This window comes from Cricetulus griseus, chromosome 2 (assembly GCF_003668045.3).
Source record: "Cricetulus griseus strain 17A/GY chromosome 2, alternate assembly CriGri-PICRH-1.0, whole genome shotgun sequence".
In the NCBI taxonomy this organism is placed as follows: Eukaryota; Metazoa; Chordata; class Mammalia; order Rodentia; family Cricetidae; genus Cricetulus; species Cricetulus griseus.
Genome location: NC_048595.1, coordinates 22,871,560 through 23,001,946, shown reverse-complemented (window position 1 = coordinate 23,001,946; position 130,387 = coordinate 22,871,560). Strand labels below are relative to the sequence as shown.

Genomic DNA, 130,387 nt, shown 5'->3' with positions numbered 1-130,387 from the left:
GTGGGATACAGGACAAGAGTCGTCAGTACATCACGAGACCCCTCCATAATGATGACGACCACTGTGATAATTAGCATCCTTCAGTGTTGCCTATGGACTTGGCTTAATTTATATATTGTCTAATTTAATCTTCTCAATAGACCACTCCATTCAACAGATTTGGAGACTGTGGCTCAGAGAACAGAACAAATTAACCTAAGAGAACAAAGCCAGGAAATTGCAGAACGAGGTCAGACCCTCTCTGATCTTTTATTTTCTATCTTGGTGGAAAAGCTGGTTGCAGGCCTGCCTCACTGCTGCTGCTTATCTTGCTAGCCAAGTTGTCAGGCCTCGGCAGCCTAGCTGTGGGCACCATGAAGGAGGTGAGGCCAACATCAGTCACAGCTTCTCTCTACCCAGAAGTTCTATGAATTTGTGAATCTATGAGTCCTACTGTCTGAGGCTATTGCATGTGGAGAAAGAATGTAGGAGGGGTCTCTGGCCACTCCCACCCTCTCACGCCTCACCAGACACTGGCTCTGGTCCTCAGAAGGAGGTGGGGTGCCTCCTTCACACTTCGTATTGAAAAAAAGAAAAGGAAAAGGAAAAAAAAATCCACTTAGGCTCTGCCACTGGCTTTGGGGAAATGGTATCCAAACCAGGTCCTTCTAAGCCTGGTGCCCAGAAGGGCACTGGATGCCCTAACCAATCAGTGGCTACTGGTTACTGGTTACCAAGCATCTCTCTCCTCTCCCTCGTTTCTCCTCTGAGCATCTGCCAAATGTACCCATCTGGGAGACTGGTCCCACTTGCCTTCCCTATCCCCAAGTGGGAAGGAAGGGAAAACAATCTAAAGCTATGCTGAGGGGAGTGCAGAGGAGGGAAGGGGAAAGGCCGCCAAGAGCTGTGTGTTCTGTGGTGCTGAGGTTGCATACACTCATGGTATGTCTGGAGTAACTAATGTTTATCGGGTTCCAGGAACTATGCTCAGTACTTATGGGCACCCTCTTAGCAACCCTCCTTGTGAAGTAGGGACAATTCTATTTTGCCTACAAAAAGAGGACACTCACTTCATGAGGGGGAATAACTTGTCAAAACTCCATACTAAATAGATGGTAGGGGTAGGATTCAACCCCATTTATCCCAGGGACAATTCTTACTTGATTTTTGTAGATGAATATTTTTTGCAGGGGCATGGTTTGAGACAGAGTTTCTCTGTGTAGCTTTCAAGTCTTATTCTGGAACTCACTCTGTAGACCAGGCTGGTCTCGAACTCACAGAGATCGCTCCTACCTCTGCCTCCCGAGTGCTGGGATTAAAGGCATGTGCCATTACCACCTGGCTAAACTTTTTTTTTATTAACATAGTCTCACTGTACAGCCCAAGCTAGCCTTGAACTTGTGACCCACTTCACCTCCTGAGTGTCTGGGAGTCCAGGCCCTTGCCATCAGGCCCAGCCTTACCGTCTCCTTTAATTCTTTCAGTGACCCTGAGTGACAGTGCTCTGAGAGGAAGAGGTAAACAATAGCCCCCAAGTTTTAGTCAGCAAAAGCTAGAGTGGGGAGTGAAGCCCAGGCCTAGACACTGATGTCATGCTTGCCCAGGCTTCTCAGTGTGGTTCTCTGGGTCAGTGTCTCCTGGGAACTTGATGGACTTTATGGATTTAGAAGCCCTACACTCTGTGTACCAAGCCCTCCCATGGGAGCTCCCAGCCTTTGCTCTGAGAGTGAAATCTCCGAATCCCCACTGTCCCGGCGTAGTAGCAGTGGTAATGCCATTTGGTGGTAGCACCTTACTGCCTAGAACTGTTGTAGGGCTCAATGATATAGCGCATCCCTTTTGACAAAGAAGTAAAAGCAAGGAAGGATTTGCTGGGACTCCTTCATGTGGGCTCTTTCTTGGATAGCGCTCTGTCCTTTGGACTTGTCCCCAAATGACCAGTTCAAATCCGTGTTCCATCTGTGTCCTCTGATAGACCTTGTGCTGTTTATCCCCCTTCTCTCTGCCTGCTTCCTCATCCTGAGAACGGAGCTGGTAATAGTGCCGGGGCCTCCCATGGTGTGGTGAGACTAAATTGCATTTGCCGTAGACAGTACCAGACAGTGCTTGATATGGGCTCAATAAATGCTAGCAGAGGTTATTAAAGGCAGGGTCAAACTCTGGAGTCTTGAGTCTTCTAATGACTCCCATCCCTAGTCAGAGTTTAAAGGAGGCCACGGGATTCTGCAGAGCTGTACTGTCCCTGGGAGGTAGGGAGGGTTTCTTAGCTTTCCACTCATGATTCTGGGACCAGCTGCTTCTTTATTGGGAGGAATGTTCTTGACACTGGAGGGTGTTTAGCAACAGCTCTGGCCCTTACTCTAGATGCCAGTGGCACTTTCATCTTCTATTAAGACAATGCCTTCATACATTGTCCATGTGTGTCTGAAGGGGCCGCGCAAAATTGCCCCTCTGCCAAGAACCACAGGGTTAGAGCAGTTAGGCAAAGTTCTTTTAGCTGCTTTTACACCAGGTATGGTGGGTCAAGCTGGAATTGATAGTTTAACCTTATGTTACAATAGGAACTGAGGACTAGGATTGCAGAATAAGTAGAAGTGAGATTTTCTTTTTTTGTTTTTGTTTTTGTTTTTGTTTTTGAGACAGGGTTTCTCTGTGTGGCTTTGGAGACTGTCTAGGAACTCGCTCTGTAGATTGGGCTGGCCTGGAACTCACATAGATTCACTTGCCTCTGCCTCCCAAGTGCTGGGTGGGATTAAAAGCATGTACCACCACTGTCCATTAGAGGTAAGATTTTTGCACCTGCCATTTCTCCATGGTTCACTCAAATCATTCAAAAGAAGAGCGCAGAGGGCCAGCAGGGCTGGGGCCCAAGAAACCTCAAAGGTCTCCTTCTCCCAGCATCCATTTGCTCTGGCCATCACCACGTCTAAAGCTTAGCCTCCTGGGATCTAGACTCACCTTTCTAGAACATCCAAGGTAGCCATAGTGAGCAAAAGCTTGGTAACATGAGCAACCTGGCCAGGCCTGGGTAGCAGGTGACGGTTGCTAGTCTTTAGTCTGCTGTGGCTCTGCAGGACAGGTGGGCATTAGCAGATTGGAGCACTGGTCCTCCCCACAGGACCATAAAGCTGACAGCCAGTGGTAAAGGATAGGTCTCCCTGCTACAGCAACTCAGGCAGCTGTGGGGATGTGGTGCCGTTGCTGATTCAGGACAGGGAGGAGCGTGGAAAATGAAAGACAGAAACAGTCAAAGATAGACAGCCAGACTTAGAAACAGAGCAATGGCTGTACATGGCGGTGCAGTAGCAGGCAGTCTGAGGCAGGATCATGAGTTCAAGGGTAGCCATGGCTACAGAGCAAGACCTGGGTGAGGGTGAGGGTGGGGGTGAGGAGAACACTGTAGGCAGACATATTGGAGCTAGAGAGAGATGCATAGTGACAGAGACAGGAGGGAGGAAGAGACAGAGAGGCCAAGAGGCAGAGAAACACTAGCATGAAAGTCAATGACAGGGGCAGGAGGAGGGGACATGAGAAAAAGAGGGAAAACCAGAGATCTAAAATAGAAATGGAGTTTAGAAACACAGATCTCAAGGCAAAGAGACGTGAGAGGGTTTGAAACAGAGGTTGTTCCCAAATTCTGAACCTCAAAATCACCAAGAGACCCTTTCCAGCACAAAAGCGAAGAGTCTTTAATCAATTAAGGAGTTAAATGCATTAACTCGGGTCTTCCATCCATCCAACAGAGCCGGTTGGGGTGAGAAGGACCCGAAGGGGCCATGAGGCAGGGAATTTATTGGGTAGAGAAAGGGGAGTATCTAGGGGTCTGCAACAGTCTCAGGATTGGTGCACTTCTGGGCTGGGGTGACCTGTCCTGTGTTGATTGGCCAACTGGTTGCTATGGCCTAGAGGCCCTCCCAGGGCAGTTGCTATGCTCTGTACACCACTGTCGCAACAGTGTTACCATAAAGCATGTCCAGAGCCCATCAGCTAACTTCTGATTGGTTTCTTGCCACATGGAAGGTGTCTGACCTCCTAGTGACTGGGGCAGGTCTGGCAAGGTCAGAAGACAAGAAACTCAGCAACATGTGCTGAGTCAGAGGACTACATCTTGCTGGGTCTTTTCTGCAGCCTGCCATGGCTGCTAAAGCAGGGATGAGGGTCTGGTCCCTTCAAGGTGACAGTGAAAGGGAGACAGGGACAAAGTCACAGTGAAGAAGGAAAGAGATAATAGACACTATGAGACAGGACGAGATATCAGAGACATGGAAGGGTGAGAAAAGAGTCCTGTTTGTTCACAGTGTCTTTTCCCAGATTCAGGAGCTATATGTGCCTGTGTCTGCACATGGGAACCCTCCTCCCTCCCTCCCTCCCTCTCCCTCCCTCTCTCTCCCCTCCCCCTCACTCCCTCTCTCTCCCACCTCCCCACCGTGTGTGTGTGTGTGTGTGTGTGTGTGTGTGTGTGTGTGTGTGTGTGTGTGTGATGTCTCCTGAGAGTGCAGTTGCAGTCTATCTGTGTAAAGGTTGGACAGGATACAACTATAACTCACTCAGTCACTAGTGAATACCTGCAAGACACCAGGTTCAGCCATAGGGCTCTAGGAATGGCTGACAGGACCTGCCAGAAAGATAACATGCAGACACACACCGAAGCCATGCAGAGCTTCCCACTTCCATGTGACAAAAACCCACTGGGACTCCTCCACACGGGGATGCCAGGAAGGCACTCAGCAGAGACCTGGATATCAGAGAGCCAGCCTGCAAAGACTATGGGCAGACCCTCTGGGAAGAGAGAGGAACAAGTACAAGACCCCTGTGCCAATCGATGTGGCAGTTCATGGCTTAGAAAGGAGGTGGGGGAAGCTTGCGGGGGCTGAGGTGAGGGCCAGCCGTCGACATTAGATTGTGAAGGACTTGTTATGGCTGGAGGAACCAAAACTGGGGTTTTAATTTTTAAAACTATTTGCTATTATTTTTTGTGTAAGAGTGTTTTGCCTGTCTGTATGTCTGTGTACCTGGTTCTCATGGAGGCGTGACAAGGACATTTGATTCCCTGGAATTATAGTTACTGACTGTTGTGAGCCATTATGTGGGTGCCAGGAATTAAACCCAGGTCCTCTGGGAGGGCAGCCAGTGCTCTTAACTGCTGATTCATCTCTCCAGCCCTCAAGACTGGGGTTTTACTCTAGGTCTACTGAGAGCCCAACAGCAGCTGACAGGTTGGGAAGCAGCTTCCTGTCTTCTGGGCTAGGGTTCAGGGTGGGGTTAGTGGGCTGTGAGCATTGGGTGGCACACTCAAAAGCTTTTACTGCAGTTCTGGTAAAAGGTGCCGGTAGCATGGGCAAAAGTGGGGACCGTGGAAGTGGATGTGGCCTGCACTGTGGGGGTAGAGGTGACAGGCTTGGGGGTGGGGATGGAAGACAGGAGCCAAGTGTCATCTTCAGCCTAACATCAGAATGAATTATGGTGGCATTTACTGGGAGGAAGAAGCAGAAGCTGATCTCTGATGAGCAATCCGTCAGGTGTAATATGTTTCAGGGTGTGTATGCATCTGTGTTCATCTATGCCAAAGCCTAGGTGTGCACGAGTGGTTCAGGATCCCAGAGCAAACCTACATCTGGGTCACTTCTGCTTGGATATGTGGGGACTCCCAGGTCCATCCTGGGACCAGGGCTCTCTCTTGGCCCTTAACCCTCTTTCAGCCCCAAGGGTTGCCCCTGCCATATGGGGAGTCCCAGTGGCAAGCTGGGGTAATGGAAAGGCCCTTGGGCTTTGCCAACATCTGCGCACATTACCCCAAGCCCAGGAGGCTTTGGTAGCCCCACCCGGCAGCGGCAAGCAGGCTCCGGGGCAGCTGGTGGCGATTAGCAGCGTTGATTACCTCGTGGCGATGCCATCTGGGGCAAGGGCACTGAGCCCAGTCCCATGGGATACCCTACTTGCTGAAGTGTGGGGCTTTCTGGGGCTGAATGCATATAAATATGTCGGCATAGCTGCATACATGTTTGAATGTAAGTGTGGTGTTCGTGCATAGCTGCCTGGGTTGAGATTCTGCAGGTATCTCTGCTTGCTTGCATAGTGGACACATCTGTGTTTTTACGTGTATGTCTGTGCGCACACGCGTACACATGTCTATGTACATACATATGCCTGTGTGTGCACACTTAAATCTATAAAGAATTTGTTGTTAGTACCGGGGAGTGAGTCCAGTGTTGAGTATGAAACTGCTCCTCCCCTGACCCAGCATTCCCAGTTCTTTAAAAACCTTGCTTTGAGGCCAGACCTGGCCTTGTACTTGAAGTCTTTATGCCTCACACTCCTTGGCAGCTGGGGTTACATGTGTACACTCCCCCACTTGATGTCACATATATGCTCTTTGGATATATTCAGGGATCTAATTCTGGGGGGGGGTCACATCCGTTCTACAAAGAGGTGTGCTGTGTGTATGCTCCTGTCTATATGAACACGAATGCCTATAGATGCATGTGGAGTGAGCACACACATGGGGGGGGGTGTGCACACGTGCCGGAGTGGCATGGGTGCATCTCTTGACTGTGATGATGGACCCAGGCAGAGGGTGTTCCCCAGGTTTGGTTGTTCTTATGAACACCTATAGGACAGTCTCTGAGCATCGCTTTCTCAGGTTCCTGCATCTTCAACTCTGAGAGATCTGGCATGTGTGAGTAAAGAGTGGGTATGGGTGTGATGATCACTTCTGCTCTTCAGGCTTGCTGGCCGGCCGTGGGTTATTTGATGCTAGGCAACTTGTGTTGCTGCTGTTGTTCTCTGGGTTTCCCTTCAGCAAGATGAGGTTGGGTGTAGAACACTGCCCCCTCCGTTGCTGTGAAGACTGCAAGAGTTAGCACAGGTAAGAGTTCTTGCGGTAGGACCTGACCTACAGTGTTCCTTCCTTTTCCTGCTTTCCCCAGAGCTGGGCAGTACTTCCATTAGCAATGACTGTGCCTGCCCACCCCTCCTGACAGAGTTTCTGAAAACCCCACCTCCTGCACTTCCTGCCTGCTGAGCTCAGCGCTTCCCAGGCCCCACCACTGCCACCACACATCTGGGCCCAGGCTCAGTGCAGGGACCACAATGGGGCGCCTCCATGGCGTAGCAGCATACTTAGGGTTTCCACTGACTCAGCTCCTCCAGGGATGGAAGTGGGGAATCCCAGCGCTGTCGAGGCTCTGCCTGGGTAAGATGGGGTCACCGGCCTACAGCTATACCACCTACCCCAAAGGGAAGCCCATCCTCAAAGACTGAGGATCATAAGTTGCTTCCTCCCTAACCCCAGCATCCACTGTGCCTACTCACAGACCCCCTCAACCCATTTTTCCATGGTACCCGGACTTAGTGCTGAGAAATATGTTTGCTACCTCCCTGGAGAGACAGACAAGCCTCTTCCTCCTCTGAAGAGTCTATTGTTCTCCCAACCTCAACTGTTTTTACTTCTTTAGACTCTGGATAGAAAGCAAACCTCCCCATCACTTAATGCCCACCTCCACCCCTGCTCACCCTGTCCTAGGCCAAGGATCCCAATAATGAAAATAGCAGCTAGTATCTCCCCTCTTATGTGCCAGACCACAGGCTAAGCATTCTCACAGATGTTAATGAGTTTCCTTTAGCAAAGCCACACCAGGCAGATGCTGTCATCTCATCCCACAGATGTGCAAATGGAATTAGAGATTAAAAAGTAGTTTTGAACCAGGCCTGCTGTGCCCAACTACTCAGGTGGCCGAGGCAGGAGGCTTGAAAAGACCTGGGCCTGGTTGGGTGTGGTGGAGCACACCTTTAGACCCAGCACTCTGTAAGCTGAGGCAATGGGGATCTCTGTGAGTTCAAAGACAGCCTGGTCTACAAAGGGCGTTCTAAGACAGCTAGGGATATACAGTGAGAACCTACTTAAAAAGAGAAAGAAAGAAGGAAGGAGGAAAGAGGGGGGAAGGAGGAAGGGAGACAGGGAAGGAAAAGAAAGTTCTAAGTCTGCTTCTACTGTAGAGCAGTTCAAGGCCAGCCTGAGTGACTTCGTGAGTCCTTGTCTTAAAAAACAAGGCTGGTGGGGAAGGGCGGTTACAGAGGTGGCTCAGTCAGTAAAGTGCTTGCTCTACAGGCATGAGGACCCGAGTTTGAATCCCCAGCTGTCACAGCAGTGTTCACCTGCAATTCTATCTCTGGGGAGTTGGTGACAAGTGGATCTGGACAGTTCCTGGGCCAACTAATGTAGCTGAATCCATGAATTCCAGGTTCAGTGAGAAAGCCTGTCTCAAAAAATAAGGGAGAGAGCGCTTGAGGAAGACACCCCTGGCCTCCACATACATGTGCACACCTGCACAAATTTATACAGGACACACACACACCACGAAGGCTGGAGGTGTAGCTCAGTGGTAGAGCATTAGCCCCGAGTATGCAAACTTTAGGTTCAATCTCCAGTTAAAAAAAAAAAAAAAAAAAAAAAAAAAAAAGTTCAAGGGCCATGGAGATGGCTCAGCCGGTAAAGGTACTTGCTGCGGAACCAACCTTAGTTTGAGCCCCAAAACCCGCATAGTGGAAGGAGATAACTGACTCTACCTACAAATTGTCCTCTGACTTCCACACAAGCAACAAGGCATTTACGACTCTGCCTGCGCACATGTTCCGGCGCATACACATACAAAATAAATTAAGTTTTTACAAAACTGGAGCAGGGCGCAGGGATCTGGGCCTTTCCAACCTCGTGGAGTCCAAGAGGAAAGCGAGCACTCACTGATTATACTTGTGTAGAAACGAGGGCAGAGTAGGAGTTAATTTAGCCCAGGGTTGGGGGGGGGGTTGCTCTGTCCCTCCTCCCAGTGCAGACAGAGGCACTACATAGGAATGCTAGGCCCAGGCACTGGAAAAAGCTGACCACTGAGGCTTGGTCGGCAGCCACGTCGCGAGTTCCACTGGTATGGAGGAGGGTCCCTAGCCCTCTCCAGCTTGCTGGGGTCCCAGCCAAGGAAAAGGAAAGGGGGGCACAAAGGAGGTCCCTTAAGCCCCAGGCCTGGCTCATTGGAGCGCCTGGCTTGGCCTCCCTCCCGCCAGCCTGCCGCAGGCGCCCCTTGCAGGGCAGCTCTGGGCACGCAGGGTCCCGCCTTGCTCCGCTCGCCTGCGGGCTCACCTGGCTGGTGAAGCGGGGCGGGTGTGCCCGGGCGCAGGGCCAGGCCAGGAGCGCGGCAGTGCAGCCCAGCAGCCAGCGCCTCCGCAGCCGCCGAGCCCTCGCGGCCTCCCTCCTCCTCCAGCCTAGCCTGCCCAGCTGTGTTCCATTAGCCTCTTGGCAAAGCCCCAGCCCCCCAAGAACCGCCCTCTTCCCCCTCCAGGAGCGGCCGGCAGTCCCGGCAGGCGTGCGCTGCGCGGCACTCAACCGAGAGAGCTCGGGACTCGGAGAAGCTGGGGACAGAGCAGACCGGCAGGGAGAGATCGAGGATCCCCCTGCGGGTCAGAGGACCCCGGGTCCTGCTTCCTATAGCTGGCGGCCTTGGGGCCGCCAGGATTGCTCAGTGAGGGTCTTGCGGGTCATTGGTAAGTGGGCCAGGACTGGGCTGCTTCTCGCTCTAGGCTGAAAGGGTATTTTCTGCCACTGACTGTCTGTGTGACCTGGGGCAAGTGGCATCCCCTCTCTGAGGGCCTCCGTGCTCTTCTCTGTGGCAGGGTGGCCTGGAAACTCCTTGCTGGTCCTGCTGTCGCCTCAAATCTATGCCTGTTTCAAAGGGGGCGGGGTATCCCCGGAAGCATCTCTCTAGCTATCTCTACAGCCCTCCACTTAGATTGAGGCCTGGGAATGGAGGCCAGAAGTGAACATGATGCTCACGCCTCCACATGCACCTACATGCTGCTCACAGCCGGCTATCCTTCCATTAGCTGTCAGGAAGGGGAAGGCCAGGGTAGGGTTTGAGAGTTGGAGATGTATACCCCTAGGATGCGGGGGTGGGGGGTGCACAGTTCCATCCCAGGGAGAAGGAAGAGTCGAATCTACCCATATATTGGGGGGAGGGTCCTTTCTGTTGTCACACTGTATCCAGCAGCAAGGCTGTAAGTTAGGATTGCACTGGACCAAGTTGAACTTGTCTAAGAAAGTACCAACAGGAAGGCCCCCGCGAGGGGGGCTCATGGCCTGGCTCTGGACAGGAGTGTGAATGTAAACGCTGGGCTTATCAGTTCTTATATCTGTTAGCATGCCTGTGTGCAGCTAGGTTTGACTGCATAATCCTGGTACCTATGTGTATTGTACTGACACACATGGCTTTGCGTGCTCATGATCTGCCTGTCCTGGAAGAGGCCAGATGATATATAGCTCTGCTGGCCACTTGCTGAGCCTGCATTGATTTATCTGGGCCCATCCATCAGGGTTTAATAAAACCAAAAGACGAGCATCCATCAGCCAGGGAGGTTGGCAACGAGATCCCGGGCCCTGATGACCTGCTCTCCTGCCCCTTGTCCATACTAGGGGAAGCTTTCTTGGCCTATACACAGCTCTGTGATCCCTGCCAAGAGATTCAGTCCAGTCTTCAGCCTCTGACCTCATGGGTGCCTGGCAGGGCTACCTGTGCTCAGCTGAGCACAGCTCTCCGGGTACTGGGTTGCTTTGTGCCAGCACAGAACACAGCTGTTAAAGCTATGGGATTCATCCAAGGATTTTGATAAATTGCCTCTGCTCAAGGCCCCCCACTCTCGTAGCCTCTGTGGTCTTTTAAGGCTCTCTAGACCCCTTCTCAATCCTGATACAGCCAGAAGCTGCCTAGGCCCTGTTTCTGTGCTTCAGTCAGCCTTCTGCTCTGGCTGGTGGGTGTCTGGGCCATACCGGTGGTTAAATATTTGTATTATCACCTCTGCCCAGATTCTCACCTCAGGCCTGTGTGGGGCCCCTGTGAGAGGGACTGATGCCAAGCCCTGACCACTGCAGTCCCTGGTGCGTGGGCCCCACAGACTGCTGTACTTACCCACACATGCAGTTGTCCCTTGGGTACCCTGAAGCCTACCTTCCCTGTTTCTGGTTGTCAGGTGCCAAGACTGCAGCTGATCTCTCTGGACCAGTATGTTGGCACCCTGGGCTCCTGGCTTGTGGCTGCTCGGGCTCTGGGCCACCTTCAGCCATGGAACAAATATAGGTGAGCTGACACAGACCTGCCTCTGGCTTCCTGAGTTGCTGGAGTTTATGTATATACATGGCCAGGTATCTCTCAGTTATGTGTGCCTTTATGGGCAAGTGTAGGGGCTGAGCTCAGGTTAGCCTCTGAGGTGTTTGCATACCAGAGCCTGTGTGAGTGGGCTGGAGTGTGTGTGTGTGTATCTTGTCTCCAAGTATCTCTGGGTTTACTACTTGAAAAACACCGTACATTTGTATGCACTCTTGGGTCTCTGCAGGAGAAGAACAGGGCCCCGCCACAGCACATCCTGGCACTTCTTGCTGGCTAGCTGGATGGGAAGGAGTGGGCAGCACACTCTCCCTACAAAAAAAAAAAAAAAAAAAAAAAAAAAAAAAAAAAAAAAAAAAAAAAAAAAACACTTCCAGAAAGCTGACCAACTCCTCTGTTCCTTCTCATGACAATGGTTTTATTCCCCAGCCACAGGCTCCTCCTTTGCACCAGCCTGGATCTCTGATGACTGCCCACCCCATGGTCCAGGATCTGGACAGGGAGAGGGTACAGTTTTCCAGGGCTTGAAGCCAAGGGAAGTTGACCAGGCAATCTGCCTGGCTTTGCTGGGTGCCCTCTGGGCCCGGTAGTTGCACCACCTAGCCAGGATGGAGCCGAACTCTTAGGCCCAAGTCCAGACATCCAGGGTGGGTGGGACTGCCAGTGTGTGTGTGTGTGTGTGTGTGTGTGTACAGGCACATGTGTGTTTCTGCATGTGTATGGGGGATTTTGCTCTCCTTTCCCTCACCAGGTCCCCTAGAGGGGCTGGGGCAGAGGATTTCAACATCTGTAAGGAATCTGGGCCTATTGCCAAGGGTGAGTCACCCAGAACCCAGGCAATGCTGAAGACAGTGATGGTCTTTCCGGCCAGACTTGGGGGTGGAGATTCCAGTGGGTCACTGTGCCCAGGGACACAGGGCTCTGTCTTTCAACTAGGCTGAGCAGGGAGTTGGCTGTCTTCTGGGAGGTGACTTGACTGGCTTGGCCCAGCTTCCCATCAGCTTTGCTGGGAAGGCCATTGATCTCAGCCCCTGTCTCTCTGACGTAGCACTCCATCAACTCTTCTGATCTCAGGAGGGGAAGAAAGCTCATCCCCAGGGAGAAGGAGGCTCACAGTCTCCAGCCTGTCCCTTTGGGGCTTCAGAGACTTGTGTCCTTGTTCAGAATCTTATACCTCTTTAATATGTCTTGTCTGGAGCCTAAGGCCTTGATGGTACCTTGAGCTTGTGGCCCCTCAGCCTCTTGGTCTCTTTGTTGATTCACTAGCTGGGCATGCAGGTGAAAAGTCATTCTGGTAGCTCAGACTTGTGTCTGCATTTTCTGCCTTGAATATGGGAAGTAGAATGCCACTCATTGCCTAGGACATGTGTGCCAGTGCACGTGGTAGCCCTGGGGACATTGGTATGCATAGCTCATGCATGTATAGTCATGTGCACACAGTTGCATGAAATACCAAGTGTGCATGAAGATAATATTTTCTAATCCCTGCAGCGTTCCTCTGCCTCCATCTAGGTGGAACACACGGAGGAACATGTACATATCCATGGCTTCCCACTGTCTGGGCTCTGAACCATCCAGGGTTCCTTTCACTCCTCACCGGCTTAGCTCCAGCTAGGGGTATTGGAAGGCTGGGGCCCCAGGGGTCTGGTCCTATTCTGCTGTTGACTCATTCAATGGCTTTGGAGCAGGCCTCAGTCTTCCCAGCTATGTGTTGGGCTCTTCACGTGCAACCAGGATCAGAAGGCAAAGCGAAAGCACAGCCTCAAGACAGACTAGGTTAAAGGTCCCAAAGGAAGACTATGGACTTGTCCCCTTCTGGGATCCCCAGGATTCTCCCCGCTCCCTGGGCAGAGGGGAGCTGCCCTCCTGAGTTCCTAATGCTCCAGGCCAACTCTCTCCCAGGTGAGCGGTGCCCAACTTCACAGCAAGAAGGACTCAAGCTAGAACACAGTAGTGACCCCTCAACCAATGTAACTGGTGAGTACAGCCTCATCCATTCCCCTACCCCCTTTCTGGAATAGCCTGCACTTCTCACCTGCCCTTCCTCTGGTGTCCAAAGGCTTCAACCTAATCCGCCGGCTGAATCTCATGAAGACATCTGCCATCAAGAAGATCCGAAACCCCAAGGGGCCACTCATCTTGCGACTGGGGACTGCCCCGCTGACCCAACCCACTCGGTAAAGAACTCTGGATGGCCATTGGGAATCCATACTGACCTCAGTCACATCCTTGCAACTCTGGTTGTGAGGCCCAAGCTCAGGGCCCTCTCTAGAGGCTGTGTTGAGCATTCCTCTGCCTAAAGTCTACCCGCTGTCCACTCCTGGGCTTACAGGGTGAGTTGTGTGTGCATGAGGCCTGGCAACCCTAGCCTGGCTCTCACTGGCAATGGCAGGACCAGGTTTGTATCCCATGGTTGCCATGAGAACTCTAGGATGGTTTCAAGAGCCTGTGTCTATGTGAGTGTGGCCTTGTGTAAAGCCTAACTCCCAGAAGTCCTTGGGCAGTCTGGCTCCTGCAGACCGGTGTCTCCTTTCCTTGCTGCTGTGTTTATGTAGAACCTCCTGTTTTTTTTGTTTTTGTTTTTTGTTTTTCTCAGCATCTCTTTTTCCACCCCAGGCCCATACACCATGCTGGTTTCCTTGGGAGCCAAGGAAATATAATGCTGAGATAGAAAAACAAATTTAAATTATTTATTTATTATGTGTATGTTATGCCTGCACGCATGGGCACCATATGCATGCAGTACCTGCAGAGGCCAGAAGGGGGCAGTAGATTCCCCTGAGATTCGAGTTACAGGTGGTTGCGAGATACTACACGGGTGCTGGGAATCAAACCCTGGTCTTCTGGAAGAGCAGCCAGTGCTTTTACCCACTGAGCCATCTCTCTAGTCCCCTGAGAGGATTTCAGGGGTTCTCTGTTAGTGTTCCTCTGCTCCATCAGACCCCAGGAGACTACCAGGGACTAGCTCTTTGAGATTTCCACCACTGGCTTTCCCAGCAGCCAGCCAACCCTTAGTGGCCAGAAGGTGCTCGGTGAATGTGTCAGGACGGATGTGTCCATGGTTTGGAGGTGTGTGCTTGCTTGTCTCAGGTGGGCTCATCACCGAGTGCCAGTGTGCTCAGTGCCTGGTTGTCCCTGAGCCTGAGTGCCCTCTCTTCTCCACCGCAGAAGAGTGTTCCCTCGGGGTCTCCCAGAGGAGTTTGCCCTGGTCCTGACAGTCCTGCTGAAGAAGCACACCTTCCGGAACACATGGTACTTGTTCCAAGTGACTGATGCAAATGGGTACCCACAGGTGAGCTCCCCCCACCCCATCCCCCACCTCCGTCCCTTAGGCAACTGGTTGCATTAATCCCAGCTCAGCTTCTACCCACACTGGGGGCTTTTCTCCTGCATCGCAGTGCTGCCTCTCAAGACAGCCCCCCCCAGTACCCATCACATTCTTTTAGGATGTTCTCTGTGAATCCAGCTAGCTTTCTCCCCTCCTGTGAAATAAGCTTGAGGCCCTCGACTTTGCCATGCTATGCCTCTGGAACTCTGACTCTGTCTTTTTTTTCTTTTCCCCCTAATTTGTCACAGATCTCCTTGGAAGTCAACAGCCAGGAGCGGAGTCTAGAGCTCTGGGCACAGGGCCAAGATGGTGACTTTGTGTCCTGCATCTTCCCAGTGCCCCAGCTCTTCGATTTGCGTTGGCACAAGCTGATGCTGAGTGTAGCAGGTCGTGTGGCCTCTGTACATGTGGACTGCGTCTCAGCCTCCTCCCAGCCCCTGGGGCCCCGGCAACCCATTCGGCCTGGGGGACATGTATTTCTGGGCTTGGATGCTGAGCAGGGCAAGCCTGTTTCGGTGAGTGCTGGGCCCTGGTCTGCTCCCACCTCTGGAGGAGCCTTGAGCTCCTGACAGTGTGTCTGTATTCAGATTCCCCCTTTGGAGCCATTGCCTTCCATATGTAGCCTGATCATGTTAACCTGACATTCCAGGCCCTCCGCCATCCAATATTTTCCTTACATCTCTCTATTGACCGCTGTGGTCAATTCCCTCCTAGTCTGATGGATCGCCTACGAAATTTGCATATTCCCCTTTACCTGCAATGCTTTCCCTTGAATATTCAATCACAGGATGGGCCAAGTTTGGATGGAGCCCCCCTTCCTGCTCCCCTCCTCCCTCTTCTTCCTCCTCCCTCCCTGTTTCTCCCTCTCTCCTCTATCTCTGCTTTTAGCGACAGCTCTATTCTTGATGGCCTCCCTGACTGGCCTGGAAAGACCCTAAAGTCACATCCTGGGGCGAAGATGTCTTTGAGCTTCTTTGGGGACCACAGCAGAGCTATTTGATCATCTGAAATAAGATGACCTTGTGTGTCCCCTGCAGTTTGACCTTCAGCAGGCGCACATCTACTGTGACCCGGAGCTGGTGCTGGAGGAGGGCTGCTGTGAGATCTTACCGGGAGGGGTGAGTAGCTGGCCCCTGGCACATGCTGTGCTGGAGGGAGGGCAGCCTGCATGGGAGATGGCAAAGGTCTGAGGATGCATCTGCCCCTGTACTGACCCTGGCCTTTTCCCCACATTGAGCAGTGTCCCCCAGAGACCACAAAGGCCCGCCGGGATACCCAGAGTAATGAGCTCATTGAAATCAATCCTCAGACAGAGGGCAAGGTTTATACCCGCTGCTTCTGCTTGGAGGAGCCCCAGAACAGCAAGGTGGGTGAGCTGGGGAAGCACAAGGGAACCCCTGACCTGGCTGAAGCCTGCCACCAGACTCAGCAGGCCATGTGCTTAAGCTGGGGAAGATCCCTGAATGTGGGCTCAACTTCTGTCTTGCCTTATGGAGCTCAGAGGGGCAGAGGAGAACCCACAGGGTAACCCTGTGCCTGCGACTTGTTGGCATTGCATGCTATGTCGCTCCAGCTCTGGCTCTGGCCAGCTGCTCACTAATGCCATCTAGACCCTTCTGTGGAGGGCAGGACCCAGTTTGCAGTTTGTCCTGTACAGGGATGTCTGGTCCCAGAGGCCAGGCTGCCCTGTTTTCCCCAAGGCATTCTCGCTCTCCCAGCACCGTGGCCAGCTGCCCTGTCCGCTCTCTCCCAGCACCGTGGCCAGCTGCCCTGTCCACTCCCAGGTTCTTTGGAGGTGGCAGGGAAGCCCCATGCCTCCCTCAGCCCCACCCTCTGGCTGGACAGTGTCCCTGCCTACCCAGGCACCATGCCCGCCTTTGGCTGCAGAAACACAAGATCCCATTGATTCCATGCCTCTTTTCTAAGACATCACATGGCGGGATGGGGGGATTGGAGGGAGGGAAGGGGCGCCTGTGGGGGCAGCCTCAGGGGTCTGAGCAAGCCCTTGTTGTCCTGGGAGGTACTAGATGCCAAACTGAGGGGGTGCCTGGTATCCATGAGCTCTGTCTGGATGCCCGTTTCCAGTATGGACCCCAGAATTGTCCCTCTGTCTGCCCAGGTGGATGCACAGCTGACGGGAAGAAGCAGCCAGAAGGCAGAAAGGGGGACAAAGGTAGAGGTGGTGGGTGGAGGGAAGAGCCCATGGTGCCCTCTGCCTGGCCTGCATGCCCTCTGCAAAGCCCTTGGAGAAGATGCCACACTCCCACTCTCTTCCTGCCCAGACAGAGCGTGGCTGTGTGGTGCCAGTTCTGAGGAGGGAAGGCAGACTGGGCAGGACGCAGGACCAGGCATTCTCTAGAGAGCTGGCTCCTGCCTGCTCTTGTACAGGGGCTTGGGCAATGCTTGATCTCAGGTTCCCCTCCCACTCCCATGCCTCTCTCTTCCCAGGCCCACGGGGATACTGAAGTCAATGAGGTAAGCCTTTTGTCTGGGCTGGGAGCTGTCAGCATTTACCTTTTGGATAAAGCCTTTGAGGCATAGAGCCTAGGTCTGGGGGTGACAGATGACTGTGAAGCACCCAACGTCCCCGAGGGCCCAACACTAGGCCCTGTCTGCCCTGGATTGTAGGGTGGAAGCCCTGGAAGCCATTCCTACTGAGCTGGAAACCGATGGCCATGGGCATCATGGGAAAAGCCTAGGTCTCAGCCATGAAACCCTTCTTCAGTGACATGCTGTGTGGCCTTGGGCTTGTTACTGTGTTACTGTTCCTCTCTGGGCTTTAATTTTTTTTTCTTTGAGAAGATGGCTGTAAGTCTGTGTTGGTGGGAGATAAGGGACAAGGCTCATCTTCTACGCTTTCTGTCTCTATGTCCATCTTAGATCATGCTAAGGATGTGTGTGTGTGTGTGAAAGAGAGAGAGAGAGAGAGAGAGGGGGGGGATGTGTGTGTTATGCATGCTTGTGGAGGCTCAGAATTGACCTGCAGGCCTGTTCTTCCTTTTCAGTGCCCGCCCTGTGTCCACGGTGCCCAGGAGAGCAATGTGAGTGAATGGAGGGCTGTGGGTGGTGTGGTCACAGTCTGGGAGTGGTTGTTGCCTAGAGTAGACTGGAGCTTCCTGGTTGAGGACAAGGGGGCTTTGTTCCCTTTCCCATCACTCCCCAGCCTGATTCCCAGAGCTATGCTTAGCCCCACCCCTAAGCCCACCAAGCCCTGAAATCTTGATGTGGTGTCATGATCCAGGATGGTGGCCTCTTGGGGGCGTGGGAGGGGACTCAAGACCTTGGTTGCTGATTCCAGCTGTGTGCTTGCCTCCAGATCCCAGATCCACTCTGATTAGAAGGCACCACATGTCTGTCACCTTGGAGGCCTTGAAGTGTGTGTGTGTGTGTGGGGGGTAGCCCAGGGACACACAGCGCAGAGCCTGAACAGTCTCCTCTCCTACCTAGCCCAGCCTTCCCACTGGGAGGCTGGGAGGACAGAACTCATTGTGAGCCATTTGGTACCCACTGTGCCCCTTCTGGAGGCAGCAAGAGTTTTGAGCTGATGGGATATATTGATTCACAAAGGCCATGAACCCCCTAACTTTGGGGGAGCTTATATGTAACCCCCACTGCTGCCTGCCTCTCTTTATCCAGTCTCCCATCAAATCTGGTAAGGCCATGATTCCCAGATGTGCTGGGGTTGCCATGGCAACCGAGTGACCACGTTAGCCTAACAACTTGAGGTGGGGCTAGTCAAAGGCAGGCAGTTTGGAGAAAGTAGATCGGACCCCTCTGTTGGCTTTATAGCCTTGGAAAATAGAGTCAGCATGTTGACTGGCCTGGAGGGCAGAATGGCGGCTGGGACGCTTGTGGTTGGTTCTGCCTTCATGCAGTGTGAGCCTAGCTGACTTGCTTGCCTCCCTCTGTGCCCCTGGTTCCCTCTTGCTTCCTAAAGTTCAGTGTTTTCCTTCCTCTTTTGTTATCTCAGGTCACACTTGGTCCTTCTGGCCCCAAGGTAAGACCCAGCAGAGAGCAGAATTCTCCTGTCTTCTTTGGTGGCTTGGGTCCTTCCCATCTCATGTGGCCCTGTGGTCGTGTGTTTGTATCAGAACTACCCCGGTGTGTTTAAGTGTGTGTTGCAGTGAGTGGGTTGTGTGTGCAGAGTCCAGAACTAACCTTTGCTGAGGCCAAGTACCTCAGTACACAGTCCCAAGCCCTGGGCCCTGGGGGCACATATCCATCCTAGGAGGCGGGTCCTATGACTTCAGGGGAGACCGAGGGCTCACCGTGTCAGGCATAGTGTGATGTGCTGGGGTGATTGCCTGTGGGTGTACCTGTCTATTCTGGAACACACATCTGCACCAGGCAGTCCACAGGATGATGGTTGAACCCCCTAGGCACCTGTGGGCCTAACGGGCCTCAAGCTTGTGAGTGACGGGCGAGTATGGCTTGTGTAGGCATGCGCTGTGCTTCCTTGGCTAGCTGGTAAGTGGATGGGTCCTGCCCACTACGTTGCTTACAGCATCCCCTGTCTTATTCACACATCTGGAGACCGGTCCTGCTGCATCAAAAAAATCCTATTTTATTGATGAAGAATCTGGGGCTCAAAGAGGTGACATGACTTGCATAAGGCTAGAGCTCAGGAGACTTGACTATCAGCTGTCCTGGGTTTATGTCATCCTGCATGTCTATGCAATGTGTTCACGTGCCATGGATACGCCGTGTGTTTGCTAATGTGCGTGTCTGTGGGTGTGGGGGAAGGGATACTCTCTGTGAGACTGGAGGTTTGCCAAACAGCTTTTTGGTGTGTATGGAATCCATATGCTTCTGTGGGTATGCATAGTGTGTGTATGGGGGCTTCAAAGTGTGTGTGCGCCTGTGTGTGTCTGTGTGTGTGTGTGTGTGCACACGTGCTTGTGTGTGTACATGTGTGCACACACATGCTTGTGTGTGTACGTGTGTGCATGCGTGTGTGCATTTTCATGGTAGATGGGTGGAGGCAACCAGGGGGTGGGGAATACTTCTTGGAGGCCCCCTTCAGGCACAACCATCATTCTGGTTTCACCAACAGGGAGGGAAAGGTGAGCGAGGCCTGACTGGACCATCAGGCCCCAAGGGAGAGAAGGGAGAACGGGTAAGCAAGCGCCTTAACAAAGTCCACAGCAGGGCCTCTCCCACTGGAGAAGGGCTTGGTGGGATGTAAATTAATATCCCACCATCTCAGTGGGAATTTGGACAGGGAGTAGGCATTTGGACAGGGTTCTAAAGGGGTTAGCCTGGTCAAGTGGGTGTTTGGACAGGGTTCTGCAGGGGTTAGCATGTGGAAGCCTATTTCCCAGGGGCACCTGGGCCTTTCCTAGCAACAGGATTTTGGTGACTCCCCTGGAAGGCTCTAGCCTTGACCCCTGTTTCTTACTCACAGGGCAGTGACTGTGTTCGAGTCTCCCCAGATGCCCCACTTGAGGTAAGACTTGGAGGTGAGGCCTGTTTCAGGGCCGAGGCAGGGCCATGCTGGCCACTTAACCACTTTTCTCCCTTGTCAGTGTGCAGAAGGCCCAAAAGGAGACAAAGGAGAGTCAGGAGACTTGGTAAGCCTGGGGCCTACCACAGGGCAGAGATGATGGGTCCGGGCCCAGCCTCACCCATTCATTTGTGCTCCTTCCTTATCTTAGGGACCCTCAGGACTCCCAGGCTCAACAGGCCAGAAGGTAATAGGCTCATGTTTGGAGGGGTGGGTGTCTGATTGGACCACAGGCCCTTTGTTCATAAGGAGGGAATGTCTAAGGCCTTTCTAGAGGATTGTGGCAGTTGGCAGAGTTGACTTCCCCTCCCCATCCTTCCTAGTCCTCTGGCTAGTCCAAACACCCACCACATCTAAAAGGCAATGCCACATGCTTGTGGAATGAGTGGTCTGACTGGTTTGGAAGTTCTTTTTGTTGTCTACCCTTCTGTGGAAGGCATTCCTTTTCGAGGCAGAGTTGGGGTGCTCTGGAAGGCACTTGGCCCTCTCCTAATTGAAACTGCCTTGCTTCTTTCCCTCAGTCCTGGTCACTTGTCTCTTCCTTCCTCAGGGCCAGAAAGGCGAGAAGGGTGATGGAGGCCTCAAAGGATTACCAGGAAAGCCAGGCCGAGATGTACGTTGTTGGGGACCCTCTCCCTAGGCCCTCAAAGTGCTAGGATCTAACCCAGAGGTCAGCCCCACCTCCTGGAGGCATGTCCCAGGAGGCATAGCATGGAGGTGCAGGTCCTGAAGCCAGGCCTCTTGACTCTCAGCCTGATCATATTTGATGGCCCTAGGGTACCAGATCAGGGTCTGGCATGGGGGAAGGACAGTAAGGGTGAGAGAGGTGAATATTTACTTTCCTGTCTCATTGGGTTGGAAGCCAGGTCCCTGGCTGTCTCTATCTCGGCTCTCTTCCCACACAGGGTCGGCCAGGAGAGATCTGTGTGATTGGGCCCAAAGGGCAGAAAGTGAGTTGCAGGCCTGGGTGTGGGAGGGGGTGGGAGGACTAAGATGGCTCTCTCATAACCATTTGTGTGCCAGGGTGACCCTGGCTTTGTTGGGCCTGAGGGACTGGCAGGAGAGCCTGGGCCCCCCGGCCTCCCAGGGCTGCCTGGGATAGGACTGCCTGGAACTCCTGTAAGTATCCCCACACCTCTCCTGCTGTCCTCTCCTGAGACCTTTCCCCCTCATCCCTGTGTGCTCCCCCCCCCGTAGGGCTGAGTGTGTGTGTGGGGAGTGGGGATAAGACCCTTTCCAAGGGTGCAGGTTGGGGGGGTGGCTTAAGACAAATCCCCTCATCATGCTGTAGAGAAGAAACTTGTACCACTCTGTTTCTGCCATCAGGGAGATCCAGGTGGACCACCAGGCCCCAAGGGAGACAAGGTAAGCACAGAGGAAGTGTGGGCACAGGCAGGGAGGGGAGTAGGCATGTTTCAGGAGGTGGCCAGGCTTTGGCCTCAAGAGGCTCAGTTCAGTCCGGATGCTAAAGGAGGTGTCTCTACTCCCGGTACTAGCTGGGATGGGGGCCTTGCCTTTGGTGAGCAAATGGAAATGTCTGTCTGCCTATCTGTTACCTCCTCCTTGTTGTACTAGGGAAGGGGCATTCAGAGCCCTAGTCATCTCTTGTCCTTTTCCAGAGCTAGACACACAGGAGGACAGACAATAGAAGAGTTTAGCCAGTGAATGAACCAAATGGAGAGGGGAGGTTCGGCTGAGAGGGCCCGATGAAGGCACAAAGGGGTAGAGGTTACATCAGTGGGAGCTTCCCCTTTAACCTTTCTTCTGATTACAGGGCAGCTCTGGGACACCAGGGAAGGAAGGCCCTGGAGGGAAGCCTGTGAGTGACTACCAACTGGGGAGTGGGGTATCCTTGCCCACCATACCTGGGTCTGCTCTTCCAGAGCCTCCAGAGGGAGGGGCTTGGGTCCTCAGCTCTTTCCTGGCATGCTGACCCTTCTGCCCTGGCATTAATGCCCCTGTTTCTCCCCTCCTCGCAAACAGGGGAAGCCGGGAGTGCCAGGGACTAAGGGAGAGAAGGTGAGCTACAGGCCTGGCTGCCCTGGGTTGGGTTGGGAACAGGAACTGTCTTGAGCAGCAGGGACCCAATGCCCATGGGCAGGGCCTGCCTCCCTCTTTATTATTGTGGAAGGTACATGATTAGATGAGGAGACTGGGGAGGCGGGGACTCAGACCCTGCCTCTGGCGCCTGCATGGTTTATGAGCATGGGGATCACTTAGCTTCTCTCTCAGCCCATTTCATATCTGTCAGTGGGACACATGTGTCTCCCCTGGCTTGCTTCGAGGACATAGTTTCAGGGAGTCTGGGCCACCTTTCCTGAATGAATGAGTCACTTGGACATGAAGGCCCTGCAGTGTTCCTGTTGTCCATTTGGGTGCTGGGGACACTTAGAGCTGGTGTGACAGGAGGTGGTTGTCTGGCCCAAGGTCTCAGCCCCACCCTATCCTCCTGTGGTTGTTCCCTTCTGCTAGGGTGACCCCTGCGAAGTATGTCCAACGCTGCCTGAAGGGTTCCAGAATTTCGTGGGACTCCCTGGAAAACCAGGTCCTAAAGGGGAACCAGGTGATCCTGCTCCAGCCAGGGTGAGTGCCCAAGCGGCCACTAAGTATATATTCTATATATCAAGATTACACAGCCAAATGAAGTCATCCTCCTGACTTCCCATACAGATATGTAGCCAGTAGGTGGAATATTTTCATGAGATGCACACACACGCACACAAGCAGGGGGAAACACCCAGGTCTACTATTAGGGAAGAGATGAAGTGACTCCATGGCCTTGTCCTGTAGAACTTATAACTCGTGTAGTAGGTCAGCCTGCTGAATATTAGTTATCCTCCTGTATTTCTTGTGGCCCTTGACAAAGCAGATCCTGAGGGACTGGGTACTTCTCAAAGCCACAGGGAAGGAGGTTAAGCAGAGTGTAGCCCAGAAAGGGGTTTGAATCATAGAGCTTAGGGCTGGCTAGAGTGTCATCTCAAGTTTCCATGGCAACCTCCCCAGCACTCCCCTCTCCCCCAAGAGACTCTAGGATACCTTTTGGGCAAGATAGGGTGGAGCCATCTCTTACTGTGAGTGAAGCCTGGCAATGGAATAAAGTGGTCAGGGCCAGGGCTAAGGTCTGGCCCCGCCTTCTCATCCACTCCTTCATACACCCTCTCTTTCAGGAAGGCCTAGGGACTGTTGGACTGAAAGGTGACCGGGTATGTAAGGAACTTTCTCATGGGGACATTTAGCCTGAGTTTATTCTCTTGCTTGTTATATGGGTTGATGAGTATTGCCTCTGAGTTGCTGCCTTTGAATCCCACGGGACAGGGGCAGTTCAAAGGGCATCTATGTGGTGTGTCACACTGCTGTCTTTAAATGTAGCTAGAGAATTTGGATGTCTTGACATGCTTGGCTTCAGCCCACAAACCCTTTTTTCCCTGTAGGGAGATCCAGGCATCCAAGGCATGAAAGGAGAGAAGGTAGGAAGCCCCTGAACCCTGCTCTTTGCCTTCTGTCCACTTAGAAGGTTTTGATTCTTCTCTTCCTTCCCTAGGGGGAACCCTGTTCATCCTGCAGTTCAGGTGTGGGGGCCCAGCATCTTGGGCCCTCAACAGGAGTCAATGAAGACCTGGGCTCCCCTGGCCATGGTCTACCTGGCCTTCCGGTGAGTGACCTGCCCCTGGGATCACTAGTGGCTGTCTTGGATCTTCAGCTACCATGCTTTGGGGCAGGGACCAGGAGGTAGGCCATGAAGTGGCCCACATCCTGGTTCTTTTCTCTGTCTGTGCTTGGCTGCTACTTGTAAAGTAGTAATGGTCTAGCCATTTCTCTGGTTCCTTTCTCTTGCTTGTTGGACACTGAGACACTAGGAGCTTGGAGGGGTGTCAGGCAAAGGTGCTGTAACTCCATCTTGTTTTATTTGTTTTGTTTTAAGGGGAAATCTGGAGTTCCTGGGCCAAGGGGACTGAAAGGAGAGAAGGTGAGCCCTGAGCTGGGTGACACAGGCAAGGCAGGGGAGACAGCCCTGAGAGGCAAGTGAGGCAGAGATCAAACTGTAACTTCACAGCAGAATGCATCCATTGGGTTTTTTTTTTCCGAGAAGTCAAGGAATTTATTTCCAAGAACCTCACGTTCTTCAAGAGAATTCCTTAGTGTTGTATTTTTAATTCAATGATAATCTAAAACTATTAAGCACATCCAAGACTACCTTACAGCAAAATAATATTTAACTTTCTTTTCTACTCATTATGTGCCAGGCATGCTTCCAAGCCTTGTGCCTGTTGTATTCTTGTTTTATTCCCTCCAGATCTAGTGAAGTATGTTTCTTCTCCATTATTCCCATTTTATGGATAAGGAAAATGAGACATAAAAAGGCCAAGGGAATCTCCCAGTGCTCTATGGGTGTTTGGATACAGAACTGTGATTTGAGCCCAGGAAGTCTGGTTCCACTACAATCTATAATTGCCACTACTGGGCTGGGTTTCTAGATTTCAATGCCCATGTTAACACTTGTATTTATGGTTGTGTTAGAGATAAATGACAGCATTGAACTTGTAATAGAGTGTTGCTCTGATGAGGGGTTCTGTGGCTGTAGAAGTGTCAAGCAGGGGCCACATTAGACTCACTTCTAACAGGCAAATCACATGTAGCATTTCTCAAATGGAGTTTTAGTGCCCCTTCTCAACAACCCTGCCCTCCTATTTGTGTGTGTGTGCGTGCGTGCGTGTGTGTGTGTGTGTGTGTGTGTGTGTGTGTGTGTGCGCGGGTGTGTGTGTGTGTGTGTGTGTGTGTGTGTGTGTGTGTGTGTGTGTGTGTGGTGAGTGTGTCTCTGTGTATGTGCGCACGTGCGTGTGTGCGTGCGTGTGTGTGCGCGTGTGTGTGTGTGTGTGTGGTGAGTGTGTGTGTGTGTGGTGTGTGTGTGTCTGTGTGTGTGTGTGTGTGTCTGTGTGTGGTGTGTGTGTGTGTGTGTGTGGTGTGTGGTGTCACTGAGATTGAACCAGAGTCTACCACATGTTTTGCAAACACTCTACCAGTGAGCTACATCTCCTGCTCCATAGAGACCTGAAGAACCCTTATTTTATTCTTCATTTTGAAATAGGGTCTCACTAAGTTGCCCAGGCTGGCTTTGAAATCACAAGACAGACCTCGGACAGACCTTGGTCTTGTGATTCTCCTTCCTACCCCTCCTTAGTACTGGATTAGAGGCCAACAAGCGTGATCAGCCCTTTGCATCACAGCAAATATCGTGTACCGAAATCCCCAAGGCCTAAAGCTGACATCACCCTTGACCCCTCCTTACCCCACATCTTCCCCCTTCCAGACATCGCAGCTGCAAGTCCTGACGGTTCAGCCCACATGTCCCTCAACTCTCCCTGCTCCCTCCGTTTGTGCCACTGGGTCTCCTTGGTCTCACTCCTGATGGTAGTGACCCCGCATGTGTCTGCTGCAGCCCTTCAACAGCCCACTTATCACTGAGCAGTTAATGTGCCTTCATAGAAAGGACTCCAATGACAGAATTTCCTGCTCACAGGCCTTTGGGGACTTGACTTTGTGCCACTGTCCTGCTGGACCTCATGAGCTGGACGACCTTTCTTCTAGATTCTCCTCTTCCTTCTCTCTCTGCCTTCCTTTGCTTCAGCCATCTGAGCCTCCTTCCATTCTGGAGAATGTGGAGACTGTTGCCACCTCCAGACTACATACGGGTGATTCCCATGGGAGCACGAAGGCTCCCTCCTTTCACTGGCGGGCCTCACTTGCATCTTTCTGATAATTGTGGTACCACTTCTCTTATCACCCTGTATAAATGGGATCTCCTCTTGGTCTGAGTCATTACCTTGTTTCCTTTATGGCATTCATTACCTCTTAGAAGTTTACCATTTTAAAAGCTCTGGTCATAAAGTGTTTGCCACACAAGCTTGAGGACCTGAATTCGAATTCCCAGCATCCACATAAAAAGCCGGAAGCCAGAGTGCTGTATCCCTGGCACTGTGGGTGAGAAAACGGGTGAAACCCTGGAGCTCACTGACCAGGCAGCCAAGCTGAATTGATGAGCTCCAGGGTCAGTGAGAGACCCAATCTCGAAACATTATGTGGAGACTGTTTGAGGAAGAGGCCTGGTGTCAACCCTGGCCTCTACCCACATGTACACACACACACACACACACACACACACACACACAAATAGGTTGGGGGAAACAAGAGAATATAGCTCAGTTGGTAGAGTGCTTGCCTAGCATGCACAAAGCCCTGGGCTTGACACCCAATGTTATATAAACTAGGCAAGGGGATCAAGGCAGGGGGATCAGAAGATCAAGGTGATCCTTGACTACATAGCATAGGGTTACTTTTTTTTTGTTTTTAAAGCTCTTCAGTGTGAAAGATCCAGGGGGCATTTTTGTCTGTTCGGTTCACATATGAAGGCCAAAGGTGGCTGATGAACAACTGTTGGAGAAATGACTTCATGATCTCTGCCTGGCTAGAGGTGAAGCCGGGTCTGGGCTTCACTTCAAGACTGTGGCTGGTCAGGGATTCCCTAAGGAGTTTGGGGGAATCCTAGCCTCACTTTCCTTTGCCAGTAGACATCCCAAGAGTCTGGCCATGTGCCTGGCACCTCTACTCTGTTTCTCCTTTAACCCTATGCTCTCTGCTTGACCCTCAGGGTAATTTTGGTGATGCAGGACCGGTTGGAGTTCCAGTAAGTGTTATTCAGATGGCAGCGGCTTAGGCAAGGGCAAGGTGGGAGGCGCTGCCCTCCACAGGAGAACTGACAGGCTTGGGCTGGGCCTCTGCCTAGCTTGGCTGCTGCTGAGCATCATCATCTCATATGGCTTCTCACGCAGGGGCCACCGGGACCAGTGGGACCAGCAGGCACCAAAGGGGCAAAGGTGAGTCTAGGGCTCCTGGCATGCCACCAGGACATACCCTTGGAGAAGATGCCCTTGTTCTAGCCTGTTCTACTCCAGCCTGTTCTGCTCGGCTCCCTGCAGTCTGTGGTGTGAATTCTGGCTCATAGCAACGTAGTATTGCTTCCACCTTTGCTTCTTCCCATGCTCTCAGTCATCTCTCTGTCGTGCTCCCAGTCTCTCTCAGCAGAGGCCCTATGTTGGGCTATATTCTGCACCCCCAGATCCAAAGACCCAGAACCCAGGAACCCCTTAACCCAGTATCTTTGTTCTGCAGGGGGAGCCTTGTGAGCCCTGTGCAGCCTTGTCCAAGCTTCCGGGTGGGGAGAGCCATGTGGTTCACTTGCCTGGCCCAGCTGGAGAGAAGGGAGAGCCTGGTCCCCCAGGCTTTGGGCTTCCTGGGAAGCAGGTGAATCCTGGGATCTCTGGAGATGGGTGTGGGCAGGATGCAAGAAAGAGCAGCAGTCTCCCCTGCATCTTTGGAAGGACAAAGTGGGGGTGGGATCAACGTCTCTGTGTCTAGGGCAAGCTGCTCGCATCCCTCGCACAGACCTCTGCCCTTCATCCTGGGGCATAGAGTGACATGACAGAGTAATGTCAAGGCACAGCCTCAGCAGAGCCAAGTTCCAATTCTGGCTCCTATTTTTTATAAGATCTTCGATTTGAGCAAGTCGCTTTTGTTCTCCGTCCCTCTGGGTCCTGTCCTTGGAGTTGTGGCGAAGCTCAGGTTGTGATGTATGTGCAGCACTGAACAGCACACAAGGGATGCAGGAGAAACAGCAGTTATGGCTGAGGGCCGACGGTCGCTGCTTTAGTGGTGACAGCAAACACTGGGCCAGCAGAATAATCATAATCTCACAAGAGCCCTTTGGCACAGAAGCCTACACTATGTTATCATACCCATTTGACAGATGAGGAAATCGAGGCTAGATGAGGAGCTAGATGAGGTACCTTGCCTTGGTCATACAGGCAAAATGTCTCCAATGTTAGGCTGGTTCCCTAGCATGAGAACACAGGTCGTCATGTCTTACATTCTGCCACATCCCCTGGGTCTCACACTGTGCTGGTTACCCAGCGGTGTCCACTCCGAGTGAATGGGTGCCGGGACCATTTTCTCCTCAGGGCAGAGCTGGAGAGCGTGGACTCAAGGGTCAGAAGGTGAGAGGATGTGGATGGGCATGGCAGGGCGGGGGAGTGGGTACCTGGTTGTCTCTGAGGCTGCTTGGCTCCCTTTTCTTCCTTTCTTTTTTAATTGACAATACATTTTTAATGGAATGTTTTCTGATCACAGTTCCTCCCCCAACTCCTCCCAGATCTTTCCCACATCCCCACCCATCCAATTCCACCCTCCTTTCTCGGAAACAATCTGCCCCCCTTTTCTTGATTTCTTGTACTGGTCTCCACTCCCTTCTCAGCCCCCAGCCCTGGGGAAGGGACTGATTGCCCACAGTTCTCAAGAGGCAACCTGCCCCCTGCTGGGTGACATGCTGTCCTCCTTAAACCCCACTCTTCTCAGGGTGATGCTGGGAACCCGGGAGACCCTGGACTGCCAGGCACCAATGGGCATCCTGGCATATCTGGAGAGCCCGGGGTTCGGGGTCCTGCTGGGCCAAAAGGAGAAAAGGTAAGTTGGCCAGGCTTGAAGGAGTTTGTTTCATGGGCAAATAGAAATCAGGGGGCCAGTTAAAGTGGGGTAGGACTGCAGGGAGCTTCAAGGGAGCCTGGCAGCACCGGATTCCTGACTCCTTGCTGCAGCTTGGAGTATCAGGATCTATTTTGCTTTCTCGGCTGAGGAGAGGCAGAAGAGGGCTGGGGCTGCCAGAGGATGTAGGGGGCCCCTTCGTGATGCCCCTGTCTGGCTACCAGTAGTTCTCATAGGCTACCCCTGACCATCACTGTCTCTGACCAGGGTGATGGCTGCACTGCCTGCTCTAGCCTGCAGGGGGCGTTAACCGACGCAGCGGGACTGCCTGGGAAGCCAGGTCCCAAAGGAGAGCCAGGTCCTGAAGGTGTGGGTCGGCCCGGGAAACCAGTAAGTGAGGGTGGCTCATCCTCTCATCCTTCTCTGCCCGTGTGTCGCCTACTCTGACCTCCCAACACATCAAGGGCATCCATGGGTTCCCTTGTGCCTTTTAGGGCCAGCCTGGTCTACCAGGAGTTCAAGGGCCCCCGGGACTGAAGGGCACTCAGGTATGTGCAGGAATGGTAGCCCTAGGTTTCTGCTCTTGGGGGAGGAGGATGGGGACGTGGGATTGAGGCCTGGAATGAGGGATTGAGTCAGAGTGGCAGAAGGCGGGAGCAGAGGAGACTTGAAAGTGGCTTGGGAGAAGCTGAGGGATGGGGTGAGAATTTCCACCCAGAGGTTGCTTGTCGTTTTACCTCTTCAGGGAGAGCCTGGACCTCCAGGCACTGGGGCTGAGGGACCCCAGGTGAGTATCTCACTTCACCTTTGCCTTCCTGCTCTCTCCTAACACTTCCATAGCTGCCGGTTCCACAATCCCAGGCTCTACCTGTCACTATGTGCTAAAGGCACAGTTCTGTCCCCAGGGGTCACAGCAACTTTGGCCTGATGCTGTTCTGTACAGGATTTGGCTTTTTCTTTCTTTCTTTCTTTCTTTCTTTCTTTCTTTCTTTCTTTCTTTCTTTCTCTCATTCCTTCCCTCCCTTTCTCCCTCCCTCCGTCCCTCCCTCTCTCTCTCTCTCTCTTTCTTTCTTTCTTTCTTTCTTTCTTTCTTCCTTCCTTTTTTCTTGAGAGTCTCTCTACATAGCCCTGATTGTCTAGGAACTCACTCTGTAGACCAGGCTAGCCTTGAATTCAAAGACATCCACCTGCCTCTGCCTCCTAAATCCTGGGATTAAAGGCATGTGCCACCCACCATGCCCTGCCAGAATTTGGCTTTGACCCCCCATTACTCTAACCCTTGATGTGGGACTGGCAGACACCCTCCCACATCTGCCAGTGGCACAGGTCCAAGCATCAGGTGGCTTTGGCCACTGTGCTACAGACTGCCCATTCTGACTTGCAGGGCGAGCCTGGAGCCCAGGGTTTGCCTGGCATTCAGGTAGGTCTCCTATGGCCTGGAGGCAGCTGACAGGGGAAGGGGCCATTTTATAATAAGATATAACCAACTGGGCTTCCATCTGCAGGGACTTCCAGGACCTCGGGGACCACCTGGCTCAACTGGAGAAAAAGGTGCCCAGGTGAGCCCCTTCCCCGTGGTGGTTGAGGCTGTAGGCGTGGGGACCTGGGACTAAGTGATACCATCAGAGGGCTGTATGAGATACAAGCATGTGCATGTCACTGCTGGATTATGCTGGCTTCAGATCATGCCTCAGCAACCTATTTGTCCTCTCCCCACAGGGACCTCCAGGGCCCAAAGGAGCCACAGGACCCATGGGACCTCCTGGTGCTAGTGTCTCCGGGCCTCCGGTAAGAGCCTTTCCTAACCATGACTAGAGCTGTTGTTTGGTCCTTGGTGCTGCTGCTGCTGTGTGGAGGGCACAGAGCTGACCCTGCCTGTCTCAGCAGCCTGGGGTGGGAGGAGACAAGATTCCTGGGCCGTCCTCAGGGAAGGAAGACACACTGGAACTGCCTTTAAATGTTATGTCACCCCCATCTCTCTCTCTCTCTCTCTCTCTCTCTCTCTCTCTCTCTCTCTCTCTCTCTCTCTCTCTCTCTGTGTGTGTGTGTGTGTGTGTGTGTGTGTGTGTGTGTGTGTGTGTGTGTGTGTGTGTTCTCTCTTGGTGCATGTGTATGTATGTGTATACATGTGTGCCACACGAGTGCATGTGCCTTTGGGTGCTGGGAACTGAACTCAGGTCCTCTGGAAGAGCAACAGGCACTCTTATCCACTGAGCCATCTTTCCAGTCTCTCCAGTCTGTCTCTATTTTTTAAAAATATTTATTTACTTTTAGTTTATGTGCGTTGGTGTTTTGCCTGCATGTATGTCTGTGAAGGTGTCAGATCCCCTGGCACTGGAGTTAAAGACAGTTGTGAATTGCCATATAGGTGCTGGGAATTGAACCCACGCCCTTTGGAAGAGCATCATGAGCTCCTAACCACCGACCCTTCTCTCCAGCCCCATCTGTTCTTTTTAAAAACATATTTTCAAGGACTAGGGAGGTGCTCAGTGGGTAAAGTTCTTGCTGCACAGCCTGAGAGCCCGAGTTTGGTCCTCAGATCCCCGCATCCATGTAGAAAGTCAGATGTGGCCAGGTATAGGGGTGCACACCTTTAATCCCAGCATCCAGAAGGCAGAGGCAGCTGGATCTCTTCAAGTTCAAGTCTAGCTTAGTCTACTGAGCCTGTCTCAAAATACCGCTACCACCACCACCAATAACAACAAACAAAAGTTGGATGTGATTGCATGTACCTGTGACCCCAATACTGTAACCCCAGGGCTCACTGGCCAGTCAGTTTAGACTAACTGCAAAAGTCCCAGCTACCTATGAGAGAATGTGTCTTAAAAACAAATAATCAAACAAACACAAACCAAGGTAGATGGTTCCTGAGGATTGACAGTCTAAGTTGACTTCTGATCACTCCCCATGCACATACACATACATGTGTACCACACACATATCTGTGCGTGTACACACACACACACACACACACACACACACACACGCAGTATTTCCCTTTAAATTTTTTTAAATTATGTATATAAATGCTTTGCCTGCACGTGGGTGCCTGGTGCCTGTGGAGGTCAGAAGAGGACACCAAACCCCCTGGGTCTGTAGTTGCAGGTGGTTGTGAGCCGCCATGTAGGTGCTAGGACTATAACCTGGGTCCTTTGCAAGAGCAGCAAGTGCTTTTAACTGCTGAGCCGTATTCTACTTTTGCAGATCAGCTTGTGGTAGCTATCATATTACAGAGCGCATTCACACAGGCTACGCTGAACAAGCCAGCATGATTAGCATTTCATCTTCTGATCATTTCTTTGTGTGCAGAACCCTCAGTCACTCCACTGTTTGTAAACTGAGGTCACCTTCTGTTCTGTAAAGGATTAGAAATTGTTTATCCAAACTAATAGGGATTTGGTCACCATTATCCAGCCCTCCCCGGTTCCTCCCTCCCCTCAGCTTGGCGATCTGCATTTTTAGCTTCTGAAGAGAGCACGATCATCCCCATTTTTGGAGAGTGGCCTGTTGTGGTCCTGTGTTCAGTCTGTCAGCTCTGAACATTCAGGAATGTGTTTCCTCCTCAAGACAGCCCTGGAGAGGCAGGATGTGGTGGCACACACCTTCAATCCCAGCGCTCAGGAGGCAGAGACAGGAGGATCTCTGTGAGTGAGGCCAGCCTGGTCTTCAAAGCAAATTCAAGATAACCAGAGCTATAGAGAGACCCTGTCTTGAAACACCTGCCCTCCCCCAAGAGCAAACAAACAAATAAGATGGCCTTGTAGATTTTTATTGGCCTTATGATTTTTTTTTTTTTTGAGACAAGGTCTAATACTTATAAGCCAGACTTACCTAGAACTCAACTGTGTAGCTCTGGCTCACACTGAACTTTTGGTACCCCTCCTCTCTCAGCTTCCTAAGTGTTGGGATTGCAGGTATGAGCCACCAAAGTGGCCTAGGAGCTGCTGTCATTTTCCAGTTCTACACACAAGGAGAGCAAAGACCAGAGAGTACGGGGTGGAGCCAGGAACTTGAAGCTTACCCTGGAGCCCATAGGGACCATGCACTGAGCGTTTATAGGGATGGAAAGGTTCTATTCTGTGCTGCCCAAGACAATGACTCCCACACTTAAAAGAACTGTCTATTGAGCAAATTGCATAGATTAAGTAATAATAAGTGCATTTTCTCATTTTTAGTCATCAAAGACCTGTCTAATAGTCAGCTTCTACTCCGCGTGAACCCACTAGAATTTTACAAGATGATAATTTTAGCCTGAATCAAAGAAATGCCACCTTTCAGCCAGCCTGTGCCATGCTGGGCTGTGGGCAAATGTATAATTTTTCTTGAGCTTTTGGTAATGTTGAAAATAACCTAGTGAGCCTTATCCTTTCCCTATCCTTTGTAGATCCCTAGAGAAATTGTTGTTTGAGTTTGGAGAGCATTGATAGATTCTTTCTGGTGGTGTGCCAAAACCTAGAGGGACAGGGATTTGCCCAGGCCCATATGGCTTTGCTCAGAAGACCCAGACAATCAGAATCCCTGCCTATCTCAAGCAGGGTACAGGTGGAATTGGACACTCGTCCTGGGATGGCCTTGAACTCTGGATGCAAAGGTGGAGCACCCCCAGGAAGGCAGTCATGGGGATCCTGCTATGCCTCGGCTTATCTGTGTGTTTGCTCACGCTATACTCCTTGTCGGAAGCACTGACAGATCCTCCTATTCCAATCTCACGGGCGGGGGTGGGGTGGGGTGGTGCTTCCTGGTCTCTCCACTCTCACTAGCTGTGTGTCACACTCACTAGTAGTGTGACTTTAGGTAAGTGATAGTGTCTCAGAGTTGATACAACAAGGTCTGAAATTCCACTCTTCCAGCTCAGTCCACAGAGTGACTTAAATAGCGAGAATGTGTGCAAAGAGAAGGAAGTGTGTGTGTGTGTGGCGGGGGGGCGGGCACAGATCCCAGGCCAGGTTTGTGTGCTTGGTCCTGTGACTCTGACATTTCTTCAAGCCTCAGCTTGCACTGCACTCTCCTGCAGGAGGCAGGAGTGGGAGCCCCATTCACTGTTCTCTGATGGGTACCTGGTGCTGGGAGCCACACCTTCTCCTCCCTTCCTCCTGCCTTCTCCTTACCTCCTGGCCACAATGACCCCTCTAGAACATGGGTGCCAGGGAGCCTGAGACTGTCTCTGTTTTCGCTGTTGTACTTCTCTAGCAGGCCAAATAGCTGGCTGCTACCCAGCCTCACCTACTGACTCTGGGCCCTTTCCCTTTAGGGTCAAGATGGGCAGAAAGGACAGACTGGACTTCCAGGAGCCAAAGGGACACCAGTGAGTATGGACACCAGCAGGATTCTGTGATTGGACCTGCCTCCTGCTCACATCCACTCACTTCCCGGTGTCTTTTCTCTACAGGGTGAAAAGGGATCTCGAGGAGAGAAGGTAAGTCTCAAAGGTCTGGGGAATGGGCTTTGGGAATGGGCTCCTAGGGTCCCATAGCCCCATAGTAGCTGCTCAGGCTGGAGGAAGGGTGGGGTCGCCTTGCTGTTCACAAGCTTCCAAGTGCTGTGGGTACCACACTCATTTCATGTAGGTGATGATAGCTCAGAATCTCACCACAGTCTCAGGAGACCAGAGAGCACCAGAGTCCCTTTAGTGGACAGCCGCACTCTCACATGGAAACTGGGTCAGAAGATGAGGCAAGAAGAGAGCAAGGCAGAGGGATGAGGGACCAGGATAGAAGGGCACAGAACCAGGCACAGAACCTTGTGTGTGTGTGTGTGGGGGGGCGCTGCTCAAGATGAAGCCATGGCTGCTTACAGTGAGATTATGAGGGGGCTGACTGGGACCCCAAGAAGGACAGACAGGATCATTCTGATTCTCAATTGATGGTGACTTAACTAAATGGCCACCACACATTGCATACAACCCATCCCCTGGTAGATGAGGAGGCTGAGGCCTGTGGGTTGTCCATCCCTAAAGCCCATGCCACCTCCCGGATGAGGCTTCCAGAGGACCTCTGGAAGTGTCTTTGCCACTTCAAACCAAAGCTCTTTTCTTTCCAGGGTGAACCAGGAGAGTGCTCCTGTGCTTCTCGGGGAGAGCCCATCTTCTCAGGCATGCCGGTGAGTGGGGTTGAGCTGTTTTCCCACCCTCCCCACCAGGGGAGAGGCCTGGATCCTTGCCTCACCTGGTGCCAGTGGGCAAGAGCCCTTGCCAGGCTTCGTGTCCCAGCCAGCCCCCTTCCCATGCAGCTCTGTGCTTGGTGTAGACGTTGCCTATAACCTCTCCCCTTCTTTTGCGACCCCCACTCCCACCCAGGGTGCTCCGGGACTGTGGATGGGCAGCTCCTCGCAGCCGGGCCCGCAGGTGTGTGTGGCTTGTCTCCTTTGTCTTGCCTCCTGTCGCGGCTTTCCCACCCTGACACTGCTCCCATCCATTGTGGCAGGGAGCTCTCTTCCTTCTCTGACTTTGTGTTCTCTCCCACAGGGTCCCCCAGGTGTCCCTGGACCACCAGGTCCCCCTGGAATGCCTGGACTGCAGGTAAAAAGTGTGAATAGTCTGGAGTTTGGGGCGCAGGGCCCAAACAGTCTCGGGGCCTCCTCCGTGCTGGCCCTGAGTGTGCTGCCTCCCTACTATATCATATCTCTCATGATTTCTCTTTGCTATTGCTCCCCAGCATGGCATGGAGGGCTCCAGATCCTTGGACCAGGCTTGTGGACTCCTCGCCTTATTTTGAGGAATGTCCTGTTGTGTTTTAGCTCAAGCACCCCACTAGTAGGATCCAAGCCCAGGCCTGGCAGGAACCTGGGCTTGGAGGCAGAGCTTTGCACTAGTACAGACTGTACTGTTGGAGCAGCCATCAGCATTGGTTGGTGTGCCATGAGTTTCTGCCTGTGTGAGCTTTTCCAGGCACTGTTTTAGATGCTGGGATGTAGCTGTGGACCAAACATTAGAATCCCTGCAAGAGAGACAGGCAATAAGCAAGACATATAAACTCTAATATATTAGAGGGTGGTCCCTGCTGAGGAGGGAGATAAAGCTGGCTATGGGGATGGATAGTGGGAGAAGAACAGGGAAGACATCTGTGAAAAATACTAAAGAAAAAGGTGACATTTGGAGCTGCGAAGATAGCCTAGTTGGTAGAGTGCTTGGCTGTACCAGCATGAGGACCTGAGTTCAGGTCCCCAGCGTCCATGTAAAGAGCCAGACACGGTAGCCTCTGCCTGTAATTCCAGTGCTGGGGTGCAGAAGCAGGAGGATCCTTGGGTCCTGCTGGCCAGCCAGGCTAACTGGTGAGCTCCAGTGCCAGCAAGAGAGACCCTGTCTCAGAAATTAAGATGGAGGACTAATGAGATTGTTCCACCAGCAAAGGCACTCACATGCAGGCCTGCTGACCTAACTTCCATCCCCAGGTCCTACAAAGTAGAAGGAGAGAATTAAATCCTCAGCTGTCCTCTGAACTCCACATTTGTGGCATTTGCACACACACACACACACACACACACACACACACACACACACACACACACACAAATTAAAAATAAGATGGAGAGAGGCATATCGGTTAAGAGCACCAGCTGCTTTTCCAGAGAACCTGGGTTTAATCCCCAGCACCCACACGGCAGCTCATAACTGTCTGTAACTCCAGATCCAGGGGATCTGACACCCTCACACAGAGTATGTACAGGTAAAACACTAGCGCCCTTTAAATAAATAAATCTTAAAAAAAAATAAGATGGAGAACAACTGAGGAAGACATCCAGTGTTAACATCGGCCTCAACATGAACATACACACACATGCACATGAATCTGTACACATGCGCACACATGAACATGAACACACATGCAAATAAAATAAAAGGTGACATTTGAATCAAAATATAAATGAAATGTAAGTAAATCTGTTGGGAAATCCTCCTAGGGAGGAGCATCTCTGAGGAATAGCACCCCTGAGGAAGAGCACCCCTGAGGGTATACACTCCTAGCAGGGAAGGCAGCATGTACAAAGGCTCCTGGGGGGGAGCACTCCTGAGGAGGAGCACCCCAGGGAGGCGCACTCATGGGGAGGCACACCCCTGAGAAAGAGCACCCCTGAGGGTATACACTCCTAGCAGGGAAGGCAGCATGTACAAAGGCCTAGAGGTGAGATTGCCCATGATGTCCTCGGAAATAGCACAGAGGCCTGAGATAGTAAGGAGGGATATTAGGAGGAGCCAAGATCCACGCCACACTTCCATTCCCAGAGCCAGGGCTGCCTCAGTTTGAAACTCATCTCTGCCATGTGCTCTGTGATACTGGGCAAGTTATTTAGTCTCCAGGTTTCTCCACGCCTTTATCTATTAAATGTAGGTGATTATAGCACCTGCCTCGGTGGGCTTCCTGTGGGTATTAAATAAGCTTGTGTGTTCAACATGTGTGAAATCTTTCCTGGCACACAGTGAATGCCCTGGGGGCGTTAGCTATTGCCACAGTGCTTACTATTATTAGTTTACAGCCGTTCTCTCATTTGTTTGAGCCTTATGTCAACCCCAACCGCAGAAGGAAAATGGTGTTACCTCTGCCGTCACACCATCAGGGCCAGCTTAAGCCCCAAGAGGTGGCTTGTCCAAGGTCACCCAGCCAGGTATTAGAGAGTCAGCTCTGAGCTTTCCCAGGTGGAGCCCTTTCCCCTCCCTTCCTCTACTTTTCAGGACAGTTCCCAGGGGTCTGCTCACCAGGAACCACAGTCCACACCACACACTTGGCAGTCTCTGCATTTGATGAAAGTGTCCGAGCTTCCTGTCCAGTGCCAGCATTCAGTGATCTGTCAGCAGGGGGCATGGAGTTTGCTTGTGGAGGCTGAGTCATTCCAAAGTGACCCATTAACCAGGGAGAACTTGCGTAGTGTGAACTGTGCCAAGCCACACTGGGGGAGCGAGGGCCGGAAAAAGTGCTGAGTGTAATCCGAGGACCCAGAGTCATACCTGATGCTCATGACCAACCCCAGGCTGCCATAGGCAGGCACCTGCCCTGCGCCAGATTCTCTGTGCAGAGATGGGCCCAGAGGTAGTTAACAATGATCCACCCAAGGCCTCGTCATCCCATTGCCCACAGGTGTCATTTTATCCTGATCCATTTTCCAGATGAAGAGCCTGAGGCATAGAGGCCAAGAAATGTGCCCAAGGCTTTCATAACTGGAAGGCAGTAGTCTAACTCGGGCTGCACCCCCCCCCCCCCGCTTCTAGAGGAGAACATGTATATGTAATTCTATCAGTGTCCGAAAGACTCACTTTCTCAGACTTCAACTAACACAGCAGCACTGGAGAGTGGGACTTGTGGGTGAATTATATTAACAGGGCTGAGGATGGGGCTCAGTTGGTAGGCTGCTTGCCTAGCATGCAAGAAGCCCTGTGGATCCCCAGCACCACATAAATTGGGTGAGGTGGCACATGCTTGTAATCCCAGCCCTTAGGTGTTAGATCTAAGCGGTAGGACCAGAGTTCAAGACTATGCTTAGCTACATAATGAGTTTGAGGCCAGCCTGGGCTGCGTGAGACCCTGTTTCTAAACAAAGGCATTCAAAACATTGCCCACATGCCAGGCACTGTTACAGACCATGTGGACATACTGGCTGGTGACCCAGGAGTGGGAGAGCCTGCTCTAGATAGGAAGGAATTACCCAGGGGTGGCTGGCCTCTTCCAGTGCTGGGAGCTGGGTCGTGAAGGGAGGCCAGATCTCAGATCAGGCCCAGGAAACCCTGTACCTGGAGGAGCAGGCTGTGCAGTGACGCATTCATTCAACACATACTTTAAGTGCACCTCCTCTCTGTGGGGTGCTGGGGATTCAAACTGGAACACCCTCCCTTCCTCAGCAGAGTATTTAATATGCAAATGTGCATTGTGAATATGCAAGAAAGCCAGAGGCTGGGTGTCACATTTTTAGCAGGAGGACCCCCATGCATCCTGCATCTGGGCTCTTTGCTGTATGCCTCATAGCATCACCTCCTTGAAGCCACACACGGTAACTATTTTACAATGAAGGAAACTAAACTGAGGCACAGAGTTGGACTTATACCCTTCCAGCAGTTACCGGTGCACTTAGATGGTCTGATTGGCAAGCATCTGATGTCAGCTCTGGGCAAGTTTTTTAAGGGATGAGATGCAATCAGTGGATAAAGGAGGGTGGGGCCAGTGGTCCTCACTCGGAGTCTCATCTCTGTTCTGTTCAACCTGTGACCTTTGGCAAGTGATCTTCTCTGAGTTCCTTTGTTTTAAGACGGCAATAAAATGCTCGTTGCCTCCAGGAAACCATAACAATGATTAATGAGAAAATATAGGACAAGACTTGGGATGGACCACAGCAGTTACCCTATAGAAGACCCTCTCTGCCTGCCAGCACTTGGGAGGCAGAGGCAGGTGGATCTCTGTGAGTTTGAGGCCAGCCTGGTCAACAAAGAGAGTTCCAGGACAGCCAGGGCTACACAAAGAGAAAATGTGTCTAGAAAAACAAAACAAAACAAAAGAAACAAACAAAAAAAACCACTGTGTCCAACTTCTGACCTGTGGAGCAAGGAGATGTTCCCATTAGAACCGCTTTTAAGGACCACCTTGGTGCCCCAGTCCCCAGCTGTGTGAGACCTTCAGGCTCCTTCATGGGTGACCAGAGCTCTCACCCATGCAGGAGAGGTGGCAGGTGGCAGGTGTGAACAGGGAGACAAGAAGCGCGCTAGGCTGGGAGAGGGAGCTGATCTCTTTTGTGTGTTTCTTGTCTGCTTCAGGGAGTGCCAGGACACAACGGTTTGCCAGGACAGCCTGGGCTCACTGCCGAGCTGGTGGGTATCAGCCAGGGCACACTGGCCATTGTCCTTCCTGTCCTTCTTGGGTCTGAGCTGGCCATGCAACCCCTTTAACTCTGGTGTGTGTGGGGGGGATCCTCCTTCGCTCCCGATCTTGAGGCTGGATGCTTCTGTAGGCTGTCGAAGCCTCTCCTCCTGACCGATGGGCTAGAACCTACATTTGTCTCTTGCAGGGATCCTTACCCATTGAGCAGCACCTCCTTAAGGTAAGAGGGCACAGAGAGGTGCTGGCAGGTGTTGCCAAAGGGGATTCTCACAGCAGGTGCTCAGTTGCCTGCCACCTAACAGTGGCAGATTGAGCCTGCTGAGTCCCTGTTTGTGGGGGAAGGGTGGCTGAGCATCTGCCGAAGAGGGTCTGGCTGGGCTCTGGCTTGTAACAACTCTCTAGGCAACGTTTACTGAACGAGTGCTTAGGGGAATGCTGCAAAGGGCCCCACCTGGTGCATGCCTGGTGGCAGAACCAGCCTGAAGTCGGCTGGCAAACAAGCACTTTAGCTTCTCTGGGTCATGCCAAGGCAGCCCCCAAAGGCTTCCAAAGCACAGTGTGTGTGTGGCTGGGGCAGGGCACAGTGTGTGTGTGTGGGGGCAGGGCACAGTGTGTGTGTGGGGGGGCAGGGCACAGTGTGTGTGTGTGTAGGGTGACAGTACAGTGGTAAGGGGGCTGGGTGGGTGAGATGGAGACGGGTCTGGGTGGATGTCGGTTTGAAAAGACTTCAGCAAGAGGAGGGACTTGAAAAACAATTGTGGAAGAGAGTAGGCCTTCAGTTCTACCAAAGGGCTGCAGCCTGGTCTGGCTGACCAAGATCTCAGGGTCCTCTGGAAACCAAGGTTCCTACAGCCCCCTTGCTCAGTCACCTCCTGAAGTGACAGTCCTTCTGGGTCATTCCTGCAGGCTGACTTAGAGTCCCTGGACCTCTCTTTAGGAATTAGCATCCTCAGGGCACCTTTCCCTAGCCCTTATCCTCTAGCCATGTCTCTTCAGCATTGGCTAGTCAGGAACACGGACATGATGCCACATGAGCTTTGGTCAGAGCGCACAGTATGAGAGCTGCCTGCCCTGCCCCTCTTTGAACCACAGATGTTTCCAGAAGCAGCTGGTGGAGGTGGTTCAGTTGGCCTGGCAGCAGTCATGAGTCAGAGCAACGTAAGGTTGTGGCAATGAGACCCCCGACTCTCCTCATCTAGGTGGAGCCTGAGCCCCCTCAGTCCTGCCCTCCAGGCAGTGATGGTGTGTCTCCAACCCCAGATGGGACACACTTCTGACATTCCACAAGTTGGCTTTGTAATCAAGTGTCCCACAAAAGGTTCCACCCAGGTACTGAATCAGCCAATAATAGAGGTCAAATGTCAGCCAGGGGAGTCTGCTGGGAGTCCTGGCTGTCACCATGTCCACAGCTCAGAGGAAGTGCTGACTCCACATTGACAGGCAGAAACCAATCCAGACTTACCTGGATGAATCACACCACCTCGTTTGAATATCAGCTTTCTCCACAATGCTCATAACATAATTGACCTCGCTGTGCCCTGGGGACTAAATGTGATATGTACCAAGGCCCATTACAATCTGTGGTCTCGTGGGAACTAAGGAAATGATGACCATTATCCTTGGGTATTGTTGTGAATGGTGAAGGTGAGCGTGGGGCTCCTGTCTGGGGTCCCAGCCACCATGCCTGGCAACAGGGAGACTGCAGGCTCCTAAGGCTCCTGGAACGAGAGGCTAGGTTTGCTAGTTTTGATGGAGAGGACCAACAGCTTAGTCTCTCAGAGAATCTGTGACCAAGAAGGGGAAAGCCTGAGTCAGAAGAAGCCTTTCCTGTAAGGACAGTTCAGACCCAGGGACCTGTGGAGCCTGTGACAGTGGTGAGCTTCAGGCCTGCCTGAAGTGTCCACAGAGAACCTGCTCCTCTGGCAGCCCTCTCCTGGCATCCCCAGGCAGAGGTGCTGGCATTGGGAACTAGTCTTTTCATCCTGGATCCTTGGGGCTTGTCCTCGCTGCGGGTGCAGGTTGCAGGAACAGCCGGGACAGATGGTCCCTCTGCGGGTCCCTCCATCTCCTCCCACGCGCCTGTCTGGAAAGCGCTCTGGCTTGGCCCTACCTGAGCCTCTTCCTGGAGGAAACTCAGAGCCAATTGCTGGGATGGGGTCCCCTGAGGACAGAGCAAAGCTGCAGGGATGTGTCTGGGGAGGGAGAGTGTGCGGGTGGAGGACCATTGGGCACAGTGCCCGGGCCCCGGATTCTGAGAGGGCATCCCTACTAGGCTCTCCCTGCCCATCTCTGACCCAGGTGCCCCTGTCCTTCCCCTTCCTTCCATCAGAGCATCTGTGGAGACTGTGCCCAGGGCCAGACGGCCCATCCAGCCTTTCTTCTGGAAAAGGGAGAAAAGGGCGACCAGGGCATCCCTGGCGTGCCAGGCTTTGACAACTGTGCCAGGGTAGGAACTGGGCAGAGGCGGGCTGGAACGGGAGGTTTCCCTGGTGTAGGAGGGCTCCCTGGTGCTGGTCCTGATGTCTCCATCCGGTAGAGACTGGGTCAGGGTAGCTGGCAGTCTTGGTGTGGTGTCGTGTGTGCACACCAGAGGCCTCCTGACCAGCCTTACCTAACAGAGCCTCTCTTGTCTCCCACAGTGCTTCACAGGAAGGGAGCGCCCAAGAGCCGAGGAGGCCAGGGTGAGCAAATCTCCCCTTCCCTTCATCCCTCCCTCTTGCCCTCTCCTCTCCTCCTCCCCTCATATTCATTCCCACTCTCTCTATCCCCCACCCCAGGGAGACAACAGTGAGGGAGAACCTGGCTGTCCTGGAAGCCCTGGCCTGCCTGGTCCTCCAGGGGTGCCAGGCCAAAGAGGAGAAGAGGTAAGACCAAGGACCAGGCCCTCATCCAGGTAGGGCCTCAAAGACATGGGCTCCACATCTGCCAACAGCATTCCCTGCTCCTCCGGCTTTCCCATGGCCTGGGGCCCCTCACCACGCCTCAGCTTCCAGGCACCCTGGTTCTTAGCTGCTTCCTCCCCCGGTACTCCTCTTCTCCAGGCCTGCTTCCCCCTCAGCAACCAGGTCACATATTCCCTTCTCAGTGAGGCCTTCCCGAGTCACCCTTTCTAAAATGGAAGATTCCCCCACAACCCCTCCCCAACCCTCCCCACCCTTCCCAAGCTCCTTTGCCTTCGTTATACTCACACCACCCGGCATTCTGCATATCAGTTCCTTCTAGAACATTCCACAGGTATGAACTGAGCACCAACTATGTGCCAGCTGTGTTCTATTTGTTACTGTTCACCTCGCCTCTAGGACATAAGTGCCACGAAGCAGAGATTTTAATGTTTTGTTTATGGCTATGTTCCCAGCCCCTGGGCCTGTGCCCGGCACATAATAGCTGCTCAATAAATGTTTGTTGGATGACTGAATGAACTGAATGAAAGGCCATTTTAACATCAGCTAAGTGGTCCTGCTTTGACATCAGCAGCCCTCTCTCCTGTCTGCAGCCGCAGGGAGCTGGAGGCAGGCACAGTAACACTGGCTACTGTGGGGCCTCGGGCTCTCCATCCAGTTCATTTGGTTTCTTCTGCAGGGTCCACCCGGTGCGAGGGGCTCTCCAGGTCCTCCAGGACCTATCGTAAGTATCTCCGGTGCTCTGGTCTGTTTGAACAGATCTCAGGAAGTCCTAACCCACACACCATTCTGCTGTCTTGTCCCCAAGAAGCCAGGCAGGACAACGGCTACACTTACCTTTCACTCATGAGAGCATCTTTGGGACAGTGGTCAGCTACCTGAAATGACCTGCTCTGCCCCCACTGCCTGCAGACCCACTTAGGGAAGGCCCTCCGGGGCACAAATCTGGGTCCCTCCTCTTCCCTGCTGTATTTAGTGCCACAGTAGGGACCACACCAGGTAGCCCCACAGTCAGCAAGATTATGGTTGCCCAGCCAGATCTCTACACTCACCTTGACAGTTCTTACAAGGGCCCATCATTCTGTGGGGCCATCTCTAGGAAAGTCTACAAAGCTCAGGCCAGCGGTCTCCATCCAGAATCCTCAGGGAAAGACATGACTAGATAATGCTGGCTGTGTGTTCTTTGGAGGAAAAAAAAAATGGTTGGTGGAGGCCTTGGAATTATTCACCTGAGGGACATTGGTGGTCAGGTGGTGGGGAGAGGTGCAGGACTCAAAGGAAGCGGCTTTGTACTCCACTGAAGACAACTTGGGGAGACCTGGGAAGGGTTTTCAGGGTGGGGCGGCTGCTGGCATCTGCTGGTGGAGGCTCCCACCTTGGGGAACAGTGGCTATCTTCTGATTAGATTTCTTTCCAGCCACCTTGAAAACCTCTCAGGACCACCTCCCCACAAAGCTCCCTACTGCAGACTATGCCTCCAGGCTACCCCAGGGTGATTGTTCTTGTGAGATGTGACGTGCCTATTTCTCCCACCAGGGCCCCCCAGGTTTTCCTGGTACTGTTGGCTCCCCCGGATTGCCTGTAAGAACCTAGCACTACTCTGCCTCCCCTTCCTGCCAGCCAGGTCTCTGTGGCTTTGCTTGTCCCCTGTCCTGTGGTGCCCCCTCCCCTCCGTGTTCTGGTGTTCTGTTCGTTGTCCCCTGCAGGCATGGTAGCTAACGACACAGGTTCCCTTAAGTCCTGGCAGCTTGGAGACCATCCCGGTCTCCTGACTTCTTTCCATGTTCCCTCAGCCTCTCCTTACACCTTGTCACTTTCTCCTCCCTCCACTTTCCCTTTCCGTTCCCTCCAAGCCCACACACCACTTCCCCATGTCCCCCAGGTCTCTTTTACCTTCTTACTGGAAGCTGGGGCATCTATGAAGGAGCCCCTTTATCTCTCCCATCTCACTCTTGCCTCCTGCTTCCCACCACTGCCGTGTGGACTGAAGATTTGCTGAAAGTAGTTCTTGGGGCCCTGCCAGGCACCTGGCTCTGTGCCCGGCAGAGATGCCAAAGCTTTAGGGCTTCACACTGCAGGCTGGCACAGGTTGGCTGCCCTCCTGCCTGGTAGGACTGTCCAGAGGCACCCTGGGGATTTACAGGCAGCCCTGCATGCACCCTTCCCCGCGGCTAGAGGAAACCCATGGCCTCCTCTTCTTCTCTCTTCCTTGGCTCCAGGCCCGGTCTGTTCCAAGGCTGGGCATACAATACCAGCCAGTTGGGCTTCTGGTGTTAGGGCCCTGCCCCTCTGTGCCCAGGGCCTTGGGCAGATCCTTTTGCCAGGTGTCGTTAATTGCTCTGCCTTGTCATTGTCGTCGTCCCAGGTGTGTTTAAATTACAACCCCCCACTCCCCCCACCCATCGTCAGTGTTGCTCTCTCCTGGGTCATGGAAGCTAGACCTCTTGTTTGTTGGACTCATGTTCCCGGGACTGGCTCCTGCCCTCCCAGGCCTGGTGGCGGAGGCTCATGAACCAGGGCCTCTCCTTGTCGGATTTCCATCTGTCCCCATGTCTTCATCCCTGGCCGGGCCATGAATGTTTCTGCTTGCTTGGGTGAAGGGGCCATCTGTCTGTCTAGCCATCTGTCTTGTGTCGTGGAAAGGTTTGGGTGCCATTTCTAGAAGGCACGAGGGATAAAGGGGCAGAGAAGGTGTTTTCGATGGTGAGCTGCGGATATCAGGGTGAGGGACGAGGGGCTTTGATTGTAACTGATGTCCCTCTCCACGTTACTGAGTGACTCGGGATTGCTCTGGAGAGGACCCTCTTGTGCCTGCCCCTGGCATCCCTAAAGATTTGGGGCTGGAGGGGGGGGAAGACTGGGACAGGTAAGTACTGGGTACTTGGTGACACTGTGAGGACATCATTTGTGGGAGCACCTGCCCTGACAGCCTCCCCCCAGAAGAAGACTGCGTCTCCTAAAGGTGCATCCCAGGCAGCCTCCACAGTAGGGCACAGCGGTGTCAGTGATCCAGAAGACGCCCTGTCAGCCGCTCACTTGGAGGGGTGTGTCTCTGCCGATGCCTGTCTGGAAGCTGCTCTCCTGTACATTTGGATTTACGCACTGACCCTTCCAGAATACTCCCACCCATGAGAGTCACTTTGCCAGGGACATTGGGTTGCCATTCAAGTGAACTTTGTCCAGTGAGCAAAGAGCCAGACATGGGGCAGGGAAGAGCTTGGGCTAGGTAGGTGTTACCCTCCTCTGCAGTTTCTCATGACTTTTCTCTCTAAGGGCCTGCAAGGAGAGCGAGGCCTCACGGGCCTGACTGGAGATAAGGGAGAGCCGGTAAGAAAGGGCCCCAGGAGCCCTGTGAGCTGGCTGAGGGGTGGCCACTGAATGGGAGACAGGGAGATGCTTTCTTTCGAACTCCTCAACCACTCAGCCCTGATCCAGAAGGGCTGGGGGCTTCAGAAGAAAAGCTTCACACCCTCAGATCAGATCAGAGGAGCTGGGTGTCCACGTGCCCCACACCCTGGGAGCACACACTGCTCCGCCTCCTGTCTACCGTCGCCGGGGGTCCTCCTCTTCCCTCATCCCGTGTGCACCCTTCCTGTATGCCTGGTCCTCCCCACCTCACTCTGGGCCTCCTTTCCCACTCTGCTCCCAGGAGTCTGGTGAGCTTGGGGCTTGTCATCTAGCCAAGAGAACCTGGGCTTGGGAAATGGCCCAGAGTAGTAACTGTACCCAGGATGGGGGTGGGGGCGGGGGATGGGCACCTGCTGGATAGCAGAGCCAGTGTTCAGGCTTGGGTCACTCTCACACAGGGAAGGTTAACAGAAATGTTGAGGGCTGGTCTAACATGCCTGCCTTTCTTTGCAGGGTCCTCCAGGACAACCTGGCTACCCGGGTGCTATGGGACCCCCGGGTCTGCCTGTGAGTAAGAGGACTCTGGATCTGGGGGTACTAGAGGGACAGGCTGGTGGTGAGAACAGGTCCAGGCAGAGTAACCCTCAACCACACTCCCCCTTTCTCAACATTCAGTCTCTGTCATGCCATCTATGTAGACCACCCCCCACTCCACTTTGGCTCCCTTGGTAATATGGCTTGTCCCCACCATTGCAATGGAAGGAAGGAAGGAAGGAAGGAAGGAAGGAAGGAAGGAAGGGAGGGGACACTCTCAGAACCCCTTCTGAGTCCCACACTCAGAAAGAACTGAGATTTGAGAGACCAAAGGGATTTGAGAGAGTGAGGGAGAACCCTGAGAATTGCCGGTCGTTGTAAAGGTGCCCTCAGGCCTTTCCAGTGTGAGCCACAGTGGCTACTGTCTCCCCCCCTCTAGTCCCCTACTTTGGTGCCCTCAGCCTTCAAATGCCAGTCTGGGTGCCAGCTGCAGCCCCGCCTCTTGCATTAGCGCCACCATAGGCGGGCCACAGAGCTAATTCTGCTGTCCCTTGTCAGGGCATCAAGGGAGAGCGCGGATACACTGGCCCTGCAGGAGAGAAGGGCGAGTCGGTAAGTTGCAGCATGGGTATGGCATGGGTATGGATGTGGGAGTGGGGGAAAGCCACCCGTGCCCCCCCCCAGCCACCTTCATCAACGGAGCTGAAGACTGTTCTGGGAGGAGGAGCCTGTGACCCCTGCTGCCCCTGCCCAGAGTCACTCCAGCTGTGTCTCTGCACCAGCTGGTGGCTGCGGAGGCGGTAGAGGCTGTGAGGAGATCCCAGCAGGCTTCTTGCAGAGAAGGCTACTGAGGAGGGGAAGGGCCCAGTCAGCTGGCAGAATTCCCCCCTCCTGCCAAATCAGGGCCAGGAGCTTTTTTTTTTTTTTTTCTATTGAGGCCACCTTCATGGGGGGTCTCATGCTGAATGAAGGAGCTGGGACTGCGAGCACATGAGGTCATAAGCTCCTGGGTGACATGACTCACCCAGTGTCCTGCAGCCAGCTAGGGAGTTAGTGGGTGAGGAGCCTGGGCTGGAGCCCATGTCTATCTAGTGAGGAATCTCCACCCTCAAATCTGGGACCCGCCAAGCTAGAGGTGGAGCCTCACGTCTCCCCCTCACGAATGTCAGTGAGGCCTCATGGGACTGTGCCAGCACTGTCACACGGTTATTCTGCAACAAGATTGTCTCCTAGGCATGCTGGGTGCTGCGAGCCCTTCTGAGGGTTCCACACTGAAAAAAGCAGGCCCTGTGTGCCTTGCCCTGCAGCAGGAAGCAGAGAAAACACGAATAAATAGAAATAGCTACGATGAGAGCTGAGACCCCTGAGCATGCAGAGTGGGGGCGGGGTGTGGGGAGTGGGGAGGGGGGCTGGAGTAGTATGGAGATGCTGTGTGGAAGAGGGAGAGGGGTGTCCTCAGGGAGGACTCTTAGAGCTGAGTTCTGCTCGGGGGTGGAAGGAGCTATATATACGGTATCTGTCCACACAGAGCTGCGGTCTATACGGTATCTGTCCACACAGAGCTGCGGTCATGGGTGGGTCCTGGCAGGAACAGCTTGGAGCTATGCATTGGTTCCCTAAGGGCTCAGGAAACATTGAAGGGAGGAGCAATGGACAGCATTCCAGACAGAGGGAATAGCAAGACCCAGGCCTGGGGGTATGAACCTACAGAGCATGCTCAAGGCACAACAGTCTGGACTGAGCAAAAGCACAACAGAGGGAGCAGGGAGGGGCAGGAAAGGGTGGTTGGTGACAGGTTACAGGATGCCTGTAAACCCAGATTGAGTGGAAAGCATACCTCATTCACTGGACAGAGGGGAGCCATGGAAGGTTGTTTAGCAAGAGAGTGACATAGTCAGAGCCATGTCTAAGAAAGAGAGATCAGCTGTTATTTGTTGGCCAGGTTGGAGTCGGCCAGGAGGTAGGTAGCAGGGCTAATTAGCAGACTGGTTCTGGGAACTGAGGGGCCTGGGCAGAGAGTCCTATCAGCTCAGAACACGCCCACCTCGTACCCAGGCCCCATTCCTCATGTTTCTGAGTCACTGATTCTATTCCTTTGAGTCCCTAGGGCCCACCAGGATCTGAAGGCCTTCCAGGTCCCCAAGGCCCAGCGGTGAGTGCGTGAGCAGGCCATGGAGTTGTGTGTGTGGCGGGGGAGCCTCCTGGCCCCTTCCTGTGTCCTGAGGACTGGGAGATGGGGTTTCAGTTATGTTCTCCTCTTTGGTGACAGGGTCCTCGAGGAGAGCGAGGCCCCCAGGGGAGCTCTGGTGAGAAGGGTGACCCGGTGAGTGATGCCTGGGGGTGGGGCTGAAGGGACTGGTCACTAGTTTTCCCACCACCCTCCCACCCCCCACCCCCACCCCCACCCCACCCCCCACCCAGAGCCTCACCCACTGGCCTACAAAGCTGTAGACTTGGGGCTGCCTGTTCCACCTCAGTGGCCAGGCAGAGGGGTGGTGACCTTCTCACTTCTTCCCCTAGGGATTTCAAGGCCAGCCCGGCTTTCCAGGCCTACCGGTGAGTAAAGAGGCAAAAGTTCCCTGAAATGTGGCCCCACTGGGAGGAGCAGACCTGGCCAGTCCTGCTGGATGAAAATGAACCTGGGGAGGGAGGGGAGTCAAGAGATGGGAGGAGCAGGGTAGGTGGCCACTATAGGCTAGAGGCCAGACCTGAAGAGTCGGCCTTATGGGTGACCACAGAGAGATGAAACACATAGAGAAAGGAGGAGATGGACCCCTACTTGTATTCCTGCCTGCTTCTTTGTTGATACAGGGTCCCCCAGGATTCCCAGGCAAAGCTGGAGCCCCTGGCCCACCTGGCCCCCAAGCAGAGAAGGTGAGCAGGAACCCACATCTGCCAGAACTACACATCTGAGCCATGACGCTCTCGTGATTGTTCAGGCCTTCAGGAAATTCACAGACAACTCCATTGCACTAAGTCTGGGCTTAGCAACCAGTGGCTCCATGGGTGGTCCTGCACCCTCCCCTTGCCCTCTCCATACCCTCTAGCAGCCTCTGGGTATCCTGGGTTCCCATTTGTCAGGAGAGGGGCAAAGGCAGGGTGGGGAGGAGAGGTGGATGACTAGACTGTGACAGGCCAGCTTCGGCCAGCTACATTTCTCAAGAGAGAGCAGGGAGCCAAGGGAAGGATAACACTGGGATCCCTCAAATGAGGGCATAACTGGAGGAGAGGTGCCTCTCTCTTCTTAGGCTGTCTCCAAGGGCCCAGAGAACACAGGGGTCACCTGTGACTTTGTAATAAGATAGGGACAGCAGCCTTGGAGCTCCACACTGCTTGACTCTGAGAGCGCCTTGATAAACTGGACATGTAGCCCTGCTGTGGCTTCGAGAGGACATCCCTGGCTCTGCAGAAGCTGGGCCCCCCTTGTGTACTGGGTGGGAGCTGTTGGCGATCCCAAGCTTGATGTCTAAGCTTTGGCTGGAGGGGTGGTCCATAGGGAGCTGTGATGTTCTGTAGTGAACCTGAAATGGGTACCCAACTGGGAGTGAGGAGAAGTCCCTCCACTGCATCCCCAAACCAGAACCCATCTGACAGTCAGGTGGATCGTTATAGATGACAGCTCCCTCTCATCCCTTCCCTGTGGAGTCCTCCTTAGGCTGAGAGTCCCCAACTGCTGGCTGGAGGTGCTCCATCACAACTCTCAGTGGGGCTGACATTGGCTAGAACCGTGCTGACCCCTCCTGGTGGATGGTGGTATTGCAACACTCCCTGGTCTCTGTAGCTGTGTCTTTTCCCCTCCTGCAGCCCTTCTCCACAGATGCTGACCCAGGGCATTGCCTCTCTCCTGCCCAGGGGAAGTAGCAGCCTTTTCTTAAGCTTCTTACCTCCCAATCCACACTCCTGTTCTCATCACTGCTCTGCTTTGGGCCTTCAGTGGCTGCCCAGGTACTATGACTGTGTTTGCCCGCCATTATACAGTCCCTGAGCTTTTTATTAGACAAAAGTTCATGTAAAGTCTCATATAATACAGACTCAAGGGAAGATGCTCTGGATAAGACCTGGAAGAAGGTTCTGGAGTCCCATCCTCCGGACCAGAAACCTACTTCATGCTCCCAGCTTTAAGGCTCCCCCCAGCAACCCCCAGGACTTTGAGATATGATTTGACAAAGTGCAACGCGCTGTTCAGGGCCTCTCCCAGTCAGGTGGTCACCTCCCAGGCCTCCTCTCCCATCCATCTACCGTAAGGACCCTGATACCCAGGTCAGGCTGTCATGTGACCACTGTCAAATCATCTGTTCCCTCTAGCCCCTCCTGCCTCATCCCAGCCATTCTTCAGAGTTTGCCATTTGGTGACACTCCTGTGGCATTTTCCCTGAGCCCTGGCCACCATGGGCCTCCACTCCTACCCTTGAGATCTATAGTCCCATCCTTGCAAAGCAGTCAATTGCCATTGACTCCAGCAGGCCCGTGGCCCTTGAGGGATTATAATACACGGGGTACAGGGGTCCCCCCACCCTTTCACCTCGAGGTGTCAAAGCCCACATACGTGGCATGTTATTAGAGTGACGTAAGTTAAATATATCCACCCACCTATGCGCTGGCCCCTGGGACAACCCTGAAAAGAGGCTGGTCCAAGCAGGCTCTATCTTTCTCCATAAACCAGTGAAGAAAGTGGGTGGGGGGGCTTGACAGATGGGGACACATGCTCTCAGGAAGACAGCATGCAGGGTCATCTGTCTTGACATCAGGTCAAGACAGAACTAAGGCTAGAAGTCAAGTGCTCTGACTCCCAGAGGTCCCTAGACCCCTTAGCCCTGATTTCATTGTGCATTCTGGTTTCAGGGCAGTGAAGGGATTCGAGGTCCATCAGGCTTGCCTGGTTCCCCTGGGCCACCAGGCCCTCCTGGGATTCAGGTGAGTGTGTGCCCTCAGGATCTGGCAGGTACGAGGACTGGAGTACTGGTGTGGGTGTACGCATGTATGGTAAGGGTATGATCTGGGTAAGAGGTGGAGAGAGCCGTGGGCTGGGTCAGACTTCCAGAGATAGCACAGCATTCAGGAATGCCTTTTCCCTGTCTGCAGGGCCCTGCTGGGCTGGATGGACTAGATGGAAAGGATGGCAAGCCTGGCCTAAGGGTAAGATGGGGTTTGGGGGCGGGATGCAGGCAGGAGCCCTCTCCTCCTGATGAAGTGAGCTGGGGAGTTGCCCTTTCATCAGGGTGCCCATGTCTCCTCCTGGGCTACTTCTCCTCCCGGCTGGCATCAGACTCCCCGGGTGTCCCACTCCTCCTAATAGACTTAGCCAGGTTCGGCGAATTAGTCTCAGCAAAGGCAGGATGGTGACGGAGATGCCATTTATATCTTCAAACTTGGCAACTAGAGAAAGTAGGCTAGGTTCTGGGGAGAATCGGGCTGTAGCCATGGCAGGCCTGAGCAGGCCCTGGCTCCTTGGTTGAGTTTTTTTTCTGGGGCACCTGAGAGATGTGATATGGGGAACATCGAGGTCAACTCCCATCCTTAACCAACAGAAAGAGAATCAAGGTCTGCAGAGGGGCTGGGTCCCATTCACAGTCCCCAGCCAGTCAGAGGCTGAGCCAGGCTGAGTTCCCACGCCACACACGACGTCCCCACCAAACTCCTGGGACTGGGAGAAGCAGAGGCAGTGGGGAATGAGCTGGGTCAAGGGTAAACCAAACTTCCTCAATCCTTCTTCTCTTTCCCTAGGGGGACCCAGGTCCTGCTGGCCCTCCTGGACTCATGGGACCCCCAGTAAGTTGAGCTGCAGGAAGGAGCCAGGAGGTCTGAGCCTCTCCCAGCTATCCTCAGCCTCGGAGTCCTCACACTATGACTGCAATGGCCTCCATTGCTTTGGCCTCAGCGGGAAGGTGTGGGGAGTGACTCAGATGGAAGTGAGAGGAACATCTCCCTACTTTTTCTTTCAGGGTTTCAAGGGGAAAACAGGGCATCCCGGCCTCCCTGGGCCTAAGGTAAGGGGGACTTCTGGACAATGGGCTTCCCTATTCTCTTTAGGCCTGATGCCAGGCAAACCTGGCAGCTCAGCCTGGGTTTAGGGTGCCGCCCGGCCCCTGGCTGAGATGTTACTCCAGCACTCTAGTTTTCTGAAACCACTGGGACCGGCTGAACTGGGTTGAGACTCTGCCACCTACCAGCTGAAGGGAGGCAGAGACCCTCTGGTCAAAGCCAGGCCAAGGTGGCTGAGTCCCCTTGATCCAGGCTCACCATGGGGGTGGAGATACTAAACTCCACTGTCCCCTCTCTCTTTTAGGGTGACTGTGGAAAACCAGGTCCCCCTGGAAGCAGTGGCCGGCCAGGTACAGAGGTAAGGACTGGGGTTCTATGCATAACTGCTGTCACACAGCCCTGGGCTCCACTAAGTCCCAAGAAGGAGCCTCTTCCTTCCTCTCAGTGGCAAAGTGGCTGCCTTCTCTCCTTGGCCTACTGATGTGAAATTTCACCCCACACTGCACGTCTGGACTCTTCGCCATCTTGAGAGTTATAACTGGTCCCCTCCCTAGAAGGATAATTGGACAACTACTCAAAAGGCAGGCCTGGCCTTCTTAAGGCCTAGAAGGCGAGGGTCTAAAGTTTGGAGCTCTGTCCAGCCCTCTGGCCATTTCTCCACGCCACTACCCTCAACCCTCTCTCCTTGAGCAGTCACAGTATGCAAGCCAGTTGGCTTCCGTGTAACCTCTTTCTTTCTCTGACTCCTTCAGGGTGAGCCTGGCGCCATGGGACCCCAGGGACGACCAGGACCCCCAGGTCATCTTGTGAGTTAAAATGGTTTTGCCTCTGCTTCTATGAATTATAGGATGTCACGGGGTGGGGTGGGGTGGGGTGGGGTAAGCAGGTAGTGCCTTGGGTGCGGCCCTAACCATGCAGAGGTATGAGGGACTTTAAGACTCACCTGATGCCGTGGTTTTTGCTTTTCGCCACTTTGGGGGTTCTCTGTGCACATTCAAATCTGCTTATGAGACACAAGGCACTCAGTTAGTCAATAAGTAATCATTGATCATGCGCTCCAAATCAGGGCCACAGCACGGAGCCAGAGAGACAGGGGCTCTTATCCCACCGGACTTCCCCAGCAGGCGCAGGAGAAAAGTGCATGGAGGGCTCAAGTGAGGGGGTGATGTCCCAGGGAAGAACTGGGAGGTTAGGGAGCTTTGGGGCAGCAATTCTCAACCTGTGGGTTGAGATACCAGATATCCTGTGCTTCAGATTCATTACGATTCCTAACAGAATCAAAATCACAGCTATGAAGTAGCCATGAAGTAATTTTATGGCCGGGGGGTCACCACAACATGAGGAACTGAATTAAAGGGACACAGAGTTCGGAAGGCTGAGAAACTCTTGCTGGAGAAGTGACCGAGCTGAGGCCTGAATGAAGGGGCCAGCTATTGAGTAGCCTGGGAGAAGGGACGGGCAGAAGGGACACGGATACATAGAACCAAAAGCAGCCAGGAGCTTGATATGTCTGAGGGACCTGAAGAAGACCATTTCACTGGGCATGGGAGGGGGGTACCTTGAGAAGTGCACGAGGGACCAGAAAAGCTGAGCTTTGAAAACGATACCTCCGGAGTAGGTTCAGGAGCCTGAGACAGGCATACTCAGGGAGGGCTGGTAAGTGGCAGATGGGAGCCTGAGACAGGCATACTCAGGGAGGGCTGGTAAGTGGCAGATGGGTGGATGGGTGGTGGGAAGAGAGAGGGAACAGAGGGATCAGGGGATCTGGGATGTTCTTAGAGGTAGAGGGCTCGCTCCCTTGATCTGACACAAGGGAGGGCTTAGTGGTAGAAAGAGAGGAGCCAGGAAGTTCAGCTGGGCTACTGGGTGGTCAGGTGGTGTTTTTGCTATTAGGGTGAATTGGAGAGTGTGTTTCCTGAGCAATATTTCATTTCCCATCTACTTTTCTCATCAGTGACACAAACGACTGCCAGTTGGTGCCTTTGATCCGTGTGACGGCACCAGGCCTATTACAGGGCTCCAGAGAAAGCAAATCCACTGGAGTGCTAGCATGGCATGGCTGTATGATTTTCAGGAGGCATTTGGGAACTTTAAAAATAGTTCATGACGAGAAAAGGAACTCTCAGGTCCCATTGTTATCTATCTCAAGGAGTTCAGACTCTGTTCTGGGGACTCTAGGTCTCCCTCAGTCCCCTTCACATTAAGTATGAAAGAGTCATACACTGAACGGTGGCCTTGGTAGAGACTCCTGGGGTGGGGTGGGCACTGTGGATGAAGACCTAGTGGGCTCCTCCTGTCATTGCTCTGTCCAGCTCAGGTCCCCAGGTATGTGCTGGTCCCAGTCATGAGCATTCCAACCCTAAGAGTCTTATATATGAGTGTATAGGTGCCATGGCACCAGAATATTCTGGAAGGGGTGTGGAGGAATGTGCTCTGGGAAGGAGCTGAGTTCTCTTGGGTTCAAAGAAGGTGTTGCTGTGATGAGAGAGGTGACCTCTGGACTGTGGGCATTTCAGATACAGCCCCAACAGTGTCAGGAGGGGACATCCCTGGAGGTTAGAATGTCATTGCTCCCCAGAGCTTTCCCATGTGGTCAGCCTCTTTGCTCTGCCCCCAAATATCTCCCCTTCTGTGATATGGTGGAGGGCTTTGGAGATAGCTGGAGTCCCTTGTGTGCCTGTGGGGGTAGGGGACATGGTCCCTCCCTGCCTCATTCACCTCTGCTGTGTAAGCCCTGGCTGCTGGCTTTACCTCCTCCCCAGAACAGTAGGATGCTGGTCTACCTTTAGGAAGCACAGGGACTCGGAGATACTCAGGCTAGTAGTCCCTTCTCCCCTGCCTTTGGCCTCTGCCCCTCACAAGCCTACTGGCACCAATCAGTGAGCACTAGGCACAAGGGTACTGTAGATTTGGCCCCTCCCAGCTCTGCTCTGGAACCAGAGCTCTGGGTTAGAAGTTCAAATGGAAGATCAGAAAGTGAGGACAGATTTCAGGAAGAGAACAAAGCCAGTGCAGTATAGGAATGCTCCTGCTGCTGCCTACACCTCCTCCAGCCTGGGCTTTTTGTTAAAGCCCTTACCAGGCCTTGACTCCCCTCTCCCTAGGGACCACAGGGGCCTCCAGGCCAGCCAGGCCCACCTGGGATCTCCACTATGGTGAGTGACTTCCTTCCATGCATTCATTCCCTCAAGGGGCATTGCCTTTTCTGCTGTGGGCTCCTTCCAGACAAAGCCAAAGGGATGGAGCATGTTTTTGTCCCCTTCTTCTAGGTATCAGCCTCTCATTTGTCCTAAAGATCTCCCTTCTGGGATGAGGCCAAGGGTGGCTCAAGGCCAGGTTCAGGCATGCCATCTGCCCCTATGGGGCCTTGTCCCTGGAACATGGTGGCAGCGGGGGTGGGTGTCTGCCTCTGACTTTGTGGACTCTGTTCATCCTTCTCTCCACTGACCTTCATCCTATCTTTTAGGGCCTGAAAGGAGACCGGGGAGCCCCTGGAGAAAGGGGCTTGGCAGGCCTCCCAGGCCAACCTGGCACCCCCGGGCACCCTGGCCCTCCGGTAAGACTCCACATCCTATGGCCCAGCCCAGGGGAGAGGATTTGGCTTTGCACAGCACACCTGGGGTCTCTAAAGGAGGAGAGGGTGTTAGCATAGCAGGATGGCAGCATGGGGCCTGTGTCTAGGGATTGTATTGTATTCAGAAAGACAAGCCCTGGAAGCCAGCACTGAGCCAGCTGCACACAAGGACACTGCCTCTGAGGACGCATCATCAACCTGAGGCAGATCTCTTGACGAGGTGCCAGAAAGAGAAGACTTGTTCCATGTGTTGCCTCTGCCCCTGGCCCTGCCCCTGCCCCTGCCCCAGTGGAGCTTGTCAGTAACCACAAAAAGTCTTTGAAAATGTCAGGAACCAGAAATACTGTGCTATTACTGTAACTTTTGGAGCTCCTCAGAAGCCAGACTTGATCTCAGCCCGTTGAGCATTCAGAGTGATGCTATATTGGTCACTGACTGTGCCAAAGTGAGCCTTCGCTTATGTTGGATGCGTGTTTTGTCTCAATGTGTTCTGCAACACTATTTGGAGGTCCACTTGTCCCTGGGTTTTCAGAAGAGGAAATGAGGGTTCAGTGTGGCTGAGTAGATGGCTCTGAGTCACACAGCTAGTAAATGGGAGAGCTGAGGCTTGATCCCCAGCCTACTCCATTGCAAATTTTGCACCCCCTAGCCAGCCTGCAGAGCTTCCCCTACATAGAGGTCTAGACAGGCAAACCACATGAGTGGAGCTGATTGCTGGTCTCAGAGACATAAAGGTTCTGGGAATCCAAGGAGGGAGGCTCAGGTCTTCATGACGGGGCTTTCCCACCAAAAGACTTTCCTTCGGGGCACAGTAGCAAACTAGAGCAGGTAGTCAGTCCCGCTGGGATGGAGACTCCAATCATGTGGGCATGGTCACTGGATCCATTTCCCAGAGGGCCTGGTTTAGCACTCCTGCTCACTGTGAACTCTGCCTACGCCCTGCCAGGCTCCCTTCCTCCCTGAAGACTCAGGAGGTGCCAGGGTCCTGGCTGCATCTACCCCTTGTCCTGCAATCATAGATTCTTCTTTTCCAGCAGTCCTCCAGAAAGGCCTGCACAGGGTCTCGGGGCTGGACAGCTCCTGTTGTGGTGTCATGGGGAAGGAGGTCAGCTTGTCCTGGTCAGTCCTACTGAGGACAGGCTCACAGCTCATGTGGCCCTTCATTGGGTATCTAGTGCATATTCAGAGCCAGGGAATGCCTACAGTTCTCAAGCAAAAAGGACTCTCTGCTCTAGTTCAGGCAGGCTGCAGGGCATGGGGGAGCTGCAGGATCAGGGCTCCTTGGTGGGACAGAGAGGAGGACAAGGTGTGAGGAGCATGAGGCAAGGTTGGATGACAGCTCATACTTTTCCAATGCTCTTTGCTCCCTAGGGTGAACCTGGTTCAGACGGTGCAGCTGGCAAAGAGGTATAGTCATGCTGCTCTTTCCTTCCCTCGGGGACATTTCCTCCTTGGTCCTCATCTTGTTCTATCCCTCATTCACTTAGGAGGCATACCACACGGACACAAACTGTCTCCTATAGAAACTATACCCCTAGTTTCCACATTCAGAAACTCAGTCAAGGGGGTGGGAAAATGGCTCAGAGGTTAAGAACACTGGCTGCTCTTCCAGAGGTCCTGGATTCAATTACCAGCACTCACATGACAGCTCACAACTGTCTGTAACTCCAGTTCCAGGGTATCCAACACCCACATACATACATACATACGTACATACATGCATACATACACACACACACACACATACAGGCAAAAACAAAATGCACATGAATAAAAATAAACAATTTAAAATTTAAAAAAAGAAACTCGGTCAATCTCAGGTTTATTGAAAATATTCAGGGAAAAATTGCATGTGTACCAAACATGTACAGACTTTTTTTTTTCCTGAGACTATGTACCTAGGCTGGCCTGGAACTTTAGAGCCCAAACTGGCCTCAAACTTATGGTGCCCTGCTTCAGCCTCCCTAGTGACCATAGGTGTGCACCACCGCTCCTGGCTCACTCTTTTCCCTCATCACAATCCTCTAATAATACAGTATGACAACTCTGCAGCATTTGCACTGTGGTCACTATTGTTAAGTAATTCAGAGGTGATGTAGAACACACAGACAGGTACACATAGGTAACAGCCACGTTTTACAAATGGGCCTTCAGACAGACTTGGGGATCCCACGGGGCTCCTGGAATCAGTCCCCTACAGATACCCAGTGCCAATTACATGCAAGAAGCTGGTAACTCTTGTTCTAGTGGAAATTAGAGAACCCTGTTTCTGGTCAGAAAGAGATATTAATGATAACAAACTCCAAACAAAGGCTCCCTGGGCCCCAGCTCTCGCCAGGCCCTCTGCTATTTCAGACTAGCCTTCCCACTCTGACTCCTTGTCACATCAGTTCATCTGTGACGAGGGACCCGGGACCCAGCCAGTGCTATCAAACAAGGCCATGCCCCGGGGGACTTCATCCTACCTCCCAGCTGTCAGCTCCTCTGGTTGCCAGGGAAGCTGTCATCCCTTCTCACACAATCAAGCTGGACACCACCAGGAGCCTAGGGTGGAAGAAGGTGGTCTTCCCATTGCACCTTCCCCACCCCCACCCCAGGGAGCCTCAGTGAGGCTGCCCAGACTTGACCCTGAACTTCTGCTTTCTTATAGGGACCTCCTGGAAAGCAGGGGCTCTATGGACCTCCGGGCCCAAAGGTGAGCGAGCGGTCACTGGCTGGGTTTGAAAAGAGTCACTCAGGAACTCCAAGCTGTGACTCTAGCCACAGAGGAGGCCTCTGGGTTGGTTGTGCCTAGTCAACCCCTGTGCCTAGTCACACTGACACTAGAGTATGGGAAGTTTTGAAGGAAACTGGAGGCAGCACTGTGGGACTCCAGGAAGGACTCTTAATAAGTGGACATGACGGGGGAAGGCTACATAAAGGGCAGGGACATTCCAGGAGAGGAGAGTGAGGGTAGCCATCAGGTGCTGGGGCTGGAGAGGAGCCCTTCCAGACAGGAGATTCAAGCAACATAGTAGAACCAGAGAGTGACAGGTGGCTAGAGCTGGCAAGATGAGGCTGGGGAAGGCGTGAGGAGGACGTTGTGAATGGTCTTGCCTGGGCAAGGAAGGGATCTTCCTACTGAGGGTATGTGGGAGCCACGAGCATCTCCCATCAAAGGGTGATGCAAGCATTGCCTCCCAGAAGGACAGCTTTGGGCGGTAGTGAGGCAGGGGGAGCTGTATCATCACGGCCACAGCCCAGCAGGCACCTGGGGAAGGGGTAGGTTGCTGACACATTGTGACATAGACTTGGGAACAGTTGGCAATACTGTACTGTGACTTGCTATCTTTGTAGGGTGACCCAGGACCTGCAGGACAGAAGGGCCAAGCAGGAGAGAAGGGCAGATCTGGCATGCCAGGGGGGCCTGGCAAGAGCGGTTCCATGGGACCTGTTGGGCCACCAGGTCCTGCAGGAGAGAGAGGTCACCCTGGTTCTCCAGGGCCTGCAGGGAGCCCTGGATTGCCTGGTTTGCCCGGCTCTATGGTAAGGGCAAGCAGGCACGTGGCCACTTTAGAAACCCCTGCTGACATTCTGCAGGAAAGAGCTGGGCTACAGGTGTCTTCTGGGTCTTCATGTGAGCGGAGGGGGGCGAGGGGGGGCTACAGGTGTCCCTCCCACCCCAAACCGCATTTAACACAAATGTTATTTCAGGATGGGTAGCTCTTTGGTTAAGGCTCTGTGGGAGGCTCCCAGGACCTTTGCCCTCCGCTCCATTCTTTATTTCTGGAAATCAAGTCTGTTCCCTGGGAAAGTGCCAAGCTTGGACATATAATTGAGGCCAGGTCTCTTCTCTTTCCTCAGGGAGACATGGTGAATTATGATGACATCAAGAGGTTCATCAGACAAGAGATCATTAAAATGTTTGATGGTAATTGGCAGCCGGTGGGGTGGCAGTGGGTGATGTTTGCCCGGCCCTGCCTTCCTTTTCCTTAAAGCTTCTGTGTCCTCCCTTCCTCACCCCACACACTTACAGACAGCAGGTGACAGGCATATGCTCACCTATCCATCAGACCTTCCTTGTCACCCGCTCTGTTCAGAGATAAATCGGTTCTCTTCTGCCCTCCTGATCCCCCACTTGAGCAAAGGAGGTTAAGAAAGCCAATTTCAAACGAGTCTGTGTGGAGGGAGTTCTGGGGAGAGGGGCAAGCAGACAAAGTGCTGCTAGGGTTGGTTTGAAGCCCCCTTTTCCTGCCTGTGTGCTGTGGGTGGGGAAATGTGGATTCTGGGCATCCTGCCTGGGAAAGAGACCTGTCTGGACCACATTCTGAAGTCGGTGGTGAACCGGGGATGGTGGTTAGAAACCACATCCATGCTTCTGAAAGATCTGCATGGCAAAGCACATGGGGCGACTTCACAAGCCCTTCCTCAGGAGGGCAGCCCACCTCCCTGTCCTGATACTCCTCCACCTTTGGAGGCTGCCCCATGCTGGTGGCGTGTCTGCAGCATCTGCAGCCACTCTGAGCAACTAGTCACCCAGTGACTGCCTTTTGTCTCTGCTTGCAGAGAGGATGGCTTACTACACCTCCAGGATGCAGTTCCCCATGGAGGTGGCAGCAGCTCCAGGCCGGCCAGGGCCCCCCGGGAAAGATGGTGCTCCAGGCCGGCCAGGTGCTCCAGGATCGCCTGGGCTCCCTGGTCAGATAGGAAGAGAAGGACGCCAGGGTTTGCCAGGAATGAGAGGTAGCTCCACCTACCTTCTGGGTCTCTGGGGTGGCAGGCATCTGCAGCTCTGTTGTGGGCCGACTGTTGTGAATATGGTGTGTGTGTGTGCGCATGTGTGTGCGGGCACGCACGTGCGTGCGTGCGTGCGTGTGTGTAAATTTCTCTGCTTAGGGATAGAAGTTAACTTCATTTCTTTTGGCTCAGGATTACCTGGCACCAAAGGTGAAAAGGGAGACATCGGTGTTGGCATCGCGGGAGAAAATGGTCTTCCTGGCCCCCCAGGTAAGAGAACCTAGTCTTTGTGACCATGAATCCAGAACAGCAGAGCTCCCCCCCCCCACTTCTTTACAACATAGTCTTAGAACGCCAAATAATGCCAGGCTAGTTACCACTTACAGAAATGCTCCCAGTTCAAGATTCTGTGCTAGGGCCTAAGGAGGAGTGAAGAGAGAGGCTGGGTGTCTGCCTCTGTCTTAAGTTAGGCTTGCATGATGCAGTGTGTGTGTGTGTGTGTGTGTGTGTGTGTGTGTGTGTGTGTGTGTGTGTGTGGGGGCATTGCATGCAATAGAGACCAGAAATCCAAGTCTAAGACCTGTTTGGTGTCTTACTGACCCTGTGATGCTGATCAGGCTTAACTTCAGAGTTGTTCTCCAAGCTGAATGGTCAGAAGGTTGAGAGCGGTTAAACCTAATGATGAAACTCTGAGGCCCAGCTCATTACTTGACCCATGGATATTACTCGTGTGTGACTTTTCAGAGCCTGCACATTTCCCCAGGGAGCTATTTTGTGGATACAGTCACCTAAAAGCTCATGACCCTTTTCCTGGTCCACAGACACTCCTAATAAAACTAGCTAGAGGTGTGGCTGTCCTCGTGAAATCAATGAGAAGAGCGGGCAGGTCTCACAAAAGCATGCTTCAAAGCTGGAAATATGCATGAAATGAAGGTGTCACTTGTCACAGCTGTTGCCTCTTGTCATCTGGGTCTCCTGATTTCCCTTCTGCCACTCTTCTTTGTAGGTCCTCAAGGACCTCCAGGTTATGGCAAGATGGGCGCAACAGGGCCAATGGGCCAGCAAGGCATTCCGGGCATCCCTGGCCCCCCAGGTCCAATGGGCCAGCCGGGGAAGGCTGGTCACTGCAACCCCTCAGACTGCTTTGGGGCCATGCCAATGGAGCAACAGTATCCACCCATGAAAAACATGAAGGGGCCTTTTGGCTGAAACCATCACCTGCACAGAGACAAAGGACTCCATTAGGAATAAATGGGCAAAGCTTACAGACTCTGATGGGTTGTGAATGTTTGTGCTATTCTTGTTTGTTGTTGTTGCTGTTAATATTTTTTTAACAATAAAGAAACGAAACTATTTGTAACCCCACTTCCATGGGGTTCCCCTGGTGCTGCAGCCACATCTCTGTCATTTGGTCCCAGGGTCCCTCGTGGTCTGTGGTTCGCCTGTAGGTTTGTGTTGTGCTATGCACAGGCTGTCCACTTGCCCTGCTCCCTCTCCAGGCAACCCCAAAGGCACTGTTCAGTCTCTGGAGTGAGCCAAAAGCAGGTTTGGGACCCCCTGAGACCTGCTCAGAAAGGCTGATCCCTGTTTTCTTTTGGAATGAACCCAGTATTTGGTACCCCATTCTCCTTTGTGTGACCTAAACCCAAGCCAGCTTGTACCTGGGGAGATGCCACCCAGTGCTGAGGTGTGCTCCTGGACACCCCTCCGTGCATGCAGGCACTTCTCAATGCTCCAGTAATTTCATGACTAGAAAACCTGCGCAGACAGGGGGAAGATGCCTCAGCCCTTGCCCAGGCAGCCAGGGGGTGCTTCCCTGGGAAATGAGATGGAACCTCCCACCTGTGCCCACACACTGGGCTCTGTCACAGGCTTTCCTGCTTCAGGCAGCCTTTCTAGACTACAAATAGTGCCTTTTATTATTCAAACGTGCGTGATGTACATCTCAGGCTGGGCCTTCAGAAATAGCTGGGAAGGGGTCCCAGGCAAGCCATGATTAGTTCTAAACTTATGGTCCACCAAGTCCACCAGGGGTTTTCTATCTGCTGTGCCCTCCATATGTAAAAAGGACAGGAAGAAAAGAGGAAGACAATGAATTGACTATTCCAGGAGGGCTGTCTCAGGTGGGCGTCTTTCTTCTTCACTCCTCAGATCGCTGGTCCTGATGTGCTGGCTGCCCTGGGAGGAAGCAACAGGGCACATCCAGGAGGACTTCCAAAGAAAGCCTCTTTTACTGGCCCTGGCTTTCTGGAGGGCTTATTCAAGTTGGATAAACTTCAAAGGGATCACAGAACAGACTCAGAAATGTACTCAAAGTCTAGATGTTTATCCAAACTGCCTGAAGCCTTCAAGCTGGCTGTCACATCTCTCAAGAGCTGGCATTTCAGCACAGTTTTGAACATTCCCTTCTCTGCTTGGGTACCAGCCTATGGGTGGCTCCTCAGAACCTTTGCCTTATTTTTTTTTTCTTGCCTGAGACAGAGGTATGCCCATGGCCAGACCGTGCTAACAGGCAGGCTCCTGAGCCAGCCAAGTGCATCCCATGCTGTTCTTAGATACAGGAGAGTGGTTCTTTTTTCATCTCTCACCTGCAACTCTCAGTAACTCTGGTTCTAACAGAAAACATTAAAAAGCAAATACATCATCATTGCATTGAAGTAGCGGCCAGGTTTTAGACACTGGATGAGGACAGATGTTAAAGCGCTCCCATTGGAAGGCTGGCTTCCACGCTCAGCTCAGCCTGTGAAGCAAACTGGTGATAGGCCTCGTGGTGACCAGGAGCCTTTGGCACAAGTAGAAAGAAAGAGAAGCGAGGGCCAGCTGCTGAATTGTGCAGTTGACACTGAAGGCCAGGGGGGTAGCTGGCATGGGCGACATCAAACACGTACTCTTTGAGGGTCACCGGGGAATGGATCCTTAGAAGTGGTGCTTCCTCCTCCCAGCTTCTTCTGGAGTCCAATCCATGCCGCTCTTTGGGGGGATTCCACGACAGACAGGCTAGGTTTAAGCTTTCATGATCTGAATGCCTGTCTCCCTGGAGTTTGAAATTGCTGTATTTTCTTGGACCATGAAGAAACAGATGGGAAGCTGAATTTTATGGTCTCTTCTTCTGTGGTCAGCAGAAAAAAATTCTGTGCATGTTGCTCATCAGCTCGGCAGCCATGGGCTGCCGGGAAAATGAGGAGGGGTAACTTCCACTCTCCTCAGACAGGGTTCCCACTTCCCGCCATGCTCCTCTGTCGCCACATCTTAGTCTGTTCCAGACTTTCAAGGCAACGCAGAGATTGTTCAGATCGACGGAGTCTAACTTGAAGAGTCTGTTTCCTCTTCCTAGTTTGTGCCAGGAACGGTACTAGGCTCTGGGGATCCTGAAACAAACTGGGCAGATATGGACTCAGCCCCCACAATGACAATAGAAACAGCAGTTCATTAAGTGATTACAACACAGTGGGATGGTAGGCCAGTACCAGGTGGCCGGGGAGGTGCATCGCTGTGGGGCCTAACTGTCTAGACAGAAGGTGCACAGGGAGCAGCATGTACCAAGGGACAGAGATGATTGAACACAGCGGGCTGAGAGGGGGACACCTGCAGTGGGACTGCAGTGCCGAGTGTGAGCCACGGTCACGCAGTGGGTAGCCGCTGGTGAGTTTTAAACAAAGGTTTGCCTAAGGGGGAGTTTGCCGATTGCAGTGTGAAGAAAGGACTGGAGAGCCCTTAATTTGAGAAGCCCAAGGCTACTGCATATTTATTCCGCAGAGAAGAAAATAATAATCCCTTGTTGGAAGCCTTGGGAGCTGAGATCTTCCCTTTTATCATAATATTTTCCTTCCGCCACATATCAACACAGTCCAATCACATCCTCGCTTCACATGAGGTCTGTTAACCCCTTACAAGAACTCTCCCCCCCCCCCATACTGTTCCCATGGAGCCATAATGTAAGGGGCCAGAGGTCAGACACCTATTCGTGTTGTTCTCATTTTACAAGGCATTAAAGCAGGGAAATCTTCCTCCAGTCCACAAAATCCAAAATGAATCCCAATTTCAAACCTGGATCTAAATGGAATTAAAGAGAGTTCCATAATGAGGTGGGTGTTGGTGTTCCTTCCCAGAATGCCACACGAGAGCTTGGCACCCAGCCAGATGGCATTGGGGAAGAAGTGTCTTCTCCTAGGGGAGGAAGGATTTTCCAGTGTGGGGCCTTCCATTACCAAGCTCTGCCTCACCTCTGATGGTCAAGCACCCGCTTTCCAGCCGTGACCTCCAGAAAACTCCCCAAGCTTCCCCAAGAAAGGCAGCAAGCCAAGCTCTCTCTCCCCCTTCCGCCAAAGCTGAGACAATGGCAGGAACACTCCACCCAGCGCTGTCGGCTTCAGGTGGGTACGGTTTGGGAAGGAGCTGCTTGGTTTTCAGTCTCTTTCATCTGCTCCTCCAAAATAAACACACCTGGGGCCCCGCTGGCTTGGGTTGGTGTCTGGCTGCTTGAGAGAACCCTTGGATGTTCCTCTGACCCCACCCCCCAAATAATGCAGACCTCCAGCTGAGTCCTCCTAAATCTTTTACTGGAATAAAAGAATGTCAAGAATTTTCATGAGGTGGGTGAGACGGCTCAGTGGTTGCTGGCAACACTGATAACTTGGTTCCATCGCTGGGACCCACATGATAGGAGAGAATTGACTCAAGTTGTCCTAAGACCTCCAAGCACTGGATTAAGCATGCACACACACTCTCTCTCTCTCTCTCTCTCTCTCTCTCTCTCTCTCTCTCTCTCTCTCACACACACACACACACACACACACAGAGGATTGCCGCAGGTAGTGAACCCTCTGAACCTAAGGAACTGAGATAAAATTATTTGTGGAATCAGTTTGGGTGAGTCACATGACCTCACTTCACAGCCGAGGTGTCCCGATATTCTTTCTGAGGTAAATATTCTTGACCTTCAGCCCCATACCTCAGAACTGCTTTCTTTTTGAGATTTCGAAATTCAGTCCCACCAACAGTTTTTGGAAGACACTATTGAGTGAGTGGCTGTGTTTGCTAAAAGCATCTCTTCATTGGGGCCTGCTGGGTGACTAAAAGCAGGATAAAATCTTGCCGTCTCCACTTTTATTTTGTGTGTCTCCCTTTGCTACTTCAAACTTTGGGTCTGGGGCCCGGATGGCTCAGTAAGGAAACACATCTGCTGCCAAGCCTGTTGCCCCGAGTTTGATCTTCCCAGCCCCACACAGTGGAAGGAAAGAACTGATTCCAAAGACGTGTCCTCTGACCTCCGCATATGCACAATGACACATGCGTGAGTGAACTCATGCACACCACAAAATAAAAAAAAAAAAATGTAGTAAAAACCTTTGAGTCAAATCCTGCTCATCTCAGCACGTAGGCATGTTAATCATTTAAGGAATGTTCTGCAGAACTGGTAAACTTCCCCGACCGAAAAAGACAGCAAGATAAGAGTGACTGAGGTATCTTCAAAATTTGCAGAGATGCCATAATGATTGCTGGAGAAGGCAAGGAGTTAGGGATTGGGAGAAGAGCCACATGCTCCAAGAGGCAGGTTAAAACCATCAAATGAGGAAGTTTCAGCCAGCAGTCTTCTGCTTGTAATGCTTTAAAATGAACCGGAAGAGTGAGTACCTTGGAACTTCAAACCTGCCACAAAGCTAAAAGGTAAACCGTTGACAGTAAATATTCCAATCACTTGTCACTTCCTCGCCCGAACTAATGGAAGCTAGGAGGTAAACTCACAGCCACAGAGGCAGTGAGCTACCGCCTATCAAACACCCATTCTGAGATTTAGGCCACAGGGAACTGTGAACAGTGGCTTTAATTGACTGCAAAGTTAAAGTAACTAAAAGGAAAGTGGCTGCTTCTCCCTCGGTTGGCCAGAAGAGTTACAGCTCATCTAAAGCTCATCTCATCGTGGGGCACTCACATTCAGACAAGGACTTGAAGTGACCAGTTCACTCCAGAGTTTGTCGGTTTTGCCCTGACCCCACTTGCAATTTTACTTTTTATTTTATTCATATGGGTGTTTGGCCTGCATGCTTGTGCACCACATGGATGCAGTGCCTGCAGAGGCCAGAAGAGGGCAGTCAAACTGGATGTTGGGAACCGAGCCCAGCTCTCTGGAAGGTCACCAAGTGCTCTTAATGCTGAGCCACCTCATGCCTTCCCCTTCAAGCAAAGCTCAGTCCTTCCCTTGTGCTCTGGTTTCATCAGAAGCTCCCTAGCCTTGTGGTCTCTGAGTCTTTGTGTGGAAAATGTCCCTAACTTGGGGCTACCTCATCCAAGGACTGGGGTGGTTTTCCAGTTCTCCAGTAGACTGCCAACTGCCAGCACTTTGGGTTTTGTTTTTAGACAGAGTCCTCACTATGCAGCCCAGGGTGGCCTCAAACTTGAGATCTTCCTGGAGGAGAGTGTTGCATGCCTATAGCCTCAGCACTTGGAAAGTAGAGGCAGGAGACTTGACTACACAGCAAGTTCTAAGCCAGCTTGGGATACATGAGCCCCTAAATAAATAAATAAATAAAAATCAAATCATCCTCATACCTCATTTTCCCAAGTGTTGGAGGATGAAGCTATTTATTTATTGTTTTTGAGACAGTGTTTCTTTGTGTAATCCTAGCAGTCCTGGAAGTAGCTCTGTAGACCAGGCTGGCCTCCAACTCTCAGCGATCCACCTGGCTGGCATCTGGCCCTTACAATGTCCTGTTCCAAGCCACAAGAGCAACGCCTAGAAATCTCTAATCATTGCCTTAAGCTGGAAGGGACCAACTACTGACCTGACTCCATCTGTCTTCCTGACTTGTCTGAGTCATACTCTCTTGCAGTTACCCTGGATTCCAGAAATTACAGGTCTGACTGAAAAACATTGTGTGTCCTGAGCAGCAGCAACTTTGATACTACCCCGAAGGTTCTGTATAACCTGCCCTGGGGTAGTAATTACCCAAACCATAGCTGGAGCAAGACTGTTTGGTCATTTGTCTCTTGTCACCAGCTCTTGTCTGTTCCTCACATAAACTCAGAGCTCTTGTTGGTGCCTCAAAGACAGGATGGAGAATGCTGGTTCCTCTTGCTCACCATGATGGCTGTACGGAGCCAATTTTTTTCCTGGGTTTACCACTTTTTTCTGTTTTGTCTTTTGGAGTGAGTGGCCAGGCATGGTTTATTGAGTCCATCACACCCAAGCTAGAACCCAACATGACGTGTTAATAACATCATTGACTTGTTAAAGTATTCCTAGCTTTGGCCTGAAACCCTGGCTTCTCCTTTTTTTTTAGATTATTTATGTGTATGACTGTTTTGCTTGCATAAAATGCATGTGTACCATATGTATGCATGGTGCCCTCGGAGGTTAGAAGAGGGCAACTGATCCCTCAGGAACTGAAGTTATAGATGGTTGAGAGCCACCATGTATTGGCAACAAAACCAGGGTCATCACCTTTGTTGTCACTGTCTTCTTCTCTCTGTCCTCCTTCTCCTCTTTTTTTTTTTTTTTTTTTTTTTTTTTTTTTTTTTTTTGAGAACAGGTTTCTCTGTATAACAGTCCTGGCTGTCCCAGAACTCACTTTGAAGACCAGGCTGGCCTTGAACTCACAGAGATCCACCTGCCTCTGCCTCCTGAATTCGAGAACTAAAGTCGTGTGCCACCACTGCCTTTCTCAAACCAGGGTCTTCTGCAAGAGCAAGTGCTCATAACTGTTGAGCCATCTCTCCAGTTTTGTTTTGTTTTTGAGACAAGATCTTGCTGCACAGCCCAGGTTCACCTTGAACTAGTGATCCTCCAGCCTCAGCCTCCCATATACTGAGATCACAGCTCACCATTTATCTTTTTTATATTAAGGAGGTCTATTAGCTTCCCTAGAACTCCATTACAAATCGGTAATAACAATTATCTCCAAAGACTGTGCTAACTGAACAATATTATAGGACTTACACAATGTCTATAGTTCATAAGAATTCAATGTTTGCTGCTGCTGCTGCTGCTGCTGATAACAACCATTAAGGCCTACTGGATTCATGCCAGGACCTATTCCATGTAATGAGCACAAACAGAAGGGCTCAGCAGTTAAGAGAGTCAGCTCCATTTCCAGAGGACCCAAGATCAGTTCCCAGCACCAGGTCAGTTGGCTCACAACTGCCAGGAACGACATCTCCTGGGGATCTGACACCTTCTTTGGCCTCCACAGGCACCTGAGGTCACATGCACATACCCGTACACAGATACACACAAGTACATATAATTATAAATCAATCTTTACTAGAGAACAGGATAATCCTGCATTATACATGGTCACCTTATGATGTGCATGTAAATCCTAAAAGGGGGGCAATTCACAGCACATTTTATGACAAAATGAGTTACTGTGGTATGTCTGACAACTGGGATGTACTTGGGAGACAAGGTATTTTAGATGTGATATCAAGGATGTCACCCACCCAATGTAGTATTTCTTTCTTTCTTTTTCTTCTTTTGTTTTTTGAGACAGGGTTTCTCTGTGACATTGGAGTCTATCCTGGAACTAGCTCTTGTAGACCAGGCTGGTCTCGAACTCACAGAGATCCTCCTGCCTCTGCCTCCGGAGTGCTGGGACTAAAGGTTTGCGCCACCACTGCCCTGCCCAATGTAGTGTTTTAACTGGGACCTGGATGAGAATGACAAATTAAAAAAGATCTGGAAAGTTAAGGGGAGATCACCCCCCCCCAAAAAAAAGAGAGAGAGAGGAGCAAGTCCAAAAATCTGGAGATGGAATGAGCTCCTTTTGTTTCAGGGTGGTGACCAGGCAGCAATGGCATCAGTGAGGCTGGTGTCACAGGCTGGGTCTGGGTCCTGTAGGACCATAAAGTCATAAGGATGACTTTAGATTTTATTATAAGAGTGACAGGAAACCCTCAAAGGAGTTTAGAGAATGACAATATTGAATTCACTTTTTTTGTTTTGCTTTGTTCTTCGACACAGAGTTTTTCTGTAAAGCCCTGGCTATCCTGGAACTCATTCTATAGATTAGGCTGGCTTTGCACTCAGAGATCCTCTATTTCCTGAGTGCTGAGACTAAAAGCATGTATTATCACCACTCAGCCTAATTGACATTTTAAGGTGCCTACTCTGTCTTCTCAGCAAAGAAGGGGGTGTTGGAACCAAATAAAAAGACATGTGTCGGGAGGCCAGACTACAGAGGGGTCTTGGACCAGTGATAGTTTGGGACATGGAGGGAAAAAAATGTGATTTTTTTTTTTTAACAAAAAACCAAATGGAGGTGGGGGAGTGTGTGGAGAAGACCTACAAGAATGATCCAGGGTCTTTGGCCTGAATGACTGTGCAGATTTTCTGAGATAGAACAGATAAGTTTTGTGGAAATCATCAGAGAATTCTTATACAGGGCTAGACTGTGACACAGTGGCCATACTAGGTGCAGACGAAAACTAAGAGGAGTGGCTAATGGGTTGGGGGCCATGAGGGAGGCTAAATGGAGGATGGGACTGGCCAACCAGTTGTGAAAGGAGCGTTGATCTCTATGAATAAGTGGTGTGGCCCTAAGCCTGAACATGAGAGGCTGTAATAAATTCACTTTCAAGTTAACATTGTTTTATCCGACATTTGAGAACATTGAGACTGAGAAGTAAAAGAATTTATTCAAGATCATACAGTTAGAAACTGATTCTTAAATTTTTAAAAAGAAAACAAAACAAGATCTGCCCACTAAAGCTTGTTGAAGGGAGAAACTAACCATGGAGAGTGGGACACAGCCTGGGTACAGCTGAGCCAGATCATTAAGGGATCAGAGCATTGGAATGAAAGGGTTTGTCTTCCTTTGCAGTTGGATGAGGAATGTGAAATGCAGGCTGTCCTAAACTCAGAACCGTAATCAGCACTGGGGGTTTGGAAAGTGCTTGGCTGGATGGTAAGATGGCCTGGCTGGATAACTGCTCATACCTTTTTTCATTTGCTTATTTAAAAGTATAGTGTTGGGCCGGGCGTTGGTGGTGCACGCCTTTAATCCAAGCACTCGGGAGGCAGAGGCAGGAGGATCTCTGTGAGTTCGAGACCAACCTGGTCTACAAGAGCTACTTCCAGGACAGTCTCCAAAGCCACAGAGAAACTCTGTCTCGAAAAACCAAAAAAAAAAAAAAAAAAAAAAAAAGTATAGTGTTGGCACTGTAGATTACAAGCAAACCAGACACAATTCTTGTCTATGTGAGAGGGTTTTTTTGTTGTTTTTAAGGTAGGCCTCACTATGTAGCCTTGACTGGCCTGGAACTCTCTATGTAAATACACTTGCTTCTGCCTGCTGAGTGCTGCGACTAAAATCATGTGCCACCATGCCGGCCACAAGGGAATTTAACTAATCAAATGAACAAACAAGCTTAGAACCTAAACCTGAGAGAGAAGTTCATGGTGTTGGTCCCTTAGTAGCTGGGATTTGATCTACAAAGGGGACAAGACCCCCTTGCTGAGACCTAGCTATCCACTGACACTAATCCTAGGCCATATTTTGTTGTGAACTCACTGTGAATTTAGGCGTATAAGTCACTGACTTTCTAGTCCTCAGTTTCCCCATTTATGAAGAAGCGCCAAATCATCCCAATTTTTCTTCTACTCTGGCAGCTTGACCTTTCTCCACGGTCCAAAGACCTGTTTAAATAGTACCTTCATTCCAGGAGGAGGTTAGTTCCCAGTAGCCATGGCAACCGCTTGGGCCTAAAAAAATAAAGTGATCACAGAAGTGACATAACTAACATGCATCCGACTTGCCCGGTTATAATGTGGCCACCGCAGAAACATCCGACCCAGTCTCCCCATTAGAAAGCCTAGTCTAAGGAACCCCGAAGGCTGCTCCAGGTCACAAAAAAACAAAAACAAACGTGCCACTATCACCACCACCACTTCCGGACACTCCTACCCGGTCCTCCGCTTTCGCAGTGGGCTGTACCCGCCCACTGCTCCAAGAGTCACTTCCGTTTGCAGGCCCTAAGATTGACAGTCTGGGCGTCCAAGCAGAAGCGGACCCGCCCCCAGGCTGAACGAGGAGAGGCTTTGGGGTCAGGAAGCCCCGCCTTATACAGTTGCATGACGTCATAGCCGCCATGGCCAGCTACCCGTACGGGCAGGTGAGTTGAGGCAGCCCCTGCCTCCGTGTCTGGGCTCTGTCTAGAGGCCCGGAGCCGCTCTTCATCCTCGGCTCTTTCTCCCCACTTTATTCGCGCCCTTTCCACGCAGAGGTTCGCCTTAGCAAGGTCTTGCGTGAGCGAGAAGCAGAGAGGGCCCGCCTGTCGCGATCGTCTTACGTCACCTAGGACCACTCGAGAGGTTGTTTGTGTCGCGTCCCCTCTGACGTCGCGCACGCCAGGCTTCGGGGGCTTTGAACAGGATAGATCCGGGCTGGGCCAGACCTGGGCACAACATCAGGTCTCCGGCTGGGTGGGGTTCTCTGCCGACTGGGCGTTTAGAGCTGTGGTTCCCTCGGTGTCACTCAGGGCGTGGGATAAAAACAGGTTTCCCGGCTCACCCAGCACGTACTGCGACAGAATAATCAAGACAGCCAGTGTAGGCGGTGCCCGAAGTGAGATGCTTACACCGCTCACGGTAGTCCAGCGTCATTTCACACGCAGGACAAGTGAAACCCAGAGAAGACGGAGTTTTATCTGGTCACCAGGTAGTTAGGTGACAGGGCCAAGGTCAGAACCTGGATTGGTCTGCAAATGCGTCTTCCTCCCTTGCTAGCCTGGCTCGAACCAGCCAGGAAGATAGCAGTGTGTTTTTTGTGGCCAGAAGTCTGTTAGCTCACAGAGTGGTGAGGTGGTTAAGTTTAGTTTTGAGTCAAAAGTAGAATCATGTCTTGGCCGCATTAGTTTTGAAATCGTTTTCTGAGCCGTTTTCTGAGTTTTGAAATCGTTTCCCTCTTATAAAATGGGTCTCGAGTAGCAGAGTCCCACCCCTCACAGAGTTACTGGGAAGAACGATGCGATGCCTGTAACGCATATGCTGCACAGGAAAGTGTAACATTACTTACAGGGTTTTTCAAAGCAGCCCCCTCACTTCACATTGTACAAAATAATCCCAGTGAAGGGTCCCTAGTTGCCCCGATCACAGAGTAATTTGAGAGGTTAATCTCATGCAAGGAAAGTGGAAAACAATCAAATGGGATATTAGCAACCCTTGATTGACCAGAGTCACAGGCCAAAAGATGTGCAGCCCTGTATCATTAATAGAGCATTTGTTACATTTCGGTGAGAGACAGAGGGGAAAAGAGACTAGATGCGAATTGCTTTTTCTCCTATCATGTGGGTCTTGGGGATCAAACTCCTTGGACCTGACAGCAAACACCTTTAGCCACTGAATCATCTTGCTGGCCCTACACAGCAGCTGGGCTTCCATTATGGTCATATGAGGACCCCGTAGGCACACAGGGCTTACTGTTTTGATTTATAGCTGAGGAACAAACCCAGAGAGGCCTAAAGGTCACACATAGCAAGTGAGGGTGAGGCTAGTATTAGAACTCTGAACTCCGTTTATTGCATACTTAGCAGGAGTGAGTAGAGAGGCTAGTGTGGGCCGAGGTTAGAAGTATAACATTCCCAAACTCCATTCCACTTGCTGCGTTTCGTGAGATGTTAATGGGTGCTGTCAATACAGGAGTCTGTGGTTAAGCAAGTTTGGGAAATACTTTGTTAAATACAGCTTGGTAATGTTCACTAAATCTGCCAGAAAGTCATAAAATATGTAGTATTTCTTAACCATGGAACACCCTTCCCCATTTGTTTTGTCTTATGTCTGGTCATTTTTTTGTGTGACATGCTGGTATACAGAAGAGCTCAGTTTGGGAAAATATTGCCACAGTACTTTTTTTTTTTTTTTTTGTGACTGGTTTGTATCAGAATTACGTAAGAGCTCACTTAAAGAACAGACTTGGATCCCACCTAAGACTTGCTCTGTGCTCAGAATGACACAGATCCCACTCAGAAATCATGAGGGGTATTTATGCATAATGGGGGGGGCAGTGAGAATCTGGAAGCCAGAGGTTGACCTTGAATAGCTGCCTCAATCACTCTCCAATGTACTTTTGAGACAATCTCTCACTGAACCGGGAGCTCACTGAGCTGGATTATCTGGGATCCTCACTGTCTGTACTTCCCCGGGCGTGCCATGCCATACCTGGGGATCTACGCAAGTAGGCCATCCTCCAAGCCCCAGTAATGTACGTCTTAATACACTCTGGGGGTGATTTGTGTACACTCTAAAATCAATGACAGACAGAACTGGGCTAGAATCCTAACACTACCCACTTAACAAGTTTTATATGCTCTTGGATAGACCATTTAAGGGCTCTGGTCCTTAATTTCCTTACCTATCATAGAAAGGGAGAAACAGCACCTGTGGAAAGGGTGTGGGAGGATGGGGTGCAGCAAAGCCTATGGGGAGCTCTGCAGGTCACTGGTGCGTAGGGCATGGCAGGGTATGGTGGCAGCACTTGCTGTCTCTGCCATGATGGTTACTTTGCTGTGCTGCCTGGGCTTATGCTCAGGGCAGAATACTGAAAAGGAGTGCCAGGAGAAACTGTCTGGAATGGAAGAAGAAATGGCACCTTTATCCCCACCTTACAGTTGTCCGCCTCCTCCTCCCAGGTGTTCTAAGAAAGGAAAGCTGGTTGTTTGAAGTCAGGCAAAGGCTCAGGCGCTGCTTCCTCCCTTCCACCCACTGCAGAGTTGTGGAGGATTACAGCCATTGGTGGGAGTCAGGGTTCCTGTAATTTTCCACTGCCTCTGGCCCAGGGTACTCAAGCATTGCCTGGGTTTTGGAGTAGTAAAAGTCAAGTGCCCTTTGGTTCCATGGTGGGAAGAGGGGGAGAGCCTGCCTGATGGATTTCAGTGCTTAAAAGCTTGGTCCCCGAGCCCAGAGAAAGTGGTTTTCACATCCCTGCTCTGCCACTTGCTTTCTGAAATTGGTTGTAAAGATCTGAAGGTCACTTTCACCTTCTTTAGAATGGGGGATCATAGCAGTATCTACACCAGACTTACTGGGAAGATGAAATGAAGTAATTAAGTCAGGTGTGGTGTGTAGTAAATACTCCAAGTGGGAGAGGGATGCAGATGTGCAGATTGTGTTAAATGGGAGTGAACGTAAGATGTTAGGCTAGTGCAGGGGGACCAGCCCAGTGGGGTTTGGCAGGAAGAATCTCCAGTAGGTGAAAAAAGAAGTTATATTCCAGCTAAGGAAATAACTTCACAAAGACTGGGAGGCACGTGAAAAAGTAGATTCCATGGTGCATTTTTCTTAGTGGCTGCTTCGTATCAGAATTATCTGAGAGCTTTATTAAAGAATAAGAAAATCTAATATTTGGGGGTGATTTTAAGGTTAGCCTGGTTTTAATGATAAGGGACCAGCCAGGAGGCAAGAAAATAAGACCAGAGTGTAAGCAAGGGCCAGATCCCAACGGGTCTTACATGCTGTTTTGAGGGGTCTGATTTCCTCCTAAGAGAACTGAGGGAGGGGAGCTGGGGAAGTTTTGTTGCATCGAGTTCACTATGGGCCTTGAGAGAAGGAGTTGAAGCTGGAGAGGTGGAGGCAAAGTGGCCACTTTCAAAGCTATTGAAATACTCTCTCCTAAAGAGGACAGTGACCTGGTAAAGGCTGGTGTGACGAGCTGTTGGCAGGAAGAGCTGAGGGAACATGGTGTTTAATTGAGGTGACAGAGAAGGAAAGGAAGTCCCAGCAAGGGCACTAAGGCTTTGATTTGGATGACTGGTGGCAGGAGGCACTAAGAGATGGGAACAAAGAGATGCAGAAGGTGGAGGGAAGGTCAGGAGGATGCTGGGTCTGTGGGTCTGCAGCGCAGGGGAGATGCAGCTGCAAAGAAAGATTTTGGAGTGTCAGCACGGAGGTGGTAATTAAAGTCTTGGGACAGTTCTTGGCTCATTGTTCATTGGTTGCATGTTTCTGTCCCTTAAATATTTTAGAAGGCTCTGCTGGTGATTGCCCAGACCATTCCTTCTGTCTTCCTGTGGCTGTTTAACCCTTTGCTTAGGCTCCTGCCTCTTCCATGAGGCACTTGAAAGGTAGCTCTGAGCAGGCCTGCCTTTGCAATGCAGCCTCCTCCCTTCTCCCTTCCTCATTGGGGGTCAGTCAGGACCCTCTTTGATGCCCCCGTGCCTCCCTCAGGCTTGCAGGCAGAAGAATGAGCCCTTGGGGTTAAGAGAGAACACAGGGATTTCTGCATTGGGAGGGGCTGAGCTCTCTGCCACCTGCAGGAGTGCAAATAGAGACTTTGGGGTTGAACTGAACAAATCGGGGTCTAGATGCTCCAGTGGAGAAAGGATGTAATTTTCTGAGACTGTGCTCTGGATGCTGAAAGATGTCTCCACCCTTTCCTTCCGCCTGTGTCCACTGTAGAAAGCCATCATACTGGACAGGTGTTTAGCACAGCTCCTGGCACAGGCATGTGCTAGGCACTCATTTGTGCAGTACTATGTTGAATCAGTTTCCCATTTTAACTGCATGATCTAAGTATATTAAACTCTGGGCATCTTCATTTTCTCATCTCTAAAATGGGGGTGAGCAGTTAGCTCTCAGGATCAAGGGAACCAGTGAAAAGTGAGTGAACTTAAAGCACCTCACAGAGCCTCATTAGTTATGTCCCCAACCCTGAAAAATATCAACTATAGCTTATTTCCATCAGCTAAGACCCGGAGGTGGTTTTTCTGTGATGCTTTAGAAACCATGGTTACTGAACCCTTGTCTTTTGCCCTCCACCCCAACCTTATGTTTATGAGTCTGAAATGCTGTTAGAAAATGTCTAAATGAAAGGGTTGGCAGCAGAACATGGAGTCAAAGATCTGGCTCCCATTTCTCGTTCAGACCTTAACTTGAGACTCAGTGACCCTGAGACCAGCCCGATGCCTTACACAAGCCTCCTCCCCGGCCTGTTCTGCCTTAGTTGATGGCTGTGTCTTCTCCATTGTGTGCAGGCTAGAACCCTGAGTCATTCGGAACACTTTGCTGTCTTCACTCCCCCTCCATCTCTTGCCTAATCCAATTAGTTGCCAAGTCATGTCTAGTCTCTCTCTGAAATAGCTTCAGAGTCCACCCCATTCTTCCCATCCCTGAGCCTGCTGTCTGGTTCATGCCCTGCCTGCCCAGCACCTGGGCTGCCCCCTCACCGCCCCCAGCTCATCTCCAAACGCACACTGGCTGTTCTCCTAACAAGGCTTAGAACACATTCCTCCTGCATTGGAAACCCTTCTGTGGTTCTCGGTTTTCTCTAGCGTAAAGCCCTAACTCTGCAAAGTGATGATTATTTGTTCACACTTTTATGGAGGCTTACAGGTACCAGTCACTGTGCTGGGCTTGGGGTGAAGATGGTGGTGGCGATGGTGATGGTAAAGAAAGAAGCTCTGTGTCTGTCCCTAGAGAACTTACTGTACTGGACAGGCAGGGATAACTCACCCACCAACTGAAAAGCAGCACAAGATGCACCCTTGGGTGCATGAGGGTGTGAAGGGCTTTCCTTTCTGGGTTCACAGCATGCTCTTGCCATTCCCTGACCACACCATGCTTACTCTTGTGTCTACAGTACCCACCACCACCACCACCAACAACAACAGCAACAACTTCTTTTGGTGGGGAATACCTCTGCATCTTCCAAAGACCAGCATGGCACTAATAGCTTTAGTCAAAGCAACTTTTTTGGGGAGAGGGATAATACATTAAAAAAAATAATAATACATGTTTGTTTGGTGTGTGTTCTGACAAACCCATATAGGGATGGGAAATGGAACACTCTGAGTCTCCAGAGCCCCTGGCTATAGTACACAGAGGCGGACAAGACAGGGAGTGTAGCTATAAAGACTTGGTCTCCAGGACCGAGCCTCAGGACCCAGCTCCACATAGTTTACATGTGACGTCTCAGAACTCAAGTTTCCATCTCTGTAGAGGGGCACTGTCGTTAATAGTTACTACATATCAAGTTGTTGTTCTGTCAAGCTTCATATGATGAGCCTGATTTCATTCATGTGAGGTGGCACTATTACCTACAGATCCCGAGGCTTCGTGAGGGTGAGTCATTAATTCAGTTAGTGTGTGATACACTTTTGAAAACACCTCTTTCATTCAAAGAAACTGAGCTTTTCCCAGACCTAGCAGCAAAGTCAGTATTACTTGAAGTCAGTGAAGACTGTACTTGATCTGCTGTTGTACTGTGCTCTCAGTCTGTGTAAGCTTAACCTGCCTTTAAGAGAACAACATAACCAATCTTACTTGAATTGGATTCCCCGTGCAATCAGCTTTTACAACCCAAGCTAAATGCAGAGCTCTTTACTCTTAAATTATATATTCTCTCATGTCCCTGACCCTAAATAGTGTGTGTGTGTATAAGTGTGTGTGTGTGTGTGTGTGTGTATAAGTTTGTATGTGGTAGTCATTTACTGAAAGCAGCCAACATCTGTGTGAGGTTTTGAGTGCTGTTCTGGGTCAATGAAATAACTTCTTCCTTAGTAAAACTCTGCTAAAGATCTCTATAGAAAATTGTCCCTTAAGAGTCATGTGGTGGCCGGGTGTTGGTGGTGCATGCCTTTAATCCCAGCACTTGGGAGGCAGAGGCAGGTGGATCTCTGTGACTTCGAGACCAGCCTGGTCTACAAGAGCTAGTTCCAGGACAGCATCCAAAGCCACAGAGAAACCCTGTCTCGAAAAACCAAAAATAAATAAATAAAATAAAATAGTCATGTGGTGGCTCAGGCCTTTCATCCCAAGCATTTGGGAGGCAGAGACAGGTGGATCCCTGAGTTTGAGGCCATCCTGGTCTACAAAATGAGTTCCAGGACAGCCAAGGCTACACAAAGAAACCCTGTCTTGAACTGACGCGCCCCCCCCAAAAGTGTGCTTTATTCCTGTCATATGCCATTTTTCTGTGCTGTTCAATAAATACAGGGCAAAGACCTTTGTTAGAGTCCAACAGAAGACATGGGAAGTGAAGAAATCACATTTGGGCTCTCGTCAAATCACTCCAACAGGAGTTGCTTCATTTTCATTCCTTATTGTATGTTTTGTTATTGTTGTGGGTTTGGGTTTTTTTTGTTTGTTTGTTTGTTTTGTGGTTTTGTTTTCTTCAAAACAGGGTTTCTCTGTAGCTTTGAAGCTTGACCTGGAACTCACTCAGACCAGGCTGGCCTAGAACTCACAGAGATTCCCATCTACGTCTAGCTCCTGGTTGCTGGGATTAAAGGGGCATCTGTGCCATCACACAGTGCTCCTTACTGTGTTATTGATAAATTATGGTGCCCCCAGTTTGTGGAATGATTTATTGATTGATCTGAACTCATGTGACCATCCAGAGAGCCCAAGGAAATGGGGACTTTTAATTTAGGACATCTTGGGCACCAGAAAAGACAAGGAACAACAGGAATAATCCCCCAAAGCTCCTTCCTTGTCCACCAGCAGGGTGGAGAGGTCCCGAGGAAAAGGTAAATCAGGGTGTCTCAGATTGGCAGAATTGGTAAGCAGCTCCCAGGAGCAGGGGACATACACACCCATGCTTACTCTTTTCTTCTTTCTCTCTATCAAGCCCAGTTTGCCTCTACTACTCAGTGCACCACAAGCAGCAAGCAGGCTTCCCCAAAAGCTTGTTGCCTCTACTTTCTCACTTTGGCTCTCAAACTGCTCTTACTCTAATTCGGAATTCTCTGTCTCCTGAAGTTCACGCTCATGCAGAACAATTGAAAGATATACTTAAAAGGATTGGAGCTAAAGTGTCATTAAGACAAATTTATTGGCTGTTATTAAAATATATTGCCTCTGGGATCCTTACCATAGGACATTTGATTCAGGAGTCTTGGGAAAGAATTGGTGACCAGGTGTATTGCTCTACACAACTGGTTCAACTAAAACATGAATGCTTTGGAACCAGGTTAGTTTAGCCATATAGCTTTTCCAAAAGGAAAACGGGTCTCCCAGGAGTGTCTCCTACTGAACCTCACAGCACCTCCTCTCCCTAATTCTCTGCCAACTGGTAATATAATAAATGGTCCACATCTGAGCTAGGCTGTAATGCTACAAGTCTTTAATCCCAGCACTCGGGAGGCAGAGGCAGGTGGATCTCTGTGAGTTGGAGACCAGCCTGGTGGTCTACAGAGTGAGATCCAGGACAGCCCCAGGGTTACACAGGAAAACCCTGTCTCAAAGAACAAAGTAAAATAAATAAATTATCCACCTCCATAGAGTGGCCTTAAAGAAGCTTCTGAGGCAGGGGAATCAGTGGCTTCATCTCCAGTCATTAGAGAAGTAGGACCAAACCCTGACCAAGAAGCGCTCCGTTCGCCATATACAAAGGTCTCACAAAGTGTGTGCAGGGAATAGGGTTCTAGCCATTTCACTGGAGGGATAATAATGTTACTGCAGATACCTATGAAATGATACCTGTTGAATGGCAAGCTCATAAAAACAATTCTGTCCACTGCTTAATGCAGTCTATGGATGCATAAATGCCTGCCCATGTTGCGCACAACCCAGGCAGCAGGCCTTGTAAATGTTACTTATGACCAATTAATCAGACAAGGAAACTTTGAAACAGGCTCAGCCACTTGCCAGCCTCAGCTACTGCAAGGGCTAGGACCAAAGTTGCTGAGCCTAATACTCCCTCAGGGTCCTTTTCCACCATCAGACAAAAGTCTGCTGAGCCCTGTTTGGACTTGGTTGATCGTCTACACAGCAAGCTATGGAAAGACAGATGATAAAGAAGCTGCTGCCAGCTATCCTTTCATTAGCTCACAAAATGCAAATTCTGATTGCAAAAAACTCTTTATCTGTAGTTGTTCATCCTTTTCATACTATACTGATCAATAAAAGCCCACCAAAGGGGCTGGAAAGATGGCTCAGAGCTTAAAAGCGCCAACTGCTCTTCCAGAGGTCCTGAGTTCAATTCCCAGCAACCACATGGTGGCTCACAACCATCTGTTATGAGATCTGGTGCCCTCTTCTGGTGTGCAGATATACATGGAAGCAGACTGTTGTATACATAATAAATAAATAAAATCTTTAAATAATAATAAAAAAAGCCCACCAAAGCATTGGCACGTAAGTAAGAGTGGAAGGTTCACATTCCGGCAGCAGCCTTGTGGCCCTCCCTCTGTGTTTCAAATGTGGTGAAAGAGACCATTTCTAAAAACAAAACTTACTGATGGACTTCAATATGGTTAAACCCCTTTCTAAAATGCACTGTGAATGTAAAGATGGCTTCTCTGGGCCAGTCAGTGCCCATCTAGAGTTGCTAGTGAAGGCAGTCCAATTGAGGGACGCACAAGGATGAGTGCTGAGGGCAGCTTGGTGATGCAGCAAACCCCTTTGGTTCCCTGCCTGTGGTCCCAGTGCCCTGGCCCTGCGCTGCCTCTGCAGGGGCCCAGAACTACGGGTGCTGTGCTTTGTACTTCTGCCTCACGCCACCCAGCTCCATCCCAAGCCTGAGACATCAAGAGGTTGGATTATTAAAGGTATTTCTATATTAGATCTATCTGTAATTAGGATATAAAATTAAATGTAATAGAAGAGGTAAAGAGGAACCCCTTCCAACAAATGTTTTGACTTGATTTTAGGTAACTGGACTCTAAAAGTTTTGTTTGCCCAGATTTTTTTTCCTCCAGATGTCATTGATTCTGACTACATTAGTCAGATTCACATTATAGGTTATTGCCAGCTGCTCCAAGAAATTCCAGCTCTAACTCAGTTGATAAAATTGATTATTAATCCTTATCCCACCCTATAGACACTGATAACAGGCTAAGGAAGAACTTGATTCCACAGGGCACACTGGACTCAGTTGGTATTTCTAACAGCCAGATTCCCATGAAGGGCATTAGAGACATAGCAGCTGGTGTCTCCATTATAGTGTAATAACTCTGGCCTAGTTGGCACATTGAATCCCCGGTTTTAGACATTCAAGGAATTGGTGACAAAAGTAATCCCCCACTTTTGTAAGTACAGAAACCTTACGTGCAGTTTTCCAAAATCAAACTGCTGTTTTCCACTTCTTTGTTTTACCCTTATCTTTCTCCCTTGTGGCAGTGGGGTTGTGACAGCCCCTGAATATCCCTTTCCCTCAGGGCCATGAGAAACACCTACCTAAGCTTTCTTGGATCAAAGGTCCCCCTAACTGGGGACAAACGTAAGCAATTATGTCAGCTAATCCAAGAACAACTTCAGCCAGACCATATAGAACCCATTGTTCAGTGCTGTTATCTATCTTCTATCTTCCCCAAAATCTGTTAAATGGAGGCTTTTATGTGATCTCCATGTTATTAATGCTCCTTTTCATCTCTTGGAGCCATCCAGCCTGGAGTTCCACCTCTCCTATGTTTATAGTTACTGATTTAAAATAATTGCTTTTTTTTTTTTTTTTTCTATTCCATTATGCCCTGGTCATCAAGAATTGCTTTCTCAGTGCCTCCTGTCAATAAGCAAACACCTATATCTCCCTTCCAATGGCAAGTACTTCTCCAGCTGCCAGTGGTGGGTATATAGTATAGTACTACCGCTAAAAAGGCAATACACTCTATTAGATAAAAGTCTTCAGATACTTATTACATATTTCAGTATATGGATGATATCCAATTAGCCTCTTATACTAAAGTATATGTCTGTTTTAAAGGATTTACACACTTCAATACAAGTCTCTCTTCATTTGCAGCTTGTCCCAGCAGAGTTCAGCTAGGTGTTCCATGTCTGGTATACATGTCTGGTATATTGTCCATCATCCTTCCCTTGTTGATTACAATGGTCTGTTCCCAAAAAGATAATATTAAATTCTTTTCATTAGCTCTTGGGCAATATCAGTTTGCTTTGGCCTCCCTTGAGAATTCTCAAAGTGGCTTTCCCATCTTTTTGCCTCCCTTACAGATCTTGGACTCATCTCCTTAATTCCTTTTGCTTTACAGTTCCAATGAGTGGCTTGAGCCTGGAAGGAGGACAGCTTAGATTTATGCTCTCTGTTTATCTTGAACACTCCTCTTTCCCTTGCAGCAGGATTCACTCCCTTTTCAGCTATTTTACAATGGTTGTTTCTTCCCAATATACCTAAAACTTTTGTTTTAATCCCAAACCAACAGTGACTCTTATTTACCAGGACAGAACCAGAGTTGTCCAACTTACTGGATAGACTTACTAGACAAGACCCTGATTTGTTGTTGTTTTTCAAGACAGGGTTTCTCTGTATAGCCCTGGCTGTCCTGGAACTCGATCTGTAGACCAGGCTGGCCTTGAACTCACAGAGATTCACCTGCCTCTGCCTCTCAAGTGCTGGGATTAAACTCGTTTGTTTGTTTGTTTGTTTGTTTTCATCCTTCTAGATCTCAGAATAATTTCAACTTCCCTTTGCAAACCTCAGAAGAGTGGCAATTAGCTTTTTGTTTTTGAGAACAAAACTCTTTTCATTCCCTCCTATAAAGACTCTATAGGATTCTGTTACTTCCATGCAGGGCTTTTCTCCAACAAATACACAACCTATTTCCAGGGTTAGGCAAAAGGCAGAGGGCAAGGAGTGGAGGATTCATATGTGGGCTGGCTCTTGGTCAGACTACTCCAGGAGGAAGTTGCTTCGTCTTCCTTCCCTAGTACATTATTGGCATGAGTTAGAGGCTGACAAACCTGAACGGTGGTATTTGGGTTTTGTCCCTACTGCCCTGGGGATAGGCTCCCTGTCTACCTTAGAGTCATGAAGTTAGGGACTATTCGTGCATCTTGAGCTGCTGTGGAGGGTCCATGCTGTGACTACATCACTGGCGGCTGATGAGGGGCGGAGCTTTGTATCAAAGACTGTACTTGTGCTGTGAATTCTGCAGGTGGAGGTCAAGATCCCAAAGGGTGAGCATTCCACTTTGTTCATATATTTACTGAGCATCCATTGTCCCCTGGAGCTAGGGATAAAGCCACAAGTCAAACATGATCCCAGGCCTTGTAGGGCCCTTGATGTACAGGAAAGAGAAGTCAGGAGGATAAGATGCCAGTCTGGACTCTGTATGACCTTGGGTAACAAGTAGCTTCCCTAGAAGCCTCAAGGCCACCTGAGCAGAAATGTAAGTCCAACCTCACCTGTGGGCAGTGCAGGTGCTTTGTAGCTGTAAAGTGCTATGCTGTGGCTTCTTTCCTCACCCTGCTCATGCCTGTTTTTCCTGCAGACTTTCCCGGGAGCTGCAGGACAGGCACCTGGAGCACCCCCAGGTGGCTACTACCCTGGACCTCCCCATGGTGGGGGCCAGTATGGCAGTGGACTTCCCCCTGGCGGTGGTTACGGAGGTCCTGCCCCCGGAGGGCCCTATGGATACCCCAGTGCTGGGGGACTCCCCTCTGGAACTCCCAGCGGACCATATGGTGGTGTACCTCCAGGAGGCCCCTACGGTCAGCCACCTCCAAGTTCCTATGGTGCCCAACAGCCTGGACCTTATGGACAGGGTAAGTAGAACCTTCAGCTCTGGGACCCAGTGTAGAACCTCTGACCTGGTCTAAGCTATCCATGTCCCCTCCTTGTCCTTCCTGAAGATGTGCGTGTGCCCCAGTCTCTGGCACCATAGCCCTTCGCTTCCTGCTTTGCCTATACTGGCCGAATGAGAAGTCCATCAGTTAGCTTTACTGGGCCAACATTCCCAAAGTCCTCTTGGCTTACAACAAGCATTTATTTCTACTGTTTGCTTACTCTCGCTCATGTGTCAGCAACTGTGGGTTGCCAGCTGAGTTTCTGCTCCATGTATCTTTCATTCTGGGACTAGTGCTGAAGGAGCATCCCCTTTGGGGCATGTTGTCCTTAGGGTAGAGGGAAAGAGTAAGAAGCTAGCCGGGCTGGGCGGTAGCTCTGCAGGGTCCACTCAGAAGGACTGATGTCTCATCTACTCATGTTCTTTTGGCCGAAGCACATCCCGTTGTCAAGCTGAACCCCGGCTGGAGATGGTGCTCCTCTCATAGGGTATCTTTGAGCTACCAGGCGGTGGGAGAGGGTGTACAATGCTTGGATCAGGAAGGGGGATCCGAAGATAATTGGAGACAGCAATGTAGTCCATGGGAGAAGAAACTCCGTTCCTGTAGGAGGGTGACTGGCCACATCTGTGGAAAGAAAATATGTCACCAGTGAAAGCTTCTCCAATCAGACCCTGGCCTGCCCAAACTGCCTCTGTAAGCCTCAGTGTCCAGCTCTGTGAAATAGGGACAGTGCCTCACAGGCTGATTAGTAAGGACTAAATGTGAAGCTGCAGCTTAATGCTAGGCATAGCATCTGAACTTAATGGACAGCACTCTGTGAGAGACTTGTAACAGTACAGGAGAATATTGGTGTGAAATGTGATGGTAGCTATGGCAAATAAGAGGATGAAAGAGAAGGGGAAAGAGAGCCGCAGGCTGGAGGGAAGGTATTAGACAAGACAAGGAGGGTTGAGATTGAAGAGCTTTAGCTGGGGTCTCTTAGCAGAGGGCTGGGGAAAGTGGGTGCCAGTCCTTGCTTTTCCCGGGTTCCCTTTAGTCAGCTCCTTCACAGCACTGCTGTTCTCAGGGGCCCAGCACCAGCTAGGCAGCCAGGAACTGCTTTGGCTTATGAGAAGGGCCTCCAGGGAGTGCTGTGCTTAGGAAGCAAACAGCATCTGAATGTACCCAGGCAGGTGGTCCTGGGGGAGATGCCCAAACCTCTGGGGTTCTGCGCCCAGCCAGCCAGTGGCATTTATCTTCTCAGAGCCCAAGCGTCTGGCTGTTGGCTTCCAACTTAGAGGCTCTGCAAATGGATTTCTGTACCCTCCAAAACCTTGTGTCTGAGCTCATAGGAAGTCTGCAGGGAAAGGAGCCCCTGACTCTGAGGGCCTGAAAGTGGCTGTAGTGTGTAGAGCAGGGGAGGAGAGGAGGGGCTCACCTTATGTGCTCAGCCTCCCTCTCATTTGACTGCATTGTTTCCTCTCTAGGGTGGCTAGCAACACCTGGGAGTGGTACTGCATACATCCTGATCTATGCACTTGCCTTAGAGTCCTGGGAAGGTCCACCTCCTGGGTTTGAGTACTAGTATACAACTGTGGGTGACAGAGCTGACCATTGGCGGTGCTCCTCTGTTTGCAGAAAGAGGGCCTCTGGCTGCCGCATTTGCCATCAGCCCTTGCTGTCCATCCAGCAGAGATGCTGTAAATGCATCCTGGGTGTTTCTTTGCTGCCTTCTCCTCCCCCACAGCTCCTCATTCCTTCAAAAGCAGCTGAAATACCCCTTCTCTGAAAATGCCCCCACCACCCGCTTTCCAACCTTTGCTGAGGGCTTCATCTTGCTGTTGTCTCATTCCAAACACTCTTGGACACGGTTCATTTTATAAATATGGAAGTTGGAATTCAAAAAAGTTACTTATCTCATCTGAAGTTGCACAACTAGTAAAAACCAGTTAGGACTTGAATCCAGGTCTACCTTGAATCTAAGGCTGAGTTCTTCTGTTCGAAGCACACAGGCACACTTGTAACAGAAACTCCTCCCTCCCCACTGACCCTGCTTGTTCTAGTTCGGTTTCTGTAAAGAGCACCATGACCAAAAGCAACTTAGAGGAAGAAAGGGTTTATTTGGCTTTCATCAAGGGAAACTGAGGCAGGAAGCTTAAAGCAGAAACCTAGGAGGAGCACTGCTTGCCACCTTGATCTCTTGCTCATTCTTGGGTTCACACTCAGCTAGTCTTTCTCTTCAGCACAGGCCCACCTGCCTAGGGATGGTACTGCCCACGGTGGGCTTCTATATCAACCACCAATAAGACAGTGCCCCACAAACGTGCCCACAGGTCAGTCTTAAAGGAAATCCCCACTCCAAAACCAGGGCTATAAAGTGAACCCAAGGCTTCAAGAAACCCACAGCTCATGGAGTTCCAGAGAGTTAGGCCTGGAGTCCTAGGTCTCAGAAGCAGGAGTCTGACTTCTCTCCCGCCTTACAGTATCAAAAAACAGCTTCTCTAGAAAAAACAGTTTCTGTCCCTACTCTCCACTGCAAAAGCTGATTCTCAGACCCTGTATGGTGGGTGTGTTTTCCTGGACCCTCAGAGGCTGACCTGCAGGGTTCAGAGGTACCTGCCTCTCAGGCCAGTAAAAGTCTAAAGTGTGCTGTCGCTGTTTTGAGGTCACACTAAGTGTCCTTTCATTTTCCTCCACTGACCTGTCTCTTAGAGCTCTGACCTGAGCAGACCTCAGTTGAGACCATTTGTGTCAAGTCAACAGTAAATGCTACCCAGTGCACTGTTTAAGGTGGGCAAGCCGGCCTGGGTCTCCTACACTAGACCTTCAGTGAGGCAAGCCAGCCTGGGTCTGCCCTCCACAGTGCCCGTGTCTGTTTCTGATACCTTCTTATGTGCAGAATCCCCTTTTGTGGTCAGTTAGCCCTGCTTCACTAAGACAGATGAGTCTGCTTCTCCACCTTTGTCACTCCATCCCTCAGGCCATTACAGAGTCCTCGTTGTATTGGAGGGGGTGGGAATTGTAAAATCAACTAGAGAAGTTACTGGGGCACTGTACACAAAGTTTTGCAGGACCCTGCTGTGGAAGTCAGCTGCAGTCCTTCATGAGGTGACACGCAAGCCTCTCTCAGAGAAGGGCATGCGCTTGGAGGATGGATAGATAGGCAGACCTGCAAGGCTTAGTGGGTGGGTATTCTAGTTTGCTCTCTTGCTGTGGTAAAACACTGATGGGGGAATTTAGGGCGGGAAAGGGTTTCTTTCAGCTTTTAGGTTATAGTCATTGACAAGAAGCAGGAGCCATGGAGAAACACTGTTTGCTGGCTCGCTTGCAGGCTTATACTTACTTAGTTTTCGTAAACAACCAGGACCACCTACCTAGGGAATGGTGCCACCCACAGGTTAGACCCTCCTACACCTGTTAACAGTCAAGACAGTCCTCCACAGGCCAATCTCATCTGGGCAATCCAGCCCTTCAGTTGGACTCCTTTCTCAAATGACTCCAGGCTTCATCAAGGTGGCAGTGGAGATAACTAGGAGAGAAGGGAAAGCCTGTGGCCAGGGAGATGCCCAGCATGGCTCCCTGACCTTTCGTTGACCTGGGTCTGACTACCATGGTTCACACCCCTTCCTCCAGGTGGTGTCCCCCCCAATGTGGATCCTGAGGCCTACTCCTGGTTCCAGTCAGTGGATGCCGATCACAGTGGCTATATCTCCCTCAAGGAGCTGAAGCAGGCCCTGGTCAACTCCAACTGGTCCTCATTCAACGATGAGACATGCCTCATGATGATAAGTGAGTCCCACCCTTCCAAGAGCATGCAGACTTGAGCTGGGTCGGGCCACCTGACGAGTGACAGAAGTGGGCAAGTATTCTGAGGAGAGCGATAGCCAGGGAGGAAGCGAGGTTTAAGATGCAATCTCCTTTACAGTGGATCGCTGTCAAGTCTAGGTTGCTCAGTTTCAGGCTGGTCCAGTTTCCCATTCTGCAGCCAGACACTCCCCTCCCTGCTAAGAAACTGCAGGAAAGAGGTCAGCATGGACCCCTTGGAGCTAAGCTACTAGCCCTGCAGAGTCTGGACGGGACAGGACGGACAGTGGCCAGGGGAAGGGCTGTACCACATTTGGTCTGTCTCAGGCACAGGCATTTGTTTCAGCCTGGGGGAAGAGCTGTCTCAGTGGTGCCCTTCAGTCTTGAAGCCTTCCTCTGTCTTTTCCCTCCTCCCACTCAGACATGTTTGACAAGACCAAATCTGGCCGCATTGATGTCGTCGGCTTCTCAGCCCTGTGGAAGTTCCTCCAGCAGTGGAAGAGCCTCTTCCAGCAGTATGACCGGGACCGCTCTGGATCCATTAGCCCCGCAGAGCTGCAGCAAGGTAAGGGCCATGGTGGGCACTGTGGGCACGGCATGGCATTCCTTTTCATGTCTTAAAACACATCCAAGGGTTTTCCTCTCACCGTCCAGTGCCTACCTGTACCACTCATTCCACCTGATCTGCACCCTGACTGGGCTTTGAGCCAAGATCCAAAGTCAGGCAACAATGGGTCTGGAGTCAGTGCTGTGCTCCCTGGTGACAGGGCTGAATGGCACAGCCCCTCTGGCATGGGAGAGATGGGAACTTGGAGAGCAGTGTGGTTTGTTTTTGTCCCAGCATGTGGCATGGAAAAAGCCCTGCCTCGGGGCTCAGGGAAGTTCTGTTGCCACTCAGCCAGAGCCTTCTCAGAGTTGTGACTGGGTAAGAGGACCTGGGACCACAGCTCCATATCTGGTTCCAATCTTACTCCATAGTTAAGCCTGCAGCCTGTACTCAGGCCAGTAGGTTACCAGGACAGATGGCTGATGTGGCTCTGAGAACCCAGTGAGAAGTTCCATCACCTCAGAGGGGAAAAGGCTGCCCAGAGAGTCCAGGGCCTTTGTCCAGGCTATGCATTTCATTCAGATGAGGGTCTGTGTGTGGGGGTGAGCGTGCCATGTCTGCCCGTGCTAGAAGGTTGTCAGTACCGAACACTGTCTTGCTGGCTTCTTTCACTGATGTTGGTGAGGTTGACAGCAACAACAAAATTCGTACTAGGCACTGTAATAAGCATTGCAGTGGGTTCTTGAAATTCATCGTCCCAAGGGCCAGACCCTGTTGGCCATTGCACACCGATTGGTGAAGGATCCCTCCTGGTCTCCCTTTTATGAGGGACAAAACTGAAGCTTAGTTCCTTGCCCAAGGGCTCACAGAGCAGGAGCAATCTCAGTGGGAGAATGGAAGAGACATGCAGGCTGTGGCCTTATATGGGGATATGACTTTTATTTAAAATAGGACACTGTGCAGGGCACATGCCTCCATGATTGCCTTTGATCCTTATTAGAAGCATAGGTTAAGTATCACCCTGCAGGAGTGGCAATAAGAGGGTCTAGTGAGACTGAGCAGGGAGACCAAGAACTGCCTGCCTCCAGGACAGTTGCACCCCACGTGCTGTGCTGGTGTCTCTGATATCTGTCTCTCCAGGGTGGTTGGTGGCTCACACTTAGCTCAGATGCATGAGATGGTCACAGGATACCGTTAGCCTCTCTGGGATCTCATGATCCTTGACAGTGACTGATGAGATGATGGGTGGGGTGTCCAAAGAGACCACCTGTGCTCCTGACATGTGACTGGATCGAAGGACCTCTCTGTCCTCCTTATGCTTCTGAGCTGATCCCCTCCTCCCCAGCTGCCCTGATCTGCTGTGCTGCTGTGCTGCTCTATAGTGGTGGTCTCATGGCAGGCTATTTCCTGTGCCCTTCCTCTCCAGCTCTGTCCCAGATGGGCTACAACCTGAGCCCTCAGTTCACCCAGCTCCTGGTTTCTCGTTACTGCCCGCGCTCCGCCGCTCCTGCCATGCAGCTTGACTGCTTCATCAAGGTGTGTACCCAGCTGCAGGTGTTGACTGAGGCCTTCCGGGAGAAGGACACTGCTGTACAGGGCAACATTCGGCTCAGCTTTGAGGACTTCGTCACCATGACAGCTTCTCGGATGCTATGACCCAGCCTACCCAGCGGGAGTGGAGCACACCAAGGGATATGGCCTCTCTTCCTTTCCTCCTCTCCTAGCAAAGCCTGACCTAGGAAAGGACTGAAGGTTGAATACTGTGGGCTGTGGAATGGCACAGCCTTGGAGCAGGGGATGCCAGTGGTGGCGGTAGAGTTAGTGTCTGGTCATCTGTCTTTGGCCTCTGGCTTTCCCACCTAGTCCCTGATGCCAGCACTAAGTGTTCATCAGCTGGCTTCTTCTGGCACTACTGTCATCTCTCACCGAGGCCACCAGGTCAGTGAGCCCAGTTTCTGCAAAGTGGAATCAGACTGAGCATGAAGGAGATTTGCTGGGACCAGTGCCTGGGATTCCTCAACTCCCACAATCCTTGTGTGTTAGCCTTAGTTTACCTGAGGCTTTGCCTGCTCAAGAAGCTTGGACAGTCTGCCATTTCGGCCATATCTTATGAGGTTCCTGCCCTCCAAAACTTGGACTGCTCATTGGCCTGCCATGTTCCACTCAGCTTTAGTCCCCAGAGGACAGTTGTTACATCTCGCTGCCAATGTTTTTAATTTGCTTTTTTTTTTTTTTTTTTTTTTCCATTTGGGGCCAAAAGTCCAGGAAACTGTTAGATTCAATAAAAGACTCTACAGTCCCATGTTTCCCATCATGACTCCTCTCTAGTGTATCCATGTTTGTCCATCCGTTCGTTCGTTCATTCATTCATTCATTCATTCATGTAGGGAAGCATCCACTGCTTACCCAGCCATGCAGAAGCAACAGTGCAAGGGGCCTCGGTAGACCTGGCGATCATCTTATTTGCCAGGGTGAATGAAGTTGGGACCCTGCCAGGTTCCTCTGTGTCTGGGATCTGCCCAAAGGCTGACAGTGTCTTCAACTTTTGGGGTTGCTGTTCTGGGCTGGAAGCTGCCACCCCGCCTTCTCACAGCATGCTCTTTTTATTATCTTAGGCCTGAGTTTTATCTCTCAGCAAACTCCATTTATGAAGTCATAACTCCCCCCTACTTTTATTAAGCACAGACACCAGTACCTGCCAGTTGCATTTCTAGATCAGCATGATACCCAGTCTGCACTGTGTCTGTAATGAGCTGACAGAATTTCAATCAAAAGCTGAAGACACCAGACATTCTAGTTTGCTAGGGGGCCTTATCACAGATAATGGTGTGATTATCCTCTGGCTTTGGGAGATGAAGATAAGAGTGCTGAGGCCTTCAGCAATACTGCCCTCCCTGCAGGGTGGGGGTGGAGAGTGACTGTGGCTTTTTCCAGGTCACAGAGGCCAGCAGGCCCGTCAGGCTTGGCCAATTCAGCTCCTCAGAGCTGCTGTGGCTCCACAGTCCTAAAATCAAGAGTCCAGAACCTAACGGCCAGCTCCATCCATTTCTGGAGTCTTAGAGGACCCCAGGGAGTCCAGCTCTATTTACCAATCTCCACTAACCAAAAGAAAAGGGGAACAGGGACTTTCCAGGTTGCTTGTTTTATCTTTCGACTGATAGCAGCGTCTTCCTGTTCTAACTAACCACTTTGGAAACACCGTCCACTGGCCCTGGGTTTCTCTCTTGGGCTGGCCAGAGCAGCTCCCTCCTTCCTGCATGCTATTCTTCTGGACGTTGAGCCTCCCACTGCCATCTCCCCCAGCCCAACTTCCCTCATAGCCCAGGTAGCCCTGCGCTTAGCGGATGCCCCTCACTGAGCAATACTGCCCTTGGCATGTTGGCTACCTCTCCAGAGTGTGCTTGGGTGCATCAGCTCCCCGGGGAAGAAGACCCACCCCGATGCTGGCTGGCTTCCACCAGCAGAGCAAGATAGAGTTGTGCAGGAAGCTGCCATCGCCTCTGCTCCTGCTGAGCCATGTGTCCCCTGGAAGTCATCTTTGTTTTCTTATGTGGTGCTGGGGATGGAACCCATTGCCTCACATGTTAGACAAGGACCCTATTACCCAGCTGCACCTCTAGTCCCCAAACCCATCTTTACAACGGTGCCAACCACAATCTGCTGTATACTGGGAGGGGGTGCTGAGAGTTTAAGACCTGGGGGAGCCAGGCCTCATGCCTCATCCCAAGCGCACAGCACCTCCAGACCTGCCCTCACGCTTGATGTGGATTCCAGCCAATGGGAGCTCAGTGGTTAGGACTGCCCATCTGCTGGCCAACTATGGCCACTGGACTGATGAGTCTGTAGAGCTGACAAGCTGTTTAACACCTAGACCTGATCCAGACAAAATGACATGTCTACAAGGAGCCACGATGTCTAGTCTCTCCTGGGCTGGCCCCCAAGGTCCTGCTCCACTTTCTGACCGGTGAAGTCAAGGAAGCCTGTGGCTCTGTGAACACCTGCTGGTGTGCTCACCACCCTCAGTGGCCTCATCCAGATGTTCCCTGCTCCTTGAGGCAGAGTGGAACTCAAGAATGTGCTCTCATTCTGCTGTGGCAACAGGTGTTGAGGCCTTTTTGGCAGCCCTGTAATCCGCTCCACCGCAGCTGGAGCATGGCTGGCCAAATCCATGGCTTTCCCTTTGTATTCTGAGATAAGGAAGCCCTGATTTCCAAGAAGGTTGGGAACAGTAAATCTATCAACCCCACTGTCTGCCCATCTGCCTCATTTCCTTCCAGTGCAATGGTTATCGGGCAGGGAACAGAAAGTGTGTCAGAGATGAGTCCTGGGCACCTAGGCCGTGTGGCCTGTAGTCAGTTCATCTGGGGCAGGGGCGAGGCTGTGCAGCAGATAAGAGCATTCCAGAGCCTTCTCCTCTTGCCATCCCCCAGCTGCCCCATCCCACTGCTAACCCGAGCAGCACAGATTTTGTGTCATGACAAGAAAAGGGAACAGTCAGTGCCAGGCTTTTAATTACAATTGCTTCGGGCTGCTGGCCTCCACGCTGAACGGCCACATGGAGAGTGTTTAAGCACTCCACAATGCCAACGAGATCCAGCCTGTGGTGCATGCAGTCCACACCTGGAGAGGGTGAGCTGTGCTTCAGAGCCCACTGAGAAGGGCTGGACCCGAATTAGTTCACAGGGACCTCAGAGCAGCTGGCCATATTCGGTCGGGGCTTTGGGTGGCCTCCAGGCCAGTTGACTATGCCTGTGGGGACCTTTGGAGCAGAGTCCAGCCAGGAAAGGCCTATAATTGGGTAGGAGACAGGTCTTTGGGAAGAAAGCCAAGCTCTGAAAGGGTGAGGTGACACTGTAGGGTATAGCCGGCCACACGGCAGGTACCACTAACCATGTCTCCAGCACTAGATGGTTTACAGCTTTCTTGAGTATGCGTAAGCCTCCTATCAACCCTGCTTAGGGGACACAACCTCGGAGAGGGAATGGCTCTGGCTGAGTCACCCAGGCAGAAAGCCAGGACTGGAGTCACAACCTCTCGCTGAGCAGCAGCAGTCTTTTCATGAGTGCTGGGGCGGATCCCAGGCAAAGGACTGGGCTGTGCCTCCCAGAGCCTGGGCGGGCCCCCACTTAGGACAGCACTGTGGTGACGCTGGTCAGCAGGACATGCTCAGAGACTTTGGAGACAGAACACCGGCTCTGCAAAGACACGGACTTGTGTCTGGCAGAGGAGCGGGGACCCAAACCAGGCAAGCAGCAAGAGAAGGCGGCCTTAAACTGCTCCCGAAATTTGCCTTGGTTGGGAGACAAAAGACACAGCCATAAGGGGACAAAAGCAGCAGGAAGGGGTGTGATCTCAACGAACACCCCCATGGCTCCAGGCAGTCAAAGCTGTGTGGTGGGGCACAGAGGGAGGGGTGTGCTGGAATGGAGAGCCCAAGGCCACCTCAGCCCTGCCAGCCAGAGAGGACAAGAAGGCCCCAGCGGGTTCCTGGAGCAAAATGCAATTGTCTTGATTCCTTGACTGCACTCTGGCTGGGAGCCTGGCTCAAGACGTGGTGTCTGGCTCAGGGTCCTCAGGTCACCTCTGCCCTCCATGCTGTGTATGTGGAGGGAGCTCGGGATTTATACTGTGGCTAGCCTCCCCCAGCTCTGTCCAGTGGTATTGAAATGAGAGCAGCAGCTATTGCAGGTGGCAGTCACACTGCACCAGGCAGGGGCTGTGCCAGCGCCTCAGACTTCATCCCCCAGAGCGTTCGCCACACCCTGTGAGGCTGCCTTACATCACAGATGAGAGGTGCAGAAGTGGGTGGTTTGCCCAAGGCCACCCGGCTGGAAACTGAGGCTGAGGCTCTAACCCCAAGCTCATCTCTTGAAGGGCAGGGGAGAGTGTGTGACGAGGGACTGCACAGCACTGTGTCTAGCTCATGTGTGTATATGGGGGGCAGAAGGGGGTGACAGAGGATTTCTTGAAGGCAAACCCTCCCCAGTTATGTCCCCAGCCTGCCATTCTCTAGTATCCAGCTCCGGACAGAACACAGTAGCTCCTCAGCAAGCACAGGCCAGACAAGCCGTGTGCATCCAGGTGGCTGCCTGTTCTTTTCTCTATAATGTTCCACTCTTCTGTCTAGGCAGCCTTGGTTGAGTAACTCTTGAGTCACAGTGAGAGTTGCACTAGGGACCACTGACCCTGTCTCAAACATCTAACTTCTTTTGAAAGAGACTGGGGGGGGGGTAAGAGGACATGGGTGGGAGCATAGGACGGCATGGTGGGAATGGGGTCAGGGGCCTAGACTCCCAGAAGAGAGACTGGAAATTTGCTTTGAGGCTCGTGGATCCAGGGGTAGCCATGATTCTGTCCACCCTACCCTGTGTCTGTTTGGCTGTCTCTGCTGCTGACTGTCCCTTATCCCTCAACTAGATTACACAATCTCCTTCAGTCAGGGCCTGCCGGGTCCCCTTCTCAGGCCCAGCTCTCTCTAGAAACAGAAAAGCTAGTAGGAAGTCTTGCTGCGCATGCTCCCTGGTTGAAGGACGGAGGCCGAGGCCCCACCCTTCCTCTGAGGCACTAGTCTGCAGGTTGGTTGGACTCCATACTGGGTGCTAGTGACTGGTCATAGCTCAGATCAGGGCTCGTGGGAAGGGCAGTGTATTCGAGTGGAGGATTCCCAGAGAGAGCTAGAGAGCAGGTACATCCTCTCGGACCAGCCTGAGATGGGCCCAGGGACCACGGCCACCCTGAGTCACTGCATGCACAGTCCACTTACCACTGAGGAAGTTGTAGATGATGGGGTTGGCGGCACTGTTGGCATACACTAGCCAGTGGGAGAAAGTAAAGCAGGCATAGACGGCTTCCCGGTCACTGGCTTGGCGGAACATCCCGAACACTCTAGCGACAGTGGGAAGGATGGTGAGGAGCAGGACAGGTGGGTGGGGTGGGGGGAGGGTGCCCACAGACCTCTAGCTACAAAGTGTAAGGGTCCCCACTTCTCATTACTGTCCATTTGGGGCACTTGGCTTGAGATCTTGTGGGTACCCAAGCATGGATTCTGACCGGGATGGGCCTTGGGACAGGGACCAATATGACCTCAGTCTCCAGCTTTCTGACCACTTGGAGCCAACCCCATCTACCTTCTCACCCATCCCAACAGAAACAGACATCACGGGCAGCATCCATCTGTTCAGTTGAAGAAACAGGCTTAGAGAAGTTCACACCCAGGATCACACAAGTCAGGACATGGCCAAACCCAGACTGGCTGCTGTCCACTACTCCATGACCTTCCACTGATGACCCATGACCCCTCATACGCTGTGTCCTTGTATCCTTCTGCCTAAACTGCTGTCCTCCCATCCTGTGGGAGGCTCTTGCCTCTTCATGTCTGCCAAGTATCTTCTCATGGGTTCCAGCCTCAGAGGCTGTTTTGAGAGAGGGTCTCCCTGTGTAACTGAGGCTGGCTTTGAACTCATGATCCTCTTGCCTTGGCCTGCCGAGTGCTGAGATTACAGTCATGTATTTCCCAGTATCTTAGAGAATCCTTTAAATAGCAACAGTGTATCTGAGATCCCCCCCATCACACTCTGACCTCTTCTGGTATTTCATTTCTCTTCATAGCCCTCACTGCCTGATACACACTGGTTTTACTTCTCTACCACTGGAGGGTAGCCTCTATGAAGATGGGGATTTTGTCTGTCATTTGTAGCCAATCACCCTAGAACTTGAGAGCCAAGGGCATGGAAGAACGGGTTTTCCTAATTGCCCTTGGAGGCAGGCCTGATATCCTCATGGAACACCAGAGAAGATGGAAACAGCAGAGCAACCACCTCCCCCAGGGTGGAGAGGAGGGGTCTGAATGGTGGTCTTCCTCAGACCACAAAGCCCCTCCCCCCCATGCTCCCCTTGTGTCCTCACCTCTTAAGGACATTGAGGACACTGATGGGCAGGTAACAGAGCGCAAAAACCAGCAGAACCACCATTAGCATCTTAGCCGTCTTCCTCCGAGCTCGCATCTGCTTCACCTCGGCCAGGAAGGCTCGGGCCCGGGGTTGGGGCTCTGCACACAGGCCCTGGCGCTGAGCCTCCAGTTGTTCTGAGGGCCGCTTCCAGTTCCTCACCAAGGCTGATGTGGTACCAGGGATCTATCACACACACACACACACACACACACACACACACACACACACACACACACGACAGCAGTGGATGTTACTCCTTGAGAGACAGTCATTCCCTTTGACTAGGGACACTCTGGGCCTGGGGGGCAAGGTAGGGGCATACAAGGAAACTGCCACACTGTGGGGTCTGAACACTTTCCTAACTGCTCTCCCGTCCTCCTTAGAGCTCCATCTTTGGGATGAGGTGCCTAGCTAAGTCATGAAGAGATGTCCATGTCCCACTGTGGGGAGGCCTGGGAGTCAGGAGGGCCTAGGTGGATGCCCAGAAGCCTGAGTAGTTCTGGACTCCTGAATCAAACACATCCTGGAAGCCCTCCCATCACTGAACATCACAATCACCCCACAACCAAAGCATGGAACCAGAATGCAAGAAACTAGAGTTTAGAAACTGCTCACACATTCACAAGCTGTGTGATTTCTCTAAACCTTTGTTTCCTTAGCATAGATCTGTCATGGAGACATTCCTGCAAGGCAGGTCCTGGACTTAACCCAACCCACTGCCCTGCATGGCCTAGGTTAACACCTGGGACACCCAGACGGTTGGTGTTATCCAGATCAGTCAGCCATGTGGCTCATGTCCTCTCACTGCCTGGATACTGACCAGGACTTACTGCCACCAGTGCAAACGTCTCTCAGAATCCATCTTCCTGTGAACACCACCCCAGGGAACCCACTGTAGGTCCATGTAATGAGAAGAAAGTCATGCCCAGAATGAGCTGGCCTTGGCAGTTGGTCGCCCCTAACACTGTGAAGTGGGCAAGAGCGCCTCTTCCTCAGCTAGCTCTAAGACCCTGGGCATGAAGCCTCGCTGGTTGAGCGATTTGGAGCAGCAATGGTTAATGTTCTGCTACCAAGCTGAGCATTGGGTCATCAGATTTGGGTTCCAACTCCTGCTTTTCTCCTGACCAGCTGAGTGCTTTAAGGAACATTGCGTCACTTCTCTGAGTGTTTTCTCACGTATTTGGGGGGAGAGAGGATATGATATGGTGGTTAAAGCTGACTTTAATTGTAGCCGAAGCAGAAGAATTGCAAGCTCAGGCTAGTCAGTTCAACTTAGCAAGACCATGCCACAACATTTCTAACAGGAAAGAGGGCACAGGGTCAGTGAGAAAGGGTCTGGGGATACCCTTCAGTGGTAGCACACTTGTCTAGCATATGTGAGGCCCCGGATCTCCCAGTACCAAAAGATAATTCATTAATTAAAAGAGGCTGCAAGACACTTTGGGGCCCTGGGCCTGGCCTCTCTGTAGTCACAGCATGGCTAACATATTCTGATGTCAGGGACCATCTACTCCCTTAGAACAACAGCTGCACCCTTTGTAGCCCAGACGGTGACACCAGAGTTAGCCTCACCTGGCGGCCCCAGAGCTTGCGGAAGATCTGGAAGTAGGCCATGGCCATGAGGCCCAGCGGGGCCAGGTAGGTCACAATGAAGAAGCAGCTGTGGTAGATCTTGGGGTAGAGCTCATCTGTAGGGGTCATGAGATGTAAGGGTCAGGTCTATTCTGGGAGTCCCAGTCTGCCTCAGCAACGCCACCCCATTCCAGCAAGGACCAAAGCAAGACCATGGCAGGGAGAGAGCCTGGAATTAACCAGTCTAGTGGTATCATCCTGGAGCGACCCCTAGCAGATGCCCACCCTGGAAGTCCCCTGTCCTAGAGGTACCCACTGTTACCTGCCCAGTGCTCATCACAGACAGAGAAGAGCCGGGTGCGGTTGGCTAGCTCAGGCAGCACACTGCTGCACTCCATGACAGCGGCCTGGGGCACCATGACAGCCAGTGACACAGCCCAGATGCCTAGAATGGAGCCACGGGCCCGGCGAGCTGTGCTCTTGAACAACAACGGGTGGCAGATGGCATACCAGCGGTCCAGGGCGATGAAGCTGAGAGTCAGCACTGCCACTGACACTGACACGGCCTGCCCCACAGGGACACAACATCAGAGGTGGGGGGGGGCAGTTCACAGCCCAGAGCTACCAGCGCAGCAAATTCTAACTCCACCACCACTTTCAGACTGTGTGAATTTAGGCAAGTCACTCACCCTCTCTGAGCCTTATCTGCAGAATGGAAATATAGCATCTATCTGGCAGGATTCTGGTAAGAATAAATGAAATCGTGTATGGAGAATGTCCAGTTGGAGACCTGACACACACGAGGCACTACTGTACTGTGAACGATGACACTCTGTGTGGCGGGCACTCCTCTCCATGTCCTCACAATGAGCTAGGTGCTGTTATGGATGAGGAAATGAGACACATTCTTCCCTCACACTTAAGCTCAAAAGACTGAGTCAGTTGAGCAGAAGGCCTCAAAGCACTGAGAAATCCAGGTGGCATCTATGTCACCCTGCAGGTCATCCCTTCCCTATGCTTTGAGGAGAGCCCTTATTCTGAGAGGCATAGATGAGTCGGCAGGTAGTATAGGCAGGCATTGCCTCCAGGGTGTTCCAGTTTCCCAGGGTTCAGGAAGAGGTCTGAGGGCTACTGAGAGGCTTGGTGGCCTCTGGCTAGCCCTCTTCTAGTCTACTGATCACCATCTGGCATCCTGGTGTCTAGTACTAGGGAAGGAGACTAGAGAGGAGAGATCTCTTTGACTCTCTCATTTGGTCCCCACTGGGATCAGGGAGCAGACCCAGTGAGCGTTTGGGACTGTCCCTGTAGGCTCCTGTCTCCTCTCTCTATGTTCCCATATACCTGGAGGTAACTGTGTGCACACATGGCCGAGTTTGTGCCTGTCACCAGTAGGGAATGTCTATGTGAGTATGTGAGGCTGTGTCTATTCCTGATTGTACAGCCCAGTGGTCTGGGTGACCCTGCAAGAGTCCTGAGTCACTGTGACTTGCCTGAAAGGTGAGACTTAGGGTCACTGAGACCCACCAAGGTCGCAGGTGTTAAACAGGCACAATGAGGCTACTGAGGGGTGTGGTAGAGCTAACCTGTAGGTAGGGGATGACCTTGCACAAGGCATGGCCGAAGAGCCACGATTCGGTGATGTCCACTAGCAGGCTGGCAGGCAGGCAGATGGCAGTCACCAGCACATCTGCCAGGGACAGGTTGACAATGAAGTAGTTGGTGACTGTCCTCATGTGGTGGTTCCGCCACACAGCCAGGCAGACTGCAGAGATCAGCCCGGTGGGTTAAGTCAGCATCAGCTGTGCCTATTCAGGCTCCATGGGATACTGAGCCCCCATCCCCACCTCACCAGCAGGAAGGGGTATGAAGCCAAGACCTGGAGGGTCTCCCTCTAGTCCTCAGAAGACAGACACCTACCCAGTGTGTTGCCCACCAAGGCTATGAGGAACACGGCCACGTAGGCTGCGATGAGAACCCACTCGTATTGCTTCGGGTAGAGATAATCGCGCCACAGGTAGCGGAGGAACTCGTCCTCATAGTCCGGAGGAAGGTGGAAGGGTTCCCCGCTGCCGGTGGGGACTCCGGGCTGGGCCCCGGGAGTGGCCGAGGGTTCCATGAGCCGCTTCAGCTGAGAAGCATCCTGGGCTCTGTGGAGGAAGAGGAACTCCCACAAGCCCTTCAGGGGGCCCTGATCTTGCACTCAGATCTTTGGGGTCCCAGCCCAAACTTCTTGAAGGAGAGAAGACTGGGAGGGAAGGAGAAAGGGATCTTATCCCCCTCCCCATTCAGCCTCGGTTTCCCCAGCCAACGGAGTAATAAAGATACCTACCTTCCAGGGCCACGATGATGAAAGTGAGCTAGCTCTGAGGCTTAGGGACTACTTCACCCAGGAGCCGGCCTCACAGTCGGTGTCCGGTATTATTATTAGAGAGCCCTGCTGTGCAGATGAGGAGATGGGAAGCTGAAAGGTTGAGCCCCTTGCTCAAGGTCACAAAGCCAATCCAGGTCTGCCTGCGTCCTCCAGCCATCACAGATTTAGGAAAGGGATCCATTCTCAATAGTAAATATTCTCTCTTGAGTCAGTTCTCAGGCCTTGATTAGGGGTTGGGGAAAGGGTTCAGGGAGATTCTGAAGATCTAGGTTCCGCCCACTAGACCTGCCAGAGCCTCCTCAGTGAGCGCATACACACACACACACACACACACACACACACACACACACACACACACACACACACACACACACACACACACACACACACACACACGAGAAGAGTGCAAGAAGGGACTGACCACCTCCCTGGGAGAAAGGAAGTAGTCCCGTCCCCCCTCCCCTCCCAGCCGCCCAGAAACGGGATTCTTAAAACCCCCTTGCTAGGTCTCCTGGAATCCCCGGGGCTGCGATGCTCCCCGACGGCCGCCAGGGGTCGCTGAGCCGGCGCGCAGGCCGCTCTCCATTCATAAATCCAGCCTCGCTCAGGCCGCTCCCTCCTCCCTCCATCAGACCCCTCCTTCCCCTGGCTGGGTAGGGACGACCCTAGACTGGTGACGGAGGGTGGGACATCCCCCCTCGCACCCCACAGCCCTAGGGGAGGGGGAAGAGACGCTGGCCTACCGATTTCCCAGATAGACCTCCCTGTTCCTTTAGGGGGTCTGGGAGGATTCCCAGAAGGGGCAACAAGAGCTCTAAAGGGTTACGAGGAAGCCGCCCGGAGGTGAGCGGAGTGGGTGGTGGCTCAGCCTCCCACCACCCAGGTCACGCCCAGAGACTCCAGCCCCTCCCCCCCATCACCTGCCACTGCTCCTCTGGAACCCCCATGCCAGTCCCGAGGGACCTCACACCCCGCACCTGTTGGCTCCCGGCCCTGAGCATCATCGGTTGCTGGTACCTGGACCTTGCTCGCGGGACTTTGCCTTGGTGCGGGGGAAGGCCGGGGCCGGGGACGCGGCGGCGGGGCAGCCCCTTCCCGAGGCCGAACTGTCCGCTCGGTGGCTGCGCGGCCCCAGCTCGGCGCCCGTGGTAGCTCGGGAGGGCTCGGGCGGTCTGCGCGCAGTGGGGAGGGGAGCGGGGCGGGAGGCTGTGCAGGGAGGGGAGGGAGCCCCAGCCCGTCTGCGCTCGAGGGCGTCCAGCTCGAGCCCCGCCTTGTACTTCAATCTTCCATCCACCTCCATTCACGCGTCCACTGGCTCATTCATTCCGTGAGCACCCTTTCGACACTCACGCTCCCGCCACCCTGCCTTCAGCGCGCACCTTAGGGTGTGGGCGGTGGGGGCGGCGTCGGGGACACACTGCAGGGATGGACCCCACCTCTGCTCGCTGCCTCACCTGGCCAGTGTGGATGGTTGCACAAGTGGATGTCACGGAGGTGAGAGGATGCCGGTGGCGCCTCCAGGCAAGCTCAGGACACGCTGGAGCAGCTAGTGTCCAGATACGTCAGAAAGCCCCGATCTCTCCTGGGTCTCTCTGCCCAAATCCTTGTTCGCATCTACTTCCCCCTCCTAAAGCAAGGATGTGAGGTGGAGGCAGAAGAGGGGAAGCTGGAGGCGTTCATTAATTCAATAAATATTTACCAAGCTCTGTGACAAGCAAAGAACTTATAATACGACAGCCATTTCCACAGGCTACCCGATGCATGACCTCACTTAATCCCCACGTCAGCCTGGTGAGGTAGTTGTTATTGTCCCCATTTTACAGATAAGACCTTGGATGCACACAGCTCTGGGCTCTGCCCAAGGTCAGAGGCAGCGCTGGGATTCGAACCTGCGTTCCATTCAGTTTACCAGCACTCCCACTCCCAAGGCTCCGGGCCATGCAAAGGATCTTCTAGCCTTTGGGAGTAAGGCATTTCCCTATAGCGCCTACAAAGCTGGGAGAGGTCCCAGGGGTCTGAAGGGCTCACCCAGGGCTTCCAAGAGCAGCAATACCTGCTCAGAAACTTGAAGAATGACAAAGTAGCCTAGAGGCTAAGGTAGAGTATGGGAGGAGGGGATCTTTAAGGTAGACAGCAGCAGGTGCAAATGACTGCAGGTTGGGTCTCCTGGGAATCGTAGGCGGGTGGAGGGAGACCTTCCGGGCTTTCAGATAGTCGCCTTGTCCACCTCCTGACTCAGGACAGGACCTTCCAAGCAAGTAAGTCTCTTTTCTCACACATCCCTCCCTTCCTGGGAGTGTTCCACCTCTTCCCTTTGTAGCCAGAACCCTCTTCCTAGGTGCTGGGAGTCTGTGAGCAGAGGGCTGGGGGTAGCACTTGCCGGTCTGGGACCTCTGCTTCCAAAGAATGGACCTGACGCAGAACTTTGTCCTTGAGCAGCTGTGGTGTTTGTATGCAAAATGGTGGACCTAGGATTTTTTTTTTTTTCAATTTTTCAAGACAGGGTTTCCCTGTGTGGCCCTGGCTGTCCTGGAACTCACTCTGTAGACCAGGATGGCGTCGAACTCACCGAGATTTGCCTGTGTCTGCCTCCGGGAGTGTTGGGATTAAAGATGTGTGCCACCACTGCCCTGCAATCTCTAGATTCTAAAACTATCCTGTCTGCTGCTTGAGGCAGGGATTGGATGAAGGACTTCCAAGAAGAGGGATGATGTGTGTGTACGTGTGTGTGTGTGTGTGTGTGTGTGTGTGTGTGTGTGTGTGTGCATGCGTGTTAGAGCTTCTGTATTCACAAAAAGATTATTAGGGTGTGTCTAGGGTATTTAGTCTATTGTCATGTGTATTTGTGTCTCTCTGTACACGAGAGTGGGCTCTTGGGTGATGACTAGGGTTCACCCTGGCTAAGATATATCTGTATGGGTCTTGATTTGCCCCTGTGTTTTGGCATCTGTGTCTAAGGACTGTGGGTGTGTGTGGGGAGGCGGGTGTCTGTCTCTGTGGGTCTCAGTGTGTATCTGTGGTTTTGACCAGCGTTTGCTTCTCAGCATGTTTCCCTATGAGTTTGGGAATGGGAGGGTGGGCATGCCTTTGTGTCATGCCTTTGTGTCTGCCGCTCTGCAAGTGTGAATGTGGATCTCAGGAGTCTGCTCCCATGGTGATGACTCACCCTTCCACATTCTGCTCCCCCCACCCATGCCCCAATCTGGAGCTGCGACCATTGGCCATGCAGGGGTCCCAGAGGAGGCTGCAGAATGTGGGGACTGGGAGGCAGATCGTGCAAGGACACTCAACTGACAGCGGCTGCAGGCAAGGCGCAGCCAGGGATGTGGAAGGTACAGATCCCTGCGTGGGCGGTGGGCAGCTCAGGCTCCACAGACTCTCTAGCTCAGAGCTGTGGGCTGCAGTGAGCAAAGAGTCAGTGTACACCGGAGGTGCACTTGTCCATGTGTCTGGAAGGAGCCTGGCTGCTATTCCCTTAAGCCCACTGAGAACACCCAGGATTTTAGTGCTAGTCCCCACCCCCCTGGCCAGGAATCTCCAGCTGTCCATTTCTCTCCATTTATTCCTCTGTACCCCAGAGATGGCTGCTTCCTAAGACAAGAGTTGTGGGGGACTCCTTAAGGTGGCAATCTCTGCTCTTCACCTATCAGACCCTGATCAGCAGGAGACTGTGGGCCCCAGAACTATCTGGTCCTAAGTTGGGTACCCCAATTTAACTATAGGTAGCTGATCATTGGGCCTAGACAAGCAGGAGAGAGAGAAACCTTGAATGCCCGCTTAAAGGACATCTGAGCCGGGCATGCCCTATAAGACCACTGGAGCTGCAGTTGTTTAGTTCTTGGACACAATGGCACTGGCCTCTGGGAGCTCCCGGCAGAATGCCAGAGCCCAAGAGAGACCAAGGACTTCAGGCTTCCCATCTCTGGACTGAGCTATCAGCCCTGGTGCCTCCTCTGCTCAGGAAAGGCCAGGCTGAAACCTTGGCTTTGCTTGAGCTGTCTGTCAAACCGTGTCCACATGACCTTTTTCCTGGAACCAGCCAGCCCCAGCCTTGTTGATCTAATCCTGAGCCTCCAAGCCACAGGTCCCTGTCACATCCATCTTCAAGTGTCAAGCCCAGGCACTGTCCTCAGGTGCTGGCTCACCCTCCCTCCTTCCCAATTCCAATGCGACTTACAGTAACCTCTGTCTGGCTAGGACTAGAGCAATTGAACAGTAATTGGCTTTGCAATTTGTGGATGCCGCAGGCCTGGCTGAGGGTGGGTGGCTGTGACCAGGGGGTAGAAATGCTGTTTAGAAGGCACAACTTAGGAAGTAGAAGGTAGATTGGGGTTCAGGGCTCTATTGTAGGAAGTAGAGGGTAGATTGGGGTGCAGGGTTCTATTGTACTCCAGGAAGGTGGTTTCAAGGACTGGGACTAGGGAAGTCATTGAGGTAGCTATGAGGTTTCTGGTCCCTAGGTTCAATGACAATGACTTCTGGGAAGGGCTAGCCAAGTATCCAGTACTCTCGGGTGATACCCATACACTTCATGTCCTCAGCATCTCTGTAGGATGTCCTCATCCCTTGCAGGAAGAGTTTCCTACTTCAGGCCTGGAGGCTTAGAAGGACCAGCATGCAATCAGGACCCTCTGAGACTTAGAAAGCATCTTCCACACAGGGGTGGGGCAGGAGAAGAGGCTTGCTCACCCATCTACTCACTCGACAAGCCCTGAGGGCCATGCTGCAGCAGATGGAGCCCTGCAGCTCAGGCTGGGGAGCCCCTTACATAGATATGGTTGGGTGGAGTCAAATTCACAAGGATATTGTGTGGAGACAGACTCCATGCAATGACTTTAGGACCCACAATGTGAGTCCAAGTGGAAAACCAGAAAGGCCTGGCTTAGCAGCCAGAGCAGTACTCCCTGAAATGTGCTCCCGAACAGTCACTTCTGTGTCCCTAGAACTCTGTAGTAGGTTAGATAATAGCTCAAGGGGGCCCTAACCTGGCACAGAACTCAGTAGTTGAGCAGTTGTGAGTATGTGCAAGGCCTTTGGGTTCGGTCCCTATCACTGAACACAAAGGGGAGGAGGGTTGAGGGCTAAGGTGGAGAAATCTGAGAGTTGGAGTCTGAGGATATAGTTCAGTACTGGCTTAGCATGCACAAGACCATGGGGTTCTACGCCCGGAGCTTCAAAAACAAAAACAAAGCCTGTATCACAACAAGCCTTGGAACCAGACAATGAATCCTACAGTCATGAAGACTGCAAACGCAGACACAACTCCATTACAAGGCTGTTGAGGTGGTGAGAGAGCTAAATACCCAGGTGGCTTCTAAGAGGGAATCGGGAGCCTCAGACTGAGGCAGCAGGAAGGAGAACCAGGCTGGGTGATACCAGTGTGGCAAGTGGCTGCAACTACACACCAAGGACAGCCTACAGCCTGTGAGCCTGGAACAGTGAGGGAGTTCCTCCCCCGAGCCTGGAGAAGCAGTTCAGCCCTGCTGATCCCTTGGTCTTCCTCCTCAAGAACTCATTTGGCTGTGAGCCCTCAGCCCTGGAGAAGATCAGCTTACATTGCTTCAGGCCAATATGTTTGTGATAATCTTCCAGAGCGTTCGCAGACACACACACACACACACACACACACACACACACACACGTGCTGCTGGTTAAGATCAAATGACAGAAGCTGTTTTCCATAGGGAGGCTTGTGGCAGGACTTCCCGAGACCAGGACAGTGTGTGGAGTGGCAGGCTGGGCGTCAGCAGGTAAAGATTGCCACCCTTCTCTGCATGATCTTTCAGCATTAGTTTCCCATTTTAAATTCCCATCGGTCTTGGGGGAAGAGTTAGCACTGTCAGACAAGCTTGTGCTTAACCTGTGGTTTGGGTCTGCTTGTATGTTGAGCACATGTTAAGGCTCGGGGCTGTGAGAACTGTAAATTTTGAAATAACTAATATTAATGTCTTAAGTTAGGGTTACTATTCCTGTGATGAAATACTATAACCAAACATGACTTTATTTGGCTTACATCTCCTGAGTCACAGTCCATTGAAGGAAGCCAAGGCAGGAACTAAACCGAGTAGGAACCTAGAGGTAGGAGTTGATGCAGAAGTCAAAAAAGAAGTACTGTTTATTGGCTTGTTCAGCCTCCTTTCTTATGGAACCCAGAACCACCAGTCCAGGGGTATCTCCACCCACATGAGCTGGGCCTTCCCCCATTGATCAGTAATTAAGAAAAAGATCTACAGGCCTGTTTACAGCCCCATATTTTGGAGGCATTTTCTCAATTGAGGTTCCCTCCTTTCAGATGACTACAGTGTGTGTCAAGTGGACACAAAGCCAGCCAGCACAATCAGTGAGTAATAGTCATTGTAAATGTGTACGGGTGTGGTTATATCTTGACATAGAAAAACTGGAGGAGCAAAAACAAGAAATGGCCTGTTTTTCTGGGGTGGTCTAGGTGGTTGAGGTCACAACAGCTAAGGAGTAGGCAGGGGGTGAGAATGACTGTTTAACCATGACCGAGTTACCAGATATTTGAGACAAATCTTAAACAGAAGAGAAAGAAAATCTAAAGACCAAAATATTTCAGAAGCTACTCGGGCTGGGTCTTGAGGGCTGGATAGGAGTTTGCAGGTGTTTTTTTAGTGAAATGTGGTGGTGCTTTGAATGAGAATAGCCCCCGTCGTTTCATATATTTGAATGTTTGGTCCACAGGTGATAGAACTATTTGGGAAAGGTTAAGAGGTATGGCCTTTTGGAGGAGGTATGTCACCAGGAGTGGCAGGGGTTAGGATGGACACTGAGGTTTCAAACATCACCATTCATTCCCAGTGTCTCCGCCACATGGATGTTGTCTCAAGATGTGAGCTCTTTGCTATAGCGCTATGCCTGCCAGCCTGCTGCCATGCTTCCTGCCATGATAAAACCCTCGAAAACTTAAGCCCCCAATAAACTTTTTTTGTTTCATCAGTTGCCTTGGCCATGGTGTTTTGTCATGGCAATAGGGAAGTGACTAAGACAGAAGGGATGGGCAGGAGTGAGGCAGGAAGAGGGGGACATGGTCCAGCTACTGGGAACAACATGAGCAGTGGTGGGGAACAGCGCTAGCTCAAGGGTTATCAAGATAGCATTTAGTGCGGCCCAAGGGTGTTCCCAAAATGAGTGATTAAGAATAGAAAGATGTGTCAGACCTTAGTCCCAGCATTCAGGAGGTGGAGACAGGCAGACCTCTGTGAGTTTGAGGTCAGTCTGTTGTACATGGAGAGTTCCAGGCCAGCCAGGGCTACATAGAGAAACTTGAGGGGGTGGGGGTAGGATGGGCAAAGGCCTGGCCTCCAGCATGGGCTGAAGAGTTTGGATTCCGTCTATCCTAGGGGGATACAATCCCTTCATGGCTTCAACAGGGTAAGATGCAGACAGATTGCCAGTCTTGCCCTGCAACTTCAGGACATTTGAAACGCATGAAGAATATACTCTCCTCCTTTAAAATAAACCATTCAGTAGAAAATAAAGTAAAATCATTTTTAATTGAGTGGAGTAGCTACGGATCCTCGCATTTGAATACAGCTACCATAACAGATGGCACTGGTGTAGAAAGATGACAGTGTCTCTCTCCGTAGGCCATCCAGGGCTGCTCAGGCAGCTCTGCCGTTACCAGGGCACCAGCACTCAGCTGGGAGAGAGGGGAATCTGGGTTGTACAGAGACTGGAGCCACACTGGATTTAAATCACAGATCAGCTACTTACCTGCTGTGTGACCCTGGGACACTACTTAACTTCCCTGTGCTTAGGTTTTATCGTCTTTAAACGGGAACAACACTGTATCAGGTTGTGGTGAGAAGAATAATGTGTATACACACACACACACACACACACACACACACACACACACACACACACACACACACACTACATCCTGGTTGCTAACATTTATAGCAAAAGGAATTTGCAGGAATGGGTAGTATTTTTTAGAGGGCTGTAGATGTAGCTCATCCAGTAGAGTCCTTGCTCAGTGTACACAAAGCCCTGGGCTTGATCCCCAAGACAGCATAAGTTGAGCAGGGTGACACACACGGCAATGCCAGCACTTGGGAGGTGGAGACAGGAGGATCAGAAGTTCAAGTCATCCTCAGCTACATAGCAAGGTTAAGGGCAATCTAGACCATATGAGACCCAGCTTCAAAAATGTTTCTGCTTTTATTTGAGAAAAGATTTTCGTTCACAGACTAGGCTGGCCTGGAATTCACAAAGCTATGCCTGTGTTCCAATTAAAGGTATGACCCCCCCCCAGGGGGGGAGTTATGTTGAATTGCCCTGGTGAGCCCAATATAATCACAAGAGTCCTTACAAGAAGACTGGGAGTCAGAGTGGTCAGGGTATGCTGATGGGAGCACATGGATGTGGAGATCCCAGGGACAGCGTTGTAAGTCAGGGAGGGCAGTTGATCCCCCCACCCCCAGTCTGAAGAAGGAAGCATCCCCAGCTAATACTGTTTGCAGACATCTGTCCTCTAGGCCTGTTTTAAACCACTGCATGGACCAGTGAGATGGCTCAGTGGGTAAAGGCATTTGCCACTAAGCCTGACAGCCTGAGTCCAATTCTCAGGATCCATGTGAGCACCAACACACATATACAAATATACAATAAATACATGAATATACCCATAAGCCATAAGCTTGCAGTCCTCCATAGGGAGGAAACATACATCAATAGGTTAGGCGAGTTAAAAATGTGCCAAGCCCTCAGGAAAGTGCTTCACAGGTAGTCAGTGTGTGTGTGTGTGTGTGTGTGTGTGTGTGTGTGTGTGTGTGTGTGCGTGCGTGTGTGCTGTTACGTATGACAAAACTCAGCCTGGACCAGAGAAGCCTTGTAACATTCATATTCAAAGTAATGAAAAGAAGTGTCGTTTCCACATATATCCGGGTAGCCTGAATTTGATTACCTGAATAGATGAAGCTGCAAGGGATTCTGGGAAATGTGTTTTTTTCTCCAGAGAGACATTTCAGCTGATGCCCAACTGCAACAAAAGTGTTCTGTGACTCAAGGAAGTCGGAGGTAGTTGCTGAAGAACCAACAGTGTCCAGCATTGTGACAACTCCTCCTGAGTTTGGTTACATACACATTTTCCGCACACTTCTTTCTGGTGCATTAATTTCGTGTCACTGTGGTGCTGGATGTGAAACCCAGGGCCTTTCAGGTGCTAATCAAGTGCTCTCCTGTACCAGGCTTTTTCTTTGGGGCCACCAATCAGCTCCCAAGTCATGACATGGAGACTTAATGGTTTTGAATGCTCAACCTAGCTTAGGCTGGTTTCTGGCTAGCTCTTTCAACTTAAATTAGCCTGTTTCTCTTTATATATGTTTTGCTTCAGGACTTTTTGCCTTTTCTTTCCGTATGTCCTATCTTTCCTGCTTCTTCCATGTCTGTCTGTCTGGCCCCAGGCATCTCACTCTCTCTCTCCTTCATTCTTGTTTCCTTCTTCTTTTCTCTCTCGAGACTCAAGTTCTCCTCTACTTATTCTCTCTGCCTGCCAGCCCCACCTATCCCTCTCCTGCCTGGCTATTGGCCATTCAGCTTTTTATTAGACCAATCAGGTGCCTTAGGCAAGCACGGTGAAACAGCAACATGTCTTTACATAATTAAACAAATGCAGCATAAACAAATGTAATACATCTTTACATTGTTAACAAAAGCAGCAGAAACAAATAAATGTAACACACTTTTACAAAGTTAAGTATTCCACAATATTCTCCCGGTGGAGTACATCCTCAGCCCAGTTAGGTTTCTGCAGTATTTCTGGACTCCCCAGTGTATAAAATGAGCCACCATTCATCACTCTTCCTTGCCCTTCCAAGCCCTTGTTAACTGTGTTTGCATCTGATTCTACATCCATAATTAAAACGTCCGTCTCTGAATTTCAGGTATTGAAAATCAACAAAGCATTTAAAAAATACAGTTGTGTAAACGTGGTCCTCTTTGGAGCTGAGCAGCACATCGGGAGCTGTCATCTTATGGTGTAAGGGCCGCTTGAAGGGCCGTGCTCAGGGCGCCGAGTTCAAGGATGCTCGCCCTCCTGTGTTCCCTTTAATACTTGAAGTCCTGTGACTGGTTAATTCCATTCGTACTTGCACCATGACTTCCTTACACAGCTTCTTGCTCTCTCGGAGTTCCTGATTGTGTTTCTCTTTGCTTCTTTAGAGGAGAAACATTTGTCTTTTAAATCGAGTCACTCAAACTTTCCCACATCTTAATCTCAGAGCTTTTTCTGTGAAGCCTACTTTTCTGTCTTGAAGACTTTCTTCTCTGGATCCCCAGACTTCCTGTTCTAATTTTCATGGAGGCTCTGAGGACCTCTGATATTCCGAGTTGTTGACCCCGGGTCAGTTCCAGTGCTTTGGAAACGTGGTAAGTCTCTCATTCTTGGATCATGTCTGTTTTGCTAGGTGCATCTTCAAAACACATTTTTTAAAGGCGTCCATGGAGAGAGGAGGCCTTCTGAATCTTCGTGTGTGAGCAAATATGGATCCAAGTGGGGGAGGATCCCTAGCAGGCTGGGACACAGAGCACCAGCTCACACACAGGCAAGCCCCAGGTTCCCTGTGGGTCAGGGTAAAGAGGGACTCATTGTAGGTACCAACACTCAGGCTAGGAACACCAGCCTCATGAAAAAACAAAACTAGGAGGGATGGAGGGGAAAGGAGGAGGAGAGGAGGAGGGCTCTGTCTCATCTTAGAAAGTGTCCCTATCTCTGTACGCACTCTTGTATTTGGGGCAGGAGAAAGTTGAAGGCTCATGTTGACTTGCTATGTGCTTAACAGACTTTTATAAAACAGTTTCCCAACCCTTTTTCTTAAAGAAAAAAAAAGTATTTGTATTACATTTATTTGTTTATTGTGTGTGTGTGTGTGTGTGTGTGTGTGTGTGTGTGTGTGTGCGTGCGTGTATACAGATGCAGGCATGCCGCTGCCACTGGGAATTTGTGATCAGAGGACAACTTTTGGGAGTCAGGTCTCTCCTTCCGATGTGTGGGTCCCGGGGATTGAACTCAGGTCTTCAGGCTTGGCAGCAAGCACCTTTGCTTATTTTTTCAGCCTGCAGACTTTTCTTATTCTCATACCTTGTCTCAGCATTGGCCACATCTTCCTTCTCCTTTATTATAGCTACTCACGGTACTATTTTTCTTTAAGTGACTACCCCATAATTTGTTTATACATTTGCTGTTATAGTAAAACCAGATCCATGTAGCTATTCTAGCTAGTCTACTTCTTTCTTCCTTTTTTTTTTTTTTTTGAGACTGTCCTGTGTAGTAGCTAAGGATGACTGAACTCCTGATCTTGGCTCCACCTCTGTTCTAGGATTGAAAGTGTGTTTATCAGAATACCTGGCTATAGCTATGTTCTCTGTGTGGGGGTGATGCTTGTGTTCATGTGTGTGCACATGTGTGGGTGTGTGTAGACGTGGAACTTCTTCAGTTGCTTTCCATCTTGGTATTTGAGACAGGGAGTTCATCTATCCAGCTAGATCAGATGACAGGAAGCCCCAGCAATGCTCCAGTCTCTATCTCCCCAGCTTGGGAATTACAAGCACATACCACTGTCTGCTTTTTTAAGTGAGTGACCAGAATTCAAACTCAGGTCCCCATGCTTGCATGGCAAGAATCTACCAACCAAGCCATCTTCCATCATCCTGGTCTATATGTATGTTTGTTTTTATTTGTTTTCTAAATAATTCATTTATTTTTTGCATTGAACTCATTTCCAGCATTTATATCTGTGTAAAGGTTTCAGATTCCATGAAACTGGAGTTACAGGCAGTTTTGAGCTGCCATGTGGGTGCTGGGAATGGAATAAGGGTTCTCTGGAAGAGATCATTGTTCTTAAATGCTGGACCATCTCTCCAGCCCCCAAACCCTCCATTTTTTGAGACAAAGTGTTGCATACCGAAAGTTGGCCTTAAATCTCTATGCAGGTGAGAATGACCTTCAACTTCTGATCCTCCTAATTCTGCTGGGATTAGATGTGTGGGCCATCATACCTGGTTTGTGCCATCCTGGGATCAAACCCAGTACTTCCTGTGTGTTAGGCAAGCACTCTATCAACTGAGCTAACCCCTGGCCCTCTAGCTCTATCTTCTAATCCACATTCAAATAATAATATAACCCTGAATAATAGAATTCATCCATCTACCTCTAAATGCCACCCTTACGCCATTCTTTGGAGGGAATGTCTCTGGTGGTTTACTGCATGGATCACCTTCTGATCAGTTACCTAAGCAGCCGATTCCCTGCATGCCTGCTGGTTTGGGTGCCACAGAGGATCTCCTTTAAATAGCCTTTCTCCTTGCCCAGATTCTGACACACTGGAAAATAAAATGAATGAGTAATGACAGAAGACAAAATGTCCCTTTTGTTACCACTGTTCTAAAGCGGGAGACCTGGCTGACAGTAAGAGAGAGAACACAAGGGCGCCTCAGTCACAGGCCTGACCCGGTCTCTCCTGCAGTGAGCCATAGTCTCATCCACGCTCTCCCACCCACTCTGGCTGTTCTAGTGCATCTGCCCATGTTAGGGAAGTTACCAGGATGATGTTAGGAGCTGAGAAGCCTACTGGGAGAGAGTCCTCCCACAGACCAAGCAGAAGGACACTGAGAACTTGACCTGGTGGCAAATCTTGTCATCAGAAAGGCAAGGTTTTGGGAATTGCATGTAGCTATGACAACCAAATGCCACAGACTCAGGTACATGCTCAGGGATCAGGGAGAGTCCATATCTCACACAAATTGCCTCAAATGACAGAAAAAGAGGGGAAAGTACCTGCTGTGTTTAATGTGGTGAGTGCAACCTTGATACCCAACCTAGGTGATGACAGAGTGGGACAAGAAGGTTGTAGGTAAGTTTCAATGATGACTACAGATGCAAATATCCCAAATAATTAAAAATGCATAATGACCAGGGGCTGGAGAGATGACTAAGAGGTTAAGAGGACTGGCTGCTGTCCCAGAGGTCTTGAATTCAATTCCCAGCAATCACATGGCGGCTCACAACCAACTGTAATGAGATCTGGTGCCCTCTTCTGCCTTGCAGGCAAACATGCAGGCAGAACACTATATATATATATATATATATATATATATATATATATATATATATATATATAATAAATCCTTAAAAATGCACTTTAAGCTATGATATTGCTGAGTGGTGGTGGCACACACCTTTAATCCCAGCACCCAGGAGGCAGAGACAGATGGGTCTTTGTTGATTTGAGGCCAGCCTGGTCTATAGAGTGAGTTCCATTCCAGGACAACCTCCAAAGCCATAGAGAAACCCTGTCTTGAAAAATGAAAACAAACAAACAAAAAACCCCAAAAAGCTATGACATCGGCAGAATAACAGACGAACAGGCTTCTATTACATAGAACTATTTGGAGAAAAAAAATTCAGAGAGTTTTTGATAAAATCAAGAGTCTGGGTGTGTGGCTTAGTCAGTAGAGTTTCCATGAACAAAGCCCTTAACTTAATCCCCGGTACCATATAACACCATGTATGGTGGCATATACCTGGAATTCCAGCATTGAGCTAGGGCAGGAGGACTGAGAGTCAAGGCCATGCTTGTCTACAGAGAAAGTTTAAAGTTAGCCAGGGATACCTGAGGCCTTGTCTCAAACACATTGATTATTACAATTTATTGATCATGTGACCTATGTAGAAAACCTTCTGCAGCAATTGATAGGAACCCTGATTAAAATAAAGGGAAGGAACTGAAAGGTAGCTTAACAGTTAAGGGAATTGTCTGCTTCTCCAGAGGACCTGAGTTCAATTCCTAGTACTTACAATGTGGCCCACAGCTACCTGTGACTCCAGTCCCTGGGAATCTGACGCCCTCATCTGGTGAGGCAGAAAAATACCCATATACATATAAATAAATAAATAAATAAATGATTTAAAATTTTAAAAATAAAAATTGCTAGGCATGGTGGCACATGCTTTTAATCTCAATATGCAGGCAGCAAAGGCAGACAGATCCCTGAGTTCAAGGCCAGCTTAGAATGAATTCCAGGCCAGAAAGACCCACACAGTGAGACCCTGTCTAAATAAGTAAATAAATATAAAAACAAAATAGAAGGGTTAGGGGATGTGGCTTAGTGGTAGAACACTGTAGAAGGCATGAGTCCTGGGCTTGGTCCCCAGCATTGTAGAGGAGAAGCAGCTGTGCTCAAGGATTTGGAGCCACTCCCAAGTATGTTAGCACATACTTGAAACCTCATCACTCAGGGAATGGATTCAGGAGGTTCAGGAGTTCAGGGTCAGCCACAGCAAACTCAAGGGCAGCCTGGGCTACATGAGACCCTGTCTCAAAAACTAAAGAAATTAGCAAGTAAAAAGAATTTCAAGTGGAGTACATCATCGAGCTAGACATAAGAGCCTTCTGAGAAGGGAGCCCAGAAATCCAGCCCTACTTGGAGACAATGTACGTATGTACACTCACAACTATCTGTGTTCTATTGGACAGAACAAATGGTGAGGTCCAGCCAGCTAATTCTGAGAGAGGAGAACTGTGGCACCAAATTCTCCTTTGCTCTTGTCTGGCTCACTAATGATGGGATTTTCTTCACTTTCTCTCTTATCTGAGGGTTTAGAATGAAAGCTTTCTATCCCCCTTTCTGTCATTAGTCAGCCTTAGGTCTCATTTGCAGAGTGTGGGCCCACATCTACAATGGCTGTAGAACGCCTTTGAGCTTGGACAACGGTTTATCATCTCTCGTTTTATTTTTATTTTTTTTAGTCTTCCTGAGCTTTGTTTTTGTTGTGCTGGTGACTGAACCAGGGTCTGGCATAGCTAGGTGAGCGCCCTACCACTGAGCTACCCCAGCTCTCTCATTTCAAGTGTGTCTTTGAAACAGGGCTCGCTGAGTGAGTGGCTCAGGGCTAGCCTCACACAACCCGCCCACTTCAGCTTCTGGCGTTGCAGGCAGATGACACCAAATAGTCTTGTTCTTTAAACAGTCTCACTATGTAGGCCAGGCTGCCTCAATCAACTCAAGATCTTCCTGTTTCTGCCACCCACAGGTAGGGTTACTATTCTCCTTTACACAAGCCTTTTAAAGTCCGAACTAGCTTGAGTTTCTGAAGTTTAGAAATTCTTTGCTCTTCATCTCTTCCTTCCAGCTACTTCTTCTGACTGCTTCCTGGCGTCTTCTTGTTCTCTTAGTCTGACATCTTAGGGCCTCGGGTCCCCAGAATATATTGTAGTGATTTTTGCAACATTGGCTGTATCCCTAATCACATGCTTCCTTTGGTTCCCAACAGCCTGCATTCTATTTGTTTATGTTATTAAGGCTTTTAAAAGAGTAGACTCGACTTTTTGCTGTTTTCTATATCACTTTCTGTTTTCTCTTTATTATTTCCTCCCTTTTACTCTCTTTGGATTTTCTGATTGTATCTTCCCAGTGTCTCGAGTTGGTAGCTTAATGCATTTGTTGCCAATTCTTTGTGTTTTTAATAAACATAGTGAAGGCTATAATTTTTCCTCCAAGTTCCACTTTAGCTTATTGTTATTCCATTTTAAATATCTTGCAGTTTCCATTACAATATCCTCTTTTCCCCATGCATTATTTAGAAATGAGTTTGTAAGTTACCAAACATATTGAATTTTCTTAGCCAACATTTTAATGTTGATTTCAAATTTTATTATATTGGGATTAGAAAATGTGACCAAATTGTATTGATTCTTTATGTTTATGTTCGTTTATTTTGTTTGCAGTACTGAGCATTGAACCTAGAGCCCAGAACATGCTAAGTAATGCTAAGCACTCACTCTGCCTCTGAACTACCCCTTGGTCCCATGTTAATAATCTGATTTTTTTTTTTTTACTTCCTTTATTTCTAAGTATCCAGTGTTGTTTGGTGTTTGTTTGATTTGGCTTATTGAGATGATCTCCCAGTTCAGGCTGGCCTTGAACTCACCACCTCCCACATCAGTCTCTCAAATGCTGGGGTTACAGACATGAGCCTCTAAGCTGGGCTCCAAGTGTGGAGTAATTCAAAAACAGAAACAGAAAAATGTTGTTTTCATTGAGGGCGTAAGTGATGGGTTTTCTGCCGAGTGTAAATGCACCTGACAGATCAAGTACTCTCCCAGCAGGACTCAAACTCGTTCATTACCCACTACCAAGTTGCAACGTGACCCATTAGCTTTAGAAAGTCCAACTGGCAGTTCTGTTTTGGAGGCTCCTGACCTTCCCCTTGAAGTTCTGCCTGATTTGTGCAGCCAGATACATACAAACTCATGATTATTACAGCATCTTGGCAGGTATTTCCCTGCATGTGTCTCTGGCTTAGGCTATGGGTCAGGCTATTGCTACCAAAGGCCTGAAAAGAAGCATTGGTTACTTCTTGGGGCTGGAGAGATGGCTCAGCTGGTGAGAGCATAGCATGAGGACTGGATCCCAGTACCAACTGTCAAAGTTGGGTGTCTCTGTGTCTACCAGTAACCCTAGCACTGAGGGAGGTAGAATCAGAAGGATGGCTGGGGCTTGTTGTCTTCCAACCTGGGTTCATGGGGAGATCATGCCTCAAAGAAACAAGGTGGACAGTGATAGAGGATGATACCTGATATCTTCTGGCCTCTGTGTGCATGCATACCTAGACACACACACACACACACACACACACACACACACACACACACACGCAACCACACACATTCACTCTCCCCATACAAACACACACAACCACACACATGTACATGCATACACATAAACACTTCTCCCCCATACAAACACATACACATAAACACCTCTCCTCCATACAAACACACACAAAAAATAAAACCACACACAAACACACAGATACACGCATACACATACACCTCTTTCCCAAACACACACACACAAAACCACAAAACAAAACCACACACACGTACACACATATACACCTCTCCCCAATACAAACACACACACAAAATCATACACACAACCCTCTCCTCCATACAAACACACACACACACACACGCACGCACGCACGCACGCACACACACACACCTCCCCCATTCAAACACACATATACACACATACATATAACACACACACACACACACACACACGCACACACACACACACACACGCACGCACGCACGCACGCACACACACACACACACCTCCCCCATTCAAACATACATACACACACATACATATAACACACACACACACACACACACACACACACACACCCTCCCATTCAAACACACATATACACACATACAATAACACACACACACACACGCACGCACGCACGCACACACGCACGCACGCACGCACGCACGCACGCAGTTTGTTTTGTGCTCCATTTATTGGTCCACAGACACGGTCCCCTGCCCCCCAGCTTCCTGTGAGACTGGAGATTTGGTCATGGGGAGCTGCCCAGGAAGTGAGAGGGAGGGAAGGAGATTGTGCAATGTTTATTCCCCAGCTCCTTGAAGGCAGGTGAACTCTGCTTAGATTGTCCTTTCAGAGTTCCGATGACACCCTGCTCCCTTCTGCCCTGCAGCTCTAAAAAGTAGCTACTGTTAGTATGAGTCTTGCATTCCTACCATGACTCCAACACCCTGCTTTGTTGAGATGTTTTGAAAGTAAATTCTGCCCAAATCCTCCTAATTAGACCTCACCATCTGTTTCCTGCTGAGGCCCTGAGTGTTACAGGCTGGCTTAGTGCTTTTAAAAGTCACTAGCTTTGAATGTCTTTGAGCAAGTATGCATTCTGTGACAACCTGGACACAGGTGTCACCACTCTCTGCTCCCACACCCGAGGCTCGTCCACGTGCTTAGAGAACCCACCACACCCAGGTCTCCAGAGCTCCATCCAGCAATGAGGACAAGAACTATGGAAAACCCATCAGTCCTTCCCTGTGTCCATCAGGACCAAGACCCTGAATGGCCACTCTTCTCTCTCTCAGCCTCTCCAGACTCTGGTGACTCACCTATCACAAGAGGCTGAAGACCGGCCTCTGCAGCTTTGCAGGCTCCAGAGTAAGCCTGGCCCCTCAGGGTGACTTGATCCATCTGACTCATTCTCTAAATATAGTTGACTAGCCCAGGCTAGCCTGAAATTCACTCTATGGTGGAGGATGGCCTTGAACTCTTGATCCCCCTGTTTCTATCTCTTGAGTGCTGTGGCTACAGGGGTATGCCACCATAGGCTCTACTTTAGGTCCCATTTCTGTAACCCTTGACTGAAGCTTTTCTCATTTCTTCATCCTTAGGTAGTGCCTCGGACTAGGGTCAGTCTCATGCAGAGACAAGAGAAATGCTTCCACTTTAACGACTGGGAACTTGGAATAGGGAGTGAGCCTCAGGGAGTCCAGTACAGCTGTAGCTGTAGCATGGGCCTGACTGGACCTGAGAGGGCTTTCTGTGGGGCATGCAAGGGACAGGATGAGAATAAGGAACAGAAGCACAAGATAGTGCCATGAGGAGGAGGAGCCCATGGGACCAAACAGGGACCCTCTCCTGGCCAGGCTGGGGCACAAGATTTTAGCAAAGGCAACAAAGAAGGTTCTTAGCAGTGACCGGCCTCTGGAGCCCACACAAGCTGCAACTCACAGTTTGTGCTGCCCCTTCCTGTCCCCCCACCCCACCCCACCCCTGTGTCAGTATCCTGGCCTCTTTGAACAGCTATGACTCAACCAGGAAGATGTGTAAAGCATGGTAAACAGTCAGGCCTCAGTTCTGAGACCTCACACAGGTGATTTCTCCAGTGTCCCCCTCTGCTGTGACAGTGAGGTGTGGACTCAACTTCCAGAAGGCACTATTGTGGGATTATCCCCAGCAGGCTTTCCAGTGTGAATCCCATTCTCTCCTCTCTATCCCCCATTCTCTTACACAACAGTGCCATTTGGACTGGAGAGATGGTTTAGCAGTTATGAGCACTGGCTGCTCTTCCAGAGGACCCAAGTTCAAGTCTTGACACCCACATGGAAGCTCACAACCATCTATAACTCTAGTCCTAGGGGACCTGATGCCCTCTTCTTGTCTTCGTGGACACAGGGCATACGTGGCACATAGACAAACTTGCATGCAAAACACCCCATATACATAAAAATTCTTTAAAAACTAAATTAAAATTTTAAAAAGAAAGAAAATAGTACTGCTGTCTTACATGGTACTGAGAGCAGAGAGGGTACACCTGGCTCATGTCCCAGAAGTCATCAGGAAGGGGCGGGAGGAAGGCAGCTCTTCTATGATGGAGGAAGTCTGGTACATGTCGCCAAGAATGGATGACAATTGGTGTGTGGGGGGATGCTTTTGGAGGAGGGGCTGTTTCAGTTCCCAGCAGTTCCAGGTCAAGTTCACTGCACCTTCCTTCAAGTGCACCTTGCTCAGCTACAACCCTGAGCCCCAGATTTCAAGCTTTGGAATCCACACAGCTGGAGACCTACTTGGTCCAAACTGAACTGTTGCTGTGTGCATCTGGAGGGTGGCAGGTGGTTCAGGCTTTGAAGTCTGACAAATGAGATTCCCCTACTATAGAAATAACAAACTTGGGCTGACTCAGTTTCCCCTACTGTGTACTCATAGCACACCCAGCAACACAGGATTTCTGTTGGTGGACTTTCTCTGTGCTGCCAGTCAGCTCTGTCCCAGCAGCTGGCTCCCAAATAACCACACAGAGACTTATTAATTATAAATGCTTGGCTGATAGCTTAGGCTTGTTACTAACTAGCTTTTACAACTTAAACCCATATTTCTTATCTACTCTCTACATGTGGCAATACCTTTTTTTAGCATGGTATGTAAATCTCCTTCTTGTGTCTGACTCTGCCCTTCTTCCCAGCATTCTCTCGGTCTGTCTCTCTTGCCTAACTTCTTTTGGCCTAGCTATTGGCCAGCTGGCTTTTTATTAAATCAATGAGAGTAGTACATATTCACGGCGTACAAAAGGATTATTCCACAGCAGATTTCTGTAATCTCAACGGTGGGGTGGGGGGCTGGAGAGATGGGTCAGTAGTTAAGAGTGTTGCGTTTCCAGAGGACCCAGGTTCGACTCTTATCAACCACGTGGTGGCTCACAGCCATCTGTAACTCCAGTGTCAGGGAATCCAATGCCCTCTCCTGACCTCTACAGCACCAGGCATGCAAATGGACCTTTTTAAAAGGTGTGGGGGCTTTTGCCTTCCAGCAAGGAAATTGCTCCTCAACAGAAACACCCTGTGTCCTCTGGTTCAAGTTTGACCTGACACCTACAGAAAGTGTCCCCTCTCATGGTCTGAGAGTGAGCACAGCACCCCACTTTAGGTGCTTATCACCAGCCCCAGGTTGTTTTACCTGTGCTTCTGGATTTTTTTTATTTGCTTAGATTTTTGTGGTTTTGTTGGTTTGTTTTGTTTGCAATAGAGGTTGGCATCAGGTGTCTTCTTTAGCTTCTCTTTGTCTTAGTTTTTATGAGGCAGGGTCTCTTGTGGAGCCAGTGAGCTCCAGAGATTCACCTGTCTCTGCTTCTTCAGGTTCTAGTGCTCAGCTTTTTATGTGGGTCCTGTGGATTTGAACTCAGATCCCCATGCTTGCTTGGCAAGCAACTTTACTGGTAGAGCCATCTCCCTGGACTATGGAAACACCTTAAGCAATCTATTACAAATGCTATCACAGAGGACATGAATGAAGACACGTACTGGGTGAGGCAGCAAGAGCTTCAGGAGGAAGCTGTCTGGAACCCTGATCTTCCAGGTTTCTGGAGCCTTCTGTTGCTGGTGAGACCGTGTGCTGAAAGCCAACCAGGCCTGGTTGCCTGGTGTTCTTGGTCTCTCTGTATGTCACATCTTGCTCCAGAGTTTGAGGCAGGAATTCGAGTCTTATGACCTACTTTTGGATAAAGGGTAGATTAGAGAATGTGTTTACGGCTAGCCCCAAGACCAAAAGGTGGGGAAAAATTCAAGTGTCCGGGAAGAGATTGGTTTCTGTGACTGGTCTATGGGACAAAGGTCATAAACGACGACAAAAACAAGATGTGTCGTAATATCACATCCATTCCTTCTGAGTTATGTGGCCTTGGCAAGTCACTTCACCTTCTATTTCCACCCCTGCCTCAGTTCCCTCCATGTACAGAAAAGACAAACAGTCCCATCCCCAGCACAAGACCCACAGGAAGAACACCCCGCCCCCAGCGGATGTAACTGGCACAGTCTGATAGTCACCTCATCTCATGGCAGAAGACCATGGAGCAGGAAGCAGGATGCTCCTGCAATGGTTGCTCATCCTCAGTCTTGCTTAGGACAGTACTGTTCTCAGCCTTGCTTGGGAGGGAGGGGACTGTCCTCATCCTTGCTTAGGCGGGGACCATCCTCTCTGCCTTGCTTGGGGGGTGGGGACTGTCTTCTTCCTTGCTTAGGAGGGGACTGCACTGACTGTTGGTGCCTCAGCCACAGTGATTTAACCAGGTGGGTGAAATTCTAAAAACTGTATCCACCACGGGCCGGGAGAGTTGTCTAGGAGAAGCTGAGAGAGGAACCCATCCCTCTGGATTGATCATCAAGTTCGGCAGAAGGCAGGCAGTGTGGTCTGTTCCTGGCGCCATCACTTTTCAGCTGTGTTTTGCCAAGTCATACCCTCCTGAGCCTCCATGCCGTCTCCCATCAAGTTGCGGTATCACAACATTTGTCCTTGGCTGTCTCTGTCCTTTGTCCAGTATTCCAGGGGAACAGTTGACTTCTCTGTCCTTGGGAATCTTCTCTCCCCACAGTGCTGCTTTCCTAAAGGCCCGTGACCTTGTCTCTTGCCCATAGGTGATTGGCCTATAGGGTAGACACCTGACTAGAGCTAAATTAATCCAAAGAAAATGGCTGTGGGCTAGAGGCTCAGGAGCCATCACTGGCCCCATGCCTTCTTCCTGGAAGCCTGATCTAAAGAGAAAGGAGACGGGCAGCCAGTTGCTAAGTGGCTCAGCAGGTAAAGGTGCTTGCAGATCGTCACCAAGCCTGGATCTGAGCTCCAGCCCCAAGAGCAACACAGGAAAAAGGAATCAACTCTTACAAGTTGTCCTTTGACCTCTGTAGGGGCACCCCCCCCCACACACACACACAAAATAGATAAATAAATGTAAGTTAAAAGACAGAGGGAGAGGGACTGGAGAGATGGCTCAGTGGTTAAGAGCACTGGCTGCTCTTCCAGAGGACCCAGGTTCAATTCCCAGCACCCACATGGCAGCTCACAACTGTTTCTAACTCCAGTTCCAGGGGATCTGATACCTTCCCATCAGTGCACATAAAGTTAAATAAGTTACTATTTTTTAAAAAAGGCAGAGGGGGAGAGAGAAAATGAGAATCACCTAACAGTATTGGGGCCCTGGTGGCAGCTATTCTAAGTCCGTGGAGTCCCTGGCTGGTTGGCATTGGGTTTTAAGAGCCATACTTCCTCACCAAGCATGGATGGGACCCAGGCAGCTCATGGGACTGTGCTTAGTAACAGGCCTGGTCCACTGTAGCTCAGGCCACATGAATTCTTTTCCCTAAATGGACACCAGGCAGGGATAGGGCTTGGCAGGGACATCAGGAAGATTTGGAGCTGCACTTCTCATGAAGTGACAGAACTTTGCACTGGTTGCCGGGATTAGAGTCAGGTGCCTCTGAACCCTGCAGAGTCCTCAGGGGACCAGAAGGAAATCCAAGCACCATACTGGGATCTGGGGAGGACTGGGCTGAAATGATAAGGACCCTGCCCTGATGTGTTGTGGGAGAAGTGGTCAGCAAGCACATTCTCTGTGCCAGGGGTCTTACGCCAGATGATGGGTGCAGACCCTGAAGGTGGCTGTCAGGACAGGCCTTGCTGAGGAGGGAGGAGGGAGACATGTAAGCTGGCTTGTCAAGGATGAGCAAGAGTTTCCCGGGAGGGTAAAGAGATTGGGAAAGGGTGTTGGACTATGGAGACTCTGTGTGAGTGTGGTGTGTATATGTAGTGTATGTGTGTGTGTTGTGTGTACGTGAATGCGTGTGTATGTGTATTTATATGTGTATGGTATGTGCAGGCCAGAGGCTGACGTTGGCCCCCTTGCTCTAGCACTCCTCCCAGTTAGCCCCCTGGGATCCCTTGTCTCTGCCTCCAGCTCTGGAGAGCTGGGATTACAGGCAGGCCCCACACTTGCCCTGCTTTTATGCGGATGCTGGGGACCAGAGTTCTAGTCTCTATATTTTTAATGTCAAGTGCTTTGGGAACTGAGCCATCCCCCACCCAACCCCTGTCTACCCATCTTAACTGCTACAATTAGTCCAGTCCAGACAGGAAGACTGAGGGCTGAGGCACCCCAATTGGTCCTGTTTCACCTACCTACTGCTAAGCTTATGACCACCATTAACTTACCACTCTCTGCTTAAATGCAAAAGAAACTTGAAAAAAATATTGTGTGTGTGTGTGTGTGTGTGTGTGTGTGTGTGTGTGTGTGTGTGTGCGTGCGTGCATGGCATGTTGTATATGCCACAGGTTCCCAGGGAAACCAGAAGAGGATGTTGGATCCTCTGGAGCTAGAGTTACAGGTGGTTGTGAGCTGCCTGATGAGGGTGCTGGAACAGAGTTTGGGGTCCCACGCAAGCGCACCAAGCCCTTCACCCTTAAGCGCTAAGCCATCCACCTGGCCCCAGAAACTGTTTAAAGACTTGAACGAGGTAATGTTCGTAAAAATATCCCAAACATCATCTTTGCAGACACCTGTGAGCAAAGCACTCAACAAATGCATAGCTCATTATGAAAATCTTTTACTTGATCACGTCCAGTTCCTTCACGTGATCATCGCTGTTATGTTTACTGAGCTTCGAAGCTCAGTTGGTCAAGTGTTTGCAGAGCATACACGCAGCTCTGGGCTTGATCCCCAGCAGTACATTAATTGCGTGGAAGATCAGAAGTTCAGGTCATTCTTAGCTACATAGGAAGTTTGAAGCCAGCCTGGGCTATGGGAGACCCTGACCAAAAACAAAGAGTTCCGAGCAACTGAGAAGTGACCACGATTATCTCTGCTGAAGACAGATAAACCCGACCTAAGCTACACCGAGCCACGTGTGTATATTTGTTTAAAGACGTTTGGCCAGATCAGACAGGATGGGGTTAGCCTCAGGACACACAGCAAGGGTAGGGGCGTGGAGTGAACGGGTTTATTTATGGGCTCACTTTAAGGGGCTCCTGAGGCACCCCTCAGTGTGGCAGTACACCCATCAGTAGTGCAGAGAACAGGGGTGGCTGGGAACTGGGGGGCGCAGGCACCTGATGAGGCTTCTCGCCTCCATTCCCACCCTCCCCCGGTTCAGAAGAGGCGCCCGCAGGAATCCTTTCGGGTCTCTGCCTGCAGATCCGCCACATCCGATTTCCCTCTCCGGACCAGTTCCTTCCCGGCCCCCCGCGGTTTCCGCCAAAGGTCCTGGTAGAAATTTCCAGCTCTCCCGGGACGGGGTTTTTCCGACAGGGATCGTCTTGGGCCGCAGAGGGAAGGACAGGGCCTGAACTCCCCGCTTGCCCTGTCCCAAGGTCGCCCTGCGCTTTGAGTCCTGGGTACACGCTGACCCGGGCCCGGGCTCGGAACGTCCGGCAAACAGGAAGAGAGACAAAGGCGACCGCTTATCGGGCCGCCCCGCATTCCTTTCAGGTGATGCCTGTGGGCTGCCAGGGCCCCGGTGAGGACCTGGCTCTGCTGGTGACTTAGGGTTCCCTTCTCAGGTCCTCCAGACAGCTCCTTGCGCGTTACTGGCTTCTGCACTCAGAGGGACCCACAGCGAGTCCTCAGAGGGAAGGGAGATGAAAGAACAAACTAAAGGCCAATAGGGTGTGGTGGTGCTTGCGGCTGATTTTAGTGTTTGGGAGGTTAGAGGCAGGAGGATCAGTTCAAGGTCATCATCAGCTGTATAGAGAGTTCGAGGACTACCTGGGGTACTTGCTTCGGGAGACTGTCCATGAAAGAAAGAACGAGGAACCAACTCGTTTTGCAGGCTTAGACTCTGGGAGCTTCTAGTGCAAACACACAGACCCGCAAATACTAGGTGAAAGGGCAGGTAGAGGAGAGCGGTGGAAGGAGGGGTCTAACCCACGGTGTGTGTGTGGAGGGGGGATGCCCAGCATCTTACACATCACTCACCCTTTACAGGTGTCCTGTGAATAAAGAATCCAGGACCTGGCTTTGAAATAAGAGTGGGACAGAGGTGAGTGTCTGTGGAGGGAGCGTGTCTGGACGGGACCAGAAAGTCCTGGTAGTCTGGGTATGTGCTCATCATTTCATGAGCAGAGAGGCCCTGGGGCTGTCATATAGTTTCCTGTAGTCCTGGGTGTCCTTGAACTTGTTCTGTGGCCTTCTGTATCCACCAAGAATGCAGGTGTGCACCAGGCCCAGAGGGTGTGTACCACCCAGGCACAGGGTAGAGGGTGTGTACCACCCAGGCACAGGGTAGAGGGTGTGTACCACCCAGACACAGGGTAGGTAGTTAGTTAGATAGGTCTCTGGGGTCTTGAAATCAGGCTGAGGCCTGGCATGGGAGGACAGCCCTGACTATATGTGACCCTTACAGAAAGGGAAGAAGAGGATAAGAAAGACAAGGGAGGGCGTGGAAGAGAAAGGGGGGAGAGGTTCACATAGAGCATCACTGGCTCTTAGGCACTGGGAGCCTGGGGACATCCAGTAGGGAGAGGGCTGCCAGGCAGGCCCAGCTTGCCTCAGGAGTAGGAAAGAGGAGGGTCCTGCTTCTCTGCCCGCTGAATTGCCTCTGTTAATTGGATGACTGGGCCACACCCTCCCCCCTTTCCTATGCTGTGCTGACTCAGCATCTGAAAGGTCCTTCCCATGCCAGGGCAGACAATCTCTGGAGGTCAAAGGCCATGCTATCCAGGTCCCTCCCCCAAGTGGCTGGACACTGACAATTAGAACTAGAAGAATACTAAGATTTCTTGTTCATCCATGCCTGCCTGCCACACAGTGATGTACAATGCTCTGCCCCTCATCCCTCCCCCTCCTCTTTCTGTCAGGGTCTCATGTCGTCCAAGGCTGTCCTCAAATTTGCTACCTAGCCCAATGATAACCTAGAACTCAGGTCCTCATGCCTCCACCTCCCAAGAGCTGGGATCACAAGCCTGTGCTGTCGTTCCTTGCTTGAGGGCAGTTCTTTCTGTTGTCTAGCCGTGGGCCACCCAACCTCTGACTTGGTTTTCTCAACTTGAAGAGTCCAAGACACTGTAATATCAATACTTTGGTTTTATTTTTAAACAGTGAAAAGAAAAATAAATATATTTAAAGACTAAGAAAACAGTACTGGGGGTTTTGGAAAGGTACAGCCAGCATGGAGGCCAGGGAGATGAGCAGAAACAACCAAAAAGAAAAGGGATAAGAAAATGGGAATGGGTCTGGGTGGTAGGAAGATTGGGGTGTCTTAGCTCCTGTGGTCCTGGGCTGGCAGACCAGGGACCTGGGATCTACATTCCCTCCCTGCAGTTTCCATACCAGGCCCTGTCCAGTTCCGGCTGTGATGTCTGGGACCTCCACCAGCCTCATGCATCTTTGGCTCCCAGATCGGGTGTTGCATTCGTGGATCTGTGTGTATGTGAATTAGCACCTGGTTCCCCTGACTGCACCCAAGTTGCTGCTTCATTGGGCGTGGCCCCTAAGGCCTCTTCCATGGCTGTGGATCCCACCTAGTGGCTGCCACTCATTAATGCCCCATGTCCTCCATTCCCACACGGCCCCAGACGCCTAGCACGAAGCTCTCAATGTCACACTCGTTGGTGCCACGCACAATTCGGAAGTGGCCCCTCTCACCCCACCACGGGCCCCACGAGTTGGCAGCAGTCTGGAAGTGAAGAGGAGAAAGACATGAGGCAAGGGATGGGCGAGGGCCCCAGAGGGCAGGGGACGTGGGGCTCAACCTTGCACCAGGGACTCACCCAGTATTTGATCGTCCTTCCATCTGGCAGCTTCTCTTCTCCCCACCTAGTGGCAAAGCAAGAGGGAGGGGTTGCTGATTGCACCAGGTCTCAGGGCCAGAACCTAGCACCCCCTCACCCACCCCTATCTGAGTGCAGCCAGGCACTTAGTGAGTGCCTGCCCTTCTTTGCACAGCCTCCGTCACTCAGTGAGTTGGTCAGAGTTGGGAGAAGTGCTGAATAACCCTTGAGGGGTTTCCTGATTTGTTTGGTTTGTTTGGTTGGTTGATTTTTTTGTTGTTGTTTTTTTGTTTTGTTTTGTTTTGTCTTTTGAGACATGGTAGCCAGACTGGTCTTAAAGTTGCTATGTAAAGACTAACTCCTGCTCCTTCTTCTGCCGCATCTCCCCAGGGCTGAGATTGCAGGTGTGCTCCCCACTCTTGCTTTCTCAGCTCTATTTCAAGTAGACATGGTTCACTGTTCCTAGATACCCTCCAGAGCTCCCCACTGTCCACGCACCCCTGCAACCAGCCCCTCCTCTCTGTGTCTGTTCTCTCTTTGGCAACTGGGACAAGGGGAGGAGCAGTCTCAGCTCTGCAGAGAACACAAAGATTTCCAAAGAATTCCCAGTGTAAACTCCACTGCTTCAAGCCTGTGTGCCCAGCAGGAGCCTCACCCTGTGATCTTGACCGAGTGAGTCCCATGTCTGCGGTACTGCTCCGGCCTCCCCTGGCTTATAGGTGTGTGGCTGTAGATACCACTCTGGTACAAGAAGAAATCCTCATGTACTTCCATGAGTGCTGTGGGCAGAGACAGAGATGGCGCCAGCTCATTAGCACAGGCTGTGATCCTGAGCATCTAGATCCTGGGACCTCATGTTAGAAACTGATTTCTCCAGGGGTTTCCTGCAAGGAAGAAGGAATGGACCCTCCACTCCTGTTCTCACTGCACCTGGTCCCTAATGCTGTAGTGACCTTTTCGGCCCTGTACCCACCCTCCAACAGGAAGTTTCTGGAAATAGGGAGAGGCTAGGGGTATTTACCTTGAACAGGGCCATTCTCCATTAGCTCCTTCATGATCTCCTTCTCCTGGGTAGGGAGGTCCATCAAGGTAAGATTTAGCTGAGCAAGCCCTCAACTCTTGCTTCTGGCCCCCCCCCCATGTTTATTTTAGACTTACATCGGAGCCTAGGCGGTAGGCAGGCGTGACCTGGTAGATGTCATTGGAATCAACCTGACCATTGGGGCAGCGGGAAGTGGCCTGGCGCTTGCCCCGCCCCATGGCTCGACTGTGCATCATACATCGAGAACTGGTACCGGCTTCATTCTGCTCACGGCCCACGAATGGGTAACAGTTGTCAGATACCACCCTGAAGAAGAGAGCAAAGGCCGTGATGCCGTGGAACCAGAAAGCCCAGGCTCTGCAGGGTGCCTCATTTTCTTCCAGCCCACAACCTGTCGCATACCCTCGACGCCGCAGGAACCACCAAGCACCATCAAGACGCCCACCTCGGCAGCCCTGCTGGTGGTGGGTATCACAGGACAGCAGGTTCTGTGGTGATAGGATGGGTGTCATGTGTCCCATTGAATGGATGGAGACCCGGTCAGATGCAACAGCTTGTGGAAAGGCAAAAAAGTGCTGTCAGAGGCCGGGTCATGTCCCTCCTCTCTGGTGCCAGCTCCTGCCCCTGGACACACCTGCTGTGGAGAAAGCCCAGGAGCCTGCACAGTTGCCCTGGTCCAGTGGCTCCTGGATCAGGTTGGGCCACTTCTCGGAAGCCTCAAAGGCCCTAGGTAGTACTTCCCCTCTGCCCAGCGCCGTCTGTAAAACAATAGTGATGTCACTTGCTTCCTAGCTTGGCCCTGCTCTCCCTCCAGCCCAGGCTTTGGAGGGCTGTTGAAAGTCCAGAGCCTCTAGCAGTTGGTTCTGGAGCTGCCTAGGGTTCAAGGATGGTGCCATTTACTTCCAACTTGGACTTGAGTGGGGTCCCCCAAAGATCACACAGGGGTAACGAGGCTTACTCAATAAATATGGTGCTGAGGCCAGCAGCAGGGAAGCCCAGGCCAGGGCCACCAGCTTCCCACTCTCATCTCCTGCCACTTTTCTCTGTACCTTCAGAAGAGCCACACCCTCCTTCCTGCCATGGCAGTGGCCTCCAAGCCCCAAAGGACTGGGGCGGGAAGAAACAGTTAAGTCCCGTGACCAGGCAGGCCGCCAAGACAAACAGCAGAAAATAGCCGGCAGCCCCAGGGAGAAAGGCAGGGCCAGGGGCTGGCCACCCTGGCCTTCAGCAGAAGTCTCCTGGCCTTTCCCTGTCTGCTTTGATGGACAGCACAAGCCCCGCCCAAGACTGCTCCATGGATCTTTACTTGTCCCCACTCCCCCTTTGACTGGTGGGGTCTGGTGGGAAAACAGAAGCCCCCTCCTCCCTGGGGGCTTCTCTGAGTCGGCATTTTTTTCCCCCGAGAATTGTTGCTCTCTGGCCAGAGCTGGAGAGTGTCCCTCTTTTCCTAAAATACCAAGGTGAACCCTGGCCCCTTGGGTCTTGACCCAGCTGTACTGGGACCAGCAGCATTTTTCCCAGGCTGAGGAGGCGGGAGGGCCTGCTGCCAGAATCAGGTTTAGAAGCTAATCACAACACTGCCAGAGAAGGCACTGATATGTCCAGGGACACACAGCCTCGTCCTAGGGGATAGGCCCTTGGCAGAGCAAGATAAGGTACATCATCCCTGGTGCGCTAAGAGATGGTGGGGATGTGGTCAGGGGCAGACTTACATAAATCTCATTCATATTCATGACAGAGGAAGATGGGCGGATTGTGCCCAGGCGGTAGCGAATGCCCTCATCCAGGGTCATGCCCCAGAAGGCACTATGGTTCCCAGCCTGCCACCTGAAGGAGAGAAGGTGAAGAGAAGTCACAGACCTGGCAAGGCCGGAGCCCTGGAGCTATTCATGATGGCTACAAGGGACAGAGTGTGCGTGAGCTTAGCACAATGACCATGTCTGATGATCATGTATGTGGACATACATGTACACTCCTGTGCCCACCAAAGCCATGCCCAGAGCCTCTCACCCGTAGTTGCCCCGATTGATGGCATTAATCATGTCCGGATCCACTAGACATGGCTCCTGGTCACACTCCCACTGCCCTTTCTCCTGGCAGGTACTGGTAAGAAAAAAAAAAAAAGGCAAAAAAGCATGAGTAGGGCTGGGGGTCTGTGAAGAACCTCGGAGGTCCATATGGGCCTAGGATTCTGTACCAGCAACAATAGTCAAGCCCCTGAATGTTCCCAGTCAGTCTGGTGGTTTTGTATCTCAAGTTCACAATTTTTGTTTGTTTGTTCGTTCGTTTTGTTTTGATTTTAGAAACAGGGTTTCTCTGTGTAGCCCTGGATGTCCTGGAACTCACTCTGTAGACTGGGCTGGCCTTGAACTCACAGAAATCCACCTGTCTCTGCCTCGCAGGTGCTGGCATTAAAGGCATGTGCCACCACTGCCCATCAGGCTTA

At 51.2% G+C, this 130,387-nt stretch overlaps 4 protein-coding genes and 1 long non-coding RNA gene across 13 annotated transcripts in view; 3 read left to right on the top strand and 2 right to left on the bottom strand.

Annotated features, from left to right (window-relative positions):
• Nucleotides 1–9,314: 9,314 nt before the first annotated feature.
• Col16a1 (collagen type XVI alpha 1 chain) lies at nt 9,315–61,734 on the top strand. 7 transcript variants are annotated; one of them, XM_027399417.2, is made up of 72 exons: nt 9,317–9,513; nt 10,993–11,099; nt 13,029–13,103; nt 13,186–13,303; nt 14,295–14,418; nt 14,703–14,969; nt 15,492–15,572; nt 15,695–15,820; nt 16,574–16,627; nt 16,903–16,929; nt 17,460–17,495; nt 18,425–18,451; nt 19,508–19,570; nt 19,859–19,900; nt 19,980–20,024; nt 20,109–20,144; nt 20,508–20,570; nt 20,863–20,907; nt 20,981–21,076; nt 21,284–21,322; nt 21,732–21,776; nt 21,941–21,976; nt 22,430–22,540; nt 23,125–23,160; nt 23,389–23,424; nt 23,499–23,609; nt 23,880–23,924; nt 26,604–26,639; nt 26,785–26,829; nt 27,125–27,256; nt 27,970–28,005; nt 28,364–28,471; nt 28,757–28,879; nt 28,984–29,037; nt 29,235–29,276; nt 29,874–29,909; nt 29,995–30,048; nt 30,209–30,277; nt 33,741–33,794; nt 33,879–33,905; nt 34,529–34,588; nt 34,785–34,832; nt 34,953–35,006; nt 39,225–39,278; nt 39,476–39,508; nt 41,618–41,734; nt 41,928–41,969; nt 42,066–42,152; nt 42,868–42,912; nt 43,725–43,769; nt 45,462–45,515; nt 46,050–46,103; nt 46,629–46,682; nt 48,178–48,222; nt 48,340–48,393; nt 48,591–48,626; nt 48,882–48,944; nt 50,913–50,984; nt 51,153–51,206; nt 51,795–51,839; nt 52,013–52,057; nt 52,357–52,410; nt 52,805–52,858; nt 55,157–55,207; nt 55,519–55,608; nt 56,998–57,033; nt 58,277–58,321; nt 58,963–59,151; nt 59,470–59,536; nt 60,172–60,348; nt 60,535–60,612; nt 61,349–61,734. In XM_027399417.2, the coding sequence occupies exons 2-72, from the start codon at nt 11,027–11,029 to the stop codon at nt 61,549–61,551; spliced, it is 4,878 nt and encodes a 1,625-aa protein (XP_027255218.1). In that variant the 5' UTR covers nt 9,317–9,513; nt 10,993–11,026; the 3' UTR covers nt 61,552–61,734. The 7 variants fall into 7 exon arrangements, with proteins under 7 accessions (XP_035295476.1, XP_027255221.1, XP_027255222.1 ...); XM_027399420.2 differs by lacking the exon at nt 16,574–16,627 and having other exon boundaries at nt 9,316–9,513; XM_027399419.2 differs by lacking the exon at nt 34,785–34,832.
• Nucleotides 61,735–64,492: 2,758 nt separating this feature from the next.
• Nucleotides 64,493–66,890, top strand: LOC118238289. Its single transcript, XR_004768150.1, has 2 exons — nt 64,493–64,715; nt 65,824–66,890. It is a non-coding gene; the product is annotated as an uncharacterized LOC118238289 (long non-coding RNA).
• Nucleotides 66,891–71,302: 4,412 nt separating this feature from the next.
• On the top strand, nt 71,303–90,372 carry Pef1 (penta-EF-hand domain containing 1). 2 transcript variants are annotated; one of them, XM_027399423.2, is made up of 5 exons: nt 71,303–71,451; nt 83,500–83,773; nt 87,407–87,562; nt 87,999–88,142; nt 89,551–90,372. In XM_027399423.2, exons 1-5 carry the CDS (start codon nt 71,428–71,430, stop codon nt 89,778–89,780), a joined length of 828 nt encoding a protein of 275 aa, XP_027255224.1. In that variant the 5' UTR covers nt 71,303–71,427; the 3' UTR covers nt 89,781–90,372. The 2 variants fall into 2 exon arrangements, with proteins under 2 accessions (XP_027255224.1, XP_027255223.1); XM_027399422.2 differs by lacking the exon at nt 71,303–71,451 and adding an exon at nt 82,698–83,185.
• A 2,240-nt stretch (nt 90,373–92,612) lies between these two features.
• On the bottom strand, nt 92,613–100,414 carry Hcrtr1 (hypocretin receptor 1). Its single transcript, XM_027399424.2, has 8 exons — nt 99,975–100,414; nt 99,563–99,792; nt 99,229–99,407; nt 97,968–98,211; nt 97,646–97,761; nt 96,030–96,256; nt 94,888–95,009; nt 92,613–93,414 (listed from the first exon to the last, which is right to left on the bottom strand). The coding sequence occupies exons 2-8, from the start codon at nt 99,759–99,761 to the stop codon at nt 93,251–93,253; spliced, it is 1,251 nt and encodes a 416-aa protein (XP_027255225.1). The 5' UTR covers nt 99,762–99,792; nt 99,975–100,414; the 3' UTR covers nt 92,613–93,250.
• Nucleotides 100,415–126,661: 26,247 nt separating this feature from the next.
• The window catches only part of Tinagl1 (tubulointerstitial nephritis antigen like 1), a 9,707-nt gene continuing 5,981 nt past the window's right edge, over nt 126,662–130,387 (bottom strand). For both annotated transcript variants that reach the window (XM_027399427.2, XM_027399426.2), the window contains exons 4-12: nt 129,952–130,044; nt 129,654–129,768; nt 128,576–128,699; nt 128,344–128,494; nt 128,058–128,247; nt 127,921–127,966; nt 127,555–127,678; nt 126,900–126,945; nt 126,662–126,805 (exon numbers count right to left, since the gene is read on the bottom strand). In XM_027399427.2, the coding sequence (XP_027255228.1) occupies nt 126,668–126,805; nt 126,900–126,945; nt 127,555–127,678; nt 127,921–127,966; nt 128,058–128,247; nt 128,344–128,494; nt 128,576–128,699; nt 129,654–129,768; nt 129,952–130,044 (1,027 nt within the window). In that variant the 3' untranslated portion in view covers nt 126,662–126,667. The remainder of the gene's footprint in view (nt 126,806–126,899; nt 126,946–127,554; nt 127,679–127,920; nt 127,967–128,057; nt 128,248–128,343; nt 128,495–128,575; nt 128,700–129,653; nt 129,769–129,951; nt 130,045–130,387) is intronic.

Coding starts and splice junctions, on each gene's coding strand:
- Col16a1 (XM_027399417.2), top strand. CDS start 11,027: ATGTTGGCACCCTGGGCTCCTGGCTTGTGGCTGCTCGGGCTCTGGGCC. Junction 23,161..23,388: donor TTGGACTGAAAGGTGACCGG/GTATGTAAGGAA, acceptor TTTTCCCTGTAG/GGAGATCCAGGCATCCAAGG. Junction 46,104..46,628: donor TGGGACCCCCGGGTCTGCCT/GTGAGTAAGAGG, acceptor GTCCCTTGTCAG/GGCATCAAGGGAGAGCGCGG.
- Pef1 (XM_027399422.2), top strand. CDS start 83,111: ATGAGGGGCGGAGCTTTGTATCAAAGACTGTACTTGTGCTGTGAATTC. Junction 83,774..87,406: donor GCCTGGACCTTATGGACAGG/GTAAGTAGAACC, acceptor CCCTTCCTCCAG/GTGGTGTCCCCCCCAATGTG. Junction 87,563..87,998: donor GACATGCCTCATGATGATAA/GTGAGTCCCACC, acceptor CCTCCCACTCAG/ACATGTTTGACAAGACCAAA.
- Hcrtr1 (XM_027399424.2), bottom strand. CDS start 99,761: ATGGAACCCTCGGCCACTCCCGGGGCCCAGCCCGGAGTCCCCACCGGC. Junction 98,212..99,228: donor AGGTCATCCCCTACCTACAG/GTTAGCTCTACC, acceptor CCTGTGGGGCAG/GCCGTGTCAGTGTCAGTGGC. Junction 97,762..97,967: donor CTGTGATGAGCACTGGGCAG/GTAACAGTGGGT, acceptor TGACCCCTACAG/ATGAGCTCTACCCCAAGATC.